General features: G+C 40.7%; 8 protein-coding genes across 16 annotated transcripts; 4 read left to right on the top strand and 4 right to left on the bottom strand.

Annotated features, from left to right (window-relative positions):
* Positions 1 to 1,875: 1,875 nt before the first annotated feature.
* Positions 1,876 to 4,609, top strand: LOC145458550 (broad substrate specificity ATP-binding cassette transporter ABCG2-like). The gene is made up of 2 exons (XM_080336953.1): positions 1,876 to 3,665; positions 4,152 to 4,609. Exons 1-2 carry the CDS (start codon positions 2,017 to 2,019, stop codon positions 4,465 to 4,467), a joined length of 1,965 nt encoding a protein of 654 aa, XP_080193079.1. The 5' UTR covers positions 1,876 to 2,016; the 3' UTR covers positions 4,468 to 4,609.
* Positions 4,610 to 6,042: 1,433 nt separating this feature from the next.
* Positions 6,043 to 15,392, top strand: LOC145458551 (UDP-N-acetylhexosamine pyrophosphorylase-like). Its single transcript, XM_080336954.1, has 11 exons — positions 6,043 to 6,269; positions 7,348 to 7,491; positions 8,002 to 8,206; positions 8,627 to 8,802; positions 9,105 to 9,277; positions 10,436 to 10,629; positions 11,278 to 11,421; positions 12,525 to 12,713; positions 13,979 to 14,048; positions 14,415 to 14,513; positions 14,844 to 15,392. Exons 1-10 carry the CDS (start codon positions 6,128 to 6,130, stop codon positions 14,469 to 14,471), a joined length of 1,494 nt encoding a protein of 497 aa, XP_080193080.1. The 5' UTR covers positions 6,043 to 6,127; the 3' UTR covers positions 14,472 to 14,513; positions 14,844 to 15,392.
* Positions 15,393 to 58,555: 43,163 nt separating this feature from the next.
* LOC145458398 (pre-B-cell leukemia transcription factor 1-like) lies at positions 58,556 to 97,778 on the top strand. Of its 3 annotated transcripts, none has more exons than XM_080336754.1 (12): positions 58,556 to 58,806; positions 61,314 to 61,477; positions 61,952 to 62,025; positions 69,313 to 69,392; positions 85,358 to 85,507; positions 87,189 to 87,379; positions 88,427 to 88,562; positions 91,034 to 91,145; positions 91,659 to 91,781; positions 93,315 to 93,418; positions 94,290 to 94,355; positions 95,691 to 97,778. In XM_080336754.1, the coding sequence occupies exons 1-12, from the start codon at positions 58,606 to 58,608 to the stop codon at positions 95,766 to 95,768; spliced, it is 1,479 nt and encodes a 492-aa protein (XP_080192880.1). In that variant the 5' UTR covers positions 58,556 to 58,605; the 3' UTR covers positions 95,769 to 97,778. The 3 variants fall into 3 exon arrangements, with proteins under 3 accessions (XP_080192880.1, XP_080192881.1, XP_080192882.1); XM_080336755.1 differs by having other exon boundaries at positions 58,557 to 58,806; positions 94,290 to 94,342; XM_080336756.1 differs by lacking the exon at positions 94,290 to 94,355 and having other exon boundaries at positions 58,561 to 58,806.
* LOC145458406 (uncharacterized) lies at positions 72,460 to 75,952 on the bottom strand. Its single transcript, XM_080336768.1, has 4 exons — positions 75,788 to 75,952; positions 74,783 to 74,897; positions 74,654 to 74,721; positions 72,460 to 74,184 (listed from the first exon to the last, which is right to left on the bottom strand). Exons 1-4 carry the CDS (start codon positions 75,917 to 75,919, stop codon positions 73,894 to 73,896), a joined length of 606 nt encoding a protein of 201 aa, XP_080192894.1. The 5' UTR covers positions 75,920 to 75,952; the 3' UTR covers positions 72,460 to 73,893.
* Positions 76,622 to 82,481, bottom strand: LOC145458405 (uncharacterized). The gene is made up of 7 exons (XM_080336767.1): positions 81,790 to 82,481; positions 81,657 to 81,724; positions 80,822 to 80,912; positions 80,469 to 80,601; positions 79,514 to 79,666; positions 78,849 to 78,988; positions 76,622 to 76,874 (listed from the first exon to the last, which is right to left on the bottom strand). The coding sequence occupies exons 2-7, from the start codon at positions 81,722 to 81,724 to the stop codon at positions 76,842 to 76,844; spliced, it is 618 nt and encodes a 205-aa protein (XP_080192893.1). The 5' UTR covers positions 81,790 to 82,481; the 3' UTR covers positions 76,622 to 76,841.
* Positions 97,779 to 98,821: 1,043 nt separating the features above from the next.
* On the bottom strand, positions 98,822 to 115,842 carry LOC145458404 (uncharacterized). Of its 6 annotated transcripts, XM_080336765.1 has the most exons (8): positions 112,514 to 115,808; positions 112,389 to 112,450; positions 112,135 to 112,202; positions 112,038 to 112,084; positions 106,453 to 106,561; positions 105,611 to 105,696; positions 101,936 to 101,974; positions 100,865 to 101,026 (listed from the first exon to the last, which is right to left on the bottom strand). In XM_080336765.1, exons 1-8 carry the CDS (start codon positions 112,622 to 112,624, stop codon positions 100,994 to 100,996), a joined length of 555 nt encoding a protein of 184 aa, XP_080192891.1. In that variant the 5' UTR covers positions 112,625 to 115,808; the 3' UTR covers positions 100,865 to 100,993. The 6 variants fall into 6 exon arrangements, 5 of the variants coding, with proteins under 5 accessions (XP_080192887.1, XP_080192889.1, XP_080192888.1 ...); XR_013921132.1 differs by lacking the exons at positions 101,936 to 101,974; positions 105,611 to 105,696 and adding an exon at positions 98,822 to 100,404 and having other exon boundaries at positions 100,458 to 101,026; positions 112,514 to 115,842; XM_080336766.1 differs by lacking the exon at positions 112,135 to 112,202 and having other exon boundaries at positions 106,453 to 106,608; positions 112,514 to 114,175.
* A 4,928-nt stretch (positions 115,843 to 120,770) lies between these two features.
* Positions 120,771 to 133,581, top strand: LOC145458410 (uncharacterized). 2 transcript variants are annotated; one of them, XM_080336777.1, is made up of 5 exons: positions 120,771 to 120,884; positions 121,616 to 121,738; positions 127,431 to 127,534; positions 128,431 to 128,483; positions 132,026 to 133,581. In XM_080336777.1, exons 2-5 carry the CDS (start codon positions 121,633 to 121,635, stop codon positions 132,063 to 132,065), a joined length of 303 nt encoding a protein of 100 aa, XP_080192903.1. In that variant the 5' UTR covers positions 120,771 to 120,884; positions 121,616 to 121,632; the 3' UTR covers positions 132,066 to 133,581. The 2 variants fall into 2 exon arrangements, with proteins under 2 accessions (XP_080192903.1, XP_080192902.1); XM_080336776.1 differs by having other exon boundaries at positions 128,431 to 128,496.
* Positions 133,582 to 138,344: 4,763 nt separating this feature from the next.
* On the bottom strand, positions 138,345 to 143,746 carry LOC145459045 (uncharacterized). Its single transcript, XM_080337624.1, has 7 exons — positions 143,345 to 143,746; positions 143,213 to 143,280; positions 142,992 to 143,079; positions 141,663 to 141,795; positions 140,956 to 141,117; positions 140,106 to 140,287; positions 138,345 to 138,560 (listed from the first exon to the last, which is right to left on the bottom strand). The coding sequence occupies exons 1-7, from the start codon at positions 143,369 to 143,371 to the stop codon at positions 138,522 to 138,524; spliced, it is 699 nt and encodes a 232-aa protein (XP_080193750.1). The 5' UTR covers positions 143,372 to 143,746; the 3' UTR covers positions 138,345 to 138,521.
* Positions 143,747 to 144,179: the final 433 nt, after the last annotated feature.

The raw sequence follows: 144,179 nt of genomic DNA, 5'->3' as shown, positions 1-144,179 counted from the left end.
TGAAATCGATATTTTTCGCTTAAATGATGGTAGAGAACCAATTAAAATGTCCAATTAACCAATTCTGGGGCCAAGGAATTCAATAAAACCCACTGTTTCGCCCTAAACTCGAAGAAAAAAAAGTTATGGATGAAAAAAACAATGGGGGGGACGGGCTTGAAAATGTCTGTAGGATACGGCCTACACAAAAAAAAATTCTTGTGAAATGTGCTTTTAAGGAGTGCGGTTGATAAAAAGCTTGATTTTAAATTTAAAACTTATTCCACAATGAAATATGCATTACATAAAAATTTCATGGTCCCAACCCATATCCCTGCTCACCGCAAATACTATTATCACCAGTCAAATATATCAATTAATTTCGTTAAATCGGTTTTCAAAATTTTTCAAGCAGAATCCGTGCGGAACCGTCGATCGTCGATCGTCGACTTGCCACATTTCAAGATCAATTGTAAATATGTCTTTGGTTACTTGCTTCTATTATTGTTGAAGCGGTGGCTCCGCACGGATTCTGCTTGAAAAATTTCGAAACACCAATTAATGAAATTTATTAATATATTTGACTGGTGATAATAGTATTTACGGTGAGCAGGGATATGGGTTGGGACCATGAAATTTTTATGTAATGCATATTTCATTGTGGAATAAGTTTTAAATTTAAAATCAAACTTTTTATCAACCGCACTCCTTAAAAGCACATTTCACAAGAATTTTTTTTGTGTAGGCCGTATCCTACAGACATTTTCAAGCCCGTCCCCCCCATTGTTTTTTTCATCAGTAACTTTTTTTTCATTGAGTTTAGGGCGAAACAGTGGGTTTTATTGAATTCCTTGGCCCCAGAATTGGTTAATTGGACATTTTAATTGGTTCTCTACCATCATTTAAGCGAAAAATATCGATTTCAAAGATTTTTGAAAGTAGCGCTACCTAGTGACGAGAGGATTTTAAATCGCAATATCTTTTGAACCGCTGAACATTTTTTAATTTTTTTTTTTTAATAAACTTGGAATTCAAAAAAGAACAACATATGTAAAGATTGGACAATTCGGAGAGTATGCATTACAAATCTCAAAAAATTTGCTAAATTATAATGGAATTAGCCTGCAGTTAGGCAACAGTGAGGCCTCGTTAATCCTTTGTTCAATGTCAAATTATAAACCTAATAAAACGTAACATCAAAACTGTAATAGTGTAAAACAGCAACCATAGAGAGCGGAAAAGTTGAGAAATCCAGAGAAACTGTCCTTACCCAAGTGATATATATCCATTATCTGTAGCCTTTATAAGGGCTATGATATATCTGTGATTCCAATCACGACTTCACGTTGCCGACACGTATTATCATCGCTGTAGCGATACCAGGGCACGGCAAAACAAAAAGCGTCAGTAGCGACGATTTGAGATTTTGCTGTGTGAAATGTATTGCAGTAAAAGGTTTGTTATTAGAGCAGTTTCTAGAGTAATCTAACTATGCATTCGTGTTGACAAAAAGCAGCAAGGATAAAGGATGTTTCTTCATATCCACTCTATTATCCATTAAATCTTGGTGAAGTGGGATGGTACTGTATCCCGACGGGCAAGTTGCGCGTGAGGTGATAGAAGGTTATTATGCACAGCACACGGTATAATTGAGTACTTGAATGAGAAGTTACGCGTGACGTTGCCATCAATTTCACTATGGCCCTATTGGCACTGACATCCTACCCAAATGACACGATGCCCTTGAGTTCTGCTGTAGACTGACCTTATTTTAAACGTGGTGACTGACCTGGCCTTATTGTGAACATAATGGCACTGACCCTATAATAGGAAATTTGCGCTGCAGTGCGTATGGTTATTGCAATCCGCCAATATTTGATAATTATTACTCTTTCAAGGGTCCGTGAACTATCACTATCTTGATCACGTCCAATATTATCTGTCAATAATTTTATTGAATAATATTTAGTTCAGTTATGTTCTTTATTTAATTTTGTATCCGATTTGTTCGACATAAATTCCATCACTCAACGCGGTATGAAGGCGCCGGTGATATTGCCAATGGAAAGAATTGTTTCTGAAGAACCCTGTAGCGTAAAAAAGACCGTAACTGTATCATTCGAAGACTTGACATACTGGGTTGAAATTGATTCAAAACCCTGCGTGCGAAAGAATTCCAAAATTTTGTTGAAAAATATTACCGGGAATATGAAGCCGGGGTTACATGCTGTTATGGGTTCTTCAGGCAGTGGAAAGTCGACTTTGTTGAATGCTCTGGCAAACAGATTAATTCCACAGAATGTCAATGGCCATGTATTTTATAACGGCTCCAAAAGTACATGTGATGATATGGGATATGTAACGCAAATCGACTCCATGATGGACAGCTTGACTGTTGAAGAAAATTTATGGTTTACCGCCAATTTACGACTTCCAAACAGTGTGAAAATGAGCGATAAATCCCTTAAAATAGCAGAAATCATATCCCTTTTAGCACTCGAAGAATGCAAGAACAGGAAAATTGGCAATGTGTCGGGAGGGGAGAGAAAAAGAACCGCTGTAGGAGTGGAACTTGTTTTAAGACCCTCGATTCTATTCCTTGATGAGCCCACGACCAGACTTGATGCGTGTACAGCACATGCTATAATGCAGCTACTGAAACAGCTCTCTGTACAAGGAATGAATGTCATCTTCTCCATTCACCAGCCGCGTTTCAGTATATTCAAATTATTTGACACGCTCACTCTATTAGCGGGAGGAAAACTAGTGTACCAGGCACCTATTCAGTACACGCTGTCGTACTTCAATTCAATTGGATACACTTGTAGTCCAGATGATAATCCCGCAAATTTTTTGCAAGATGTAGTGTCTGGTGAGTGCGATCTGGAAACCGGAGCTTTGCAAACTGGTGATGGATTGTTATCGAATGACCAATTAGAAACACACGTTAACAGATTGGCGGATCTGTTTGCCAATAGTTCAATTTTTGCGAATTTGCGGTATGAAGTACAGCGAAATGTCAGATTCAACGCTGAAAACACGGATGCATCGTCTTGCGTTTGTGAGAGACCACGGTCTGCGTCGGTATTGAAGGCACTGTGTGGACGTGCTTTTAAAAATTTAGTCAGAAACCCGATGGCTTTGACTTCAAGCGCAATCATCAATTTATTCATCGGTGTTATATTCGGTTTGTTCTATTTTCAAGTCGATAATTCGGCGTCGACTGGCATTCAAAACAGATTGGGATTCTTATTCTTTGTATGTTCGAATATGCTTTTTGGATCTTTCGGTGCCGTTGAGCTGTTCGCAAGAGAAAGAAACATGTTTCAACGCGAATATCGGGCTGGATATTATAAAGTTTGGCAGTATTTTCTCTCCAAGATCTGCGCAGATTTGCTACCACTGCGTACCGTCTGTACACTGTTGTTTTGTGCGATCACATACTGGATGGTCGGGCTCAAGCCTCACCCCGAAGCCTTTTTCTTATTCACGATCACTGTTCTGTTGTTAGTGTATGCTGCTACCGGTATTGGAATATTCTATTCGGCTACGTTCGAAAACTTTGCAACGTCAAGCATCTGTGTCAGTTTGACTTTCATTTTCTCGGTCTTGTTCGATGGCTTCTTGGTCAATATCAACACTGTACTGCCGTGGCTCAGATGGCTGAAGCATTTCAGCATTTCAAGGTAGGTAGTTCTAGTTCTAATTGCTGATTTCGAAATGTGAGTACTGTAGTTCCTGTTTGAGTAGCAAATTTTGAAAAGTGTTCTGGTTCTAGTTTTAGTTCCAGATTTTGGAAAGTGGTTAGATCTAGTTCTATAGTTGGCTGATTCTGAAAAGTGAGTAGCCTACCCGGTAGTTCTTCTTTGAAAATCCAGTAGTTTGTACAAGTACAAGGTTCAAGTACTTGTATAGTTAGCCTATAAATTTCAATCGTTTCAAAGTAATAACTCTGTATATTGTTTCTTTCAACTTGAGAACTGCAGTAATGTAACAAGATGATACATTTGATTTAAACTTTGACTGATTGTCACTAAGATACTATTGCTCTTTGTTGTTGTGTTATCACGAGACATGAATATTTTTGTAAGTCAAATGTAAAATAAGATTAACATTTGGCGTAACTGAGAATTTTATTTGCTGGGTTAACGAGTATTGATTGGTTCATTTAGATATGGTTTTTCTGCCTTGTGCGTGAATGAGCTGCGTCATCAACAGTTCCTAGACTGCGGACTCTCATTCGTTGCCGATCAGTCAGAAAGTACTAATACTACACTGTTAAAGCATGGCTCGGAAGACGAGTTTTCAGGAAACGATTCTTGTGATTGGTTAACTGGAGAGGATATTATACGACGGCTTTCCATTTCTACATTTCATCATGAGTTGAGTGATTGGCGGTTGTGGGAAAATATAATAGCCCTGGCTAGTATTGCCATAGCGATGGTTATGCTTACCTATTTGCAGCTTTTGAGGAGTGTCAATAATTAAATTAGAATCACGCTATTGCAGTCATTGATAGGTTCTGAAATTATTCTCGTCATCTCTTCCTGTTTTGATGAAATTCATACTGCCTATTATTACACAAATTCGTATCCTGGTTTTAGTTAACTCTGAATGACCCGGATTGTTTTCAGACTGTTGTAACTGTTTTAAATGTAAGGACACCATAGTGTATTTGTTTAGTTGGTACTTGAGTTGAGAAGAAAATATTATGATAACGATAGGTCCATGTGTTTTGCAAGCCATACATGGCACTGTTTATCATTAATAGTCCGTTCAGATAGAGTGCTGTCATTTTAATTCCTGTTTGGTACTGTCACACGTGGAATTGTTTGTAGTAGTATCAGGTTTTGTTAGGTCTAATGCCTTGGGGCAATATGCTGCTAATAACCTGATGTGCAGGAATAGATTGCTGGCGGATTTTTTCAAATCTGCAGTTCCTAGCATATGCATCGTTAATAGTGTTGTGATGGATTTTTTTGCGTATAGATTTTGAATAGCAAATTCTTCGTTATAGAGAACAAGGATCCTTTGTGTCAGAAAGCATAGAATTTTTTCACTGTTGCCTTTTCTGTATTTCTTTTGATTTTTGTGCAATTACTCCAGAGTACACTGTGAAAATATGTATCTAGTAGAACGTTAACCTCACCAAAAAATAGATTACTGCCCCAAGTTTGTCATATTCGTATTGCCTACTGTGAAGTCATATTTCACTATATTTTTGAAGCTTTAGCAATTGTTAGCGAGTTAGCTCATAGAATGCAATGATCTAGTCATCAAATCCGACTTATGGTAAAGAGAATTGAGATTTATCATAGTGTTGTGAGCCTTTCAAATCCACAGTCTGGTTCCGATCAGTTATTGGATGTGCCTACTGACTGTCCATGGAAATTTACTAGAATTATTTTCTTCCTCTATTGGTGGAAGATGAGTAAATATTGCTATCTATCAAATACTATCAAGTTTATCCTACTCTCTAAACTAGTTGACTGTTACATTTAGAGCCAGTAACTCTATGCAAACATTACCTGGAACGGTCGAGAATCAACATAATGCAACCATTTTTATTGTGAACTGGTTCTACCGAACCCAAAATGCACCATGTCAGCTTACACCAGTGCAAATTTTCTTGCAGAATTGTTAAAATTGACTACAATAGGATTTCAACTCCCACCGACGTGACAGTTGCTAGGATGTCCCAGTTTGAAATACTCAATATAAATATTTAAGGACATCGGCAAGTTCCGCTTTCTGGTAATCATTCACAGAATGAATGTCAATTATTACAAACAAATACCTGTGACGCAAAGGTTTATTGCAGTATATATTTGAAAAACGAAAGTGCATATCGACTTGAGTGGTATTCGCATAATATATACTGACACTCTCATCAGTTACTGATTGATTAAGTTTAAGGTGTGGTAAAACTGCTAGGCTACTAATGTAGCATGGAACATTCCGTCTGAGTCACTGCCTTGCAGAAGCTTAGACATATTGCTGGGTAGTGGTGCACTAGTTTGGAGCCGTCCCAGTATCCCAACATTATGTTTTCATGTACGTGCTGCCTGTATTGAATGTATGCAGTGACACTTATTTCTATCCTGAAACAGATTGAGTGTTAGACATTAGAGCTACTGGTAGCGCAGTTATGGAGGTGGACAATGGACTTGCTGACCACCTGAAAGAGAAGAACCAAGATCACTTGTTAACCTACTGGGATAACTTGGATCCAAAACAGCAAGCACGACTGAAAAAGGATATCGAAGCCATTGATCTCACTGAGTTGGAAGGTAAGGACGTCCTCTAACTCAAATCAGTATTGATTGTGTTCAACATACTATCTGTTTACTGTCATTGTATTTCGATTTATTGTATACCTCTGACCACTTTTACTGATGCAAAATAGCAGGCGTTATCGAACCGTTTTCCCCATGCCAATATTAGGCGCATCATCTAATTATGCAAACAGTATGAGGACTGTTTGCTGTAGACCAGGGGTTCTTAACCTTAACTAATATGGTGAAACCTCACACTAATCTGTAAGCCTTCGACAAACTCCAGATTTTCGCCTGCAGAGTCAAAAAATCTACCATGCTACACATCTAATACATCGCTATAGAATGCTGGCGCACAGGGTTGTAATGACTCGAGTCGTGATTTTCTGGTGACTCGACTCGAGTCAATAAGTGTATTGACTCGATTTGTAATCAGATCATTGCGCATGACTCTGACCAAGTCATATGACCCGAGACTGGGTCTACCAACGCAGGCATTTCATTGTAATATCGAAGAATAGTAAAGTTTTCGCACTATTATTATTTCGTCTATCAGTGCTAGTACTTGAAAATGCTACCAGAAACTGTTAAAAGTGAGGGAAATTAGTATATTATGAATGCGAAGCATTCGTTAACTTGGGACTGAACAGTCAACACAATGAGTCGGACTCGAGTCAAAACACTATGGCTCAGAGATGACACTCTACTCCATGACCTGGACTCGGACTTGACACGGTGGTGAATTGAAAGTGACTCGACTTGACTCGAGTCAAAACTATAAAAGTGAGACTTATTTGTGACTGGGAAACTTGTGACTTGGTTACAACCCTGCTGGCGCACAAAATGAATTGTTCATCAACAACAGTGTTGAAAGGACGAAACCGAAACATGATTTTCACGCAAAACAAAAAGATTAATATGGAGAGCTAATTTACTGTAAATCTGTGTGATTTCTATTGTATGAGTTGGGTGTGTGTCTTGACTCCTGACCTCGGGTAGACCCCGACACTGTCTCTGCGAACCGCAGTTAAGAACTGCTGTTGTTGACTGTTGAATTTCCATTGTTGTGTAATGCAATTATGTGGATTTTTAGGATTTGTGAACCGCGCTCTCTCACCGCCAGTAAAGAATGGTCACTCCGACAATATCGACGATTTAATGAAGCCAATTCCAGCGGAAAGCCTCGGTTGCGCTACAGATCCGTGCGATGAAAACGTGAAACGATGGGAAGCTATGGGTAGGTGCAGTGTTGCCACTTCTTGTTAATGTTGCATATTTTGCTTGGTATAGCTCTGTGCCAGGCTGGGGAGTCGCACAATTTTCCGTACGACCTCACTCAGACTTCACTAAGATTCCAAATTGATTTACAATGGCACTTGGACTCAGCTCACAGCAAGTCAAAATTTAACTCCAACTCCCAACCCTTGTTCTGAGGAGCCTATGAATTTGATAAACCCAGGGGGCTCATAGTAGTCGGTATTTGTACTCATGTAGAAGTAGAAGTGACAATGATAATGGTATGAGAGGTTGTCTAATTTTGTGTAAGTTATAAACACAGAAAGCACCATGGCTGACTGCTGCTAGTCTGGTTTATTCCAGACGTGCAATGGGGATTGCGAGTATCAGAGATACATGTTGAAATTTATCGGGAGCATTTGGACCATAGGCCATGCTAATGTAGGCTATGTTCGACCCTGCTGGTATGCTGTTAGATTTTTCAAAGTTAACTTTCGAATATTCGTTCTAGGTTTGGAAGAAATATCCCACGGCAAAATCGCCGTCGTGCTTCTGGCCGGCGGGCAAGGCACGAGGTTAGGGGTAAATTACCCGAAAGGCATGTTCAACGTCGGCCTTCCTTCGGCGAAAACACTTTATCAACTTCAAGCGGAGAGAATCTTGAGCGCGGAGAAGCTCGCGGAACAAAAAACTGGTCGGAAAGGCACTATTGTATGGTATGAGTGTGGCTTTTGATATTATGGACATTTTGAAGATTGTCCTTTGCGTAGAGCCTCAATGTACGTTGTACCACAGTCTTTTCTATGCACGGATCCAAATTTGATTACACAACACATCAACAGCTCACTGCCGTTGCTAAGCTTGGACATGATATAAACTAGAAAAGCTGAATTCGGACACTGTAAGCTATAAGAAATATATCGATATTCTTGGTCTGCCAGTTGCAAATTATATTAACTCGCCATGACCTTGCTGTGCCGTCACTGAAAATGGCGATTTTTTTAAACTTCTAATAGCCAATTCCAATATTTCTTTCATAGTATGATATCGACTCAATATTATCGGCAATCTGATTATAATCGGTGATTTCGCTCTATCCATTTCAATCATTGAATTTGCAAATTTGTGCCGTTCAGGTATATCATGACCAGCGAAGCTACCAAGAAAGAGACTTCGGATTTTTTCGACGAACACAACTATTTCGGGTTGAATCGCTCGAACGTGGTGTTTTTCGAACAGTTCACGCTGCCGTGTGTCGATTTCAACAAGAAAATCATCTTGAAGGAGAAACATAAGATTGCCACCGCGCCAGGTTAGACGTCTGCTTGCAGTATGTTAAAATACTCACTTCTATTCATCAGGCTTACACGCATACTAACATATTACATTCTGTAGCATACCAACACTATATCGTATGCACTATGAGTATGCAAAACCTATTTGAGTATGCGAAACAATTCAGATAATTTAACCTAGTTCAGTGCAATGGGAAGTAGAGGTATATTGTCCCTGGTGACACTAGCTTTTAGCATGGGGGGATAAAGAGAGGCGGGGCTTGATAAGGGGGCGATGAAACAAAAAAGAACTGCAATTCAAACATCTTACATTGTTTAGACGGAAACGGCGGTCTTTATCGTGCTCTTCGGAAGCACGGCGTTCTGGAAGACATGGAGAAGAGAGGTGTCGAAGCCACCCACGTTTACTGCGTCGATAACATTCTGGTCAAGATGGCCGACCCCGTGTTTGTCGGTTTCTGTCGGGAGAAAAACGCGGACTGCGGCGCAAAGGTATGCTGTTGTATTAACTCTGTGAAGTGTTGCATGCCGGGATTTAAAGTGAATGCCTTCTATGGCACTTGACACTAATTTAGTAGCTGGGAAAGACGATTTGTTTCAAAAGTACGCGAATATGTAGGGCAGGCCTGTAACTTGCAGAAAATATTGTAATTACTGACATTCATTGAAATGTTGACAAAATTACTTTATAACCACTCTGGATGATCATGATCATGCTTACAATATTTTTTTTTCTTTATACAGTTGCTACGTTATGGAATATCCGGTTAATTAATCTTGCAACTTGAAATTTTAAGTAATTACCCGGGAATAAAACATTTATATAAATTCACTCAAATGAGGGTCAAATTCGGTACAAGTTGAGTGTGGTGTTATGTGACAGTTGAGTTTTGGAGGATCACACATGATGTCATAATATGTGTACATGATGCGGAAAGTTGAAGTATGAATCGGCACCTATTACCTATTACCGATCAAGATAGCGTAATGGTTAAGCGTCCGGCTTCTTGATCGGTAGGTCGTGGGTTCGATTCCCAGCCGGGTCAGACCAAAGACCTGATTATTAACACTGGTATCCATGGCGTCCCTGCTTGGCGCTCATGCATTACTGGGATAGCATGGAGGGGTGGTGCATGACTTAGAAAGTCGTAAAGGCTATATCTGCACTTCCTTGTCCAGCGGCATATACACATCATGCACTCATGGTATGCATATGCGCTGATCGTGTGTATGTATATCATGAGTCGGTGTATATGCCGCAAAAACATCAAGGACAAAAATAAACTACGTTCTTTCCTTTTATTATGTGACCACAAAGTCAATAATTGCTATTCTACACTAGGTAAAGATAATTTGGTATCTGGACTTGGGAAAAATTTCAAAGCATTAAATTCTTGTTGATAATATAACTCCTTAGCGGATCGGGGTGTATAATTTCAGTGCTCGAAATAATAATCTCATTGTTTGCTCGAATCATTACAAGTATTAATCTATTCATTGAGCTCACTGCTCAATCCCTAATCACAACTATAGAATGGACTCTACTATTGCAATACATCTCATGATATTTTTGTACCATATAAACTATGTATAAAAATCTGGCGTGAGAGATCAATCGATGTGATCGGATGTGTATTTGCTGCTTTGCAGGTCGTGAAAAAGTCCCACCCCGACGAGGCCGTGGGTGTCGTTTGTTCGGTCGGCGGCGTCTATCAAGTGGTGGAATATTCCGAGATATCTCAGGAGACCGCCCACAAATGTACAGAGTCCGGGAAGTTGATGTTCTCAGAGGGAAATATCTGCAACCATTTCTTCACATTAGAATTTTTAAAGGATGTGTGCAGGTACAGGGAATTATTATCTTTACCGCCGCATTTTCCGTCCGGGTTCAAATTATGGGATGTTTTTTAAATTTCTCATTCAGCACTGTCTCAGTGGTCAGAGCACCAGTGTCACAATCTGTAAGCTATTGCAGGTCCCTGAACTATATTTCAGGTTACGGAAAGCTTTTTCAAATTTTTACTCCTGTGTCAGTGGTTAGGGCACTAGTCTTGTAGACTACTTTTATGGTATTACTGGGACCAATGAATGGTAATTGGAAATTTTCTGGAACTTTTGAAGTTTTACTGGACATAACTATATTCCTGTGTCAGTGGTTGAAGCACTGGTCTCGAATCTGCAGGTATTAACAAAGACTAGTCCCTAGAATATGGTTTAAGTTCTGCTAAAGCTTTTGAAATTTTGTGTTTTAACCCTGTGGATGCTGGTCTCGCAATCTGTGGGCCAGGACTCGAATAGCATTGGCGGCTGTAATCCTTAATCTCGGTCTGTGGCCTACCAGTTCACAGTCTATGCAGATTGCCAGGTCTGCTGTAGCAAAGTACATAACCTCTTGCTTGGTTGAAATGCATTGCAATGTTTTATTCATATGTCGCTGTTTTGTTACGGAGACCCAACTGTTTGAGTAACCATGTCTGAATGTCTGTTTTCAGTCCTACGAAAGAGATGGCTCTCCACCATCACGTAGCCAAAAAGAAGATTCCTTACCTCGACATATCGGGTGCCACTGTAACTCCAGATGCCGTTAATGGTGTAAAGATGGAGAAATTTGTTTTTGATGTCTTCAAATTCTCAAAGTGAGTGCCGCGTATTAAGTTAGCACGAGCACTATTTTAAGAAGTACCAGCCTGACAGCACTGGGTCTCTCCAAGTTGCAGTTTTGTCGGCATAGATAGTGAGAAAAGTTTTCAATTCGACGTAATTCAATGTAAGCAACGTTTATTGCCGGAAATGCTGTATGCAGTCTATGGGCACTGCCAAACATGTATGTATAGGAATATTGATGTAATAATGATGACCTCATCTTTCTGTGACGGAGAAATAGCGTTGGAACTTGTTAATTTGGTACCGAATGGCACAAAATACCAATTTTTGTTGATGGCAATGGCCTCCATCAACCAATCTGTGATAGCTTACCTCTTGAACAAATTGATGCACAGGTGTAGTGATATCATAATGCCGATCAAGGCCTGTTAAGGGCTTGTCGAAGCTGTTTTCTCTGCAATAAATTGCTGATGAAATTAACTACATCGTAAATGAAAATGGAATTCAGAAAAAAGGATTAGCCTTGGTGACAACTGTCGCTTCGCTTCACATAGTAGAATATTCTAGGACTTGTAATTGACTCGAAAATTTGAATCCGAGTCATTTCATTTCAAGTCGAGTCATTTTAGGTTAGTGACTCGATTCAAGTCGAGTCATTCAGAAACCGTTACTCGAGTAGAAGTCGGACTTCCAAAAAAGTCAATGTTTAAGGCCTAGTTTTGCATGAAAAACCGGAAATTGGCAAGTAAAAGTACAAGTAGTCTGAGTGAAAGTACGCATAACCTAGTAGTATTTCGTAACTGATTCCTTCTGGACTCGGAATCATCCTAACGCAAGGTCTGGACCAAATGCATCTCAGCTCTTGCAGTCTTGACCGGTATGTGTTCTGACACGGGTTGGCATTGATTTGTATGTGTGCTTTGTGTAGCCTACGTTGAGCTTGGGCCATCTGTTAGTCTTGGTTATTTGAATTTTCATGCCGATGACGTCATATATAGTTATACGATTGTTGATATAAAATGTTTTTTGCAATTCTCTGCTAGTTGCTGACGATTACCCCTGACGAGTGTCAGCCGAAAATATTCGGGTTCATTTTAATTCGTATTCAAATGTATATCGTGTATCTTACCTTCAGACAATTTGCCGTGTTGGAGGTCGAGAGAAAAGACGAGTTCTCGCCGTTAAAAAACAAAGACAGTCCGCAAGGGAACTCGAACGCGCGCACGTCACGTTGGGCACTCATGCATCTTCACCATCGGTTAATAGCGGCCGCTGGCGGTGCGATCAAAAATTCCGAAGGGCAAATCATCACGCCTGAAGACGCGTGAGTAACGAGTGTACCGGTCTTGATATTGGTACGGTAGTAGTGTAGTGGTAGTACTTAGTCTAATTGAGGTGGGTTGAGGTTAACCCAAAATTTACCTACCGCAGGAATTTGCGTGAAGTTGGTCAGCAAAGGTAGCAGGGTTGCAACGAAGTCAAAAAGTGACGAGTCACAAGGCAATCTTACTTTTATAGTTTTGACTCGAGTCAAGTCGGGTCATTTTCAATTCACCACCGTGTCAAGTCCGAGTCCAAGTCGTTATTATGTTCACTGTTCAGTTTTGAGTTCAATCCTGTTCAACCCACTATTTTCAACTCTGCTCCAGTGATACAGAATGGCTCGCATTCATAATATCGTAATTTTTCTCATTCTTAACAGTTCATGGCCCTATTTTCCAAGTATCAGGACTGATAGACGAAATACCAATAATGTGGTAACTTTACTATTCTTCGGAGGTACAATGAAATGTCTGTCTTGGCTGTCCTAGTCTCGAGTCATATGACTTGGTTTGAGTCATGCACAATGACTCGAGCACAAGTCGAGTCAATACAAAATTTGACTCAAGTCGAGTCATTCTACGTATCTGAAAAATGACTCGAGTCGAGTAGACATTTCAAAGTTCTCGAAGAAGATTGTAATCACTCGACGCGTTTTGACTTCAATTGAAAATGACTCTACTTTAAACTCGCGTCAATATTTTGAAGTAAGATTGACTCGTGACTCGGCACCTTGCGACTTGGTTACAACCCTGTACTCAAGCATTTTTGGAAAGCAGATTTGGTTGATAGTTTTAGCAGCTATTTGGCGGTGGCCACTGTTAAAATTGCGTGGTGTGTCTTTGCGACTAACGCAAAACGACCAATGACATGACAAATAGGTTCTATTTTCTTATGTATGCCCTGTTACTGTGATGTGGGGGCTCTTTTGCCAGTGGTCATGAAAATTTCACTAGTTCAATGGACGCGAGGATACACCAAAAGTACTTTTTACTTTATGCAGTCCAAAGTGTGAAAAATAGGTAATTTTGCTGAGAAATTGGAAGTAGTCTAAAACATATTTGAATACTTGAAAAAAATGAAGTAGCCTACCTACTTTCATACTGTGACCACCGTTGAGTACGTGAAACTCATTTTTGTCAAGAAGAAACAGTAAATAAGTTTCTGCTTCTTGCTTCAATTTACTGTACGATTCGCTGTCGAAATGTGGATGCCATTTTCTGCCCTCGCTAGTTTGAATTCTACTGATACCTATCTGTAACGTTGCAGATTGAAGCAGCAAGGTCAAGAATACCCAGTCCAAGTAGAGGTTTCACCTTTGATATCGTACTCTGGGGAGGTAAGCGAATGTTATGAGCCGCCCATCAGCGGATTTCAATTTTTTATCTTTGTATTTCTGGGCATTTGAGGGTACTGGGTTATTGCATCAAGTGTACTGTGTGTTGGTTAATAGTGCTTTGATTTTGCTGGTTTGTCAGCTGTAATGACAAAGCATATTATATAAGTAATTTTGATATCAAGAAACCCACTGATACACGGGAAATCATTCGGAATTGATGCAAAATTTCATATTCAAACAGACACTTTTAATGTAGAAACGTTGCGATTTCCTATTTAGGACGGAACCTTTGTCACACTAAACAGCAACTGTTGAATTCCGTTTTTTGTGATTTGCCTTGTCTCTATCTAACGTGCCTCTTTTCAGGGCCTTGCAAAGCTTGTCAAAGGAAAAGAATTAACGTCGCCTGTGCATCTACACTGATTTACCTGTTTCTTTCGAGATTGTCAGACCATCGATTTAGAGGTAACCACAGCCTACCTGCTATCTGGCGTATGTAATGCTCTTGTTATACAGAATATTTAAGTTACTGATGTAAATTACCTGGAATTATATCAATAACAATATGATTTCCACAGATACCAGATAGTTGGGAGTGTGTACAAAGTGCTTGTCCAAAATAGCATACGTCCATTTGACTGGTTATTATCAGTTTCCACACACCGTTGACGATGATTACACTTTTTCTGTCATAGAGAAACCGCTTGTATTTAATGCCTTGTCATTGGCAGCATATCTCTGTTTTTGTGCGATTCGTAATTGGCCAAATGTAACCCTCAAACATTTTTGTTTCAGAACGTACACACGGATTATGGCAAAGTTTTGGACCTGATTTCGTCAACATAAACCTATTTGCCTGGTAGCTTGACTAATTTTTGCTAACAATGTATGAGGCCTTCTGTACTTTCGTGTGATTTATATTTGTACGATATGATGCGCCCATTGACGATGTGCCTGCTGGTTTCACGTATATCGGTGACGTGTTGAACAGTTGTCTCTCGATAATTTTGTATTCGGGCAAAAAATCAATGGCGGTGTCAGTAAAATGTTTATTTCCGAAGCAGGTATCTTGAACTATATGTTTTGTTATGTTCCAGTCAAGTTTCACACGAACGTTATTCATGTTCTTCCCGATCCTTTTTTGTTGGGTTTACTGCGCTGCGCATGCTTGAATATTCTGCAAGCGTGAATGTTTGTCTATGGGCGTTTTCTTGACCTGGGCAAAATCGAGTACCCGAGTGCTTCGATTCTGAATCAAGTATAGGGATCCGGGTCAAATATTCGAGTGTAGGTCTAGTTGGAATTTCATTGCAATACTCGATTCAGATTTGAGTACTCGAATCATTGTGCTCAGCCCTACTCGTGTCATTACCGTCCCAAGCCTGTCTCGTGCTCACAATATAACAATTTTTCAATAGCACTTGTTGATACAAATTCCTATTTTGTTGATATCAGTTGTGCGGTGCAATAGTCGTTCTCCTGGTGCTAGTAGTGAAATTATTCGATGGAAACTGATGATTAGCGTGTTAGCTTCAAATTCAATTTACAGTTGTTAAATTATACTATTGATACCAACTGATGCGTTTATCCTTCTTTAGGACTGCTTTGGGTATTTTAATTTATTCCTCATTTACAGTCTGGATATATTTATTTTCCAATTTCGTTTTGCAATCTCGTATGAGCTGTTTTATTTATTCCTCACTTGTCAGCTCTATTGTGCAGCTACTTTCCAAGGAGGATTCTAACGCAATGAAGTGTCAGCTTTCCATCAAGTGACCATGTCGTCTTGGGCTGCTGTATGTGCGCCAAGCATCATGGTGCTTTGCACGAAACGGGTTCTGATTAATGCTTCGCGTATTTCAAATTTAATTACACCGTGTGGTAGTTGGTTTGATATTGTAATCACAGTGAATTTTGCAGACATTTGGTTAGATTTGCTGAATTTGATGTCAATCAGTTCGTGCAACATAAATTGAGCTCGCATGCCTACGATGCAAATGTATGAATATTGTTCACTGAACAATCATTTGTGGGCCTTCACCAATTTCACTTGTATGGTCGGTTAATGACTTCGGTATATGATATATTTTTTCAGTGCGTGTTATTTCGTAGATTGCTAAAAAAATTCTAGATTCAATTGCGCTGTTATGCAATGCACTTAGAAAAATATATCCTTATCCTGTAGAATGCTTTGCTGATGAGCTCCCGGTGTCTGTATTGCACGGCGTCCCAAGAAAAGTAGCATATATAATACCAGTCCTGTTTTACCATATCGCTCGGAACCAGGAAATAGGGATGTCTAGAACAAGTTTTGAACTTACTTGCCGCTCCATTATATGCAGGCATATAGCTACCACCAGTGGTGGCTTTTGGGGTGGGCGAGGTGAGCGGTCGCCCGGGGGCCCCCTGGTCAAAGGGCCCCCCCTCTTTGGTTTATGTGCTTTTTTCAAGGATAATAGCGAATAAACATGGAAATCCGTGTACCAAGCAAGAATATGATTCCCTGCAGATGTGTCAACCATCATCAAATCTCTGCATTTGTTAGAAAAGTCCCGTATCCAGCGGTAGCACGCGGTAGAATTATTTAGTTTTGTTGCAGTCTATCCTCGCACAGATGCAATAATAGATATGGCCGAATCCAGCATCTGGCCGAACCGCGACGTGGTGAAAGATAGATAATAATAACAAACGCGAAAGGGGGGTCTGGGGGGCTTCGCCCCCCAGAAGTTACGGTTAGTTACTTATAGGGGGCCTCCCAGGTAAGTCTCGCCCGGGGGCCCCCCCGTTCGTAGGGCTACCACGTACCACCGCAGACGGCAGGAATTATCTTACCGTAGAGTCGCAAATGCATGGAAAGCTGTAGGCCGTAGGGCTATAGTGATAGAATCGGATGGTAGTGAACATCATGGCTTTCCGGCCTCGTTCGCCCTGTACGAGCTGGTCTGCGGCTGGTTACTATGTTACGATAGCGCAATTACATCCGATGACTAGTAAATACTGGTTGTGAGCACTGTTCCCTCTAAGCTGCGCAATTGCGCAGTACTGACACGGTCTCTGCGCACAGAAAATCTAAGCTGCGCACAAGAAAAACTCCAATCTGAATTAAAAAAATAAAATCTACATAAGCAATGTTCCCTCTAAGCGCACTGTGAGTTGGTGAGTGCGCGCAAACTCGTGAAAAATTAAATGGGTCATTGGTTTTGAATAAATTAGGAGGAGGGAGGTGGTTAATGACGACTAGAGATCTCTAGTCTAGATATGCCTGATGATTTAGGTTAGGCCGTTAGGGTTACCATCTTTCTGTGGAGCAAATTCCGGGCACTCTTTAGCGCCCAGTAGCGGATTTTAAAATGGGTTATGACATATTCTGTAAATATGACGGCGCACTAGCAAGGGTTTGCCTATCGACCAGACGTGGTCACCATCCGGATCAGGAGCCGCTATAATGTTCGGTCGGTGCATTTATGTGGTTGTGTGTTGTAACCAGGACCGAGAAGAATACATTTTTTAACCCCCTCCGTCCAAATAAAAACTGATCTTGCGCCGACCATAAGGTAATCGATGCAGCTTCCGAGGAGCTTACTATATTCATCTGGTTTCTATATGCATCTGGTCGTTAAGATTTGTGCATGAAATCTGTCTATAATGTTGGTTCTTCCATGTATCACTATAAAATTTTGATCCTCTCTCTCTTTGCCCAGTTAGCGGTAGAGTTGATGGAGGATGACGACTTCGAAAATGCGGGAACAGAATTATACATCGTAAAGTCATATAACACGGATAAAACTATTTATGAGCCTAAATGCCGGTCCGTACCAGCAGGTTGCATATCCGGTGGTTTTCAACCTTTTATGGTCGCGACTCCATGTCTAATTTGAAAATTTTATGTGGCCCGGCTCAAAATTTGATAAGCTGATAACATAACATAACATGGTTGGGTTATATTTTTATCTGAACAAGTCACACACAATGTACAATGCGATAAGACACAATGCGATGTCTGATTACTGAAAGACGGTCAGCATCTTTGCCCAGACTTTCTCACGGCCCATTTTGGTCGCTGATTACGTTCAACATCTTCGCGAACCCCAGAATGAATACAATAAACGACCCCAGGTTTATAGCCACTTTGACTAAAGCATCTAAATGGCCTTAATCGACTCTAGGAATATACTGTCCCCCTGTAATTGCGATTACAAGTAGACATATTTCAGTGAATGATGGTTATTGTTAATAATTTTCAAATATTAAAATCAATGAATGCGACACTAAATCGCGCGCAGCGCTAGGAAAAATTCAAAGTGGCATGAATCTACCCAAAAATAATGTCGTTTATGTTGATTTACGAAAAATTTCGATCCAATTTCAAGCCTTCAAATTCAGGATACTTAGGCATATTTTTGAATTTCCTCCCGGACGCAGTTTGAACAGTGAAATCCCGGACATGTCCGGGGAATTACGGACGTGTGGCAACTGGCAACCCTAATTCAGGTGGAATTGTGCGATGAGCTATGGCGAGAAAGTAGCAAAGAATTACAATCGGGTGCGGGCGTTTTGTGGCATCACCAGCCACGCTATGATTGGCTATGGTATCAACAATATGATATATTAGTCTATAGGGCAATGGTCGGGAACCTATTTTTTTCCTAAGAGCCATATTGGCCCTATTTTTTCCATCCCAACTCCCAAAGAGCCATACATACCAATCAACTGTTACGTCGTCATTGAAAATTTGCCACGTCATGGTAGCACTAATTCGAACTCAGTACATGGGGTTTCTCGTGTTCGCCATATTTTCTCTGTAGAAACTGGTATTTATTGTTCGAAAATAAAGCTCGAAACGACAGGTAAGACACAGGTGGGCCAAGCCCCACCATTGATAACGCAGTGCATCGTAAGTAGCTTAGAATTTATTATAACTGATATTAATCGAATATGACTGTCACACTGATTACCAAAATCTAAATAGTATACTTATCGACTTCTCAATTGTCAAAATATTCGGCGGTAACCTAACGTTGCGCTACACGCATACATTTTATCGCCGGTACTACGAAGAGCGATACTTACCAATCAAGAACGTGTATAGCTATGGCGTTGTTAGTAATTCGAATTTGCAATTGTGAATGTCACATCCACAACAGTTCATTTCTCGCCGTAGATCAGAAAGACAATGTGTATTTGAAAACTGCGTTTTGAAATGGACGTCGCCTTGTCTGCTATGCTCTTTGATTAATCAGCATATTGACAATTCAACATTTCGAGTCGGGTACACAGAATTTGCGAGTAATATTGGCCCCGGTTCGACTGTAACTTGAATTTGATGATTTTGAAAAGAGGGGGTTCGATCCCCTAAACCTGAAGACAGCAGTGTCTTTACCTCTCAAAGACATGTTTGTACTGCCACGAGAATAATTGTTTGGCCGTGATGAAAATTCATAAACAAGTGGTTGCAATGTTGATCAATCAAGTACAAAAATAAATATTTGGCAAAGAGCCATATCTTCTACCCAAAAGAGCCATATGTGGCTCGCGAGCCATAAGTTCCCGACCACTGCTATAGGGCCTATCCATGTGCATGTGCAATGTGCATACTACCTGATACCGTGCAGTTACATGTTATTTATCGATACACGACAAATTTGTGGGAGTGATACTAATATAGCATTCAAGTCTTAAATCGTTCAAGACTCTTACTAATCTGATAAATAATTTTCGAGTCTAACAGTGACATGATGCTTAAAAAAACAGATTTCAAGGACAATCCAGGAACCCAGGTGATGCTAAAAAACTAGACCTGGGTGCAAAAATCCAGGAGTAGCATTTCTGTGAGAGATGGTCAGTAACCGAGTACCCAAGTAAATTTTGCCGACTTGCACTTTTAGGGTGATCTTTCGCCCACATTCATAATGTTATGGAAAACCAGGGTTCAGCTAGATCCGCGCAAAGCGCAAAAATTTTCAAAGTTTATGGATGAATTTGATCATTAATAATGTTACTCGCAATTGTATTAGGCAACACGTGGGGCAATCAACCGAACTTCTGGAGGGCTTCGTCCCCTAGGCATCCCATGTCAGCGCTACTCGAAAGCCCGGCCTCATTGTTATGTAAGCACAGGGTGTATCTCTTATGATGCGAAGCGCGAATAAATTTCCGAATTCATGCCAAATTTTTGTCAATAATATTAGTAATTGCATATCATACAACTGGGATATATACCATAGCACTATATATTAGAGGTCGACCGATTATTATCGACCTGGCCGATTATCGAAGCCGATATTTGAAACTTTCCTGATTATCGATATCGGCTTATGAAGGCCGATATCGCGGCCGACATTTTATGTATAGATAAAATTCAAAAGTATTGCAAATTCAATCCTCCGTGTTCTCAATCTCAAGAAATCGACGACGCAAAGGGCGATACGTGGCAGATGTACCCATGCAGGATGAGTTCAACTGGGTGAGCAGGAAAAGAAACTATGCTTCCTGCATACCAATCTACCTCTACTGGACTGATCTGCAATTCTGTATCACGTTTTGCTTTTTGGGTTATCCCAAATTTCAATGAATGTGCACAATTAAGAAATATTTATATTGATTTCAGTTTTCTCTTTTGTTGTTCAGCTTTCTCCGACATGTAGCCTACAAGTGCCATCTTGCCTAATACATAATATTTTTGGTGAAATGGTTTTCCGCTCCTATATTGGAATCGCACAAATGCACCAGACTAAACAAAGAGAAGAACCCTTTTCGTGAGACAAGTACGGTTCCAAGATGACATTTCATCACGGGGTGCGACATTTTCTCAGATTGCCAAGACGGGAATATTCGGTGCCGACCATTTAGGCACGTATATCAACAACTTACAATTGGATGTATATATATCAACGGTGCCGAAATGGCTTATTTCTATGTAGTAAACAAGTCAATTTTTTCTGGGAGATGGGTAGGCCTACTCATATTAAAATCAATTCATGTACGTAGTGCGACATCAGATCGCGCCAAGCTCGAAGACAAAATGCAAGTTTAATGATTCTAACAAAAATTATTCTTTGAATTTATATTTATTTACGAAATAATTTTGGACTCCAATTCGAGCTCGCCCCCTATTGTAGGCAGGGCCGTAACAGCACTTCGTCAGCCCCCCCCCCAAAAAAAAAATTTGGTCTTGGCCCCCCATAGGGTTATAGACCGAACTTCCCCCAGACCCCCCTCCGGCGATAGCTTGTTTCCTGCTATTTATCGTATTCGCTGGGAGTTTGTTTAGTGAATCAGCTTTTGTCGCCGCGGAGCGCGGGAAATTTATAGAATTCATGACTGAATCGGTCAGTATGATCGGGAATTGCATATATATTGTTATCAATTTTTATCTACTCTCTGCTCACGTAAGCAGATTTGCCGGTGGAGCTGAGTGAGGTGTGTTTGAAAAGGTAGGACCACTCAATAATAATTAAACATCCTCGGGCGTATACCCGTTGGCAGGAACGAAACAGCACCTCATCAGGCCCAAAAAAACGGGGTCTTGTGCTCCCATAGGGTGATGAAACGACCCCTCCATCACGTTGTTCGCGTTTGTCACGAAACCATCTGTACTGTATTGTGAGCCAGCGCGAGGCGCGAAAATTTTCGATAATTTATGACAAAATCGGTCAATCAGATCGGCGATTGCATATATATTATGCTATCAATTTATTGTCCTCTCTACTCACGTAATTAGATTTACCGGTAGAGCTGAGTGAAGTGTCTTTAAAACGGGAGGGCTCGTAAATAATAATTGAACATCTTCGGGCGGGCGGACCCGTCGATATGACTTCGTTACATAATGTTATTTCGTGACTTCCAGTCTGCTATATCAAAAAATGTAGAATCGCCCAAACGTATAGGCTTCCAAACTAAGAGACGCACACGATTTCAGATTGGTATTTCTTCACTGACATAAAATTTTTCCCAGCGGGATGGCATTTGTCTTGTGAGGTTCAGATTGCAAAGACAGGAACATTCGGCGCCAGTCATATAGGCGCCTATTGACAATTAAACCTTTATGTATTTTGTATATATAACGAAGTCTTCGGTCAGCATAAGGGCATAGACCTTTTCGGCCAAGGTTTTCTCGCTGCCGATCGTTCTGGCACATTTCTTGGAGTCGCATGTTATATGGCCTAAAACTTGATTCTATGTCTTGGTGGGTCGTGGCGCGGTAAGGGCCCAATACCCAATAATAAAGATAGATGGCTACTTGAATTCGCGCACAGCACGAAAAAAATTTGAAAAAATTGCTTAAATTTTCAAAAAATACTCTATGATTTATGGTAATTCACGAATTGAACTGTGCTGTGGAAACAGTGACTTGTGATTTTGTTTGCTTAGAGTGTTTAGAGTTTTTTTATGGATATTTTTGGCCGGCAGGGTACCACAATATTACAATATAAACCAGGAATCTAACTTCATTAAATCGCACGATGCAAATTTTGAAACTGTAAAAATCTCCTCCAAAATAGCCTACTCTATAATAGATGGTTATTTGCGAAATATTTTTGGGCGTCCTTTAAGCTCGCCTCCCCGAATTTTTTTTTTTTTTTTGGTGCGGCAGTTACGGTCCTGAATCTGGTATAATATATCGTGAAATTTGTGCACATTGTACTTGGACCTTGAACTATGATTTTCAGCGGTCGAAATTTCAACGAATTGATTGATCGCAAGTCAAGTCAAATTCCAGAGAATCCGAAGCAGACGTGTACAAACTGCCAATCTAGATAGCTGACCGTCAATAAACTATTTTTATTTAGTAGTTCTAGTTCTAGTGCAGCGGTTCTCAACCGGGGGTCCGCGAAGCAATTTCAGGGGGTCCGCGAGACCTCTAAATTATAAAATGGTCGATAGCCTAATTTTTATTTTATTTTTAATTTGAGAAAGCATGAGGCAGTTTCGCACCACAACTGCTAAAACCTCATGACTCCTATCATAATAATCGTCTGACATGAACTATCGTAGTGTGGAAAATCATTTTCATTGCCAATTTTTCAATAACCTGCTGATACAAACATATTGCTATTTAGAGACGTTTTGTGGAAAAAATAAAAATATGGAGATAACGTCAATCAGGGTGACTTTGTAATGTCTGCGAGACCTTCTCGATGTGAAGTTGTCAGTCTCATAAAATTGGTGAACAGTGGTTTGAAATAAAAATTTCCGAAGTATTTACCTAATTTGTACCAATGCAGGGATTGAAACCTCGCCACGAAAGCCATTTTATCCTGTAATATACGTAACCACTATTTGAACAGGTTCTTGGAGGTACAGAACTTCAATATACAATTGAGTACCGCAGTATATTCATATTGAAATGAACCCGAGTATTTTCGGCTGACACTCGTCATAAATCAGACAATGATATACCTGCCCTTAAAGTTCGGCTATCAGATTTGGCACATTCTTATTGCAGATTCCCTATCTACAAGGCTGGGTTTTTGATGAACAAGGAGTGTTTCGTTGCTATCAAAGCATCACGTTCCAACCCTGAAATTCATATCACCAGTTATATTGGTATGCAGCCTTGTCTTGTTAATGCTCAATTGTTCATGGTCGAAAATGTTTGCTCGTAAATATATATGTAGGCTAAACCCGAACATAACACGTCGTTTCCTGAAAGTCTTTCTGAGGTTGGAAAACTTGGATCCATTCTTTGGCGCATAAAATTTGTCTATACTTTTAGATTTGGATTTCACTTTGACGGTAGAAACTCTCTGCGGCTCGCGATCCGTACGTTGCCCGTCCCTGCGCTAGATGCTGGACGTGATATGTGCATAAAATATATGTTTCTTCATTTTGGTGCCATAAATGTTGTGATCACACCAAAAGTATCGTCGGAAGCGTTATGGGGTTATGCGTTAGTATTGCATTAGCCTCCATCTATCTTTGCGGAAATGGTTTTTAGCACTCCTTGTTCATATCAAATCGAAGACGCGGATTTTCAAGACACGACCTAGTACTTCAAGAAAAACAGCAGCATAATTAGCGGCGAAATAATTATAGTCTACCAATTTCTGCATAAATGGTATGAGGCTACTTTCAAGAGAAATCATTATTTTGCTGTTTATCACAAGCCTACAGTTCATATTTGCACAAGACAGATGAAGGTTGCATCATAATAGAGCTAAAATTGAACTAAAACTTGAGGGGGTCCGCAAGGGTCCGTGACGGTCACAAGGGGTCCGCGAAGCCAAAAAGGTTGAGAACCACTGTTCTAGTGCATGGTCGATTTTGAAAAGTAACTAGTTCTGTAGTCCTAGTTAAAGTTGCACTTGAAAAATCTAATTTTGTTTTAGTTAGTTACTTGCGGATTTTCAACTAACGAAGATTTTTAGTTCTGGTTTTAGTTCTCAAAAGTGAAAAACTTGTCACGATTCGTGCGGCTGAGAAAACGAAGGTGTGGTAGGCCGATCGAAATAATATCAGTCTTGCTATCGTGAATAGCGTAACCCTGGGGTATACCCTGAGTGTCTAATACCGTTATTGCCACCACTGTATACCGTTTCTATATACGCACGGTTCAGAAAAACAAACTGTTTCCGTAGCGAGGGTTACGCTATTCACGATAGCAAGACTGATATTATTTCGATCGGCCTACCACACCTTCGTTTTCTCAGCCGCACGCATCGTGACAAGTTTTTCACTTTTGAGAACTAAAACCAGAACTAAAAACCTTCGTTAGTTGAAAATCCGCAAGTAACTAACTAAAACAAAATTAGATTTTTTAAGTGCAACTTGAACTAGGACTACAGAACTAGTTACTTTTCAAAATCGACCATGCACTAGAACTAGAACTACTAAATAAAAATAGTTTATTGACGGTCAGCTATCTAGATTGGCAGTTTGTACACGTCTGCTTCGGATTCTCTGGAATTTGACTTGACTTGCGATCAATCAATTCGTTGAAATTTCGACCGCTGAAAATCATGGTTCAAGGCCCAAGTACAATGTGCACAAATTTCACGATATATTATACCAGATTCAGGACCGTAACTGCCGCACCAAAAAAAAACAATTTGGGGAGGCGAGCTTAAAGGGGGCCCAAAAATATTTTGCAAATAACCATCTATTATAGAGTATAGGCTATTTTGGAGGAGATTTTTACAGTTTCAAAATTTGCATCGTGCGATTTAATGAAGTTAAATTCCTGGTTAATATTGTAATATTGTGGTACCCTGCCCGCCAAAAATATCCATAAAAAAACTCTAAACACTCTAAGCCAGGGGTGGGCAACATACGGCCCGCGGGCCGGATCCGGCCCGCGGACAGCTTTCAGTTTTACATGATAATGTGACCCGCGGCCCTAGTCTGCCGAGATTTCCCACTACTTGCTTACAACGTCAAATTTTAGTGACTGCATGTGCAATGTGCATGTTATTATATACGTATATGCGCAGCGTGCTGGAGTGGAGCTTACGCGTAAGTTCGTCGAAGCGAGAAGACTTGCATTATCGGCATTTGCGATGTACTCAACCCTAATTTCGTTTGTGGTAATCATGGTGTTTGTCGACTACAATGGTCAATTACACCAGGCTGATATTTCTTATTTTTCATTCTGTAACCGCCGACTTGTAGCACGGCACACTTCTAGGCTTTTGTAAGACGAAAACACTGCTTATACCAGGGGTCGCCAACTCAAAACGGGTCGCGGGCCACTTTTCAAATTTCGTAGAGGTGGCGGACCGCATGAATTCATTATCGAGATTTCTCAGGCCACACAGTTGAACAACGATGCTATCTCGTCACCTACTCACTCCTAACGAATATATGTGTTGGTAAATTAGGAGTACCGGGGTTATCGAACTCCTTGAAATCTTAATTGAGGATTGCACCGTGTGTTGATTGATCAGATAGAAGCAGACATGGCGGCGCCTGTATGACAATGCTATTCTCAAATCCACATTGTCTTCGTCATTATCGGCGAGAAATGGCTTTGAAGTGACATTACTGTCGTTAAAATGTATTCATTAAATGCGATTTATTCCTTGTATAAGTGGAATGTCGATAAATGGGCGAATATTGTATCGATTCAGCAATCCGGCCCGCCAAGTACTTAATTTTCCTATATCCGGCCCGCCGACTCGAGAAGTTGCCCGCCCCTGCTCTAAGCAAACAAAATCACAAGTCACTGTTTCCATAGCACAGTTCAAACTTTGTCTGTTACCATGTTACATTACGAATTCCACCGCCTCTTCCTTTAAACTCTTACGGCATACGTTTTCAAAACGCTAACAGGCGACACAATTCAATCAGTAGAGCCTCCACATTTCACAAGCCAATTATATATCGGTCGTCGACTCGTCGTCACCCACAAAGTGTCATGCCAAAAAAAGAAAGGTGCTTTAATAGGCCGAAATTTCAAGAGGATGCGAAGCACTAAATATTTGTGTTACTGAAGTTAGCGGTAAATCTGCATTTTTAGTTTAAATTTTTATGATCAGGTCGCCTGAATTAAGGAGTATAATTCGAATCGGCACCATGAGGAAAATCGCCAAGTGAAATACAGGCTCTCGGCTGAAGCAGCCCGCATTTCGAAAGACAGTTTAGTTATCCCCAGAATATGACTACACCCACCAACAACTCTTCATGTCATTTGACCCATTGGAAAGATGCTTGTTCCCTGGTGTAGAGCGTGGCCACATTTTCCATGTTAATAGCGAATCATTAACCTTGTTATAACTTATTTGATCTGAATGATGGTTTGTCCGGAAATAAAATTAGTTTTAAGTATAGCATTGACTGCTATCTAGATCAGTGCTTCTCAGCCTTTTTCAGTTCGCGTCCCACTTTTCATCCAAATTTCATTGCGCGGCCCACCAGACACCCTTTCGCAACAAACGTTCAAATCACTGCTCCTGGGCGCCAGTTTTTATATTTTCAGTGCGGTACAGTGATCTCGTAGCGCCTAGTAGTACAAAAACACCGTGAATACCACAGACAATAAAGCGAATATCCAATCAGCAATTCGTCTATTACGTCGAATTAACGTGTTATGAGGGGCTTGATTTGCGGTAATTGGGCTGGATTGCTGCATTTCCCGATCAACGTTCGCAAATACTTTGGAGGAAAGAATGAATTTCAATCTCACGCATACGCAATAACGCATGCACTGTCGGATTTCACGCTCCAATCAATATGATTATGACGAAAATCTGGCTCCCGAATTGTGACCACGGCGACGGAGGTTGTGGCGCTTATGGTGCAAAACAATTTAATTTGGAGTAGGAGAATGTTAAATTACTATTTTAATCTTGAGAATATAAAGTGTTTGGAATATTTGGAAATTTGATAAGGGGCACACGAAAATAATTTAAGGTAATAAATTCTACTGCAATCAATGTAGTTCTGAAAGCACTATTCAGGTTCAGTACCGCCAGTCACATATTTGAGGTATCTCTGCATTTCTCTTGAGAGCTATAAAGGTGACTAACATTTCAAAAGTGGTATTTTGCGAATCACGCAGCCTAATTCACAAATCTGAATTTGACGAAACCGGACCAGTACGGGGCTCATGCACTTTCGGACCAAAAACACATTTTCTCCGTAAGGCTGTAGTGAGTTGCACGAGAAAGTGCACGAGCATCGCAGGTCCGTCAATTACATGTTCCGGAATCATCATCCGAAAGTGGAAGAAAACATTGAAAATTTAGACATTTTTGTTAATTTTCGACTTGCGGGGTAGAGAACAGACCTACAAATAGGGATCGATGATCATTTCCTAAAACGTCTTCGTGGCCCACCTGAAATAGCTTCGCGACCCACCGGTTGAGAAGCACTGATCTAGATGAACGTGTATGGCAACTGCAGCCGTTTGGCCATAGCTCTGTCTATCTGTCAGAAGAGGATAACTACTTTCCTCCATGAACTACCGGACCCAGAGACACATTGCGGGTTCGATGGATATATTACAACCAAGGCAGGCACTAAACGCTCCAATATAATCCAAGACTTTTTCAAACAACGACAACCCAAAATCAAGTCAATTCACTTGATTCAATTCCCCCTCTATCATCCCGCTACATTGTACGCATAAATAATGGCCTTGCTAACCACAGATGACGGAGAGATTATGCCGGCTCCTCCAGTGCCGGGTGGTTACAAACGTCTCGCATCGACTCTTTTTGATTGTAGTCGATATGTATTGCATTCAGCGGGCATTGCAACAACAATGTGCCACATGTACCTTGCTTATCGAGGCTCGTAATGGTCATCCGGTCAGTGCAAGGTCATTTGCAAAATGAGTCATCAACGCAGGGAACATGGTCGGGATTATATTCCCAGAAAGATCGCCGTGATTGTCGAAAACACATGATTATACCGAAATAACACATCGCATATTTGACTGCATTGTCAATACAGGGCTCGCTGAATCGATACGGTATATTTCCAAAAGACGGTTGTTTTGATCATTAGTCAGCTATTATGCATGTAAATGTAACTGTATCATGTTGTATCATAATAATGAAATCATCGAACAATCCCGAGGTATATTTGGAAACGTATATACTCATCACTGTTAAATACTCATTATACTAATTCGATACCAAGTTATTCCTTCCACCTGTTACTAACTAACGAATTGGTACCAAAGTATTACGATACATGCATGAACTGCTCCATACGTCCATCACGCAATAGGAATGGAGAGTAAGTTCCGAAACCTCCTTATTGCTGATGAATCTATCGTTATGCAATCAAACGTTGCATTATTGATTGCCATATACATAAGTTTTACAAATCCAGGTAACCATATAGTCACGTCAATATGAAAACCGCCCGTTGCAATATATTCTCGTACCGGTTTGCCGGCAATCTTCAGATGCATGATAATTAGCGACTATTAGATACAGCATTCTAGTCCTATTTTGAGCGGAGCTAAGGCTAAAAGGCCACAGAACTTGTTCAAACCGTAAAATTGGCCAAGCCCGAAAAAGGTTGAAACCCCTTCGATTGGACAACTCGCAAGTTTCAATCCGTTTGATTTTACACACGCCAAATTGTAATGAAATGCGTTTCACGCTATTTGTATATCAATAAATGACATCGATGCGAATTTTCAGTTTACAGAATTAATCATGAATCAAAACATACCTTATTCTCATTACCTTGATTTTCAGTACTGCATTGATCTGAGTTTACATAGTCGACATCGATTACTTCGATAATAAATTCAACATCGTCGTAAAACATCATGTCTGGATTGCGATCCTGATAAAGACTGCAAACCAGGAATGTGACTTCGCCATCCAACACCTTCGACACAACAGCGTGACAAGTCCAAACGAACGATGTCTCCGACTCATTACTTGACAATATTTCTCTTCGAATGCACAGCAGGTTGGATTGCTTGACATCGCTTTCACCAGAGCAGAATCTACCTCCAGAAAAGTAATGATCGTCCCAGATTATTATTTTTTCTTTAAATATGATCGTTGTCGCGCGTTTTTGTCTGATATTGTTCATAATTTTAGCAGCAAGATCGGAGGATAAGAGATCTCTGACATCTCTTCTATAACTCAACAGAAAGGCTCTACCGGGATCGTTAAGATGAGCCAAGCACTCATGACAGTCTTTTCCAATTCTTAGAAGTCGTAAGTATGTGTCACGCTCATCTTCGTCAAATTCAGATTTGATTGCAAGTTGAAGTTGCAGTTCCGTGCCGCGCCGAAGTGTTACCTTGGTATCGCAACCTTTCATCGTAGCGTAAGGTGTATCTTCAATGGTCTCTGCAGCGATAATTTCGCGAATGCTATCGGCAGTTTTAGAGCTATCGACTCCGTGTTTCTTTACAGTACCTGCCAATGCGGTAAGTTTCTCCCCTTGTAGAACCACAAGTTTACGATTGCAATATTCATCGCATGTCAGATTTTGCATCACAAATGACATGCTTGACAAATCATTTTCTTCGCTATCCTCATGGTTTTCAGAGCAATAACTTAACGTGGAGCTTTCCAAGCATTCAGGAACGAAAAGATCTTCGATTAACATGATTCGTTCACCACGAGCACGACCATGAACTCCAATGAATTGAAGATGTACATAGTTTTTCTGTATTTTCCTCAACACTGCCTTCTGAATAATTGGTGTTTCGTATCTTCGTGTGATTATTCCCGCCATTTCATTTTCCAAGTACAAAGAAATGGATGGTGATATCATAAACGCCAATAATATTTGTTGATTTACATAGTTTGCGGTTTGGCCGATCGGAGATGTTGTTATTACAATGTGACTATCTGTCAATTTGTTGCAAGATGTGACGAAAGATGTATACCAATCTTCATATTCTCTCCAGAATTCTTTATCTGTCCGCTTTGATGAACCAAGCAGATATGCAAGAGCATCTTCTCTTTCGTTAAATGCAGAGTCAGGACAGTTCCACGCTAGGTCTAAATTGTCGATTACGTCACCCGTTATCACTATTTCTCCGTCTGGTATGCCGAATTTGGAACGGACATTATTTGCTACCACAGCTTTCCCCACCTTTGACCGCAAATAGAGAGTTATTTGTTGATTGAAGAAATCGAGGGAATTTCGTGCGATCAGTTTTGGTCTCCAACTGCTTGGAGAGTTCACTAATAGTAAGCTGGCAACAGTGGAAGAAACATCATCAATAAAAGAGTCATTCGCGAATAGTGGCCACATGTCATCCACATACTCTCGGCATATTATATCTTGATCATCGGAATCAATGAAGCGTACCGAAGGAATAAACAATGCAGTAAGGACGGGTTGCTCGATGTGACCTGAGGCAGAATGACTATACACAGAAACGGCTAACTGGATGGAATTGGCCGCAAATCCATACGCTTGATCTCGCGGAAGTGTCTTATGAAATGGTACGAAATTCCTATCCAATTTTTTGCAATGATCCCCTATGGAGGTCGCTCGAATGTGAACGCCGATCCGTTTACAATCAGGATGATCCGCGCAAGGAATCGTCGAAAATGCAAGAACAATTTTCATCTGATTACGAGATTCGTCCACAAAAGTGAAGCCATGCCTCAAATCTTCTTCGACAGTAATGCAAGTTTCGTCAATACCCTGACTTTCGTGAAGAAATGCGCATATCTTGCCGTAGTTCATACTGGCTCTACGGTTAATTGCGGATGATTCCTGCATAATAACCAAGTTTCCTGCCTTCGCATTTTTCAAGTACCAATATTCGCAACGTGGCATGAAATATGTTTTGTTTACACCCTTCCCATCAATCACCTCCACTTCATAACCGCCATAATACGATTCTATAACGGAACAAACCTTTGCCACATGAAAAGATTGTTCGCACCTGCGATCAGTATCGTGCGATCTTCTACACCGAAAGTCAAACCGGCAGTCACTGTAAGTGTGAAACTCCCAACAACCGTCATTCCCTTGAAGAATTCGTCCGAGTTTAGCAGTCGACGGTTTTGTACCTAGTTTGAGTATTTTCGAAATTCTTGCAAAGCAACAGCCAGTCTCGCGATTCACATTGTCAGATATTTGGAGTTCAACGGTGTCTCCCATTGCAGCGCCGGAGTTGAACCAACGACCCCTCGAAACATAGAATTTCTCGTAAGACTGGTTTGTAGAGCGATTCATTTGGAACGTGACAATTCCGGACGTATCCTCAATCATTGTAATGACGGTACCCTCTGCTATACGTACTTGACAAGTTGAAATGTTATGCGATAGCTTGCAGTTTTTTCCGCCCATGCATTCCTGAAAAGCTTCATATACCAAGCATCCGGTAGTGTTCGAGTCTGTTTTCGAACCAAATCCGTCCATACTGCCTGACACTATCTGATCCACCACGACCACGACCAGCGACAAAATTGATAGCAAACTGACAGTGATCAAAGCGGCATAATCTCAGAATAATGTGTAAGAATGGCATGAAGCGATGTCTGCTGGCACTGAATTTCAAGACCAATAAACGCGCGCTGCACACCCACTCAATGGACTGCGACTATAGAGATCAATATCTCTATACTCCGACACTCCAGGGACGGCGTTACATAACAACAACCGCACTATTGATCAACAATACCATCACAATTCGAGAAAAGCTAACAATCGCGATCAGAAAACCTCCAACTGTGAGTAAACTACATGTACCTAAACAGTACACATTGAGCGAAATAAGGCAGCGGCCATGCAGTCCCGGTATACATACGCCTCTACGAAAATAACAGGAGCTTGACTTCAGGTTCGGGAGCATACTATTAGAACAAGGCATTTCAACCTTTTTGTGTCAAGGCTCATTTTCCGCTTTGAAAATGTTCTGTGGCTCATTTCTTAGCCTCTAGAGCAGGGGTTCTCAACCTGGGCGGCGCGAAGAAGCGGTCACCTGAAAAAGTTTTCGCGCTCTGCGCGATTGACCTCCTATGCAAGCGTCTTTCTCTCTATATAGACCCAATTTCATATTTTTTTATTCTCTCATCAACATTCATAACCTTCCATACCACCAAACAATCTGTTGGGGTTGCTAGCATCTCAGTTGGATTTTGTGATATGACGATGAGGGGGGCGCGAAATTTTTCACTATCAAAAAGGGGGGCGTGTCTAAAAAAAGGTTGAGAACCACTGCTCTACAGTCATATTCCTGTTCAATGCGTGGTAATCACCGGCGCCTATATACGCCGCTTTCTATAAAATATGCGTGCACTTTTGCTTACTATTCATACTAAAATCTAAGCCTCTAGCGCAGTGGTTCTCATCCTATGTGGCCTCGCAGATATCCCAAAGCGAAAAATAGTTCGCTGCACCCTAGCACTTCGACTTCCCTAATTGGCGATCGAGTAGCGTAGATACGTTGCACAACTGCAACAAAAATGGGTTTGCGGGTTCGCATCCGACCGAGGTCGACTCTATACTAGTCTACAATCCTTTCCGAAGAGTTGAAGGTATATCTAGGCTCCTCATAATGTGCACTGCATAAGCGATGTCTTACAAAGTCTGGAGTGAAAGTGAACCATTCTATAGTTGGCATTTCAGGAATCATAATGACCAATATCGGTCTGATTTGAAATGACCATGTCACTCACAATACCATAAACACTAGAAAATAACCAGTATCCTGAGTGCAAGATTTGGCAAGAAGACGACTAAAAAGAAATAATAAAAGGATTACCAACCAATGACATGTCATTGTTCATTTCAGCCCTTGGTCCTGCAGGGGTGACTATAGATTATAGGTAAACACCTTCGGCCGAACCTCAACATCACGGTTGAATTGCCGGAGTGGTGAACTTATGTTTAGTTTTTGCCTTCCCAAATTTATCATTTTGACCTGATTGGGCAAAGTGCGGCCCGCGAAAGGTTGCTTGGAATTCAAACATAAAACCTGCTTTTTGATTGTTGATGCGTGGATTAAAACCATATGCTATATCAACTGGACGGGAAATTCGTTTACTTTGACCTCGCATGCGTAATCTAGATTCAAAATATAGTCAATGTAGCAATGTATGAGTATCAATTAAATTCACAAGAAATCACTCTTTCCATATAGCTTAGTTCAAACCTTTTTGTTGCCATTTTCACATATTACGCATTATACGGTCTGTCGGGGCCTACGATATCGTATCGAATATCGGAGGCCCCGGGTCTGTGTTTGAATTGTTACGTAATTCGTTTCGAAATCCCTACTTTGGAAAACAACTCAATCAGTGCTCACGATTACTAAATGACTCATCATATCTATCACCCATAAAGGATGAGCTGGCATGTCAAAAAAGAAAGCCGAAGGCTGAAATTCAACGAGGTTTTGAGCACTAAATATTTTTATACTGGGGTCAACGGTAAACCTTGTAGTTTGAGCCGAGCATGTCACCGAGACTAAGGATTTTAATTTAAAAAAATTATCGCCCCGCGCGATTTACCCCCAACCCATTGTTATTGCTATGTATTACCCAACTTTCATGTGTCAGAATTCTCTCATCAACAGCCATCAAAATATCCGTTGGGATTGCTAGCATTCTGGTTGCTCTTTTTAATATTTAGTGATATGATAAGGGGTGCGTGCCTAAAAAGTTTGTGAATCACTGTTTTAGTGTCTTAATGGTAGAACGTGGATACGGGTATAACGAGAGTTGAAAATGTATCATGTTTGACATTGTTTCGAATCATGATGGCAAATAGATATCTTTTTAATCAACCGTCACTCTCAACTCATTCACCGAGCAGCATTTATTAACAGTGTAATTTAGAAATAAAATTGAAATACGCTGCGGAATTTAGCTAAAAAATTTCCACTCGGCCCACCAACGTATTATCTAGTTCTCATTTGGCCCGCGGAGAAAAATAATTGCCCACCCCTGGCCTAGGCGATGTAAAAAGGAGGCATGCACACTAGGGCTGTTCAAAAATAACCTTTTTTCCCGAATTCCAGCCGTTCACTGATTAAATTGTCAGGTTAGCCTAAAAAACGCTGCACACCAAATTTGGTTCAATTCTAACAAGTATAGGACTCCGCAGATCCGATTAAAATTTTTAATTTATTATGGAAAATTAAAATTTTTCAAATTTTTTTGCCAACCCCATGAAATTGTTGAGCTCTCTTCAAAGACGTTGCAAAACAAATTTGAGTCAATTCCGACCAGTAGAAGCGGAGTTATGTGAGCTTTTCGATGATAATTCTCGGATTATCCTTGATTGGTTGATAATCCGCGATTTTTCAACGAAAAACTCACATAACTCCGCTTCTAATGGTCGGAATTGACTCAAATTTGTTTTGCAACATCTTTGAAGACAGCTCAACAATTTCATGGGGTTGGCAGAAAAATTTGAATTTTTTTTTTTAATTTTCCGTAATAAATTATAAATTATAATTGGATCTGCGGAGTCCTATACTTGTTAGAACTGAACCAAATTTGGTGTGCAGCGTTTTTTAGGGTAACCTGACAATTTAATCAGTGAATGGCATGAATCCGCGAAAAAAAGTTATTTTTGAACAGCCCTAATGCACACTGAATGAAAGTAAAGAAGATAGCATAGAAAAAGGAAGCGACAAGAAATAGGGCGGCATGTCATGGGAAGCGAGATCTATAGGTCAGTCGTGGTCCGGTAATCTTGACGATGGACTGTATTTATTTAGTAGTAATTGCTTGTATTTCGACTTGAATGTGGACATGCTAGTCGACTGTCGGATGGCCGGCGGGATACTGCTCCACACATCAGGTCCGGCATATTTGATAGAGCGATGATCTTTTCGGTCGATCATATGATATTTGGACGATCGTCATGAACCAGTAGAGATAAAAGCGAACATTTCATATCAACAATTGTACCTCGAAATATGACGCCACTGGCAAGAAATTTCGAATGGCAGCAGCCTACTCCGTAAGGCAGGTCCACTCTTATAAACAGATTTCCCTTCTATTGACATCGTCAGTATTTTCCTTTGTGCGACGTTGCGGAAATTAATGTCCAACAAACAGAAACGGTCTTGGGTCGGTGAAAAGTGCTACAGACAGGGCCGTAACTGCCGCGTCCAAAATAAACAATTGGTAGGAGGCGAGCTTGGACGGAGCCCCAATTTTTTTCGTAAATAAATATTGAATATATAATATTTTATAGTGGAATTATTAAACTTTGTTTCGACGCGGCACTTCAATGCCAAGGAGTGGCGATTTTCCTGGCGTCGAATCCTGTCTGTTCAACCAAAACTGCAAATGCAGACTTAGCAACGGCCAACGTTTCGTATAGGTCTTCTTTCTAACTTGATGCAACCAAGCAATCCAAAACGCATCAGACTTGTATTTAGCTGTTATACAGAGATGCTTGGCGATAGTGCTTGGTCGTCCGCTGCTCAATGGTATAGAGAATTAAACAACAGCAACGACGAAAATATATAGGCAAGCGAAGAAACAATTAAACAGTAATCAAACAATCAAATCGACTAAAATCAGACAATTAGAATGATTAGAAAAACGAAATTTAAACATTTGAATTGCGAACTGATTTCTTTAAAACAGGAGTCCTCGCAACATCAAATAAAGGATAACAAATCGCAATCGCACTCGCCAACGAGATATGAGGTTGCGACCAACATATGAGACTCTGGGAATCGTGCTGCCAAAAGCATGACGGACGGTCACGAAACAACAACATGTAACATAGTGATTATTACCAACTCCCTCCTTCCCCATAGATGTTTAATAAGCTTGTAGGCTACTCAGAGGTGATGTGGACACAGGAAAAATTCTCTTCGACACGCTTCAATTTGGTATTGCCGACCCGTCTGCGGCACTATTTAAATGTAAAAGCCGGTATCGGTATGTGTTGATTTTGACGATGTTTTATACGGAGATCGGTGACAAGATTTGTTATGGTATATATTGACGATATCATCGAACACTGTACCAAGTTTCTAGTTTGTCACTCAATGATTAGGATAGTAATTAGTAATTACCTTGTCCAAATCGATTATGTATAGCTGTGTGCTAAATTGAAACTATTGGCTACCGCATAGCAGGTTTTACGTAAAAGTCGCTATTTATATGTGGTAATTTTGACAGTCTTATGTAATTGGGCGACAAAATTTCGTATGGCATATCTTGATTATATCAGCTAACAATGTAGCCTACCGAGATTCAAGGCTGTCACTCAATGATTCGGGTAGTAACTGCCTCATCTAAATCGTCTATGCATAGGTGTGCATTAAACTAGGGAACTAGGGTTACCATATTTGGGAATCGGGAAAGGAGGACACTTTTTAGAAATCAAAAAAGTTAGATTGCCGTAATTGAAAACAGTTGATTTTAAATTTTTGACTGGAAATCTTTTGTTGACTGAAAAAAAAGAAGGTCATCATTTCGACTCGACTCCCGAGTTAGCCACTTTTTAACGATACTGTTGTGGTGTTGACTGATGTAAAAAAAAAGAATAAAAAGTCTTTTTTTTTTCAGTCCTACTCCCGAATGTCCGCTCGCGTCATTTATGACGTTTTTTAGTTGACCCTGTCCATTAGACTAGCTGTCAAAGCTGTACAGAAAGATGACTCTTTCCAAACAGAAGGACATTTAGGCGTCCTCGGAGGATATTTTCGATTTCCTTAAAAAGGAGGATGTATGTCAATCCGAGCTAAACTGAAATTATACCCTACCGCATAACGGATTTTCAAAAGAATTTTGTATGCCAACAATCGTATCACCAGATACGACCTCGTCGGCATTAAAATGCAATTAATCGAAGCGAACAGATATGTTTATAGCTCAATGTAATATATTGAGATGATACGCGAACTTCTGTTTAGCAGAATAGGTCATAAATTCCAGTCCTTATCGGTCCTCGTGTATATTAGCTAATGACTGGAATGTTTATTGTATATATTGAGCCGAGCTTGAAAGATAGCAGGCTCGTCAAGCGGCTAATCTCAAATATCATAATAATTTCATCACCCTAGCATTCCTCTACTCCCCGGAAACGGCAACTATTTTGATTGCCACATCTATTAATAAACGTAAGGCATCCGACTTATTTCGTATAGGGCATCCACATATTGATTAGTATCACTACGGATACGAGTAAATTACGTAGTGTTTTTTTCATCACAAGATGGGTGTTGCATACCCGTTAACACCCCGTCGGTATAAGTCTAGCTAGAGTAGGCTATATAATAATGTGCCCCCGTTCAAATGCTCAGTGTGACTGGTCGATGTTCATACAATACTTCCAAGAGCTTACTGCAGTCAAGAAAATTTTCGCTGGAACTGAAAAGCCTGCCATCAGACTTATCAGAAACCACTGTCCACGCAAGTTATTTCTACTGTGAAAATCGCCAACAATGGGAATCAAATCCGTGCTGATAATCATGCTTGTAGCGTTAGTTATGACGAAGCCAGCCCGAGCAATCAGAGTTCGGTTGATGGCAAAGAACGCTGCTGGCAGATTTTTGTGTTTCAATGGACGCAGGTGGACAGATCATAGCATAAAAAATGAGTGTTATAAAAAGGACAAATGTTTCGACTTCCAATTACTGCGAAAACCAACCTTACATATCACGTCAGAAGTCGGAGACGGTTACATATGGAAAGTAACAACAGATAACATGATGGAGGGTGGGTACGTGCTACGGGGACCAAAAACGAGAAAGTTGAAGGACTTGGCGGTTGAAATAATTGAAGTGAAACATTGCAAGTAGATTTCTGACTATGATCTGCGCCACACTGACGCACGTTGATCATTTGGCGAGGTTTTTGCTAATTATTTGAACCACAGCGCTATATAATGTATGATCGTCAAAGCGTAACCGTAGATACGGATACCTTGAAGCCGTCGTCAAGATTCAGAATTTGATTCAATTTCCAAGTCTTTGCGAATTCCGTAATTCTAATTTTAATTTTAGATGGAAAAGCTGGAAATTGTCTAGTTATCCAACTGCTTACGGTGACTTATACGAAACTAACGTATGAAGACGGCCTTTATCTCTGAGATGTTATTTATATTTGTTATTGCATAATTTTTATTTGTTATTATGTTTGTTCAGCTATTGTATCCATATTATTTATTTCCCAACATATCTATAAGCTTTCTTATATCGTGCACCAAATACTCTTAGAGATGCAGACCGACTGTGGAAATAAAGAAGACTGAATTTCTCTCCAACCGTGCTTAGTACGATTTTTCCATACCTAGATGGGTTAGGGGTTTATCAAGGCTGCTCTTCGCCACCTGATCTGAGGAAGCGGCGTCTTAAAGAGGCCTAGAAGGGGGCCTTGCTCGGCATGGTGTAAATAACTATTGTAGTCGAAAAACATCACGAATACCACAAACAGCGACGAATAAACAGGCTTGAAAAGGTTTGGATTTGGACCGATTGCCGTTCACTGCCAAAGTATGTCTTGTTGTTTCGCTCAAAACAGGGTAGGAATTCTGAACTTGTAATGTAATAGCCCCAAACTAACATACTTCTGAAAATGATTGCCAGTTTACCAGGGCAAGGGTAAATTTGGTACGGACGGCTTTCATAACGACGGGACTATATACATAGTCCCCTGGGTTTGGTATCATGACAATCAATTATAAAATTATCACATGATACGTTAGCAGCAGCTATTGGTAAGTTTCGGAACAATAGCCGTAAATTCCAAAAAACCTAATCGGTAACATTACATGGTCAGCCCATTTCCAACGAGGAAAATGCCAAATACCTCGGGGCTATAATGAACTCAGACATGTCCTAGAACAGTGGTTCTCAACGTTTTTGTCTTCGCGGACCCCTTTCGGACCGTGACGACCCCCGCGGACCCCCAGAAAGTTTTAATTCAGATTTAGCTCAATTATCGTGCAATCGTCATCTGACCTCATGACTGCAGGGTCAGTGATAAACAGCAACAAAATGACTTTTGCAAATATGATCATACTATCCATGTAGAGATTGTGTCAACAAACTTTTATTATTTCAAAGCAAATTCTGCAATTGCATTTCTTGAAATACGTGGTCGTGTCTTGGAAATCCGCGCCTTCGATACGATATTAGCGAGTGCCGAAAATCCATTTCCACAATATACGTGGTGGCGAATGTATTAATAACGCGTTACGCTTCCGACGACACGTAATCGCAAAAAATATGGCACTAACATTGACAAACATTTTTTTAATGAACCTATAATGTCAAGCCTAGTCATTTCTATCTAGCACAGTGGTTCTCAAACTTTTTTTTAGACACGCCCCCCTTTATGATAGTGAAAAAGTTCGCGCCCCCTTATCGTCATATCACAAAATGAAACAAGAGTGCTAGCAATCGCAAAGGATAGTTTGATGGCATGGAAGGTTTTGACTGTTGATGCGAGAGTTCTCAAATACGAAATTAGGAGTGTACACAGGGCAACAACCATGAATTGGAGGTAAACCGCATGGAGCGAGAAACAACTTTCAGTTGGCCGCAGTTTCGCGCCCCCTTCAGATGCTTTCACGCCCTCCAAGGGGGGTGCGCCCTTCAGTTTCAGAACCACTGATCTAGCAGCTTACCTTGAGGTTATTTTGAAAAAATTGTTTTATATATCGCAGGAGGCAATGTTGTGTCCGTAGGCTGATGGCAATTTAGCAATTAAAATGAGTCTGCACAGTAGGATATTTCATCTCAGACTGCCATTCTGTTGATGTGAGCTCTGTAGTCTTACTAGTAATTAAGCGTAACTGACTCATGATTGTTCAAATTTAAAAACAATACAAATTAGCTTATCAACTATTTTGAGGCTTCGCGGACCCCCTGAAAATGCTTCGCGGATCCCCGGTTGAGAACCACTGTCCTACAAGATCCACATTCAGTCCCTATACAAAATTATTTCTGAATTGTGGTATGTTCTACCTCCTTAGACATTGCATGCCGCTCTCTTCTGATACTATTTAAATTTTTATTCCAATCGAAGTTACAATGTGGCATCCTCTGCTGAGGGGCAGTAAAAGTACACTCAAGCCACTGCAAAAACTACAACATCAGGTTGGCCTATGCTCCGTAACATAGCTAGAGTCCCAAAAGGGGCCTGGTTATCCGTCCAACAAGTCGCTGATAAAAAGATTTGGTGTCCTATACATACGCGAATACGCCGAAACTAGAAATTGTTAAGTTTATGTATCAGTTTCACTGCAGTCATTGCCTCGAATATTTCAATGACTTCTTTACCTGGGAATCAAAAGCGCGTAAGTAGCCTGCAACATACGCACGTTCTCATCATCCAACTATCATATATGGTCGACCTAAAAGATCATCGGTCTATCAAATATACGGGAACAGTAGTGCGGAGCATTCAGTGTGCATACCTCTTCTTTACTTCACCTAGGCCAAGGTGGTTGTCTGGTTTCAACGACTACTGCAAGTCGTTTCGACACCCTCCAATCTCTCATTGTATCGTAATCTCGTGTTGTATTGCTTGAATGAAAATTTAATAGTCAACTGAACGGAACCTCAATTAGTGACTGCATTTTCTAGCTAAATAACGAAACGACCCGTTACTTCTACTGCGTGACGGGTGAATGGAACTGGCATGCATTGTAATACATTGAAACCAGCTCGTTCGTCAGTATTGGCATATCTGTGCAGTTGTGATCAGCCCACAGCAATGTCACAAAGTGCAATGAAATAGGGGTGGTCGAAAAGATACCAAATTATCTTAACGTGATATAAGTGGCATTATATTCTTTGTGGTCGCAGAAAAGTACATATTTGAACGTGCCACACATTCAATGCTATTAAGACGTCATAACAAGTGATACTCTTCTCTACTCGATGACTGTCATACTCGATTCAGAATCGATTTCGTCCAGCCCTTGATATGACCCTAGACGGGGAATTCTCAGTGTTAACTTATAATCGTAGGCGTAGCTAAGGCGGAAAAGACGCCTTCGCCCATCCCATTTTTGACTGTCGGACTAACGGTTACGCCCATACGTTTCATTACTACGATATCTTCACCATCATCATTAAATTAAAAATTTTATCAAATCAATACACCACGAGATTGCGATATAATGAATAGATAGTAGGGTGTAGTCTTTTAATCTGACATCCACCTTGGTCTACTAAAACCTATAAATAAGTGGCATGTGCGCTGTGCAGTTGTGCACTGGATAAAAGAAAGGATGACATAGAGCAGAGGTCTCAAACACGCGGCCCGCGGGCCGCATGCGGCCCTCGAGAACATTTTGTGCGGCCCGCGACGGCATTATGAAATTTCAAGCATTCGAGAATATATTCAAGTGCCACATATCTCTTTTAGATATAAAAACTTGAAGTTTACCCTGAAACTACTATAAAAAAAACCTGAAATCTCAACGAACTATACTTTATCACATCACTTTTATAAAGCTACCATGCGGTGGGGATAGAAATCAGCTATTACATTTCTAGTTCATGAGGATAAAACATGACCCATTGAAGATTTGTTACTAAAAATTCTGATTTGGCGTGGTGCGGCCTTTCGTAAAATTACTCGATTTCGGATTGACTGGGTGATTAAGATATAAAACTGACTCGAGTTGAGTCGGGCAAACGTTAAAATCACATAAGGATTTGCGACTCGGAACGGTGACTTGGTAATCCTATGGGTGCAACAATCTATGAAACAGTCATGGGGAATAGTGATATATCAAAAGGTTGTAGCTTTTGTTGCGTATGGTATCTAGCTATATAATCAGGTCAGTATGGCAACCATCGGTATTGTGAGACCCCCGTGACGTATAGTTGTAACATGCTGCTGGGTGTTCTTTGTTTTCTTTATCCATATTATTATTGGTGACGAGTAAGTTAGTAGTACGCACCACAGCTGGGTAACACCAATGAATTCATCGGCGATTGGGCGTTTCTATTTCAGGGGTTCTTAACCAGGCTCCGTAGACCCCTTCGGGGTAGGAAGCACCACATCAGGGGATACGAGATGCATTGTGGAATTAGGCCTATATGCTGTGGAATATTTCTTGGTCAATTTATTCAACTGGAAAATGGTCTTCGCACTACGCGCGATTTTATGTGAATGTGCTTTCTCATTTTAATATAGGTAGGTATCTAGGCTCTAGGAAGGTATGTAGGCCCTACCGTTAGAAATTGTGTTGAAAATGAACAGGGGCTACGAGTAATATTATTGGAAGCACGTGGGATACGATCGCTAAAGTTAAGAAACCATGCATTACTATGGCTCAGTAATGATTATGTTCAAGTTGTTATTGAGACGTTCCAATAATAAATCGAAGGCAAAATCTAAAGCTTATTTAATTTGACTTTGTTAATGACAGTAACAATAGCATATACTTATCACAACTACATCAAAATCAGGATTAGGCTACACCGCTCAAATGCTCTGATATCAGATCAATCTTCAGTAGATTTTAAAATATTCTACATAAAATTGTGGCACGTCAAAGGTCCACTGCAATATTATAACCCGACAGTTTGACAATGTCACGATGCATCCTCTCACATGATGTCTATAACTCATTATTTTAACAAATTATGCCCCGCAAAAAACAATTTATATCTATATTTCAAAATGTGATTTTTTCCGTGTCAAGCGTGAATATAGTAGGCTACATAAGCAAATTGTATTTTCACTATGCTTGTGGAATGCCTGTCCGCAAGCTTCCGTCAAATAAGGCCTACTTGGAAATTATACATTGAATATTCCTATTAGTGATACTGCGGCCCGCGGCGTCATCAAAAACTTGAAATTGGCCCGCGAGCACATTTGAGTTTGAGACCTCTGACATAGAGTAAGCGACAAAATGAATGCTGCATGTTTCGGTAGGCGAGGTCGATATGTCAGGTCGTGGTTAGGGCTGGGCAAAATCGAGTACCTGAGTGATGCGATTCAAAATCACGTTATATGTTTCGAGTCGAGTAATCGAGTATCACTCATTATTTCGTCACAACATAATGTAATACGTCAAATTTCAAATATGTACCGTTTTTGCCACCACAAAGAATATAATGCCAGTTATCCAAATCATAAAAGATACTTGAGTATTTTTTTCGACCATACCGATTTCATTCCATTTGGTGACAATGTTGTGGGATAATCATGACTTCGGAAATGTACTACGTAGTAACCTTCTTAGCTTTCTACCATATGTTTCGTATGCTACGATACCGCTAATCAAGGTTTCAAGGCTTCAACAGTGAAAAATAGTATCGAAACTATAATTCTCGTTACTAAATTGACTTTCAGTGATGAGAAGAGTATAACTTCAGTACTCGAAAAAAATCGTCATTTACGACTCGACTCGAATCATCAAAATTAATACTCGATTCAGGTTCGAGTACTCGAACCATTGTGCCCAGCCCTAGTCGTGGTCCGGTAATCTTGAGGGCTGACTAGTATTAATTCAGTAAAAATTGCTTGTATTTCGATTTGAATGTGGACATGGACTTGAACATGTTCGACGACTGACGGATTGCCGGCGAGATGCTGTTCCACACTACAGGTCCGGCATACTTGATACAGCATTGTGTTTTCTTGTTTTCCGTCCTGATCACATGGTAGTTGTTCTTCGAGGACGCGCGTGTGTAATAGTTGTGCGCTTTTGATTTCCAGGTGAAGTTGATATTGTAATTTGTGGGACTTTGACGACCAATGGAACTGATACATAAAGTTGACAATTTCTAGCTTCCTTATGTTTTCTATGTTTAGAGCACCAAATCTTTTCAGTAGCGATTTATCAGTTGCACATCCAGGCCCACTTGGGGCCTTGGCAATTATATGGAGAATCCGATGTTGTAGTTTTTGCAGTGGGTGAATCGTATTCTTGTAGGCAGCACCCCAGCAAAGAATTCCGTATTGTAACTTTGATTGGAATGAAGAGTTGAAGAGTATCAACAGAACCCGAATCGGCAGGGGATATTATAGGCCTATCACAGTCAGCTTAAAAGTTTGACTACATATGTATATTTCGACATGTAGGCCTAATCATAACACTGGGTAACACAAAATTTCCGGTTTTGACTTTTGAGTACTGAATTAGAGTCATGTGCAGTCGCTGATTACAAATCTGCAATTATGTTTTGACCAACACGTCAGGATTTGAGATATGTGATATGTCTAGGCAAAAATTTAGTTTCTACTCATAATTTCTGCCCAATCTTGAAGTTTGTGAGAAGCTATAGATGCATTCAGGAATAAAATTTATACATTTGTCAGATCCATTAACCCAAACCTGAATCAAATGCAAAATCAGTTATAAAATATTGCCAATTAATTTTCTCTTCAATCATTTTCTGTAGTAGGCCCATAATGCTCTTGGAATACCTATTTCTAGACTCCAGCAATAAGTCTGCCATCATGTTACAGTCCCATCGCTCTTGGTATTCCACTTCCATAGTTTTATTGTCCGAGGCTCCCCCCGCCGCTACTCACTGACACTATGCCAATGTTTTGGGAATCTATCGACATGGCATTATGCAGTAAGTGAATACTAATGCTCACATTCCAACCCAGAGCTTGAAAAGCTGGCGAGTAACTCTTTCAACCAGGGCTTTGGAGCCGGAGCCGAGCATTTTCACCAGAGCTGGAGCCGGAGCCGGAGCTCTACATAAAATTCAGCCGGAGCCCGTTATTTGAGGAGTAGCTCCGGCTCCGACGTATTTCATAAGATGCTATTATATATGCAACAACCACATCTGCTGATTTATGATAATTGAACATCAGCCCTGAATTTTAATGCTGTGCACAGCAATGGCATAGAGTAAAGTGCGTTCTAGTGCAACCAGCGTGTACTCAAACTCCAAAGGTGGTGCGGACACTCGGAAAATCACATGACTGTCACGCCCAGATACCTTTGACGACTTTGTTATTGTCGATCCGTCTGCAACAGTAATTAAAAGCAAAGTCGCTATTGCTCTTCGTTGATTTTAACTATGTTCCATATCGAGTTGGATGACAGAATTTCGTATAGTATATTTTGATGCTGTCATCTTGCGCTGTACCAAGTTTCAAGACTATGGCTTTATGACTAGCGTAGTAATTTCGCTGTCGAAGTCGAGTATCGACTAAATCAGCGCGCGCCGATATATTGTCGACTTTGATAACGGAATTACTATGCTAATCATTGAGTGACGATACTAAAACCAACTGCAAAGCTGCATAACACAACCAAGATATACCATACCAAATTTCGTCATCTATCTCGGTATTGAACACTTTCAAAACTCACATATACCAATATCAAATTTTGCGAAAATTCATTTATGCGGTAGGCGCAATGCCGAACCAGCGCACGCAGACCCTGGATACTCGAATTTGATAACGTACTTACTACTGTAATTATAGAGTCACACCCTTGAGAAACTTGGTACAGTGTCAGATTCCTTCATCAAGATATACAATACGAAATTTTATTATCCATCCATGTATAAAATACATTTAAATTGTACACATACCAATACTGGCTTTTGCAATAAAATCTGCTTTGCGGCAGGCTGAATGCCAAATCAGCGCGCACCCTGACATACGCGACTTTGATAACGAAATTGCTACCGTAATAATTGAGTCACAGCCTTAAAACTCGATACAGTGCTAGATGTCTCCATCAGAATATATAATACGATATTTTGTTATTCACCGAGGAATAAAATACATTCAAAACCTACATATAGCATTATAGCAATTTCGGCTTTTGTGAAAAATCTGTCATGCAGTAGGCTAGATGGCAGGTCAGCGATGTACTTGATATACTCGACTATGATAACGAAATTACTATCCTGATCCCCGAGTCACACACTCAAAAATTGGTTCAGTGTAAGATGCAATCATCTGACCTTCAGCCTACCGCATAACTGATTTTCAACGAACAACAGTATTAGTATGTATAGATTTTGATTGTGTCCTATACGGCGAGGGATAGCAAAATTTCGTACTACATATCATCATGATGGCATCTAACCCTGTACGAAGTTTTAAGGCTGTGACCAATAATTACAGTAGTAAGTACGTAATGAAAGTCGAGTATCAAGGGTCCGCGTGCGCTGATGTCGTAATGAGCCTACAGCTTAACGGAATTTTCGCAAAATTTGATATTGGTATATGTGAGTTTTGAAAGTGTTCCATACCGAGATGGATGACGAAATTAGGCATGGTATATCTTGGTTGTGTTATGCAGCTTCGCAGTAAGTTTCAGTATCGTCAGTCAATGATTAGCATACTAATTCCGTTATCAAAGTCGACAATATATCGGTGCGCGGTGATTTACTAGATACTCGACTTCGACAGCGAAATTACTACGCTAGTCATAAAGCCATAGTCTTGAAACTTGGTACAGCGCAAGATCACAGCATCAAAATATACCATGCGAAATTCTGTCACCCAACTTCATATGGAACATAGTTAAAATCAACGAAGAGCAATAGCGACTTTGCCTTTAATTACTGTTGCAGACGGATCGACAATAACAAAGTCGTCAAAGGTATCTGGGCGTGACAGTCACGTGATTTTCCGAGTGTCCACCCCACCTTTGAGTACACGCTGGTGCAACTATGATGTTATCGACAATTGACAAGTATTCATTATGACGTCACCAGCCGGCACGGCGGCACCTATGTCTTCGTTGATACATCGGATGTTACTGAGGACTGACAGACTCTAGATTACTATACATAACTAACCTATGGGTAGATTGGTAATCTACGTAGACCAGGAATGGCCAACCTTTTCGGCTGAAGGGGCACATGCAATTGACGAACGAGTGCCCGGTCCACTAGCCGCGCCAAGCGGGTAAAATTTTTAAAGTTTATAAATAAACTAGGTCAATAATATTATTATTTGAGTATATTGCGGGTCTACTGCATACCGCCCGCTAGGATCAGTTTGCAAGGACACGACTATTCGGCGTCTGGCCACATCGATATCGAAGGTCTCCGATAATATGCGACAATCATTTTGTGCCTACATTTCACCGTCGACGATCTTTATGTGAGCGCATACGCGAAAAGACTTTCTCCCGTAATTGCGAATACAGTTAGACTCAATCTGGTAAATTAGGCGTATTTTTCATTTTCAGTAGGGAGTAGGCTATCAAGCAAGAAATCGTGTGACAATTAAACACGCGAAGCGTGAACAAAAATTTCGCTACTTTTCCAGTTTATTGTAATGTACGACGATTTACTGAAAATGTGACTGGACCCTGGATCAGCCAATGCGCAGGAACTGATAATTTAGTCATCGGCATCTCAACATCAACATCTCAAGTGCCGTAGCCAGACTTGTATTTTTTGGTTGGCATTGCAAGTTCACAATCTGAGCAATTAATTTTCGATAATATAATAGGAAATTACCTCGCGGGCCACGCAAAACCCTATCGCGGGCCACATTTGACTCGCGGGTTGGCCACCCCTGATATAGACAGGCCCATTCAATAATTTCAGAGCCGGAGCCGGAGCAGTGGTAATAATGCGGCTCCGGAGCTGGAGCCGGAGCTAATATCTGATAGAAGAAAGCCCCGGAGCCGGAGCTGGAGCAGTTTAAATTTACGGCTGCTCCAAAGCCTTGCTTTCAACATACTTTCATAGCAAAATCTTTCGAAGCTGTAGCTTCCTTTGAAGATATAGATAGGTGATATAAAAATTTTGTTTATTAACAGTCGAATTGGAAGTTCTTGGATACTCCAGCTTTTTGTTTTTCGTCAGCTACCCGAGGAAACTTCAAGGTTCAAGCACATGTATTTGAAGCAGACTTGGACAACTAGATAATTCTAGTTGTCTAATTTCACTGAATTAGAGCGAAATGCCAATAATCTCATTTTAATCTAATTTGTGAAATGTTTTATGATCTAATTCCAGTTCTAATCTAATATGGAAAATGTTCTTATTATGCTCTAATCATAATTATAATCTAATTTGTGAAATGATCATGTGTTCTAATTTTGCTTCTAATCTAATGTATCTTTTTCCGAGGCATTTTGCAGCGAGTTAGCAAGAATATCCCGCTTGCGCAAAAAAATCAGTGCCAAGGCGCCGTCGCATTACTGTCACCAGAGTGTCCTATATGGTGTCGACACAAGCAAATCTCACGGTCAGTGAAATTGTATCACCTCACAATTTCCATTTGGCTACAGGCAATTTGACAGTCATTTTTGACCGGCTTGCGGAGCATTGAATTTGGTAAAATGGGTATCAATCGAAAACTGACTCTGCACTGATTACGAAAATATAAATTTTATTCCGCTCGCGGCCCTGGAACCCCCACAATCAGCCTCAAATTTTTCATTGTCATGGAGATTGGCATTGGGACGCAACAATGCTGTCGGGCTCTTTTCTCTTGAGCTACTCTCTCGTTTCGCCAGACAGCATTGTTGCGTCCCAATGCCAATCTCCATAACGATGAAAAATTCGAGGCTGATTGTGGGAGTTCCAGGGCCACGAGCGGAATAAAATTTATATTTTCGTAATCAGTGCAGAGTCAGTTTTCGATTGATATCCGTTTTACCAAATTTGCTGCTCGGCAAGCCGGTCAAAAATGACCGTCAAATTGCCTGTAGCCAAATGGAAATTGTGACGTGAATCAATTTCACTGAGGCGTGAGATTTGCTTGTGTCGACACCATATAGGACACTATGCTGCATGAACTAAACAGGAAATTCGTTTACTTCGAAGCCTTTTCATTATTATGCCGCGATTACGCTGACTACGTACCTCGCATGCGTAATCCAGATTCAAAATGTAGGCAATGTGGCAAAGTATGAGTAACAATTAAATTCACAAGAAATCACTATTTCCATATAGTTTACGTCCAACCTTCTTTGTTTCCATGGTCACCAGTGGTGGCTTTTGGGGTGGGCGAGGTGGGCGGTCGCCCGGCCCCCCCCCTGGTCGAAGGCCCCCCTCCCCTATTTTGATTATGCGCTTTTTTCAAGGATAATAACGAATAAACATGGAAATACGTGTACCAAGCAAGAATATGATTCCGTACAGATGTTTCAATCATCATCAAATCTCTGCATTTGTTAGAAAAGTCCCGTATCCCGATATCATCACGTCTCTGCATGCGGTAAAATTACTTAGTTTCGATGTAGTCTATCCTTGCGCACATGCAACAATAGGCATGGGCGAATCCAGCACCTGGCCAAACCTTGCCGGGGTGAAATATAGATTATAATAAATGATGCGAAAGGTGGTCTGGGGGGCGGAGCCCCCCAGAAGTTACGGTTGGTTACTTAATGGGGGCCCCCGGTAAGTCTCGCCCAGCCCCCCCCCCCCCCCCCGTTCGTAGGGCCACCACTGATTGTCACATTATGCATTTTACGGGTACATGTTTCAAATTGCTATATGTGAGGCGTTTCCAAATCTCTAATTCCCCAGTCGCCCCTTGTTTCTGAAAATCGTCAACGTTGGGAACCACGGGTCTAGAATCTAGATCTTTATGTTCGCCATGTGAAAAATCTGATAGGGATCTGGTAAAATTTCCTTCATCAATTTGAGGAAGATGAGTAAAACAGAAATAGGAACTAGATGACAATGCAAAATACTAGTTGGGGGTATTGAATAAGATGTTTAGTTTTGCGCCTGTATCATGTGACGTTCACCAGTCAGAAATAACAATCATCCAAATGACTTCTTACTTTCCTACATACCGTCGGTGTTCCGACTGGTAGCTGCCAGGGCTTTGGAGCAACCGTAAATTTACATTGCTACAGCTCCGGCTCCGGAGCTTTTTTCTATTATACATTGGCTCCAGCTCCGGAGCCGCATTATTACCACTGCTCCGGCTCCAGCTCCGGCTCCGGCTATGAAAACTATCGACGGTGTCTGTCTATATCCGGGGTGGGCAACCCGCGGCCTGCGGCCCGCGAGCTAATTTCCCATTATATTATCGAAATTCTGTTATAATATCAAAATTGAATTGCTCAGATTGTGAACTTGCAAGGCCAACCAAAAATATAATTAGTATGGCCGCGACACTTGGGATGTTGATGACTAAAATATCAGTTCCGACGCATTGGCAGATCCAGGGTCCAGCAGTCACATTTTAAGTAAATTGTCGTACATTACAATAAACTAAAAAAGTAGTAAAATTTTTCTTCACGCTTCGCGTGTTTATTTGTCACACGATTTCTTTCTCTGTATAGCCTACTCCCACCTGAAAATGAAGAAAACGCCTGATTTAGCTGATTGAGTCTAACTATATTAGCAATTACGAGAGAAGGTATATTCGCGTTTGCGCTCGCAGAAAGATCGTCGACGATGAAATGTAGGCACAAAATGATTGTCATATATTAGCGGAAATTTTCCATATCGATATGTCCAGATGCCAAATAGTCCTGTCCTTGCAAACTGAGCACAGCGGGCGGTGTACAGTCGACCCGCAATATACCGAAGTAATATTAATATTAACTTTGAAAATTTTACGCGCCTGGCGCGGCTAGTGGGCAACGCACTCGTTCGTCAATTTCATGTGGCCCTTTAGCCGAAAAGGTTGGCCACCTCTGGTCTATATAGATTACTAATTAACCCGTAGGTAAGTTATCTATAGTAATCTAGAGTCTATCAGCCATCAGTAACATCGGATGCAGTAACGAAGACATAGGTGCCGCCGTGCCGGCTTGTGACGACATAATGAATACTTGTCAATTGTCGATAGCATCATAGTTGCACTAGTACGCACTTTACTCCGTGCCATTGCTGTGTACAGCATTAAAATTCTGATGCGGTGTTTTAACACTGGCACGGTACTCGTTAACATTAAGCCAGACAGCTCAATTCAATCTTTAAATGTGCGATTATTATTCAACTGTAACTGTAGTAAGAGCAATATGGGCGGATATAACGACGTCATCAATAGAAATTTGATTTGTACCAAATGGCCAATGGTTTGACCATAGTGTCCTATATGGTGTCGACACAGGCAAATCTCACGCCTCAGTAAAATTGTATCACGTCACAATTTCCATTTGGCTACAGGCCATTTGACGGTCATTTTTCACCGGCTTGCCGAGCATTAAATTTGGTAAAACGGGTATCAATCGAAAGCTGACTCTGCACTGATTACGAAAATATAAATTTTATTCCGCTCGTGGCCCTGGAACTCCCACAATCAGCCTCAAATTTTTCATTGTCATGGAGATTGGCATTGGGACGCAACAATGCTGTCTGGCGAAACGAGAGAGTAGCTCAAGCGAAAAAGAGCCAGACAGCATTGTTGCGTCCCAATGCCAATCTCCATAACGATGAAAAATTCGAGGCTGATTGTGGGAGTTCCAGGGCCACGAGCGGAATAAAATTTATATTTTCGTAATCAGTGCAGAGTCAGCTTTCAATTGAGTATGCACATTGCACATTGCACAATGCACATTTACAAGTTTACGAAACAGATGATTACAAATTGGAAATCGCGTATCAAATCAGTAATTTGTCTCCAACATAAAATATCATGGGGTTTTGGGCTATTCTTCTGCCATCCCCTATTTACGCTCGAAAATCCTTACTGGAGTGAATGACGATGATGCGCAGTAATGAATTCCAATTAGCATGTATAATTGCATACTCAATGACACTGTGCGATTTCGCAGCCCGATTAAAGAACTATCAGGAGAGAACGAGTATTTGCTCAATGCTCATACGATTCATAGCAACGATGAGATGGAATTTCTCGGCTCGTGCTCGTCATATCGACATGTGGAACGAAATCACGTTTTTATCCTCTCTCTCATTTCGCCTTATACATAGTGTAGGGATGGTGTGAACGTGAGGTTCACGTTCGTGTTCTGTGTGTGAACTTCGGAAAATTTGAGGTTCACGCTCACAACAGAACCTTGGTAGGTTCTGCACTGTGAACCTTTTTCATACATTACAATTTTCACTTCATTATAACATCTTTGGTTCAAACTTATTTATTTCGACTGCGGGCCACTCTATGCATGGGGCTGGCAGCATAAAAAATCAACACTAAACGAGCATGCCCTTGACAATCTCAAAAATTTACTTGTATTGTTACATAAGTTTGCTCGAAATATCCAACCTTCCGATTGTGCATATTTGTCTCTGTGCTGTGAGCTTGACCCGCAATCACATGACATCAAGAGCGAAATGAACTGTATTTTGTCAGCAAATGATCCTTATTCAACCAATCAATGAGATTGATATCGTCTTCTGATGTTAAAATCTAGCAGGCGTACGGGGTCAATCTTGATTACATATGTATACTGTATCATAAAACCCAAATCCGTCCGACTAGGGTGTTGGCTATATACTGCTGTGTAACTTGTTAACCGGTAGCAAGTATATAGAAACCCATTTTACACTCTGCTCAATATCCATGTGGCAATACTCAGACGTCGAATACATTGTCCGATCAGGTCGAAAATGTTGGCAAAGCGACGCAAGATACTGATTTTATGGGATTATTATATCATTTGATTGCCCCAGTTGATACATTTGGCGACGTTTCAAACGTCAATATATACTTAAAAGTACTGAGCTATTATGTGACCCCGAGTCGTCGCTAGGTATCGTGTACAGTAGATTAATATAGGCAATCACTTAATTGAAATATGGGGTTTAAAATTAGCAATATGACGTCACGTGACGTCATGAGGTTCACGTTCGTGCTCACACAGAACCTTTCAAAAAGGTTCACGTTCACACGAACCTGAACCTTTCAGAGGTTCACACCATCCCTAACATAGTGATCATTATTCTCGAACCGTATACAATTGGCCTGTGCTGATGATGAAATTGCGGGTATGCCGAATACCCACAATATTCACAGGTATATTTTATATACCGAGGTTCGGCACTAATGTATGAAAATTGAACATCGATCATACGACTGCTCTGCTGTTAAATCCCCAGGAACATGGTTAGTCGGAAAAGGTAGCGCCAAAGAGGAAAAGATTCTTAATTTCGCGAAGGCCTGCTGTGGAATTATGAGAACTCAGCAGATATGGTTGTTGCATATATAAGTCGGAGCCGGAGCTACCCCTCAAATAACTGGCTCCCGTTCCGGCTCCAGCTCCGACTGAATTTTATGTAGAGCTCCGGCTCCGGCTCCAGCTCCGGTAAAAATGCACGGCTCCGGGGCTCCGGCTCCGGCTCCAAAGCCCTGGTAGCTACATCACTTCGACTTCGCTAAAACAGCTCAAAATCTCAACACTCTCAACACAGGTCTTACACATTTTATGAGAAGCTCATGTTACGCCCTGGTCTCGCACTGCCCACTCAATTCGGATTGTTGTGCACTATACCCTAATGCGACCAAGTTTACTTAATTACTTTTTGCTAAATCAATGCGAAAAAATGCGAAAATCCGTGATATATATATATATATATTCGGATTCAGGGATCCAAAATTAGTTCAAATCAGTTGACGAGCCCAAAACCGGAGAAAAAATATATTTTTGTTGACCAGTTTAATCATTTATCAGTAGTTTTAATATTTTATTTGGTCTATCAAGCCGCACAATGTACACAGAATGAAATCAACCTTCAAAGCCCTTACTCTATATTGTCTTGGGAACCACATGTGGCGATCAACCGAACTTCTGGGGGGCTTCGCCCCCTGGACCTACCATGTCACGGCTACTCGAAAGCCCGATTACATTGTCATGAATTGCCACACCGTGTAGCCTATGTATTATGATGCAAAGCGCGAATAACTTTCCTAATTCATGACTGAACTTTGTCAATAATATTCGTAGAATTGCATATCATACAATTGCCCACGTGATCAGATTTACCGGTGGAGCTGAGGGAGGGGTGTCTTCGAAAGTGTAGGGTAGGGATGGTGTGAACGTGAGGTTCACGTTCGCGTTCTGTGAGTGAACTTCAGAAATTTAGAGGTTCACGTTTACAAACGCACCTTGGTAGGTTCTGCACTGTGAACCTTTTTCATATATTACAATTTTCACTTCATTATAACATCTTTGGTTGAAATTTATTGCATTTCAACTGCGGGTCACTATATGCATGGCGCTGGCAGCACAAAAAATCAACACTAAACGAGCATGCACCTTGACAATCTCAAAGATTTTGCTTGCATTTTTACAAAAGTTTGCTCGAATATTTAGTGACTCTCTGCTGTGAGTGTGACCCGCAATCACACAACATCAAAGAGCGAAATACGCGACATGTAGGTAGCCAGCAAATGATGCTTATTCAATCAATCAATGAAGTTGATATCGTTGTCTGATGTAAAAAAATTAGCTCGCGTACACGTTCAATCTTGATTTCATATGTTTATTGTATCATAAAAAAACAAATCCGTGCGATTGGGGTGTTGGCTACTGCTGTATAACTTGTTGATGGGGTAATATCGGTATCAAGTATAGAAACCCGTTATACAATCTTCTCAATATCAACGTAGCAATACTCAGACGTCGAATACATTGTTCGGTCTGGCCTAGACCCTAGACCAGGGGTTGTCAGCCCTTTCTTGGCCGTGGCCCATTTTCCGGTTTAAAAATGTGCTGTGGCCCACCTGATATCTTAGAGTCATAATCCTGTTTAATGCGCGGTCACTGGTCACGGAAAGCGCCGATATGCCTATTTCTCTAAAATATGTGCATTTTTCTCTAACTGATGACATTTAAATCTCGATCTCCCGGGATATCAAATCGTGCAGAGCGCGAAAAAAAATTTCAAGTTGAATAAATATCCTCCAACAAACGGCCAACGTGATAATCTTGGGCCCCTTCGAGCTCCCCCAATTGGGGGTGTGGGTGCGGCAGTTACGGCCCTGGTAGATCATAAGATAAAACTCATAAGTAGATTATTTTCGTCCGCTGCTCCATTCGCGTCGCGAAACACAATAATCAGATCCTCGCACCGTGTGATTGGGACTTTAGTGATACCATTGTGGGAATATTATACTCATTCTGGGCCAGCATCGAACAATTCATTGGTGAATGGGGTACTACAGAGAAGTGAAGAAAGAATTTTCAATATGCATGATGTACTTTGTATGTCTTGTACCAAAACGACTGAAGTTGAGATGTCAGAATATTCAATCCAATGATACAATCAATTCCTGTAACTCTTTCATTATATGCAATGATTTCCAGGCCGGACATTTTAAACCGACTTCAAGGATTAATGCGTTCCGATAAACCCATTAAGATTCGTTGCGGTGGTGCAGTATACCTCCGCCAGAAGTTGCTAATAATTTGCAATTATGTCTATTTTTAACTTACAATAATACGGCCTGCCGAGGTACAGTAAATCTCTACATCAATTGCACTTCATTGCGAGTTCATTGCATAACCCTTTCAACGGCATACGACATATGACCGTGCTGGAATACTTGGTCACTTCAGCATTATCCTCCAGTTATTATACGCTTGAAATTATTTTAGTTGCTGTCAGCCGTAGGTTGTCATGGCCAGTAGAAATAACCACCGTTTCTCTCTAACGTTTTCGATTTGTACATGCTGACTTCATACGTGCCACTACGTCTATCAGAGTCGGATGAAAAGCTTTATGTAGCCTACATGTAATTAGATAATACGAATATATTTTTAGCGAATAACATAAGAAATATACCTAAACTTACATAAATTCTGAAATTTTCTAAATAGCTCTGTGGCCCACCTCAAAATGCTCTGTGGCCCACCAGTGGGCCATGGCCCACCCTTTGAGAACCCCTGCCCTAGACCGTTAAGGCGTAAGCTTATATTCTAGGCTTACCATATCTTGGAAATCTAAAAAGAGGACACTTTTTCAGAAATTTGAGACTTGCAAAACCGGAGTAGAATTCTCAAAAACCAATGAATTTTTCCCACTTTGTGACCGGTTAACTAAAAAAAAGGTCATCTTTCCGCTCGGAGCTCAATATAGAGTTTTTCACCCTCTGGAGCGTCACTTCTGCACTAATTTACGGCATATCGCTCGCAATTTGCTCTAAATCTGACCTACATTTTCAAAAAAGAGGACAAAAGGCCGTCCTCCGAGGACACTTTCAAAAAGGTCAAAAAAGAGGACGAATCTACTTAAACGTATGGTAAGCCTATTATATTCCCTTTAAAGTCCTCATCGAAATTGTTGGCAAAGGGACGGCAGATATTGATTTTATGGGATTTATATCATTTGATTGTCCCAGTTGATACATTTGGCGACTTTAAAACGTCAATATGTACTTCCGCATTGTGTCATTATATCATGGCCACTGAGCTATATAAACATGGCCCAAGTCGTCGCTAGGTATCGCGTACATCAACATAGGCTGCCATTTCACTGATATGTAGGGTTGGAATTAGCAATATGACGTCACGTGACGTAATGAGGTTCACGTTCGCGTTCACACAAAACCTTTCAAAAAGATTCGCGTTCACACGGACCTGAACCTTTCAGAGGTTGACACCATCCCTGGTGTAGGGCACGTTAATGATATGCAATTAATTAATTATGTAGGCCATCTACGGTAGTGGGGGAGGTGCGGTCGTGGTTATTAATTAATCTGTTGCATGTTGCTATTTCGTAACCTCCCGTATGCTATATTTTTAAAAGATATTGGAAAGCACAAACGTACCAGACTAAACAAAATGAAGAACATCTTTCCCGAGACACGATTCCTAATTGACATGCGGCATTTCCTCAGATTGCCAAGACAGGACTATATTCGATGCCGACCATTCAGGCACGTATATAAGCATTGAGCAACTGGCAATTGGACATATACCAACGGCGCCGAATGCCTATTTGTATATAATAAACTAAATTAAATTATTTCCGGGTGAAAGGGTACTGATATCAAAATCAAGACAGCGAGAATAAATCGTAGCGCGACAATAAATCGCGTAATGCGCAAAGAAAAATTTCAAATTTAATGATTCTACCAAAAAATACGCTATCGATTTATGTTGGTTACGAATTAATTTTTGGCCCCCATTCGAGCTCACCCCCAAATTTGGGGAATGTTGGGGAGGGACTTCAAAGATTTAGAAGGCACGTAATTATTCATTCACACGGTAAGACTATAAATGAGTTTCTGAAGGGTGAGCTTCGAGCGGGCCACTTAGTAATTATTTACTTGTTGTGCATGCTGTTTTTAGTGACCTCCGGAAAAAGATTGCTCAAAATATTGCTCACACGTACCATAGCCAATTAAAAGACAAATTCGGTCTTTGGTGAGATGCGCACGATTCCAAATTTGTAGTCACGGGATGCAATATTTATTGCGTTTGATCGTTGCATTTGTACCGCCGGACTCAGAATGCAAGGACAGGGCCACCGCGCGCGATCTCCTGCCAAGTTTCTAACGCCAGTGATCTTTCTGGGATCGCACTTAGTGTTGGCTAAAACTTATCTGCCTTGGTGTGTCTTTTTCGCGCCGAAAAGCCGGTGCCTAATACTTCCGTAACCACAGGCAGCACACACGCGCACAGTTAGATTCAATTCTGAATATCAGGCGTATTTTAATTTATGTCTAATTTTTATTTTGATTTGCCCAGAGACGAGTAATCAACAACCAAAGAACTACAGTAAATAGGAATCGCGCGAAGCGCGAATAAAAATTTGAAGTTGAATACAACTGCTAATAAATAATCCCCCTAATATTATTTTACGAAAAATTTCGAAGGGACAATGACCCCTTTGGTTTGCTCCTGGCTACGCCAATGAATGGAGGACGCGGACGAGATAGCGTAGTGGTGACGATAAGCGCCTACCGCCCAGGCGGCCCGGATTCGATTCCGCGTCGGAGGTTATTCTGCGCTCCTCTTCCCCCGCATCGCTGTTACGGCAACAACAAGTCCAGAAAAAGACCCGATGAAAGAGCGCTCTCAGAAGGAATGGAAAGAGCAAGAACGAGCCGCGGAATACAGACTAACACCGAAAAAGGAACTGTGAAATCGGGGACTAGGCTGAGGTGGATGCCAGAGACCGCTACTGCAATCGCAAATGGATGTTCGGCACCCTCTTATCTGTTCATTACAGCGCATTGTGTTTTGTCGTATTGTACATTGTGTGTGTCTTGTTCAGATGAAAATATAATCTGACGATTATTGATTATTATTGATGTAAAGTATGTACATTGTACATGTACATTGTACGGACATTCAAACAAGCCTATTTCTCATATCTCTCCGCCGGTTAGTCGGTTACTAGGTTTTCAATATCTGGTTACGCTTTACTAGGCGTATGATTGAAGCAGTCAATCACCCTCTACAGTTTCGATGGTATCACAATCTCTACGTTAGTGCAGTGACACGGATTAGTATATTTTTCTTCAACGGCAGACAGCATTACTTGATTGAGGCGCTGTTGGAATTCCATTTTCTTGTTGATACTTCTAATCGAGATCACCACAGGATGGATGAACCGAATTCCTACGGAAATCAGGTTGCTTGATATATTTGTTCATTGCTATACCTCCATCATGCATATGCATGTGTTGATTGTATATCAATATAACGGCAAATGTAATTTTCATCATAAGTGTTCTTATAATGATTCCACTGGTGAGGCATATCAATCATTGGCACTCAATAGTATAATGAACGGTGATGGGTGTCTTGTGAGGTGAGTGATAAGTCTGATGAGTGATGCTGATGCTTGATTAGGTTGGTGCTCTGCGACTTGGACAGACTCAATCAGTTTAATTATTACTGTTATTACTATTATTTACTATGATCAATCGCAGTAAACAAGACTGACATACTACGATTTGCGACATTGCTGAAGAATGTTTCCAATTTTTGAAACGAGCAATAATTTGTCGAACCCGACCATTGACCAACATCAGACTTTTCGATTTCTACCGATACTGATAACATATTTTTTCCGCCTAACCAATATTATTGAATGTGACATATGTCAATTAGAACTTCTAATCAATGGCTGTGATTTGAAAATACATCCTATACCTAAACTCCCTTTGTTTACAATAAAACTGCAGCGGAACCTGACTGGAATCGCTGGCCGTTTTGCCTGATATATCAGGTGAGCAGCGATGATTTTCCAAGTTGAAGTAATTTAATAAAAAATGATTGAAAAATGAAACAGTGTGAGCACAGGACTCCGATTCCATACAGACAGCGGAGTAGGCCAGACTGGAATTAGTGGTTGTTTTCGGCAATAAGTTGCGCGTGACAGAAGGGGTTCTTCCATAGAATAATTAAGGAATTAAATGGAAAGTTGCGCGTGACGTTTCCCACCAATTCCACTCTGGGGAGTAGGTAGCCTACAAAACTAATATGTACACTGTACAGTCCGCATTTTGTCAATGAGTGAATATCTATCGTCCTCAATGAGCATAGATTGACATAGATTGGTAATATTGCACTCAAAACAGAACTCCTAACTATAGCAAGTGACGATTTATTGTACAAATGTACACTGTCCCTAGAGCGTATCGTCTTTATTTAACCAAACCAATTGCAAATTTGAAAGTGTTTATTTAGCGTTTGTATTTCACACTATTACGAGATTATTAGCCACGTAAGACTTTTTATCTGTATTTCTCATGGCCAGCGCAATGTATCATGAAAGTCCTAGATAGAATCCGATTGGTACCAATGGTGGAATTACATTCTCACAAACACCAAATTTTCGCCTTGTTGCGAAAACAAAAATCTACTGCATTATGATTACGGTACTCATCTAATACATACCATAGCAGGAGTAGGCAAACTATGGCTCTTTATGCCTTTGATTGCGGCTCGTTAATGATTGCACATGCGTTTCGCCATTTTGCTCTAGAGGTTTAACCTGATTATAAATTGATGCATGCTATCATGTATTAACGATATAGCCTACATATTGTTTTCATGTCGTTTCTTTCCTTATGATATACGTAACACTTGTAAAATTTCGGGGAAAGTGGCACTTTAAAATTGAAATGTTGAATGGAGTTCACATAAACGTCCCCGCGTTATGGTCATCAATTGATGATAAATCATTGCGTTCAATAGGCCTAATGACCTTTTAATCACGCTAGTGCAGGTCGCAATTTCCGAGATAACAATGATAAATACGGCTCTTCCATTTGTTTTGTAAAGGCTAGCAATAACTGCTGAGTTTAACCAAGAAAATGTCGCTGAGCGAATGAGCGATAATTGTGAGAAAAAGTATGAACAGGAAAATAGAACTTTTAAAAAAGAATGGGAGGAAGAGTTTGAATTCAGTGATAATGTAGGTAAGCCACTGTATGTTATCTGTCAAGATTCGCTCAATAATTAAAAAGCTAGTAATTTGAAACGTCAATACGAAACCAAACACCAAAACTTTGCCACGAGTTACCCATCGAAGAAAGATTCACGGAGTAATGATATTATCGAACTGAAATCTTCCTTAAATGCTCAGCAGCACTTGAATGAACTCATCCGCATTGCTTTGACGTCATATCAGCCAGAATTCAGGCACCGCGCATCCCAGATGAAGACGTACCTTATCAGTTCTCAATAATATACTTCATTCGATAGTCGAAGTTTCATTGTGACGGAATAAATTCATACGATATCTTTGAATTTTTGTGCTGTGTCTTTTTTAGAACTGAGATTTCAGTAATGCGGCTCACATATGAAACAAGTCTGCCGACCCCTGTACTATAGAATGCTAGTGTACAAAATGAATGTGCATCAACAACAATGTTGAATGAACAAAACCATTTTAAGATGATTTTCCCACAAAGCAAAAAGATTACAATGAATATATACTGCTAATCAGTGTGACTTATGCTGCATGGGTCTGCTGTGCGTCTTGAACTCCGGTGAGCCCCCCGAGACTGGCATAGCGAACCCCTGGGGTTTGTGGAGACCCTCTTTAGGAATTACTGTATGAACACAAGGACCAATCAACATTGATTGTATAGCCAATATTTAATATCCTATTGTGTTATATATTTGTAGGGTTACCTGCCAGGACAAATGCAGGGCGAGTATCGTAACCAACCGACTGGTGACGTAGACTCGCAACAGACCATGATGCCGGTTTCCAGAAAGCAAGATATCAGCAATGTCTTGCAGCAAATAATGACTATCACCGACCAGAGCTTGGACGAAGCTCAAGCAAGGTATCATTGGTCACGTTTACCAACTTTTGTTAGAATCGCTTGACTTTTCCACTCAGGAAGCAAGATTAATTCACTGGGAATATCATTTGACTGTGTTATTCTAGTTCAGTGATTCCCGACATGGGCGATATTGCCCCCCCTCCCAAGTGGGCGATTTTGAGAAACAGGGGGCGAAAATAACAAAGGTTGGGAACCACTGTCGAGTTCATGCCAATTAATACGATGTTTTGAGATTTGATCCTCGCAAATTATGATTCTGACTCCACCGATCCAAGCTATCAAATACTCACCCCACTTATGTTGGGCAAAGAATCATTTATTGCGTATTAGCATGAAAGAATGATGAATGGCCGACACAGTCGCCCCTGATAAGGACCAAGGACTCGAAATGGCCAACAGCAATTGATGATGTACGATTCATGCATCATAATTCTTCAGCAATGCTCTTCATTATGATTATACTTTTTTTTTCAGAAAACATGCTCTGAACGTCCATAGAATGAAAGGAGCTTTGTTTACTGTCCTCTGTGAACTAAAAGAGAAGAATGGTATGTGGATTTATATTTTTCATTGTTGCTGATATAGTTCAATTTCGAGATGCTGTAGTATGTGGAAATGCTCTCTGTAGGCTATTGTTGTGAGTTTGGTGGCGTAGCTATTGGAAATCTGGGTAGAAATCTGACAGAGTTGGCTAGCCTGTAAACTTGAACTGTGAACATCATCCTGTAACATATTCCAATTATATATCGGATTCACTGATAGTTGTCATCATAACCCCTGTTATTCACATTGTCATCTCCAGAAAATGTGGTTATCAGACATGGCGCCATGACTACATAATCATATAGGCTACAACTAACACTGAGGTTAACTGAGCTTGATTTGACATATCTGAGTAAGCGATTGCAAGATCTGTAACAAAAATACCTCTTAAGCATGATTGAAGCTAGACAGGGAACCTGGAAAAGCAGTTATCTATCTAAATTTATGTCGAACAAAATTGAAATATCAATGTAAAATGATATCCCTTTGGCTTTTATGTGCCCTGCAATTACGATTTGATGCATATGCAAACAATCATGTTGCTGTTATTCACTTCATCTATCCTCTGTAAGTTTTTCTGAATGTTTGTCATATTATAAAGGAAAAATGTCGGTTTCAATTTTGATCATAATCACATGTAGTTCTGATCAAGTCAACCTTGTGTCAATTACAATGTGGTCTATTGTCAAGATGGTATTTCCTGCCTATTCAGTCTGTTGATACGCTTTGATTCGCATATTTTGACATGTTTAAGTGTGTGACCGAATGGTTTGATTTTGTCCAATCTGTGGGAACATGATTTTCAAGGATTGCTCAATCTCAGAAGAATGCTAACATTGAAAAGTTCTTAAAATCAATTCTGTTTAAACTGTCTGGATAAAATGGCAAGATGTCAATGATTGTTCTATAATTAGGTCAGACAGATATTTTCTTGAATAATGAGAAAAAAAATCTATGTAAAATAGTGGCCTACAGTATGAGGACCATGTCATGCCATGTCATCATATGTGATATATTTAACTCAAGTAATAACTGATAGTAGCCTAAAATATAAGAATGATACTAATTTTAATCTTATAAATAAGACTTTGATGGTCATCAGATAATACAGAGCCTGTTGAAAGTTGGTTTGGATTAATAGTTATAGTATGCATCAAAACCTTTTGCTGTTGTTCCTACGTGTGTTCATATTCAATTATATTATATTCCTAATTATTGGATAGGTTGTTAGAAGAACGTGATGATATTATGCTCTAGAAATTCAAAAGTATTGCTGCGCAATGGTATATTGCTTTCCTTATTGATTTGCGGTGTAACTTTTCTACACAGATGGCCTCAGCTTGGTTTCCACTAGCTGCCTCAAATGTCAAAGAGTAGCCTTGATCTTATCAATTATTCAAAACTTTCCCCAGGCTCGAAGTATCGGTACAGAAAATGCGAAATAGTGACATATGGCTTGTGCAACTGTAGAACTTGAATAAAGGATTGCCAGCCACCGCTCCCCTGCCTAGTAGCTGTATTCTATATGTATGTCAAGTAGCTTTGACTTGAAACTTTTTGCCAACATTGTAAATTGTTTCCGAAAAGGACCCTAATCACGACGTTCAATTTTCTGGTGTTCACATATTGGCCATAATCCTTGGACATTTCATCTGAAATTAAACATCAGTTACATAACCCAAGATTCGCAGGAATAGGCTAAATAATTTTGTATTTTTATGATCATAGCATACGAGAAATTCGTTTTACATTATGTGTAACTGGATGGTGTTCTCATTCAATTAAAGCATTAAAAACTGCACAAAACCTGATACTGCAGCATCAAATAGCTGATACGCTTTTTGCAGACGAACTAGTGGGGAGATTATCGTAATAGTTGTTTAGGAAGTTACTTTATCGGCAGGACATCCTTTCCAGATATCTGATATCGCATTTCTCCACTCACTTTTCTGACCTGACCTGCTGTAATGGCAATAATTTAGTAGTCTTGGGCTACAGAGCACTACTACAGAGATTTTGGTAGGCTATGACTGAATCATTCTTGTGTCATTAGTGTGATAACATGATCCAGGGATAAAGTTTCCCAAGGCCTGAACGTTGATTAAGACAGCGGAATTGCAAGATCTAACTCGTGTGCAATACGACGACGCATTATGATACCACACACTTTTGTTAAAATTTATGACCTATCCTAAAAGTTTAGAGCATTATGAATATTCTGTTACATAGGTGTAAATGAATACTCTACTTGCATATTAACTAATGTCATATGAGTTTGACATCACTAACTTAACTGGTGTATACCTTAACTTGTTTTCCCAAGTTCAGTTCAGCATTATGGAATCTCATAAAATCCAAGGTATTATTGTTGAGCGGCTCTTCATTATAGGCCTATATTCTTTATTCATCCCAACTTTTCTAAATGTTCACTCTACCTAAAATCTTGTAGGGCATATTGTTAGCACACTGATTCAGACCACACGTAGCATGATAATTTGTCTATTCTGTTGCCAAAATCCCTGTATTTTCAAGGAGTATCTACACCTATTAATCATCATTTCTGTGTGCTGAAGAATTTCGACCATAAATAATGGATCTACCAATGTCTTGCTGTTGTGTGTTAGATCTATCAAAGCTGGCGCTTTGATATCACATCAGGCAATGGATAATTTATGATGTCTATAATTGTATATTGATTCTTGTTGCCAATCGCCTTCAGCACCCTTTGCAGTGCTCATATTCCATATATGTTGCCTGGGATCACTTTTCTTTGCTTACCTCTGGTTGACCCCTCTCTATGTACAGTTATTGGAGCAAGTGAGGGAAAAGGGTAAACATTCAGTTGATAACCCTCTGCTGTCAAATCCATACTATGGAACATGGTGGTGAGGCGATTAGCAGCGAAATGGTTAAATCGAGGACTGGTTGGAAGACTAGTAATCTGGTTTCTCTCCGAAGCAATAAGATCAATAAGCTTGCTCCCTGTTGTAGGGATATCATGGTGACTTGACAATGAGATCCTGTGTTGTTTTCCTAGGTAACTGGTAGCCAGAAAGTGGTTTTTTTCCAGGCACTCCGCCCAAATAATACATTGCAATTCACCCATGTGTACTAAATGTAATTTTTGTTGCGAGCATCAGTATCAAAAAATAAATCGAACGCTTTTGTGTGTAAGTCGTGACTTGAATAGTCATGGAGCTCTTCTACCACTGTGTTGCAGAATGACTGCCCTTGCTTACAACAATAGGAAGATATGTTTGAACAGCTAATAATACAATATTAACACGGAAAATATGCCTACTGTATAACTATAACAGATGTTGATTTAGCCACATATTATCCTTATCCGAGGTTGAAGAATTTCGTAGGTTGTTTGTCTTTGTTCACACGATTTTGTAAAACATTTCGTCTAAATCACCTTCGACCAGATTGATGTATAGGTAACCAGAGCGACAAATAGCCTTATACATTATACCGTCTCTGGCGGGAGTCTCATCTTAAAGCCACTGTGATTTTGGTAATACTTGCAATAAAAATGTAACGATATCATGGATTTTATTTGCAAAGGCCCAGCCTTTCCTAATTACTTCTGAGTTAAAGTAGCAAAATAATCCAATATATCTGGTTTGAAGCAAGCAAACTATTGTTTGGTTTTCAATAACTTGTATTCTATAAACCCATCAATCTGACTCTCCTAGGAATAGGTACTTAATGAAGCGAATTTTCATGTGCATGAATATTTTCATGATTCAAGTGAGATTGAATGTGATGATATAAACTATCAAGTATGTGTTCCTGTCAATCTAAAATAGTTTTCAGTATTTTTTGATTGCATTTGAAAATTTCATTTGATGGAACTTCGTTAGATCTATCCTGTTCTACCGTAGTATATGCCAGACTTGAAGGCGCGTATTTATTGAACATTTTAATCATTATTGACAGGTGTAAACAATGGACTTTGTTATATCTTTGAAAATGCTTTAAGAGACTAGTAAATGTCGCATCATAAACTCTACAGCCGCACTTGATGTTTAAGAATGCACTCTTTGTGATTCTCGTTACAATTAAACATACACGGAGCTGTCTAGCTGTAGATACAAATTTTGATCACATCTTAAATGAAAAATAATCTGCATGGTTCTCGAGCAGTGATAATCGATTCACTGGCTTCCGACTAGTTTTGTAAGATGAAATGATGACCCTTTCAATGAAATATCTTTCACGAAAACGTTATCAGCAATCAGTATACTGCTCAAGTGCTTGTCTTCTGACATCTAGGTTTCCTATTATGCAAATTATGTACACCTTCATCCAGATATAGAAGTCATAGAAGTCTGGCTTTGTGTTATCTTGCAAGGATTGTCTACTGCATTTTCTGTAGCCTGAAGCTAAAGTTATAGAGAAAGTAGAGCTGATGTGGCCGTTAAGCGTCAACTGTTTCATTCTGGGGATTTTCAATCCAGGCATGATGCTTAATCACTGAAAAAATAAGGGCTTTTTATCAAGGTGGCCTACAGACTCGTGTCCCTATTTCGCATATGACTGAGAGTATTTACTTTCAAGATGTTGATTTCCCTATTTCGCATATCACTGAGAGTATTTACTTTCAAGATGTTGATTTGAATACTGAAAATAATAATTGATTTACTTGTGAAGATGCATATCGGCGCAATACGCTACCATGCTTTCTGGCTACCTGATGTAACATTTGCTTGCATTTTTATGGCTTGTATCTGTTGGGATTCAGCGCTAAACAATGCCCATCACCCAGCCATATTCTGTGGTCATTTCACAGCAAGTGTCATTTGTGACCTTATAAATGTGTGAGATATAAGGCTATAGAGTGTCGGTTTAATATGGATACAAATTCTGTGAAATGTTGCCACCAGTAATATATCCAAAATTAGATTGATATTTCACGGTGTCGGCAGCTTTATTGCACAACACATTTCTTACGTTGTCGCAAAGCCTGCCAATATGCTTCAATCTGCTTCCTGCCTTTGTCAGTTTGCTTTTAAAATATTTGTTTCGATTGAAGCACTGCTTGTCAGGTTGAAGGGTTTCCGGTGTTGTTACAGTATTAGGATGTGTATTTTTCTTTTGCACTAAAGAAAAATTAGGTTCCCGCTCTGTTGGTGGCAAGCTCATATCACACCCCTCATTGGTAAATTGCAATTTTTTTCTGTAATATAACCTATGTGAATATTTTGATAGTATGCTCAGTGGGGAAAAAATGAATGGCAAGAATTAGCGAATAATGACAAACACCATCTATTCTATTAGTCTGTGACTGGTAATCTACTGTAATGGATAGGCCTACTCACTCACACTCAGTGACTTGCCCACCCCATTTGACATTCTAATTTAGCCTGTTGTGAATTTGCGATGTACCAAACACATTCTCTTGCCTATCTTTCGCAGTATCGATCAACTTTTCTGGCGTATGTGAGCTTTTATCAATGTAACAAACATTTGGACTGGATGTGAAACAGTTTAGGAAATATCGATACTCACATGTGACATGTTCTATAATTATAATTATAATTTGTTGTACCTTACACCATTTACCTGTCAAATGTATTTTAGAAAACCAACTTTCAAGAAAAATTTGGTGCATAGGCCTGTGTGTTTTTCTCATAATTACCCCCCCCCCCCCCCCACACACACACACATACCCAAAGTCGGTGTTGACTGCTCTGTGAGACTTCGCTTGCGGTGTGTGAAGACATTTGAAATTTGGCGCACTTTTCATGGCTCTTACATGGCGTATGGAGAATGAAAATAGCATGTTAACCTAATAGCGAGTCAAATATATAACCAAGTTACAAGACTACGTCTCCTCTATCACAGCTAAGTTGTTGTGTTTTCATGTTTTAAGCGATAGAACCGCAACAATGTCACAACATCCGATTGGCATAGATAACATACACCTTCCCTAATATGATTTTTGACCAAGTTGGCTCATAATTACGGCAGACAATTCAACCCAATCCATTTGTGATTTTGCTTGGGTTTATTTGAGATGTTTCCTCCCGAAAAGCTGTTCAAGTCCGCCAAAACTATATCATTTGTTTTGATGTTAAGATTGACTATTCCGTAAGAATTTATTCCCGTATTGGAACTGTGCCTTCTTTGTCAAATCTTTATGATGCCAGCTATCGGTCATGTTATCATGATGGTATCATGAAGTGTCTGAGAAAATAATTGATAAGAGGAAGCCTCATGTCTGGCGTAGCTACATAGTTTATCATCGTTCATGCATGATGTGAACTTTTTAACAAGACATAATCAATTAAACGTGCTATATTACTTTTCATTCCGGGCTGAATATCCAACTTGTCAATCAATGGTGTGTGCGACTGTATGGTATTGTAATATTGCAGTGTGTGTGACTAATTAACTGTCATCACAACATTAACTGTAAAAACTTTCTTCCATAAACCGATTTTTACATGATTGTGCGAGGTTTTTAGTATTCTAAACATAGTACCATCTACTTGATCATTAAACATACTTATTGGAATAAAATTTATCATCTTAGATATCTGTGCGTAGCCTTGGATTGTTGGAATTTTGCAGATTAGTCATTGTGGTCAAAGAGTACTAGATTCAATCTCCCGTCCCTCCCGGGATTAAGTCAATTTGATATGCAACACCACGCTAGAATAGTGTTTCTAGAGATTTCATCACAGTGATAACACAGATGCTGAGTATTTTCTTTGTGATCTGTATAACATCAGACTTGGATGAAGTTAATCTAAATCCTGGATAATCTTTATGAACGAAGATGCAAGATAAAATGAAACTGCGTCAGAGCTGTCACTTTAGTGTCTCATCACAAATTGCTGGATAATCGAAACATATTGATCCTATTGTTATGAATCTTGCCGAAAGTTGTGTGTTATCTGCACGGCCCAAATACATAATGCACGTTATCTGCAGGTGAAGGCCACAATTAAAGAATCCTCTTCAGTCAATGTACTCGAGATGCTTTAGCAAGTGGTTCAAGATGTGCCAATACTGACCCACTTCATTTTTCCAAATCAACAAGACTTTCACTCCTTAAAATCACGCAATGCGCACAATAGTAGAAACCTGTTTGAGTGCCCAGAAAAGTTAGTAGTGCCAGATGCATCCCAACTCTTTCAGCAATATAAAGCCTCTTGTCCCGATGCATGCATTCTGATAATTTACCATCTTTGATCGGCCTCTGAGCTTGCACGTATGTGATATCACTTTCAACTATTTCTAAAATAATGCAAACGTTGTAAAAGGAATTTTTTTATTTTCAGTTCTTTCGATGAGATCACCGCCAGAAGAGGAACCGGCTGATCCACAACAGCTACGTCTCGACAGAATGTTGGAATCAGAGGTTTGTAAAGTGATTAATAAAAGAGAGATGTATAGAGATCTAGGTAGGCGAATACTTGGAAATCTAGCTCACAGACGGTATGGAATATATGCAGATCAACACAGAGTGTTTGGTATAGGCTGCAGGCTAGGTCAATATGTCTTCAACAATGCTTCTCTGCCTCGTCCATAAATCGCAGTTGACGGATGTAGACAAAGGAAATGTTGGGTGATATACGGACGATTTATCTGCATTCTTCCTTGTAATTGCGTTCATATTGATCCATCTAAATACGATGATGATTTTTATATACCTCAGAAACTGCGATTACAAACATGCTTAGAGTTCAATCACATTTCACGGAGCAGCTGTTAGGAAAGTGGATATTTTGTGTAGTGTGCATGATTTATACCTCACCAGCAAGTAATTCTTTAGCTTTACTACGTTCTCAAACACTATAATGCAGGGTTGACAAACATACAGCTTGCGGGCTGCATCCGGCCCGCCAGACGATTTCTTCTGGCCCGTGAAGCAATTCTGAGTAGATTGAAAAATTCTTATATTTTCCAGCATATTTGTAACAAATGTTGACTAAAAAAAAGGTCGACTTTCCGGCTCAGCTCCTGAAATAGCCGCAGGAGCGTTACTTCACTGCTGATTTACTCTATCTCAGTCTAATTTTGCCCTATTATAGTTAACCAAAATTCTCAAAAAAGAGGACATTTGGGCGTCCTCCGAGGACACTTCCAAAAACGTCAAAAAAGAGGACAATTCCTCTTGAAAGAGGTCGTATGGTAGCCCTATGTATCAGGAAGACAGGAGCTGTACTTTACGTAGTTTGTTACGAGTTACTATCTTATCCATGGTGTTTCAGCCCTTGTTGCGTGGCTTAGTATTGTATTTGAAGAATTACTGTACTCTTTTAAACCGTAATGTGGTGTCGGGATACTGTACAACTACAACCAGCCAAGGTGGGTGTCTGATCTCAAAGACTACTCCAAGTCGTTTCGACACCTTCCTATCTTTTCATTGTATCGCAGTTTTGTGGTGTGTTGAAATGATGATAATATTAATAAACTGACACTGAACCTGATGGGATAACGATTGTGCCCGTTATGCAATCAGTGCCAATTGCTGCAGTATAGCAAACCTGCGATGCATTTGTAACGCAACCCTATCTTAGTTTATTGCGTTGTCTAGCGTTACGCATGACCATCGAGCGGACAATTGATTTTCCTCTTAATTCAGCCAAAAGTGAGCGGAACCAAAGCGTCCAAATTTGGCGGAGTCCACTGTATTTGTTTCGTCCTGCTATCATCGGCCACGTCCCTCTACTAACATCATACGGAACGTACTAGCCCGGTTTATTTGAGCGGCCGTATGCCGCTGTAGAGAGACTGTCTCTGTACTGCCACCTCCCGGTTTTACGTGACTACCAAGACAGTTCATTTTCTAGTACTTTGAACCATCGTGGATTGCACCATATGCGGACATTATTTCGTCCGTTGGATCTCGATATTTCTGGCGATAGTGTTTTGAATGAGTTCGTCGCCACGAATCAGTGTTGTTTGCAGATGAGATATTATACATTTTTGTATCAGGAATGTAACCATACCGCAAAGCGGAATTCGCAGTTACAACGCACACTATAGGATAGTGATGCGCAAAATGAACTGCGTGAAGAGAAGCACTGTGACCTCCGCCAAAATCCCCGAGTCTGGCTGAGCGAATGCGACTTGAGAACCAGTGATCAAATGCCGCGGATATGGTTGGTTAATTAGTGCTGCAGACCAAGCTGGACAATTCCAGAAGTCTCGGCATTTCCAAATTAGATTAGAGTTATAGGAGCTACAAAGCTTTTTCCAAATTAGACTAGGATATAAATTATAGCCACACGGTTTCTCTAAATTAGATTCAAATTACTGAATTCGCGAAAACTTGGAAATCGAACCAAGTTTAGTTCATATCAAATCATAGATCCTTATCATAAGCGCGAGAATGGCAAATGTCTTCTACAGCAATCTTGGCTATTTTCGCGCTGTACAGTTCTGCCTAGCATTTTCGGGAAAACGGCAAATTCGATGGGAATTAAAATTAGATCAGAGATCATAGAATTAGAGTTACCGGCATTTCCCTTCATTAGTCCAATTAGACAATTAGAATTATCTAGTCCAGTGGTTCCCAACGTGGGCGATATCGCCCCCCAGGGGGCGATTTGGCGATCTAGGGGGCGAAAATGACGAAGGGGGCGATAGGGGGGCGAAAATGGACAAAGGGGGCGACGGGGGGCGAAAATAGCGAAGGGGGCGATGACGCGTGAAAACGGCTGACCTTTTTTTTTTAGTCATCCACCTAGCAATTCGGAGAGAAAAAACGTTAATTTTCAGCTCTGAGCAGAGGAAGATGACCTTTTTTTTTTTTTTTTTAGTCAACCCGCCGGTGATTACAGCCTGTATGCCCAATTATCGGTGCACAAAATTTGGGGGGCGATGATCGGTGTTGACCTTGAAAAGGGGGCGATGGGGCGAAAAAGGTTGGGAACCACTGATCTAGTCTAAATACGACGACGTGCTTTTTATATTGCATTACTGCGTTAGCAATGACAAAACCAGCCAATTAAAGCGGTGTGAACTCTTCTCCAAGCAATCACATCTTCTTCGATAATACCTATATTTAGAAAGCGCCCAGAGACGTTCAAAATTTGTTGGTATTTGTGAGGTATTTCCCCCGGTGTTTCGGTGATGTACTTGTCGGCCGGGAACCGACCGGGTATACTAACTATAGTTTGCGAAGCGGCCGGTTAATCAAACACGTACTTTGGCCTGCAATCCTGCCGCCATCGTGTAGGCAATGGGCATAGTTCATTCATTCATACGTGAACGAATGCTTTTCTTGAAAATAGCGCAAATAGTATTCCATAGATGGCTTGCCAAGGTGGTTTGGCGTGCGCACAATCGCTCCATCTGTTGCGGTGCACAAATTGAGACTTTCCACACGTTCGTAACTCAGTACAGAGTAAGATCATGGACAAGGTCCGAGTCCACCTGCTGAATTTTCTAATATCGTGTAGAAGAGGCGCTTGGCCGGGTATAGTAAGCAATTTATCTGTAATAGAAAATTGAAATGAAAAAACGTACCCTCATAAATATATATGTGATAAATAGTTGAATGACAGGGGGCGAGGAGACGGAAATCAGCCTGAACAGCAGCAAAAAATTGCGAAGCCATTGAATGGAGTGAAATGCGCGGCAGTATAGCAGTAATATAATAATGATTGCGTTATTGGTATGATATGTAATATAGTAGCAATATACGGTGATTGGCAGCGGATTTTAGATATGATATGCATCGAAAGTCTATGAATAAAATGCGTTGGTTGGCTGGATTGGTCTCAACTACACACATTGCAATATTTAGTGCACACATTGATAGTTGCAACCTGTGTACATTTGACCGTATGGGTAACTGGGTATGCGTGTCGTCATGGTGATGCATTCGAAATTGTCACGGATTGGCAGATTTGTTGTCATCGAATTTAGCCTGGGAGTGGTATTCCCGATTTCAATTATTGAATTCGCTGTGTAACGGTACCAAGTATGTGACAAGAATTTTCGAAACAGTGGGTTACGGTATCTAATATTTTGTGTTAGAGTTGATGTCCAAAACCGCACCATGGCACCGGGAGCAACAATCATTGACAGCCCCAATGACCGAATGCAATCCACGGTAAGGCTAGTAAATTGTGCTATGTGTAGGGAAGGTGAACGAAGTCGACATCATGGGCCAACCCAATTCACCGTCACGATCAGTGTATCAAGAAAAAGCATCACGACGAAAAAAACATTCTCAAACATGAAAAATTTGATCACAATGCTAAAGAATACATGCACAATTGCACATTACACCCTTAAAGTGTAAAAGTTAAGTGAAGACGGTAAAATGAGAAATACTCTTAGAAATATCAATCCAGAAACCCAGCGATAAGCATCAATATTTTATAGCGTTCAAATTGGCTAATTTGCGTTGATCACATTGCTCAAGAACACATGCACATAACGGCGTTAAAGCGTAGGGCTCAGTTAACTTGAAAAAGTAATCAACACTGTATGGAATATCAATCAAAAACCCAGCAATTTGCCTCTATGTTTTCTTGTTTCCGAGAAAAGACGAAGGCCAATTTGGATGACAACGCTTAAGAATACATGCACATAACGACCGTAAAGTGTAAAGAATAGTTAATTCATAGATGAATTGATCGACACTGTTTGATATGTCAATCAGAAACCCAGTGATTTGCATCGATGTCCAAGTTGACCAATTTGGATTGATCCGACGCCGCCATGAATTGCAATAGAAACCCACGTAAGCTTCACTAGACTAAAACCGAGGAGGTAAATTTGATGTTGCATATCCGAACTTTAGGGCGGCTTCATTCTTTCCTTTATGAATTAATCTCGGGGGGAAGCTTGCTCGCCTGGCGGATAGGCCTGCGTCGAGTTAGGAATCCGTTATTGTCAGTCTTTTAACGCGGTAATTTCTCGCTATTCCCACCCCGTCCCATCGGGGTTTCTTGATGCCCCAACTTGTCGCCCCGACGGGATTGGCCACGGTGAGATGCTGTCATCCCGGCATCCGCCCGGTTGTTCTGCTCGACAGCTTTGTTTTGCGTCACCGTCGCTTCGTTATTCTCAGCTGGAGGCTTGATCTGATCGGCCTTATTTTTCTTTACCATTTCACGGACGAGGTAGACCACCATACAGAGAACCAGCAGCAATAGAACCGCTAAGCAAACCCACTGGGCAATGTCGACGGACTGAAATTACAATGGTACATGAGCTCTGCAGCAGATAGGCCTATATCGTGGTAATACCAGACCAAATAGAAAATTTTCAACTTTTCAAATTGCTTTAGAATTGAAGATATAGCTTCTTATTTTTCCAAATTTGACTAGAATTTAAATTGACTACATTTTTTGAAATTAGACTAGAATTGCTGAATTCACGAAAACTTGCACACTGTGTGGAGTTTAGTTGATATAAAATCAGAGACCATACTTATAACGTGATAAGCATGAGAATAGCAAATGTGACCTCATATTTGGTGATACAATTGATAAACTATGTTGTTTCCAACTCTATACTAGTTGCTGATGATTACCCCTGACGAGTGGCAGCCGCAAATACCGGTTCATTTCAATATGGATATACTATTCAATTTTAAACCGAAGTACTGCATCTATAAAATATCGCATATAAACTTGTTTCACTCTACACTGCACTCACTTCATTGTAGGATAGCTTGTCATCCATGCTCTCTGTGATATCGGCAGATGACTTCTGGTCGTAATACACTGTTATTGAATATATATTTAGCGGGTTTCTGGGTCGCGATCGGCCGTTATTCGTGCTTACTTGTGCACTGTCCGCAATCGTTCGCAGGGCAATGTTTCTCGCAGGCCTTGCAGGTCTCCAACTCGAGATCGTAGAATTGAGTTGGTGTGCACATGCTTGCCGCTTGAATGACCCCCTAAATGCGTATACTACTGATTCATGTGTTTAGTAATAGGCTGATTGTATAATCAATGATGAAGCGCTATGGTGACGCTAGGTAGGCAAACGTTTTAGCTCAAGGGCCGCATTCAACATCTGAATTCATTGATGGGCGGACTGTCGTAAACTTAGGAAGCGTAATCAATTCACTCCAGGTGTTGGTTCTTTACTACGCATTTATCAATATTTTAAAACAATTCTTGAGGATTTCGTGGGCCGCACAGAATATTGTCGCGGGCCGTAGTTTGCCCACATCTGCGCTGGGGTGTCTGTCGACTTCATTATGTCGCGCTGATAAAGGTAATCTACACGGGGTCTACGTCCTAGGTAAACTTAGGTACAGCTGACTGAGTGTATAATAACGCGTGATCCAGTTTATTGGAGTTGCGAGAATGGAGATTCTATTGCCAGCTTTCCACCCCGTAGCATATACAATATACATACATCTGTGGTTCTTAGCCTTACGAACCTGGGGAACACTTTACGCTAATCTGCAAGCCTTCGTGGAACCTCAATTTTCGCTTGGTCGTAAAAACAAGAATCTACTGTAATGCACATCTAACTACACGTGTAAATGTAATACAATACGATAGATTAGCGGTGAATAACATGAACTGGGAACAGTTGATAGGCCTGAGCGCACGTGCCAAGTCATTGCTTACTACGTGGGCCTCAGCTTTGATTGAATGTCACACAAAAGAGTTTTGTGGTATGCCAAGTTGATTAATGCTCACAACATTACACAGTCTACAAACGAAACAGAATACACGCGTAGTATGCGTTACATTGTACACAATAGGAAATCGCTCGCTCGATAGACGAACACTACGAACAGTGGATACAAACACGGATTCCTTAGCCCGTTACCTTCGCCTCTCGCATGAACTCGACGTGAAATCCGTCTGTGCTTCTTCGATAGCGGGCTGGGCTGGCGTTCGCAAACGACGACGCCGTTACGATAACAGCCGCAAGCAAATTCTTCACAACTTGTCGATCCATCGCTACTTTCTCAGTCCTAGACTCTGAAGTTGATCTTTCTGAAGTTACTGGCCTTTTAAGTGCTACTCGTCACTGATGCTACCAGGTTTTTTCTAGGTCGGTGACCTTGGGGAAGTACCGGTGTATTTACCGGCGAGCTACGCCGGTGACGTTTGTGTTTGTATGTTTATCTAGTTGCGCAAGCAATTATATCGCCGAACTCGGCTATTGTTATTTTCGCGTCTCGCCAATATCATCACCTCATTTATTGCGTCATTCAATCGAACGATAGCCGCGCCTTAATCTCTGCGATATCATTAAGTGAGGGAAATTACTTCTTCAGGCTACGCCGGTGTGTAGGGTGCTCCTTTTCTATGTATCATGAGCTAGCGCGTTCTTGATTTACTCATATTGACATTCTGAAGTTTGTCATGATTTATTACTGAGACAGTTTGTGGGGAGAAACACCCTTCTATAGGACCGCGCCACGCAATATTTACCGATAAGGTACGAATCTTACACGTCAGCCCTTCAACTCCTAGAACTTAATTGCAGTCACTACGTAGCATAGGTGGGCCTAGCCAATTCTCGCGGAAAAGTAAGGTGATATGTAGACCTTTCCCACCCACCCCACGATAATAAACTCGATGCCTCTCGTAACGCAGATGCTCAAATTTGAATATACTGACGATAACCCTCCAACGAACAAATACAGCACGCAAATTACCTAAATCAGATATTTATTTTCAAAACGTATGCAAACGAATATCGCTGTTCACGTCGCGTGTCTACAACTTTGATCTACGTTAGCAGCGCCTAATAGGTAAGAATGAACGAAATCGTAAAAACACGCAGTTTTCGACTTCGTGTACGTAAATAATCTCCGGAGTGTGTCCTATCCAACTTGCCCTAATTACCCTGCGACACGCTTGGTAAACCTTCGTTAGGGTGTTTCTTTTTCAAGAAGCGGCTGATTCTGAAATAGAGAGAGTAGTTGGATATCAACCACAAATCGAAATGCTGTTCAAGGTATTTGCAAGCATCAGAGTATGCTCCAATATTATATCGCGTTATAATGGCACGTCTAAATTGCGGTTTGGCACGTTCGGAAATGCTCAGTGCTTTTAGTTTTTCGGCTCGACTTGTCATTCTGTTACAGCGATTGTAGTGTAAATACCGTATCTAAATGCAATAATTCTATTTTGTCATGCTAGGCGTCGATTAACCGGGCCAAATCGTCATATGGGTCGGGCAATTTCCGCGCAATTTTGCAATTGTGATTCCGAACTGATTGTGGACTTGAGCCTTTGGCAGTTGTGGAAGGCTATTTCTAAGAAAAGCCCGGTACATTTCCAGCTGTTCGTCGTCGGGGTGAATCGTTTACCCGCCTTCGAATGCACTGCTTAAGCGTGAGTTACTACTTCGACCCGGCGTGCTTGGCAGATTGTCAAAAAATTATAATTTTACTCACTAGATCAGTGGTTCTCAGCCGGGGGTCCGCGAAACCTCTAGATTTTTAAAGTGATTGAAAACCTAATTTTTCTTTTTTCAAGTAGGAAAAGCATGAAGCAGTTTCGCTCCATAATTGATAAAACGTTATGACTCGCGTCATTGAAATTCTCGTTTGAGATGAAATATCCGATTGTGCAAATTCATTTTGATTGTTGATTTACCAAAAGCCTGCCGATGCAAGCATATTGCTGTTTAGAGATGTTTTGTGGAAAAATGAAATGTTGGAGATAGCATTTTGGATTTGGAGTTGTCAGCCTCAGCAAATTAGTAAACAGTCGTTTGAAGTAATAATTCCTGAATTTTTTCCTAATCTGTCCCCATGATGGAATTGAAACCTCGCCACGAAATTCATTTTCTCCTGTTTGTGTATTTGTGGTGTTCATGGTCCTTGTCGACTACTATGGTCATTTACACCAGGCCGATATTGTTCATTTTTATTCCGTAACTGCCGACTTGTAGCACGGCCCACTTCTAGGCTTGCACGGATGAGATGACAAGGAGGTGTCAAGATAAACCTCCCAAACTTGTGATATAACCACTTCAAGATGAGATGCTAGATAGAAATGACCACGCTGGACGTGATATGTTCATAAAAACTCACACCGAAAGAAGTCGTCGGAAGCGTTACGCATTAATGTTACATTCGCCCCCAATATGTCTTGGTTGAAATGGATTTTCGGTACTCCTTCATATCCAATCGAAGACGCGGATTTTTAAGACAATAAATACCGCCGCAAAATTATTTTCATTGTGTGGCTGTTTATCACTAGACACTATAGACACGAGACAGATGACGGTATCGCGATAATTGAGCTAGTTTTGAACGAAAACTTGAGGGGGTCCGTGGCGGTCCAAAAGGGGTCCGCGAAGCAAAAAGGTTGAGAACCACTGCACTAGATTGTCAGATTGTTTTTTGAAAAAAACTATGCATAACAAAATTGACGCAATTCCAACTAGAAGAAGCGACTTTATTGGAGCAGAAATTCTATAATTGAAAAAATAGTATTCACGGTGGAAATTCTTTCAATATTTGTTATAGAATTAGCCACCGTGAATTCATGTGTTATCCAGTGAAATATGAAAATTTTGTATTTTTTTTTAATCAATTCAAAACTTTCTCCTATTAACAATGTTTCGAATGGTTGGAATTGCGTCAAATTTGGGGTGTAGCGTTTTTTAGACAACCCTACTTATTTAATCAAGTAGCTGGTAAAATTTGAATATTTTAAATTTTTATTTATGTATCCAAAACTTTCTCTTCTAATTGCAAATGCTTCTGCAGTTTGAAATTGAGCCAAATTTGGTGTGCAGCGTTTTTATCCAACCTAAAAATTTTATCAAGCACCCAGTAAAATTTGCAAAAAATGATATTTTTGAACAGCTCTACGGTGTACTGTGAACACCACATTTCTGCAGTCAGACGTTACATTGTACTTACTGGGTCGGGCTGTTCGCCATCGGGATGTGCGTATAACTTTTGATGACTTAACTCGTTTTGGATCTTTACTTCCATCTCCTTTTTCAATTCGCTCAACTTTTTCTCTAGTTCTTCCGTTCTTTGCTTGTCCCTCTGTCGTACTGGAAGTACGCATAGGATTGGTTTCATGGTTCATGTATCGAATTCAAGGAGATACTGGGCGTATACCTTCACATATATTTCATTTCCACTAGCGTGAGTAGCTTTGTAGGCCTACTACATGTTTCGTAAGGTGGGATACGACCAATCAAGATTTACAGCCTTCCACGGTGGAAAATAGTATCAAAACTATAATTCACATTGTTTAGTGGTAAGCAGCTTAGCATGTCTGGTCAGTACTAGAAAAAAATCTCCTATCACTATTCCTCTCAAATCATTGGAATCAGTAAACGGATCACTGTGTACTGTACACAGTCGCGGCAATGAGCGAGAAAGCTGGTACGTTTGTAATGCACCTTTCTAGGTATAGGATGACAATGACATGGAGTAGGTTTTCGCCATTTTTATACCGGAGGCAAGCGTTACCTATCTGTTTACTGCGTATAAACTCTACAGCCCGGACATACCTGCCCTGACGCAGTCCGCGATTGCGATCAGAGAAATAGTAGATAGAAAATCACCCATACCTTGAATTTGGTTCAGCACGACCAGTATCACGATCACGATCGGGAAGACGATAATCACCGACCTCATTCGCTTCTGATATTGTTGGTTTTGTTCGATGACTGTCTGCTGTAAAATGCGGATTTCGTCATCGGCTCGCTGGATCGCGAAGTAAGCTGTAAAACGATGGAAGATGAACTTATCATATTTGTTTTGTAGGCTACTTTTGAATAGGACTTGGCCAGGGCCGACTATCTATATATGTTTGTGTGTGGTATTCATGGTGTTTTTCGACATCAATGGTCATTGGTCATTTACACCATGTCGTTTTTTTATTCTTTTTATTCCGTATCTGCCGACTTGTGTAGCACGGATCACTTCTTGGCTGTTCTAAGATCCCGCTTTTACACGGACGGATGAGAGGGCGAGGTTGAGCCTAGATAAACCTACAACACTTGAGCTTTAGTTGGACATGGCTTGGCACAATGATTGAAGAGTCGAATCTGAATAGAGTATTTATTCTAATGATTGACTTTCTAGTCCATTTCATCTCCCGTCCAGGACCAAGTATAACAATGGCTGCAAAGCTGCTTAACTAAGTACTGTGAAGTTTTGGAAATGCGCCTCAAGGTAGATGCCATACCCTTTGAATATCGACTGATAGCGATCCGTTTTCTCAGAGATCGGTCGAGCTCTAGTACTTATGGACTTGCTACACAGCGAGATGTCCTACTAGTTCTGTATAGCATAGCTTTGCCTGATGATGTCTTATTTATACCTACAATATAGTGCAACACGTCGAAATATATTTACGGCTGGAAAAAATCCTAGGCGTGTCGATGTACTGATTCGATGGATATTACCAATTGACCATAGAAGACGAAAACACCATGAATACTAACAAGTAACAACAACAACACCGGGGCGCCTAGCGATATATTCGCATGCGTCATGCCAGCAGTACTCATACAGTCTCACCTCTGCAGTCTTTTGTGCACGAACCCGCCAAGTAGTTGCCGCCTTGACAAAGCTCGGTGCAGTTTTCCACCTCGAGTGATGTGAGGGAGAACACCGACCCCGGCCCGGCGCGCTGTTCTTCGTATTGGATATCCTAACGATAAGAATCACACGGTAACGCATCTAGCACACGCGATAATTCTACACGAAACGATATGCAGTGGTGACTCTTTGAGTTTCAAGCTTCGACTGCACTTTGTATCTTACTTCGAAGTTCATGAAATCACGTCAAGTTCAGTGATACACCGTACTGTTCTGTTAGTTGTGCGCGGGCTGCCGATGTAATATTTTTATCCTGTTTACCATCGTCTCACCTTCAACGTCCGCAGGACCTTCTGATCATAGATCCTCATCCGCATGCGGGCTGTTGTGGCCTCGATGCCGTCTTCTTCCTTCCGAGCTTTTCTGGTAACAAAATAAATGACTGCTTTCGTGGGTAGTCGCCGACTTGGACAACTAGACAATTCTAGTTGACTAATTGAAGCGAAATACTGGTAACCTAACTCTAATCTGATCTGTGAAATGTTTCTTTGCTCTAATTCGAATATAATTTGTGAAATATTTCTCTGGTCCGATTTTAATTCCGATATACCGGTAGCTCATGGATTATCTGACTGTTACAGTAGAACTACATAGTTCATGGCGCGAAAATGTGTCAATATTGCAGTACAGACATTTGGCATTATCATGCTCATGAGAGTTAACTCAAGATTATTTGATATGAACTGACCTTGGTTCAATTTTCAAGTTCTTGCTAATTCGTTAATTCCAATTCTAATCTGATTTCAAAAACCTGTCTAGCTATAATATCTAATTTCGAAAAAATGTATAGCTATAACTCTAATTCTAGTCTAATTTAGAAAAGCTGCAAATTCAAGTCTTGGTAGTTTACCAAATCACTCCATCCCTACTGCTTGTGACTTTTGACCAAGGACTCAGATATTTTTTGACGAAATTCGGTGCTGATTTTTTTTTTAATCTCTGCAACTTTCCTAAATGGATTCACGAATATCGACCGACCTCTAGTTCACTGACAATTTCTTGCGCATAGAATTAGATGTATCACAAGATTTCGATATGGTGCCAATATTTGATACTTGATATTGATGGAAATATTCACACGTCTTTCAACTCGATAGATAGACTTACGTCGGGTACGTGTTGACGCCATTTGACTGAAAAACGCCGATCAGAGTAAACAGGATAGCTATCCGCATCTAAAGAAATAGATAAGTTCCTTAGTATTGTCTCGCTCTCAAGTTGAAATTTTACATCGACTTACTATATTAATTGTTATATCAAGTTTTGGAAGCAGCTGATGTGGTTGACAAGCTATATTTCTGAGATAGAGGGTAATCTGCTATAAATCGCCTGAATGGCTGAACCTCGTATTATATGTATTTATGAATGATACCTATTTACTCATATATACTGGTTAAACTCTCAACTACCCAATACATTTTTCTGTATCTTATGCGTCAAGAGAAAAGGGGCTTACTACCCGTGATGCAATATTTTTGCTGGCACCCAGAACAATATAACACGTGAAAATATATAGATCAAGCATTCCTCCACATTCACGGTCGCATGCACTTTTATGGATCCGGGCAAGTTTCGACATATTGTAATTATAATTATCACTCGCCCAAGATTCCTGGCCTAGTTGAATTCTTGATAGCTGTTGACGAATCGATACTATCGTCACGGGACATCAACTGCCCGCGCCTTAGTGAGAAGCAGCCTAACAATGCTCAAGCTCAGTGACATAGGGTTATGGGCTTATCATTTCTCGTGACGATGATTCCCGCTCGCCTGTACGTACTACCTACCGGGTACACCCCCTGTGGTGACCAGCGCGTGACTTGAGACACGTGATTGCATCACTATGAAATAACTAGCGTGGAACCACGTGCGTTCCGTGGCGCGTCTTCAGATATCGTACGGTGCCATTCAGTGAGCACATTTTCTCCTTGATGCTAAGCTAGCCTATACGGTAAAAGCGAGTTTCACTGCCCGTACTGAACGAATCCACACTGCGCGAAGGCACGACCTAATTTTGTTTTTGCGCAATTTCATTCACAAAAGGATATACCTGGGGTAGATGTAGGGAATCGTCGGGGTGGATGTCAGTCAGTCAGTCAGTCAGCATGAATGACGTTATGGCCATGTGATCCCGGCATAGTTAATAATTTCCTAACTAAATAGTTACGCCCATTGGATCACGTGCATTGCATACGCTTCATGGTATACTTTGTATTCTGTGAATGGGTAAACATGTTTTGTCTGGCAAATGCCATTTACATTGAAACCATTGACTGGATGGCGCGCGGCGATTACATACTAACTACGTCACTAATGTTGTTCGAAAATGTTTTTTTTCTTCAGATATTAGCGGCTATTAGCGAAAATTGTTAGGTTGGCTGAAAAAACGTTGCACACCTAATTTGGCTCAATTCCAATGAGTAAAAGTGAAGCTCTTAGGGCGGAGATAATAAAGTTGGATTAGCAATAAAGTCAATAAGCGGGTTCGCCAGGATTTATCAACCCAGGATTAAGGAAACCAGTTGATCGCAGCGCATAAAGTCAGTGTTAATCTCATGAATTAACAAATCGGAACGAACTATAGATTACTAGTTATCTATAGGAACTGCGTACCCGACTATGACCGTGCCGATTGTCTACTAGGCAATGTCTTCAATAAGTAATCAACGAATTATGTACCCGAATTATGCGGACCTATATCAATATTTTATAATCTGTTTCTTAGCTGTACCGTAAGAATTGGAAACGACTTTCATATAACGATGATGCTATAACACCACGCAGTATCGTCATCAGCAGGCTGCTGTTTCATTATAGAGATTGTCAGATCTCTATATTTTCATTCAACAAATTGACACATGGCAGCCCAACGCATTTTCCGATTATGATGCAACAGATAGCGCCATTTGATTAAAAACTCGGAACAACTCGACTAACCATCGCGCGTAACCTTTCACAACTTTATGCGTCGTGATTAACAGTATTTAATCACACGATTAGGATTCTTCCGGATCAGCTAACTTTATTGTAACTCCCTGACAGGGTCCCGATTAGCAGTTTTTAATCACCTGATTAGTATTCTTCCGCATCAGCCAACTTTATTATCTCCGCCCTTAGAGTAGGAAAGTTTTGAATTTATTAATTTTTTTATCTAATTTTACAGGTCAAACCACGAAATTGTAAAGTTTTATAAAAAGACTATGGAAAACAAGTCTGACTCAATTCCAGTCCGTAGAAGTGAAGTTACTCGAGGTTTACATTAATAATTCATGGATTACCCACAGTAAATACTATTTTTTTCAAATCCAAGACCTTTTCACTCCAATAACTCTGCTTCTACGCGTTGAAATTGAGCCGAATTTACCGTGTATCATTTTATAAGACTACTTGACAACTCCATGGGGTAAACAGCAAATTTTAAAAACAAAAAATTGATAAATTAAACATTTTCCAAAACTTATATATAGCTTCACTTATACTAGTCGGAATTAATTCAATTTTGGTGTGCAACGTTTTATTAGACAACCTAACAATTTTAGCTAATAGCCGCAAAAATCGGAGGAAAAAGTTATTTTTGAACAACCCTAGTACTCGCGCTAAAAACTCCTTTTCAACTCGGGCGAGTACGTTAGACCGTAAACTAAGCGTGCTTTCTTCACAAAAACATTTTATAATCAAGATATTAGTTTCGTTATCGCGTTGCGGTTGTCTGGATCTGGATCACTTATTGTCAAGGGTCCATGTTTAATTTGTTATTTCTTCACGCTGTGTAATTTGTTTCGAAATTCCTATCGTTTGACCCGCTGCGAATTCCAATGGATGATAAGTATTGCAAAATATGCGAGTCGATTCTAGCAAGACATTGTTGTCCGATTACTACCAGAGTGACTCGATTCGGCGCAGCCCAAGGCGAGATATAACCCAAACCCACGTCAACAGTATTCTTTCAAGAGCTTGGTGGTACAGAGCTTCAATGAACATTTGAATGATATATTCATATTGAAATAAACCGGAGTAGTTTCGGCTGACACTCGTCATGTAGTGTCCCGCCTCTGGGGTTATCGTCTGCAACTACTAGAGAATTGGAAATAACATAGTGTTGAGTGATGATACTTTAGTATAGTTGAAATGCAATGTTTATTTCAATTCTTTATCAGTTGGTGACGGTTACCGCTGACGAGTGTCAGCCGAAAATATACTGGTTGATTTCAATGAATTTGAATATACTATTCAGTACCCCAAAATATGACATTTTTTGCCGCCAAGTAAAACGTTTGAGTTCGATCGTGTTGTACATTTCATTCTTAGTCTTAGGCGAAAGTCACAAAAACAACAGAGCTTATTCATCTTATAGATTCAGGTCAGCCCAGCAATACTTTGCGTTTCCATCAACTTTTACCAGTTGAGGAATGGTCATTAAGGCTAGAACGAGATCTGGAATTCTTAAAACGAAATGTTAAGATTATGTACAATCGGGGCCTACGATACTTATCGTAGGCCCCGGTACAATCTTCAAGATTCTCGAAATTATATACAATCATCAAGATTCTCGAAACTTATCTAACTGATAGGCTGGCACCAGTAATTATTTGGAGTATATACGCCTCACATAAAAGTGTTGTGTACAAGTACCTAACTAGAAATGCGAAAAATAGGACATTTGACCGTCCTCGGAGGACCGTTCAGGCGTTCAGTTTTCTTGAGAAAAGAGGACAACTTTTCTTAAAGGACATATGGTAGGCCTAGGATACGAATATCAGACCGGTCCGATAATGTGATAATATATCGCCCCATTCTGTACTTTACAGGGTGTGGCGGGTCCTGAAGGCAGCGGTTCAGCAGCGGCCGTGGCCGCCGCTGCTTCCAGCGGCAACGACAGCGCCGAGCACAGCGACTACCGGGCGAAACTGGCGCAAATCAGACAAATATACCACTCGGAACTGGAAAAATACAACCAGGTTGTTCTTACATTTCGATGCTTTGCATGTGATTGCGTTCGTGTTATGTATAGATAGGGCTGGGCAAAATCGAATACCTGAGTCAGAGTGATTCGATTCGGAATCACGTATTACGCTCAGAGTATTCGAGTATCGCTAATTATGACGTCACAACAGAATGTAATATGTTAAAGTTCAAATATGTACCTTTTATACCACCACAAAGAACATAATGCCTGTTATCTGTCACATTAAAGATGCTTTGGTATTCTTTCGGCCATACTGATTTCATTACACTTCTTAGCAATGTTGTGGGATGATCATGACTTCGGAAATGTGTTATTTCCATTAACTTTCGTAGCTTTATATTGTGTCTCGTGTGCTACGATACGAACAATCAAGGTTTCAAGGCTTCCTTAGTGGAAAATAGTATCAAAACTATAATTCTCGTTCGTAAATTAACTTTCAGTTGCGAGGAGTGTATGATTTCAGCACTCGAAAAAATTGTCTTTTACTACTCGACTCGAATCATTAAACGTAATGCTCGATTCAGATTCGAGTACTCGAATCATTGTGCCCAGCCCTAGTTATGTACAGTGTACGTACATACACTCTTGGCAAAAAGGGTGTGTATTCACACCCAAAGGGTGTTACGCGAAAACAGAACCTAACTCAGAAATATATCGCGTCGTAAATCCGACGTTTATGCATAATTTGGATTACCGGTAAAATGTTGTATTCGATTTATACCTAGGTATAAGTCTGGGGTAGGTTCTTGTGTCGTGTGCCGTGGGTGTATATTCACACCCGTGATATCAGGGGTGGTCCGCGGGTGGACACTCTTTTTAAAGAGTAGATTTGGTCGAGGGGTCGCAAACTATAGTACGTATATTTTACATACGTTACGCACATGTACATGTACATATATATGAAGAGCTTCTTCGAAGTACAGAACTTCAATATACAATTGGATAGTATATTCATATTGAAATCGTATCGCTTGTTGATATACAATGTTCTTTCCAATTCTCTAATACATGCTGACGATTACCCCTGACGAGTGTCACACATTAGATGTGTTCAAAAATGATTTTTTTTCTCAAATTGTAGCCTACTGGCTACTTGATAAAATTGTTAGGTTACCTAAATAGAGGCTGCACGCCAAGTTTTGCGCAATTCCAATCTATAGAGGCATTGGTATAACCGAAAAAAGTACGTATCAATTTTTTTCTCGCTAGCTACCCCATGAAATTGTTATGCTATCAGAAAAAAAAACGACTTACAGCAAATTTGGCTCGATTCCAATCAGTGCAAGCAAAGTTATTGAAGTAAAAAAATTTGGATTTGGAAAGAATACTATGATTTGAAATCTCAAATTTTGAACATCAATACCTTCGTTTCTACTGCTTCGAATTGGTTCAAATTCGTTGCGCATCGTTTTTTAAACAATCTAACAATTTCATGCGGTAGCCAGTAACATTTCAAAAACATTTATGTTTGTTTTTATTAAATAAATCCAGGACTTTTTCTCTTATAGCAATGCAACGGAATTGAACCAAAATTGGTGTGCAGCGTATTTTAGGTAACCTAACAATTTATCAAGTAGCCAGTAGAATGAAAAGAAGTCATTTTTAAACAGCCCTAATATACATATTAGTTTTACTTATCATTGAAACAATGTGCCCATTTTCTCTATTCGAAGGCGTGCAACGAATTCACGACCCACGTGATGAATCTGCTCCGCGAGCAGAGCAGGACCCGGCCGATCTCGAACAAGGAGATCCAGCGGATGATCTCCATCATCACCAAGAAATTCAATCAGATCCAGCTGCAGCTGAAGCAGAGCACGTGCGAGGCGGTCATGATTTTGAGGTCGCGATTCTTGGACGCGAGGTAAGTACATGGCAGACCTGCGCAACTAGAAAGTTCTAGTTTTATAAATAGACTAATGTAATCTAATTTTTACTTTTCCCGAAAATGCTACAGTTGAATTGTGTCTTGCGAAACGAGCCAACAGCCAAGCTTGCTGTTCAGACATTTGTCATTCTCATGCTTATGAGCATGAACTCGGGTTCGGCGCGAATTGAACCTGATTCGATTTCGAAGTTCTCGCGACTTCAGTAATTATAATTCTTATCCAATTTGGAAAATACTGTGTTAACTTTAATTCGAACTCTAGTCTATTTTGGAGAAAACTGTTTAGCTATAATTATAATTCTAGTCTAATTTGAAAAAAATGTGTAGCTTTATACAATTCTAATTCTGGTCAACTTTGGGAAAATTGTGCAGCTATAAATCTATTTCTAGCCGAATTTGGGAAAACTGTGTAGCTGCATACAATTCTAATTCTAATCTATTTTGGAGAAAATTTCGTAGCTATAATTCTAATTCTAGTCGAATTTGGAGAAATTTCGTAGCTATAATTATAGTTCTAAGTCTAATTTGGAAAAAAAAACTGTAGCTTTATACAATTCTAATTCTAATCTATTTTGGAGAAAATTTCTGTGTAGCTTTATACAAATCTAATTCTAATCTATTTCGGAGAAAATTCCGTAGCTATAATTCTAATTTTAGGCGAATTCGGAATGAAAACTGTAGCTTTATACAATTCTAATTCTAATCTACTTTGGAAAAAAACTGTTTAGCTGTGATTCTAATTGTAGTCGAATTCGAAAAAGCTGTGTAGCTAAAATTCTAATTCTGATCTAATTTTGAAAAGCTGAAGAATTTCTAGTAATTCAATTCTAGTCGGAACCTACTTTGCAAAATTCGAAAATTCGTGTCAAATATTAGATTACCCGTTTCGCTCCTATTAGTCTGTTTAGACAACTAGAATGATCTAGTTCTCCAAGACTGGTTCCGACCCCCCTTAATAAAATCGTGGATACGCCGCTGCGTGCAATATTATAATCCGTGACACGCCTTACTCTTTCGATCCAGACGCAAGAGACGCAATTTCAGCAAGCAAGCCACGGAGGTGTTGAACGAATATTTCTACTCTCACCTAAGCAACCCTTATCCGAGCGAGGAGGCGAAGGAGGAACTGGCCAGAAAGTGCAGTATCACAGTATCGCAGGTAAGTGATCGGCCGTAGCCACCAGAGGTGGTCAGTAACGAAGTACTTCTACTTTTTCGAAGTACTTGAATAGTTTTTCACTACTTGGGGTTAGGGCTGGGCAAAATCGTGTGCCTGAGTGATTCGATTCTGAATCACGTATTTCGCTTCGAGTCGAGTATTCGAGTATCACTCATTATGACGTCACAACAGAATACACTATGTCAAAGTTCAAATATGTACGTTTTATGCCACCACAAAGAATATAATGCCTGTTATCCGTCACAATAAAGATACTTTGGTATTTTTCCGACCATACCGATTTCATTGCACTTCTTGACAATGTTGTGCGATGATCATGACTTCGAAAATGTGTTATTTCCGCTAGCGTCCGTAGCGACACGGCTTATCAAGGTTTCAAGACTTCCTCAGTGGAAAATAATATCGAAAGTATAATTGTTGTTAGTAGATTAACGCTCAATTGCCAGGATCGTATAATTTCAGTACTCGATAAAATCATATTTACTACTCGACTCGAATCATCAAAATTATTACTCGATTCAGATTCGAGTACTCGAATCATTGTGCCCAGCCCTACATGTGGTACTCACTCAAGTAAATCTCATTTTTGCTACTTCTACTTCATAATATTTTGTGATCCACTTACTTACTCTTCGCTATTTTGAGTTTGTCAAGTAGAAGTAGTACAATCCTCCAATTCGAAAGAGAGACTGAGGAATTTCATGGCTGTTTTAGAGGAGTACCACCATTTAATTTCCATATAAGTCAGGTCAAGTCCGGAAATTTCATCGCGCTTCGCGCAAAGTAGATACGAAGGGTCAAGTATGTTTTCACGAAAGTATTGGTGAATAGGCTATAATTTAGGTAGCGGTAGCGTGACTCCCTTCACTCACACGGCATTGTCGCCAATATGAAATAGCTCACCACAGTAAATAGGGCCCATCATAACGTTTGAAACTAGTAGTTTCACAATGCAGCATTTACCTATCATATCGTAATCTAGCAGCCCAGCATGGCGTGTCCTAATCTGGAAAAGTGGTCGCTGACTTTTTGACCGTGAGACCTGTTTTAGCATACCACTGTTGAAGCCATCTGGACAAGAGACATGTAACACATTTCCGCTTTTCAGAAGTAGTGTTTATTTCTCTTAATTCGCAGTATCATTAGTTTGAGTGCTAATTAGTTTCAGTTCCTTTGTCTGGATCTGGAGAATTTTCATGTTGAAGTTTAAAAGCATGTGTAATAATGCCTGTTTTCCGAAAATACACTAGGTTATGGTATTTTTACGATCCGCCATATTTTTTATCAACGTATACTAATCTCGCAAAGTGTTAACACCGTATCCGCTACAGCTTCTTGGTATTGCTATTCGACTAAACTAAGTGCCTTACAATATGGATGAGGGCGCCACACCATGACGCTTTCTAAAACGGGATGTTCGGGTAAACAAAGATTAGTGTCCATAGCGATTCCCATATTAATGCTATTATTTGCGTCCCATGATGCGGACGAATGCTTATGCTGTCGAAAATTGACACCTCATGTGATGCATCAATATGAATCAAGCTCTCTGCACCTTCTGTATAGCTTAATTTGCTGCTTTTGACAGTCCAGGCGAACGTAATATGACCGTTTTCAAAGCTACTTACTGCCTTGAGTTTATTTTAAGCCAGGAAATTCTACTTCTACTTCAAGTAGTTTTAGGTTGCTTTGAAAAAGACTGCTTCTACTCGTACTAGAGTAGAATTTTGCGTCGCTACTTCTACTTCTACTTGAGTAGTCTTCTTGACCACTTTGACCACGTCTGGTAACCACTAGAGGGAATTGATCGCGGCTTGTTGAATTTGATTAATATGTTCATATTATATACCGGTGGAAAATATTTTCGTATTGAAATACTGCATTATATATGATTGATTATATACGGTTGAATAGTATATTCGTATTGAAATGAAATGAACTCGAATATTTTCGGCTGACGCTTCGTCAGGGGTAATCGTCAGCGACTACTAGGTCATTCAAAATAACTCTGTATTTACAGTCCTATCGGATCTTACATTACATCTAAACCAAGGCTCTGTTGTTTCTTTCCATTATATCTCTATTTTTGTGGTATTTTGAATCGGTTAAAACAGTTAATAAAATGGTTCCGAATTCTTTCCCTCGATGTCTTCGCCGTCAGTTGTTTTCGTAATGAGTCAACATTGGTTGTCTTGTAAATCTTCCTGGTCACGCGCTTTATCCTAGCGGCGCAACAACAACACGCTCGTAAAAGCCTGCCGGCCGGCCGGCCGTGTACACCTGAGGTTGCGTCACAATGCTGTAAGTTTGTTTTTGTCCTAACAAACTATATGCGGCGATTACAGTCTTTGATATAATATGAAGCAATATTTACGTACTTCTCATTTCTGAACTTGCTTCCTGATTTCCCTTCCTGTTTCGTAAATCGCGGCGTGTGTTGCTTTTGGAAGGTCTCGAACTGGTTCGGAAACAAGCGCATCCGTTACAAGAAAAACATCGGCAAATTCCAGGAAGAGGCCAATCTCTACGCCGCCAAAACCGCGCAAGCGGCTGTCAGCGCAGGTATACGGCGACTTTTCTGGACTACTTACATAGAAGCTAACTATAGCCAACGTGTGAAAAGTATGTAGTTTTGTCTCCAAAAGTGTTCAATACGAAGTGTTTGTATTCTGAAACACAAACACTTGTGCAAGTAATCCAAGCACTAAAAACCTGACTGAGAGAGCTTCGTTCGAATAAGTAGAAGTACTTTATTAGTGAATCGCCTGTGGTTGACTGAGATTATTATCGGTCACAATTTGTCACTTGAACAGCAGTAAGGCTGGAGATAGTAGAAGAGAATGATAATCATGTGATTAAAACCGTTTATCGTGGCGCATAATGCGTGGATAATGTTTCGCACGAGGATTGTCCCGAGTCGTCTTGGTCTTGTGAAACTTTCAATCCAGCGAAGTAGGTTGCCACGATTAACAGTGTTTAAATCAGACGATTAGCATTCTCCCGCCCTTGGTTGTGGACAGACCGATTTTCAGATTTCACGACCTTACAACTACAATCGTTGCTTGTTATTTCCAGACATGTCCGGCGGTCGAATGTTTTCACCCGGGAGCCAAGGGGGCCCGCCAGGGTCACCCACAGGCGGCCCCATGCACGGCTCGCCGAACAGCTCAACGCCCACAACTCCTACCTCCGGCCACAGTAAGTTTCAGTTAATTGATGCCGTGCGCCAGTACTATGAAATTTTCATCTTTTCCCAATTATGATTTAATTAGAATTATAGTTGCAACTTGTTTCCAAATTAGATTAGAATTACTGAACTCGCATAAGATATACAACAAGAATAAAGTTCAATTCATAATAAATCATAGTTCATTGTTATAAGCACAAGATTAGAGCGCACAATTCAGTGGTCGGATTCAAATTTTGTGTCAGCCGCTTGTATCACATATGTCAAATTTTTGTAAGCCGGTTCTGTTACAATTAAGACTTGGCACAATGCTTCGAGTCGGGTACTTAAATTGTTCGCTCCTTGCCAGTAAGAGTTAATTTATTAAAGAAAACATAGTTTCGATATTATTTTCCACTCCGGAAGCCTTGAACCCTAGATTGATCGTACCGCGACGCATGAAACATACACACCTAGGTGGAAATGACATATCTGTCCATTCGTGATCGGCCTAAACATTGTCACAATGTTGAATGTAATAGGCATGATTGCGAAAATATCAAATTATCTTTATGTGATTCGGAAGTGGCAGTTAGCCTACAAGAAGTCATTGGTAGCAACCGGTTCGCTGTTCTGAGACGGTTTCACATAACCGGTGCGAACCGGCTGAAACCGACCGCTGGCGGCTTCACCTCCTATGATAAAATCGGTATAGTTATCCAACCTCGACAGCCTTGTAGATAGTTCTGGGGATGTTATTTCGCGCGGCAGTTTGTTGCAACACTTTCGATCCGTATGGCCCTAGCTGCATATGCAAATTACTCGTATTTTCAACGGAAAGATACGACGCAATACAAACAGTTACCTTGATCTCGTAAATCATTGATTCTTGGTTTTGTTTTCAGTTGATTGATTTTTACTTCTCGGTTTGTTTAACGCTTTGTCTCATTTGCATCTTTCGTAATGTTGACTTGATACTAGCTATGAACGACGCACGTACAGTTGGGTTGTTCAAAAAGTCGGGTTGGAATTGAGTCAAATTTGTTTGGCATCGTTTTTGTAGACAACTTAACAATTTCATGGGTTTGCCAGTAAAATTTTGATTTTTTTAAATTTTTTATAATAAATTCTAGATATTTAACCCCAATAGCTTTACTTCCACTGTTGGAATCCAGTGAGGGAAGTCGCTATTCATGTACGCTATTACACTCCCTTATCAGAATGCGAATATCTACCGAGTTTACGCCTCTTTGTGGTCTGGTTTTTCATTGCTTACTTTCATTAGTAAAGTGATACTCTTTGACCGCTATGCCCGGCGCTGCTTGTTATTTTGCGTGTTCCCTCATGTTTTTGATTAATGGCTTTCAGTATACAATTGAATGGTATATTCACATTGAAATAAACTCTACTATTTACGGCTGACAGTCGTCAAGAGCAATCGTCGGCAACTATAGCAGAGAATTGGAAAGAACATTGTAAATCAACAATCATATTACCAAGCTATTCAATTGTATACCGAAGTCCTGTACCTCTCCAGTATCTTGATTGCTATTTCTTCTGTGCAGATTACGCGAGTCCGTCGTCGCAAGGCGGCTATCCGCAGGGCGGAGGCAACTCTGGCGAGATGTTCATGGGAGTGAACGGGGAGAGCTACTCCGGACAGCAACAGGTGATTGATTTTTTGCTGTGGGTCTCGTCATGGCCTGCTAAAAGATCATGGTCTCATCTATAGAGATAAGACACTCGACCTGGTCTTTGTGTGTTACAGATCTACTGTAACTCTGCACACCAAGTTTGATTCAATTCCAACCAGTAGTCTCGTTGCTACAAGACTTGGATTTATTACAAAAATTGAAGGAAAATATTTTCAAAATTTTCTGTTCACCCTGGCCTGAAATTGTTGGGTTGTCTACAGAAACGAATCTCGCCAGATTTGGCTCAATTCCAACCAGTGGAAGCGGAGTTATTGCAGTCGAAAAATTTGGATATGAATAAAATCGTAACCTGGCCACCGTAAATGCTATTTTATTCAAATCCAGATTTCACGACTGTAATTACTCCGCTTCCGCTGGACGGAATTGAGCCAAATTTGGCGAGCATCGTTTCTGTAGACTACTCTCATGGGTTGAAAAGAAAATTTTGAAAAAAATTTAATTTAAATTTTATATGATACATCCAAATCTTTCTTCTGTAGCAATACGGCTGCTGGTCGGAATTAAACCAAATTTAGCGTGTCGGAGTTTTTTTTGCCAACCTAACAATTTTGTCAAGTATCCAGTGAATTTGAAAAAAAAAAATTTTGAACACTACTTTTACCGCCTCTGTAAGTAGCATTTGCTTCGTTGCATGCATGTTTTCCGCTATCAGCTTACTAACATCGGCTGTATGATCGTCATAGCGTCACTCGCGTGCTACTTATTATTTCCGCTGACGTTGAATGCTATCTGGGTCGGTTTACGTTATGACGAGGTCGTGCGAGGGTCTAGCATTGCACGCAGTAGAGCCGGTATAAACACGGCCCTTGTTACTATTTCTGCCAGGGCGTGGAATATGAAAACGACGGCGGCCTCGCCAGACACGGACACAGCAACATGTACAGTCCTCCGGTATTTTTTCGTTGTTGTCGCATGTGCTCGTTTGATAGTCCCTGTAAAGACTTGTGCCGCCCAAAAAATAAGCGTTTAAATTCCATCTAATTCATTATAACCTTCTAAACTTGAATGATGCCCCATATTCTCAAAAGTCGTTGTTAATGCATGTGTTAGTTTCTGTCGTCAGTTTTATCCTAAGTCGTGTGGTCGTACATGTCCCTATTATTATTATAGGAGTTGTAAAAGTAAGCCGACCCTTTTGCGCCTTTTTCCGTACTTTGCGCTTTGCCTTTTCGGTTAGGCCTGACTTTTAGGGCAGAGATCACGAAGTTAGCTTATCCCGGAGAATACTAATCGCCTGATTAAAACTGTTCATCGCGGCAACCCACTTCGCTGGATTTGAATTTTCACCAGACGACTCGGGATAATCCTCGCGCGAAATCTAACCAACAGTTTGAATCAGATGATTAGCATTCTCGCGGATAAGCTAACTTAGTGATGGCCGCCCTTGATATCGCACGTTCGACACTGTAAACTGTATTTTGCCGTTTTCCGCCATGTTGCAGGTTGAAAATGAGGTAAACAGCATTCTCTGGTAACGAATTTCGCTTTCATACACATTCCAACGGGTGTAGACGAGTCTGACACACCAATATTTACGGAGATGTATATCCCAGGGATGGAGCGGGTTCGTTTTCGTGCACTAAACCCAGCAAGGCAGAAAAATGTGGTACAGCACCCACTGCGCCCGTGGATATATCTCCATAAGGATTGGTGTATTAGCCTCGTTTCCACCCATTGGAATAGGTGTGATGTGTGAATGCAGCATTTGATACCTGAAAGAGCCGATGGCCTGATTTGCGCCCTACACCATGGTAGAAACCTGGTTAAATACAACAATTTTCTACCTATGTGTGTGCATTTGCCAGTGAATTCGGCACTTGTTGAATTTGGCAGAAAAGTAATAACCATTATCATGAAATCGATGCATAAATATGGTAGTTGGTAAATTCGGCACTTGGTACGTATGTATTAATATTTTTTCCGATTAGGGTTGGGTTAGGTTTAAAGTTAGAGGTTATGGTAGGGGGAGAATAGGGTAAGGATTATGAACCGCCAAGCGCCGAATTCACCTGGTGCTGAATTCACTGGTAGCCGTATTTACAGTGCACGGTCAGATCGCTTCTTGCACGTATCGGCTCATGTTAAAACGAACTGTTTGTGGAATGTTCCCTACAGTTACTTTTTCGTTATAACGTCGCATGAGTTTGGCGTGTTTGTCGTAGTATGGAAGAGTCGGCAAACGTGGAACTGCGGTTTTATTTATTCCGTTTGCTACTTTGATTTCAGAACGGGGTTTGGCCAAATCAAGATGGATCCGGGCAAGTAGTGACCTCGCCGAGCAAGCGTCCCGATTCCGCGGACTGAGTCCGGCGAGACACCGCCGTCGTATAGCAACTCAATTTTGATCACGGCGCCCGGCGTCTGAACGTTATCGGGAGCGAAAAGCAGTCGCTTATTCGCCTCGACCTTGCGTTTTACGCGACATTGCGCTGTGTCATGCTGTCGCGCGTCTGCGTGCGTTGGCGGACAAGGTGTTGGTATTCTAGCAGTCTGGAAGTTTTTCCCACATTCAGTGATCCTAGCTCAAATATGTTTAGGAAAAGCCGACTCTGCGTTTATGCGAACCGTGATTAATCATACGTCTGTCTCTTGATTTTTGTTGCCATTGATTTACCTCGGTATGTCGCTCGCATATACAGTAAATAGCGCAACCCTGTCAATGCGCTTCGAAAGCAGACCGTGCTTTGCGAAATTGGTGCTTTCTGCTTTGGCCCTCTTCTCATCGTTGCTATATGCTCTTTTTATACGTTGTTTCTTATTACGATCCGCACAGGCTTAACTTTGAAGCAAGCCCTTTTCAGTGCTTATTGATTTCGGGCTCGATTTGCCCAAAATCGCGACTCCTACAACCCCGATTTTATTTCGATTACGACTTTTCTCGAAGCGCACTGTCGCGTTACACTTCCGAATCATAAATCTCCTGACTCTTATACTGTCATTTCTTGTTTCGAAATCCAGCAGCGTATCCGAAACTTCATTGTTGATAATGTTGTATTTTTAATTCACAAATCTCGCTGTTTAGTGGCGAATGGAAAGAATGAAGCATTTGTCTTCTTTGGTAAATGTTAGTTAGGTCGCCCGCTTCTACGCGGTGCACCATTTGGTGGTTCTTACCTTTACTAACTTGGCAAAATCTTACGCTAAGCAGCAACCTCAAATTTTAGTCTATAGTTACAAAACCGAAAATCTAACACCATACCATAGAATAGTGATGCACAGAATGAACTGCGCATCAACAACGGCGTTACGAGAAAAAAAAACTACTATATCATGATTCTCACAAAAACAAGAAGATCACAATGTTTGATGCAAATTAGTGTGACTCAGGCCGTATCAATCGCGTGTTTGTCTTGACCTTCAGCGAACCTTGGTTAGAACCACTGCAGTAGATAGTTGAAGGTGGCGATCTTAAATACGGTTTGAAACTGCGTATATTGCTGCAGGCCGCAAGTCTTTCGGAATACGCTGAAGTGTTCACCTCTTTCTACCCCCAGCAGTCAGCATATTTTCAACTTATAACCCGACGCGAATCATTAGCTGTCTTGTTTGTAACGTATCGATTTTTGATATGCAGTATATCGGGGGCGGGCCTATCGCCGCGTTCGCGTTTGTTTGTGAAGCGTCTCTTTTTGTCGATTGATTTTCAGCTAATTTGCACGATATTTTTCGATAGTACATTGCTCGATGGCTTGTTATAGTGTATAGACAGGTCTCGATAATATCCTAGTACATCGGCCGGTTGGTACGTGACTTGTAATGTGAACTGGGGGAGGTTACTGTTCTCGAGACTTTGTTGTAAGTTTGAATTGTGAATGCGTGGACCTTCTTCCCGTGAAGGAAATTGTTTTCGACACCGCATATTTGAGAAGGTTTTAGCAACAGTGCGACTTGGCGCACGGTGTAAGTCTGCTTGTCATGGGTGAAATCGGAAAATCGTTGCTTTCTTAGATATGCATTGGCAGAAAGTCTTCGTTCATTGGAAGAAGCAGTATGACTTGAGACTTTGCCGTTGCATTACAGTACCATTTTTGCTGACATCTGTTATCGAAAAGAATCATTTCGATTTTCCGTGGGTGAAATCATTTTGTCCTCGTTTACCGTGCGTACGGTGTCGACAATTCGAAATTAGTCAACTTTTCCGTTTCTTTACGCTGTTCCAATCAAGATGTCGTAGGGCTTGTACGCTAACTGCTCGATATGTTACTAACCTCCCCGCCCCGGCCGGTCTTCGAAAGTCGAACCGCGTCGTATGCTGTTTGTGATATATTTTCTATTGTAGGCCGAGTGTGGCTAATAAATTGTCGCAGCCTGCAACGCAGTCGTGTTTAAATCTATGGCGGTAGATTCTTGGGGAAGTACAGCGACCTGGTGTTTATCGAATCCCACTTCAGCAATGTAAGAATTGGATCCCAGCTAACTTGATCCCTAGATTGAATTAGTAATTTCGCTCACTGAAGAACAATGTATTCGTGACATCAATGCGCTGCTGATTATGACGATTCGATCCTGTGCCGTATTTGTTTGCGGAAACCACGACGGTAGAGTTGGTCTGTCGAACGTACCCCTGCCTGTTACGTCACATTCAGATTGTGCCAGCACAAAACGCTTTTGACCTGACGGAAGGTGATCAACCAAGTCATTTTCACTGAGCCAAGTCAATTTTTTCCCAATCGATTAAGAACTCCGGAATAAATATAGAAGCATGAGCAGTGAGCACCATATAATGAATTCGGGGCAAGTTGATAAACGTAACAACAAACTAGTAGCGATTGAATAGTATGCTCGTATTGAAATAAACCCGAATATTTTTGGCTGACAATCGTCAGCAACTAGTAGAGAATTGGAAAGAACATTGTATATCAAAAACCGTATCACAAAATATGACGTCACCGGCATAAAATCTCGAATAACCGAGACAAAGAGTTGGCTTAAGCTCGATGCACTTTTGAACAGTGTTTTTAAAAACTGCCCTTTTAAAATAACGAAATTGTGTTGTTTTTTCATGCCATGCGTGTGTAAATACTTTCGAAAAATGTAGTATAAGCCAACGGACGATTTGCACCCGAAATAGTCGACGTACACGATGCGGAATAGTTGGAACCTTCGAAATCGTCGTCGGTCAAACAGCACGTATTTATAGATCATAGACCCTCCAACGAACAAATGTAGCACGCACATTCCGTAAAGACACAGATTTATTTTGAAAACAAGTGCAAACCATTAACCAATCTCGTTTTTGACATGGTGTGTCTATGACTTTGATGTGGTGCGTGCGTAGCAGAATGAACGAACTCGCAGAAATCCCATCACCAATATCATCAAGGACAAAAATAAACTACGTCCTTTCCTTAAATATCGCAGATCAACCAAGATTTTAGCAGTTTTCGGCTCCAGTACGTAAATAATCTGTAGAGCAGTAGTCGAGAACCTATGGCTGGCGATCCATATATGGCTCTTTCGGGCATAAGATATGGCTCTTTTCGAAATTTCTATTTTGTGCCTAATTTATCAATATTGCAGCAACTTGTTAATAATCTTCAGCACGACCAGTATAATTATTCCTGTTGAAGTACAAACATGTCTTCGAGTGGTTAATACAGTGGCGTATTGAGCGTTTGGTGGACGATACGTTGATAGATCAAAGAGATATGGCGACGTTTGTATCACAATGCAGTTTCCAAATACAGATTGTCATTCACAATTACAAATTCAAATTACAAACAACGCCACAGCTATCCTCGTTCTTGATTGATAACGTAGGTTTGTAGTCGCTGTTAAAATGTAGGCGTGTTGCGCAACGTTATGTTACCGCCGAATATTTTGATAATTGAGAAGTCGAATCGGAATCAGAGCGACAATTACATTCGATTGTTATCAGAGCGAGATAGTGTAATGGTGATGCGTCCAGCTTCTCGAGCGGTAGGTCGTGGGTTCGATCCCCGGCCGACTCGAAAATTGGTATCCGCAGCTATCCTGCTAGGCGCTCAGCAATTACGGATAGCATGGAGGAGAAAAAAACGGGGGCGCAGACTAGATGACCTCATGGGGCCGTATCGCAACTCCGTCGTCAAAGCATCTCGATGGTGCAGGCGAAAAAGAATATCATCTCTCTCTCTCTCTCTCTCTCTCAGATATTATAAATTCTATTATATTTACGATGAATTGCGCTATCACTGGTAAGGCATGGCCCGGCCGTGCCTCACATATGCCCTAATTACCTCTCCTTTCAAGCTTCATTTTCGAACAATTAGGCACGTTGCATGATTTTGGAAGTAAAAATTTTCAAAATCGAGTAGATAGGTGCGGCACTGCCTCACTTGCCTCCCCTAACCCCACGTTACCGACACATCACACATTGCTATGAGTGTATGTGTACTGTTGTGTAGTGATGATGTGTGGCTCCACCTACGTATGTCCTCATGGGTCCTGGCGTCCCGTATAACTGAAGAAAGTCTCAAATTTTGTATGAACAACAATATTATCAACCAGAATACAAAGCCATCAAGAATACCATGCAACACCAAAAATGCATTAACTGTAAAAAGCTGTGGTCTATTATGTCTGTTGGAAATCTGAATGGTAATTGTCTTAAGCTTCGAAAAATATCACAGACCTCTCAGTGCAATACAATTAAAAATATCTAACTTCCAAAAGATCTATGTAACTCAAGTTTCGCATACTCATTTACTCAAATAAGGCAACCAGCATGATTAGTAAGAGTTTTTACAGAGAAAATAGGTGCAAACGACGAATCCAATGTAGTGATTTCGAATTTCCGCTATGATGACGTCACGAATTGTTAATTGTGACGTAGTGATTGATTGACATGTATGGCTCTTTGAGAGTTATATGGAAAATATAGGGTCAATATGGCTCTTCGGACGAAAAAGGTTCCCGACCACTGCTGTAGGGTTCCATAGGCCTACTATTACCGAGAATGCTATTACCGAGATGAACATTACCGAGAATGCTATTACCGAGAACGGACATTACCGAAAACGGACATTACCGAGAACGGACATTACCGAGAACGGACATTACCGAGAACGGACATTACCGAGAATGGACATTACCGAGAACGGACATTACCGGGATCAGACATTACCGAGAATGGACATTACCGAGAATCGCCAATGCCTAGAACCTAGCTTACTGGGACGGACGTTGTCAAGAAATTTACACCTGAGAATCGATACCGAATGGGGCAACGCCGTGATGCACACACACGACCTGTTCATATGCATAACATGCCTGCATTGCATATATTGCATTCTCGGTAATGACCATTCTCGGTGGTGTCCAATGGACACTGTCCATTCTCGGTAATGTCCATTCTCGGTATTGTCTATTCTCGGTAATTTCCATTCTCGGTATTGTCCTTCTCGGTAATAGCATTTTCGGTATTGACCGGACACCCTGCTGTAGAGTGTCTGTCGAGCTTGCGCTAATTCGCCGGCGACACGCTTGATAACAATTTCCTAAGAAACGTTTTTCTACGGTTTCAGTGTCTTTCGTGTACGGAAACTTCGCTAAGGTATATCTTTTTCGAGAAGTGGCTGTTCCTGAAATAGAGAGACTCGTTAGATATCAATCATAAATCGAAATGCTATTTATCCAAAGTAGCCTATGTGACAGTACCAGGCTATACTCCATTATTATATCGCACTATAGTCGCACGTCTGAACTGCGGTTTGACGCCCGTGGAAATGCTCAGTAGCTTATAGCCTGTACTTTTTCAGCTCAACTTTCCTTTCTGCTTCGGCAGTTAAGTATTTATCTATAATTTCTCTACCATAGATCTATATAGTTCTATATTTTGTCATGCCCGGCGAGATGGTCATGAGGAACGTGCATTTTTAGCGCCATTTTGCAATAGTGATGACAATACTACTTGCGAACCAATTGTGGACTGCGCGTTTGCCATTTGTAGAAGGCTGTCTCTCAGTAAAGCCAGTAACTTTTCAAACTGCTCAATTTCAGAGTCAATATAGTTATCTCCCGCCTTTCAATTTAGGACTAATGCCTATACGCGTGAGTTATTATTACCTACATAACCCGCGTGCGTGTCGCTTTATTTCCAACTTCCCCTCTATGTGTGTAGTTAAGGCGCGGTTACGGCGCTAATTTAGAAAATACGGTCGAAGTGATCGGGCTGTTTATAAATGACGTTTTTAGAAATTTTACTGGCAACATGAAAAAAAATTGTTAGGATGCCTAAAAAACGCCGCACATGCAATTTAACTCAATTCCAACCTATAGCAGCATTTGCAGCAACACTATTAGAGAAATTGTTACGGTAGATTATTTTTTTTAATCAATTTTTATTTATTATATACAATAGTTTCTTCCCTAATAACAATGCTTCTACTGGTTGGAATTGTGCCAAATTTTGTGTGAAGCGGCTTTTTAGGTAACTTAACAATCTTATCAAATAGCTGCATTTTTGCTGTCATACGTTACATTGTACTTACTGGGCGGGGTTGATCGCCGCGCGTGTATCCTTTGATTACTATAACGGACGTTTTGGTCGTTGCCTAGCTCAAACGATAGTTCGTTATATTTACTTGATAAGAGTTTTGGCTGTAACACTTTAGGCTTGTCGAGTAGCTTGCCAACTCGAATTGAGACTACCACCTCACTTTCTTTGCTTCCTACAATCCGAGCCTACCCCTGAGACCCGGTCAAATGTAACTCAACAAATGACAGAATAGGATAACAAATTTACTACATAGAAAGATCACGTCAACGTCGAGGCAATAGTCACAATAGCGGTTAACAACAATTAACTCTCTAGGCTCTAAACTTTCAATCTAAACAATAAAATACAATCACCTGAATGATGGCTCAAACTTATACAACACTTGAACATACAAATAATGCCCTATGGTACATTATATCCCCAAATTTAGCCCAACTTCAATCACTGATCCAATGATATTACAAGCAACAAAGCGACTAAACTTCAACAAGTGACTATCAAGACACGAGGGGAAAATCCAACCAGAGAGGGCACTACTGAGCTGTGAGGCTCACAATCACTTGACCATTTCTCGTGTTACATTCCCCACCACAGATGTAGGAATTACGAGAATACATCGACTTAACCCAATAGCACGAGATATTATCAAGCCAAAGAAAAGTAATTCAAATTACCAATCAACTCATGCCACAATGTCACTATCAATGTAGGTCAAATGTTCTTCAAAAGGTTGGTGAGACTTCAGTAAATCTCTCAAATATATCAACAGTCTTCAAGTAACATTTTCGAACAACCATCTGTTTACTGGCTGTACAATCAACCAAGTACGAACGAAAAACTGGAACTCCATGAGGTAAGGTTCCACTCTTCTTCTTTGGGAGACATCGGAGTTCGATCCACATCGCACAATGGCATTCACCAGACACTCGATCTTCTTCAAGGTCTCCAAAGCTGTTTCGGTTTGCACCTCCTTATAAAAGAAGGATAATGACAATATGTCAGTGCCAATCCAAATGGCTGCCAACTCCAACATTGATTTGTCCATGCTACCAAACCGAGCAAGCTCTTGAAGACAAGCCCCACTATAAAGAGATGCTTCTTCATCAAACTCAGTGCTGTCAGAATACCCTTGTGGATCCTTCAACAATTGCGATTGAAAATTAGCACTCACATTGCGAATCCCATCGTCACCAGTTACGGAACGAGAACATGTTGTAATCTTTGAATCCAATACGCAATCCATTGAAACCTGTGCCATCAACTTTACAATATTTGCATCAAGAGAATATCGTTTTCCAAATGTGAATCGATCTCCTGTCACTTCTCTATGCACAAATTGCACAGGCATCTTTGCTACCTGACCATTACCAGTTGGATCAGGATGGCTTGACTTGTGAAGTATTGATACTTCATCATGCACATTAGGTGATTCGGTTTCACCTTCAAACTTTGCATCACGTGAACAACCCGAGTGTTCACACAACCATGTATCTTCCGGAATATGATTATCAACTCTGTTCACATGGAGAACGTCTTCCGGAATACATTTCAGCGCCTTTCCAATATCAGGAAATTTACAAGACCTAGCACTGTCAAATTTAACCATTGTGGTTCGAGAACATTCTGTGTCACAGTCCTCAACGTTGTCATAGTTTCCTTTCAAAATACCAAGGTCCTGAACACAAGTATTTGCATTGATGCAATATTCAATTGGGTGTGGCGCATTGACAGGATCGACGATAACATCGACTTCAGTGGAATTGAATACTGCAGCTTCAGAATTACTTGGACATTCCACATCCTGACCTTTCGCATCACATTTATCTTTGCTTGTCCCATTAACAAATACTTGTGCAGTGTTGTCAAGGCCTTTCACAGCAAGTCCAACGAGGGCAGGAGAAACTGGATTCTCTGTATTTACACTGCTTTGCTTCAGAGCAGTACTTTGACAAAACAGCCATTTCTTCAGTATTCTTCTGCGAGTATGAATGTAACTTGTGCACGTTAGCTGAGGATTTCCAAATACTTGCTTCAACGCAAGCAAGTTCAAAGTCTTGCTTCAATCGTAATTGTGACGTTTTACGTTCAATCATTAATTTCTCATCTTCCAAAACTTCGCGATTGAACTGATGAGCCAATTTCAAATGAGCCATTTTCTTTTGGATTATTGCTTCTTTTCTCTTCACGTTTACACTATCATATATGCTGGCAGAATATGCATTTCCAAATCGCCGAGACACATGACGACTGCTTCCAATATAATTCGAACGTGTATGTTTCGATCTTTCTTGCATGCATCTCTCCAACTTAGTTTGGAATTCATGATAAAATCTCACTTGTTCATCATGATCTTTATGACATGCAATCTTTTCTAGATCATTTTCGACTCCGAGGAGATATAAACTTCAGAGTGTAGAATATTCTTGAAACATACACTGTAGATCACTTTGATGTCTCAGAAGATTGATATTTTTGTCTCGGGTCAAGATTTCGTGTTCAATGCTTTTATATCTTCTATGCAGTCCGGCCAACTTCTGAATCAATTCTTCTTCAGACACACACTTAATTCTTGCCATGGTCATTGTTGTTTTTCATCAGTTACGAATTGGAGAGACATTGGAAACCTCAGTTGCACATTACCGTTTTGACTGGCGTGAACTAACTATTTGCTTACCTAGGGCTGGGTCAATCAACAACTCCTGAACTTGCTTCTACTTTCAATTACAACTAGGACAATTTCATGAATAGAGGACACTAGCCTCATATGAGAACCTACATCTCATTCAAATGCAAAATACTTCTGCTGAGAACCCTTGGCTAAGCAGTCGAATTTTCTATTGGGAACACCAGCCGCAATAGTTTCACAAATTTGTATCAACTGCTACTAAAGCTGATTCTAACAATCAATTTAATGTCAGCTCTTAGAATGCAATACTTCTACTAGCAGTTGTCAACGGTACAATACCGGTACTCCACTTGCAGCAATTGATATTCAACAATGGCCAAGTCTATACAATTGACTTGGATATATCAAACTGTGGACGACCGTTTCTACCAAAAGTTGCCGTTTTGATAGTCTTCAAATAACTTCTGAGATTGTTGTTAACTTAAATATAACGGACGTTTTGGTCGTTGCCTAGCTCAAACGATAGTTCGTTATATTTACTTGATTAGAGTTTTGGCTGTAACACTTTAGGCTTGTCGAGTAGCTTGCCAACTCGAATTGAGACTACCACCTCACTTTCTTTGCTTCCTACAATCCGAGCCTACCCCTGAGACCCGGTCAAATGTAACTCAACAAATGACATAATAGGATAACAAATTTACTACATAGAAAGATCACGTCAACGTCGAGGCAATAGTCACAATAGCGGTTAACAACAATTAACTCTCTAGGCTCTAAACTTTCAATCTAAACAATAAAATACAATCACCTGAATGATGGCTCAAACTTATACAACACTTGAACATACAAATAATGCCCTATGGTACATTATATCCCCAAATTTAGCCCAACTTCAGTCACTGATCCAATGATATTACAAGCAACAAAGCGACTAAACTTCAACAAGTGACTATCAAGACACGAGGGGAAAATCCAACCAGAGAGGGCACTACTGAGCTGTGAGGCTCACAATCACTTGACCATTTCTCGTATTACAATTACAACTTGTATCTTTGCTTCCATCCTCTTTTTCAATTCGCTCAACTTTTTATCGAATTCTTCCGTTTCATGCTTGTCGCTTCGTTTTCCTACAAGTATGTATGGGATTGGTAATTCATGTATCGACTTCGAAGAGAGATCGGGGCGTATGCTTTGTGTTGTGTGAGATTCGTGTTTGAGAGATCTGTCTACAGAACACATCCATATCCTGCTCGAATGTGCGTAATATTCATAGCCTCGTAGGAATCTAGCACATGACCACCTGTGATGTGCTCCGGGGTCATCATCGTATGACACTACCGCTAATTTTCGCGGTTGTCTGTGAGTTCGTCATGTTGAATCCGGCAGTTGTAAATTTGGCTTTCGAAATGTAATTGTTGTGAAAGCGATGTATCAATATTGTGTTCATGATTGTAAAATTAATGATTCACTTAATATAGTTGTGATGTATGACTAAGGTTGCATTTGAATCAAAAGTCAAATTAAAACAAGCATGTTTAAAACATGCTTTTTGTTGTTGGTTTGTTTTTATTCCTTTTTTCAGTCATGCCGTCACGGAATGTCAATTGTGACGTCACATTGGATTGTCATTGTTATTTGACTCCCTAAGAATTGCAATTGAAAGGTCATTATGACTCTTGACGAAAAAGCTTTATGACTCCTGCCTTGAACTGATCATGGACGGAGAATGTGATAATGAAAACGAATAGGTTTTGGCCATTTTTTAATCAGACGCAAGTGACGCCTCTCGGTTTACTGCGTATAAACTCTACAGTCCGGTCCCACTTGCCTAGACGCACTCCGCCATTGCGATCAGAGAATCAGTAGATAGAAAATCATCATACCTTGAATTTGATTCAGCTCGGCTAGTATCATCACAATCACGATCGGGAAGACGATAATCACCGACCTCATTCGCTTCTCATATTGTGGGTTTTGTTCGATGACTGTCTGCTGTAAAAAGCAGATTTCCTCAGTGGCTCGTTGGATCGCGAAGTAAACTGTGAGGCGATGGAAGATGAACTTATCATGCTTGTTTTAAGGTAGGGTGGCCATACGTCCGGAATTTCCCGGACATGTCCGGAATTTCACTGAAAAATCTGCGTCCGGGAGGAATTTCTAAAATATGCCTAAATGTCCGGAATTTTGAAGGCTTGGAGTAGACTTAAAATTTTTTCGTAAATCAACTTAAACAATATTATTTTCAAGCAGATTTATGCTATTCAAAACTCTTCTTCGTGCCGCGCGCGCGTTAATGCAACGTATATTGATATTAGTATGGGCACCAGGCATCACCCTCGCCAAAAATGCAATCGAAATAAATATAAATAACCATCATTTACTGAAATAAGTCTTATTGTAATCGCAATGATAAGCTAACGGTATATTGGAGTATTGGAGTACAAAGCATCGCTTTGTTGGAGACTGGGCGATGCGAAGCCCTAGGTACAACCATTACTGTCCAATATCACTCTTACTACCTAGGACGAGTATGGCCGCCAGGCCTTCATAGTCCGACCGGGATCTGAGGCGGCATTGACGGGCCAGTATCCCGGGGCACAAGTATGGTGACGGAGGGATCAGTGGCCGCAGACGCCCCCTCTAAAGCCCGCTTGTGTCAACCGTTTGCACCCTAACCAGACGGAAAAGGAAAGGGATGTAAAACGAAGAAGTAACCGAAATGATTGCTTCGAGTCCAACGAGTCAAAGGACTCTATTACGGGCGCTTGTGGCACATAGTGCTGTGGTGTAATGCCACAGGGCTGTCACAAGCGTCACGGGGGAGGTTTACTGCAGTTCCTCCAGACCCCTAAAAAAATAACGGTATATTCCCAGAGTTGGTTAAGGCCGATTGGATGCTTCAGTCACAGACAATGGTTCCAAATCTTGGGGTCGTTTGCTTTCGACTGGGGATCGCGATGATGTTGGACGTAACCAACTTCCTTGGCCGTGAGTAAGTTTGGGCAAGCTGATATTTTAAAGTAATCAGCTTCAGCTTATCAAGTTTTTAGCTGGGCCACTAAACATTTTCAAGTTGGAAATGAGGTCGCGACCATAAAAGTTGGAAATCACCGGATGTGTAACCTGCTGGTGCATTTCATAGTAGCCTAATATATGGGAGAATCAACATGATTGACAGAATTAATTCGTAAATTTCAACAGCCAAATGCATATAGTAAGTTCCCAAGATGGTACATCGATTACCCTATGGTGGGCCCAACATCAGTGCCTTTTTTGGGCGGAAGGGGGCAGAATAAAATGTTGTTTCGGTCCAGATTAAATAAATAAAAAAACAGATAGCCGCACCGACCTAACAGTATAGCAGGGCTGTCAAACACAATTCCGGTAGGCCAGAGCCAGACACGGCCCGCCAGACGATTTCATCCGGCCCGTGGAATAATTTATTGCAGACCCTAGCACAGCGGTTCTCAGCCGGGGGTCCGCGAAGCAATTTCAGGGGGTCCGCGAGACCTCTAAATTTTTTAAATGGTTGTTAACCACATTTTATCTTCATTTTTTAATTTGAGAAAGCACGAGGCAGTTTCGCACCACAACTGGTAAAACCTCATGACTCATATCATCATCATAATCGTCTGATATGAACTATCGTAGTGAGGAAAATCATTTTCATTGCCAGTTTTCCAATAACCTGATACAAATATATTGCTGTTAGAGACGTTTTGTTGGTGTTTGTGGAAAAAATAAAAAGTATGTAGATAGTAACGTCAATCAGGGTGACTTTGTAATGTCTGCGAAACCTTCTCGATGAAATGTCGTTTGAAATAAAAATTTCCGAAATACTTCCCTTATTGTTCCAATGCAGGGATTGAAACCTCGCCACGAAATCCATTTTATCCTGTGATATACATAACCACTATTTGAACAACTTCTTGGAGGTACAGAACTTTAATATACAATTGAATAGTATATTCATATTGAAATGAACCCGGATATTTTCGGTTGACACTCGTCATAAATCGGACTATCAGTGGCGGCTCGTCCTATAGGGCAACTGGGGCATTGCCCCACCTAAAATTCTGTTCAATAACAATTTAACCATTTATAGACGCACAGCAATCAGTATATACCGAGATCACGGCGAAACCCGCATTATTCTTGTGCTTTCGCTAACAAATGCCCATACATAGCGAAATCTCTGCGAAAATCGAATTCTCTTCTGTGTTTTCGCTTTGTGAATGCCTAGCCGGGGCTTGCCCCGGTAGCGCTCATAACAAGCTTTCACTATCTATTCTCTCAAAGCCGCGCACAATAAAGAAACGGTGATTTACTCTCTCCTATTCGTAAAATGGCCGAGCAAGTGGGGCAACTATGCCTGTCGCCCTTAAGGTGTGATGTAACAATCGTATCTATATCTGAACTCGGTTACCGTGATATGCGTTGACTCGACCTTTGCTGGTATATGTCGATTTTGACGGTGTTTCACTCCATGATAATTCTTGAAACTTGGTACGATATGTCGTGAAGGTAGTATTTAGCACTGCTCCAAGTTTCAGGCTTGCTACTCAAAGATAAGGGTGGTAATTTCGTTTCCGAAGTTCAGTGTGTGCTGATCTATCATGTACATTGTACAGCAAACAGATTTACGCAAAAGCCGTTATTGGTCTCTATTGATTTTAACGATGTTCCATACCTAGATCTGTCATGAGCTTTTGCACGGTATGTCTTGATTTTAGTATCGAACGCGGTGCCAAGTCTTAAAGTTGACGCTCAATGATTGAGGCAGTTATTTCGTTTTCGAGGTCGAGTATGGTAGAGATGCGCGCTGATCTGATACTTAGCCTACCTACATCATTGCGGATCTCACGGAAAAGCCGGTGTCTGTCTGTGCTAATCTAGTCTGCGTTCCATAACGAGATCGGTGATGATATTTCCAATGGTATATCTCGATGATCGCATGAAACAGCTAACTAAGATTCTCGGTTTGCATTCAAATATTCACATAATTTTATGTTCGCCAATGTGCATTTCACTGTGAAATTGTGGCCTTCAAACATTTGCTTACAATCCCCTGTCAAATGCGATAGCTATTTCATTTTCGATGTCGGCTAACAGCTGATCATTCGATCAGCCTATTCCTCGATCTATTTTACTCAAAGTTCGGTGTTCGTCTGTTTGTATTGATTTTGACAGTGTACCATGCCGGAATGGGTTATGAGATTGCGAATGCTACTTCTCGATGATTTCATGTAACAGTATGCTAAGTTTACGGCTTTCATTCATGTATTTATTGATTAATATATTTTACAACGGCGATTTGGCAGCAGACAGTAAGCCGTATGTGTTGCGTCACAATCTCCAGTTTCAAGGCCAAAATGTACTATGTTGTTCCGAGACCGAAGTTCCGAGGCTGCTGTCCTTAGTTCTTCAAAGACCATTCAAATTGATGTTCTGGATTCAATATGACAGGCCCAATCTATGAGATAACAATTGCGTATGTGTCCGAAGTCGTTGACCTTTGCAGTTAGGCTTACGCAATCTCTCGAGTTCTAGTCATTGGAATTAGTCTGGTCAAGTCAAGTGCGAACATGAATCGTATTGAATCTTTGCTCCGTACGTAGGCTAGTTTACGCAGTTGCCTTTAGAGCGAAAATTAAAGGTCTAGAAGACTACTCCTTGTCGCTTCGACATATTCCTGTCTTTTCATTGTATCGCATTTTTGTGGTGTATTGAACTGATAAAATTGCTAATAAACCAATGATGATGATGATAGAAATTGTCCAGTCCATTGATCCAATCGTACGCCGGGTACCTCCGCTTTGGTTGCCTATCACCTGGTCGTAACTCGTAACCACCAGCTCAGTGGTCGTAACACACCAGGATCGTGTACGAAACACTTTCGGACGGCCTATCGATTTGCGTAATCTCTAACTCTACCATGAAATCATAACGCATGCTACTAAGGATGACCTGATAATTGATTCGTGGCATAGGGACGATTCTTAGTTCACGTACATTATGTAAAATAATCCTTTGATTAAAAAAAATGAATAAAACATTTGTTACCACACTTCAAGTCACGGCTCACCGGCAAACCTCTCGCGGCACCTACGTTAAAATCACTGTTGTCGGGAAATTCATGTGACCATCATATTAAAGTTACTTTTTTACGTTGGAAAACGCCATTGTGACGTCATCTTGATAAAAGTCGCTCGCAGCCCTTGCCCCACCACCCGATATTGTCACGAGCCGCCACTGCGGACTATGATATACCTACTCTAAAGCTCGGCTATCAGATTTGGCACATTCTTATTGCGGATTCCCTATCGACAAGGCTGTTTTTTGATTAACAAGGAGTGTTTCGTTGCTATCAAAGCATTACGCTCCAACCCTGAAATTCATATCACCAGTTATATTCATATGCAGCCTTTTCTTGTTAATGTTCAATTGTTCATGGCCGAAAATGTTTGCTCGTAAATATATATGTAAACCCGAACATAACAAGTCGTTTCATGACAGTCTTTCTCAGGTTGGAGAACTTGGATCCATTCTTTGGCGCATAAAATTTGTCTATGCTTTTAGATTAGGATTTCCCTTTGACGGTAGAAACTCTCTGTTGCCCGTCCCTGCGCTAGATGCTGGATGTGATATGTTCGTAAAATATATGTTTCTTCATTCTGGTGCCATAAATGTTGCGACACACCAAAAGCATCGTCGCAAGCGTTTTGCGTTAATATTGCATTAGCCTCCATCCATCTTTCGGCACTCCTCGTTCATATCAAAACGAAGACGCGGATTTACAAGACACGACCACGTACTTCAAGAAATACGACAGCAAAATTAGCTTTGAAATATTAAAAGTCTACCAATTTCTACATAAATGGTACGATGTTATTTTCAAGAAAAATCATTATTTTGCTGTTTATCACAAGCCTACAGTTCATATTTGCACAAGACAGATGAAGGTTGCACCATAATAGAGCTAAAACTTGAGGGGGTCCGCGAGGGTCCGTGACGGTGAAAAGGGGTCCGCGAAGCCAAAAAGGTTGAGAACCACTGCCCTAGCAAGTAGCAATCACTAGAGCTCACATTACAGATGGTCAAATTCATGACCTATGCTCCTCTCCATTCGTATACAGTTGAGGGGCAATGCTTGGCTAGTATGACGTCATATTGACAGACAACGTGTTCCTGCTCATTTTGAATCCGCTAGTGGGCGCTAAAGAGTGTCCGGAATTTGCTTCACGAAAATATGGTAACCCTATTTTAAGGTCAATTTTGAATATGACTGGGCCGTGGCCAACTATATATATATATATATATATATTTGTGTGTGGTAGGCCTATTCATGGTGTTTTTCGACATCGACGTTCATTTACACCAGGTCGATTTTTTTATTTTTGTTATTTTGTAACTCCTGACTTGTATCACGGATTACCGGTATTTCTTTTTTAAGACACGGCTTACTTACTCGCTGTTTCAGCCTTGATGCGGGCTTCTTCCGTGGGAGCTTGTCTGCTAAAAAATGAAGAACTGCTCTCATTGTGGCAAATAACTCTGGATGTTACTTTTGAATAAGGACTCCGATATTTTTTGACCAATTTTCGAGTCCTGGTAATGAATTTTCATCTCTTTCCTGAATAGATCCATTGAATTTCGACTGACTACCAGTTCACTTGCCATTTCTTTTATATCACGAGATATCTATATGGTGCCGATAGTTTATATGAATCGTGTATCAAGGAAAGAAAGAAAAAGTATTCGCTCATCCTCGAATTAAATAACTGTACCATTGCTACATATTGAAATCTACGAGACTTACGTGGTGTGAGCTGCTGAAAGCTGGAAGCTGCCAATCAGGGCTAATAGAGGTACCAAACGCATCTAGAGAAATAGTTGATTTTGTTATTATTGTCTCGCTCAAGTTAAAGTTCTACATCAACTTACCATGTCCATTGCTAAGTTAAGTTTAGGAAGGAGATGATGTTGTTGCCAGTAATTCCGACTTCCGTTGTAAGGACAATGCAAGCAATTGCTACAAGCTTGTATTATAAGCATTTATGTAGTGTTACCATATTTTAGAAATCTAAAAAGAGGACACTTTTTCAGAAATTTGAGGCTTGCAAAATCGGAGAAGAACTCTCAAAAATCGGTGACTTTCCGCTCAGAGCTCAAAATACCGTTTTTCTTTCCACATTGCTAGGTGGTTGACTAAAAAAAAATAAAGGTCAACTTTTCGCCCAGCCGGAGCGTCACGGCATATCACTCGCATTTTGCTATAAATATGACCTAAATTTTCAAAAAAGAGGACTAAATCTGAAAAAAGAGGACAAAAGGGCGTCCTCCGAGGACACTTTCAAAAATGTCAAAAAAGAGGACAAATTCTCTTAAAAGATGACGTATGGTAACCAGGGCTGTGGAGTCGGAGTCGGAGTCGGTGGAGTCGGAGTCGGAGTCGGGGTAATTTTCGCTTGATGGAGTCGGAGTCGGAGTCGGAGTCGTGAAAACTATAATAGCTGGAGTCGGAGTCGGAGTCGGAGTCGGTGGGAAAATACTGACTGGAGTCGGAGTCGGAGTTTGTGAGAATGACTATGACTTCGACTCCGACTCCGACTCCAACTCCAACTTCTCTATCATGAAAACATTTGCTTTCAGAGAATTTTCAATAGAATTTTTATGTACCACCAATCACTGTTATTATTAACCATACAGATTAGGTGCGGCCAGCCCGTGTCACGCAGGCCAAATTTGGCACACGAGAAGGTTAGGTGTGGCCTGCGAGGTAATTCTCGAAATTATTTATGACATCAGGCACAATTGCAAGGCCAACTAAAATTTGATTAGCATGACCGCGAAATTTGATGATGACTAAAACAACAGTTCTGACGCATTGATGTATCCAGGAGTCAGCCACATTTATCTCAGATCTTCGTATATGACCATGAAGTAGAATATTTCATAGCAGATTTATTTGACTTGAAATTTTTCTCGGTACTTCGCATGATTCATTGTCACTAGATTTCTTGCATTCAGTATTTGAGCCCCCTTCTGAAAATTATTAATACATATTATTCACAGAATTTAGTCTAACTATATTCGCAATTAGGAGATACGGCTTCGCTTGTTCACTCGCAGCGAGATCGTCGACAAAACATTTGCACAAAATGATAGAGGCATGTTCACTGATACCGTCGATTTTGCTATGTCTAAACGTCGAATAATCCTGTCCTTGCCAAATGAGCCCAGTGGTATACAGATGCGACCTCCAATGTATGTTAGCGACATATTTATTGATATAGCTATAGCCTAATTCAGTCGTTATCTTGCAAAAAAATTTCGCGCTTCGCGCGACCATGGCCTGCTTGCGCATTGCAGAGTTGCATGACATATTGTTATCAATTTTAGAGCGTATTAATATAAGTCTTGTTTGCAATGTTAGCTAATTCGGTCCGCTCCTATCGACGACTAAAAAAAGGTTATCAACATTCCAGTTGCCCGCGCAATGGTTCGTAAATCTCAGGTGTCCCTTTCGCCGAAAAAGTTGCCCACCCCTGATATAGATAAAATTAGACATTACTTGGAAGACTGCAAGTCCCAATCCTTGAATAAGCCTATACTTGATTAAGTACACGTAGACTAGACATAGGCTATGGTCTTTGACTACTTAACTAAATTCCATTTATGACCAATGTATATTATTAGTAGTAAGAGTGTTTGTGCTTGTAATCAGGATAGTGTGCAATGACAAAATGAGTAAGTTCAATTTCTTTATTAGTTGCTGAGTCATACACAAGAGCTACACTTGGATTTTTTATCTACATTTTTATTATACAGGATTGGATACCTGCCATATTTGAATGATTCATACATTTCAGGATATTAGAGAGTCCATGTTATAAAAACTTGAATAGGGAAGGATATTTAGCAAATCTTTATTTCATGTTAATTGCATGGTGGATAATTCGAGCTGTGCCACAATGAAACAATTTAGCATGCCACAGTTAATCATATTTTTGCATATGTTTAATGGTTGTATGATAGTCATTCAACCGACAATGTGGCATATAATTTTCGAAGTAAATTGGTAATAATGCTGGAGTCGGAGTCGGGAGTCGGAGTCGGAGTCGGTACGTTTAAAGACCCAGGAGTCGGAGTCGGAGTCGGAGTCGGTACATTTGAAGACTCAGGAGTCGGAGTCGGAGTCGGAGTCGGTATATTGAAAATGTGTGGAGTCGGAGTCGGAGCCGGAGTCGGTGGTAAAATTTACCGACTCCACAGCCCTGATGGTAACCCTAATTTATGCATGATACATTTTTCACTCAACTCATATATACTAGTTAAACACCACACTCAACCAACTACCCATATCTTATGCGCTGACGTCAAGCCCCGAACTACTGCTATCTCCCGCTATCGCTATCCCCCGAACTACACAGATAACACAGATATAAAAACGAGATATTGGGCTGAAACAAATCCTGAATGTTACTATAATTATTCATTCAAAGCTCCATCCGTATAAAATATTACAAACCCATTAGGAATCAAATATATTTAAACACTGGATGCTTTTCCGTAAGCTCCTGTACTAAATCGTCCAGCTTACTACCCACAATGCAACTGCCTCCAGTGATCAAGCAAATATCGCGAGTAGCGCACTCCAGTACCAGTATTTATAGAGCTCAGTGCAGGGATATCTAGAACTTTCTAGATATCCCTGGCTCAGTGGTTGACGTTTTCGGGAGAAACGAGGGCTTACTACACGTGGTCTCTTACATGTCTCGGCCTAGTCTCACTCGCTCAACATTCCTCGTCTGGTTGAATGCTTGATAGCTGACTCGTCTGTTGACGAATCGATGCTATCATCCGAGATATTTTCAAAACAGACGGCACCTAAACGACTGCCTGTACCTTAGTGAGAAGCAGCCCAACAATACTGAGCTATGTAGGGTTTGCGTACCATTCCTCGTGTTAGTTCATATTGACGCTGCCGATGATGCCGATGATTCACGCTGGCCCATACCTACCCTGTTATACCCCTAGTAGTAAAAAGCTCGTGACTCGGGACATGTGATCGCATCACTACGAAGTAACTAGCGTTGGATCTAGCGCGTACCGAGGCGGGTCTTCAAATATTGTTCGGTGCCATTCAGTACATTTTCTCCTTGTTACTATTTCACCTGAATAGTAAGACGAGATTCACAGCCCATACGGTACAAATCCGCGCAGGCACGATGCGCTCGACCAAATTTTGTTTTCGCGCAATTGAAGGCAGTCGTTTTACGCCGCTATCCAGTTTCTAAATCCTGCCCGCCTTGACAGTACTCGTGTTTCAATTTTTTGAGTAAACTTGAAACGACCCTTGATCTATTTTATGGCTATCGGTATAGTACACATTCAACTGATGTTTTATTTTTGCGCAATTGCATTCACATAAGGATAAACTCGGGGTAGATGTAGGGAAATGTTGGGGTAAACTAGTTATCATAAGACCACTTAACTCCGTGTGAACAAGCGTGCTATGATCCAGGTAATGATTGTCTAATGAGAAATGCCTCTTCGATCGCGGATATTGCATATGATAGATCGGAGATGATTCAAGGCTAATCAAATGGTGTAAGTAATCACAATCCGGTATACAACTGGAATCCATGACTTCCCGCTTCGCGCTCTGCACACACAGCATGTACTCGTGGTATGCATATGCACTATGCAGTTTGCAGTTTATGCACAGATCGTGAGTACTGAGTATGTATATCATAGGTCCGTGTATATGCCTCAAAAACATCAATGAGAAAAATATACAACGTCCTGTATCGACGTGACGATATATACTTGGTATTTTGTGATTAGGCAAACTTAGGGTTACCATACGTCCTCTTTTTTGACTTTTTTCGAAGTGTCTTTGGAGAACGCCCAAATGTCCTCTTTTTAAGGAATTTGTACTCTTTTTCGAAAATTTTGGTTAAATGCATGTGAAAATTTGATTGAGATACAGGAAATCAGTAATCAAGTAACGGTCCGGCGAATCTTTCGGGAAATGAGCCAGGACGACGACCTTTTTTTTAGTTCACCAACTACAAACTCGAAATAAATTTACCATTTTTCCGGATTTTACTGCGGTATCATAAGTCTGAAGATTTTGAAAAAGTGTCCTCTTTTCAGATTCCCAAAATATGGTAACCCAAGGTAAACTTGTTTTGACTAGCAAGTGCCAATTACATTGAAAACCATTGACCGGATTCGGCGATTACGTACTCACGCTCAAAGCTCTCTTTCAACTCGAGCGACTGCTCTGCTCCGTAAACTGGGAGTGTTTTCATCACGCCATCATTCAATAACCGAGAATTGAACAAACGAGTTAGCATAGTTAGCGCGAAAACTGCATCATGAACTGAGTACTGGGATTAAAGAAGATATTTCACTCATGTCAGGCATAAAATATCTGCGAGTGTTCATTGTTTCGTAGTTGCTGTTGCGATACGAATATTGGATGAACCCAATCCCGTGGAATGATAATATAGTACTGTGTATATAATAATATCACGCCGTTCTCTGTTTTACAGGGTGTTGCCGGACCTGAAGGTAGCGGTTCAGCAGCGGCCGTGGCCGCCGTGCTGGCTTCCAGCGGCAACGACAGCGCCGTATAAACTCTGTTTCGATACGAATTGAAAAGTTCAATTTCGAAGTTTTCGCGACTTCAGTAATCCAATTCTAATCTATTTTGGAGAAAACTGATTAGCTATAATTCTAATTCTAGTTGAATTTGGAAAATTTGTGTGGATACAATTCTAATTCTAATCTAATTTGGAAAAGGTGAAAGTTTTCTGGTTTTAAACTCTGGTCGGAACGCCGTTTGATAAGACTGTGGATAGGCAGCTGCGTGGAATATTATCATTCCTGTCGTGACTTACTCTTTCGATCCAGACGCAAGAGACGCAACTTCAGCAAGCAAGCCACGGAGGTGTTGAACGAATATTTCTACTCTCATCTGAGCAACCCGTATCCGAGCGAGGAGGCGAAGGAGGAATTGGCCAGAAAGTGCAGTATCACAGTATCGCAGGTAAGCGATTGGCCGTAACCGCAAATGGGAATTGATCGCGGTTTGTAGAATAACCTTGTATCATCGTTTCTTTGTTTGAACTCAGTTCGTCGCGCTGTCATTATGGACGCAGGTTGTGCGTTGTCAGCTTTGGTGATCGGTTTCGGCATGCGCGCTCATATATATCGGGCCCAGCGTATTTTGAACTGGAGTTGGCGCTGATCTTGATCTCGCATTCCGCCGGGCTGGTAGCGGAAAAGTACAGGGTCGCAATCCTGCGTCAGTACGCTATGACTCTGTACGCTAATATTTTGGATATTTGGCTGGGTATTTCTCTCTGGGCGTCCAATTGTCTTTTCATACGTTCTTCCATTTGTGTAATCTTGGCCATGGTGTAATATATCCATATTGACATACTATATTATATGTGATTGAAAAGTATATTCGTATTGAAATACTACATTCAATACGATTGAAAAATGTATTCATATTGAAATACTGCATTATATACGATCAGACAAGGGGTAATCGCGATTAGTAGTCGTAATCGATTACGACGATTACAGCATTTTCAAGTAGTCGTAAAGGCAATCGATTACATTCGAGAAAATTCCGAAGTAATCGTAATCGTAATCGACTACTTCCCATATTTAATCGATTTCTTTGTGAAAGAACGATTACTTTTTATTTGTACAGGACTATGACATAAACTGAACATTCCTGAACAAGGAAGAGGTATTATACCAGTTAGTGATAGCACAAACGTCAGATTTTCAAATGCCACTGCTCATTATTACGTCAGATTTTCAAATGCCATTGCTCATTATTACGTCAGAAGTGGCCTATTAGCTTTGCTCGTCATTGAGTAAAAAGCATCCAGCTATTCACACATAGTGAATATATATTCGATGTACGTCAGTGTGATTGTAAGAACACTCAACGCGCTGGATATCAGGTTATCAATACATTCCAGACGCCACTACCTCGCAGCAGGATAATTAATCACCACTCTGCCTAGTTTAAATTAGTAACTTTCGTATTGATGTTTGGTTATGCTTGGTTAAACGCAATTTGACCGTTGCTGCTTGGGGAGCAGTAGGTCGATGTAGTACGAACGTTCACCGGACAAAGGTTTGAAATTTTGTAGCCTACTCGTCAAATAAAACATTACGGTTTCCACTAGCTGCTGATATATATCATAACCGAGCCGTTCGTCGTAATGGCCACTTGCATTACATTATCTGTATTAAGTTGAAGGCAGAATTTTAGGTTCACTTTCTATTATTCTCATATGATTTTACTTGAAACGGACGCCAATCGTTATTTCACAATTCTTTACTTAACATTTGGACCTGCCGCCATAGCCATGTTTGCGTGGCTCGTAGCTAGAATCATGACAAAAACAGCAAATCGTCCCCCACTCCAAACGTTGGTATTGGGCGCCCATAAGGTAGTAAATTTATAGGTAGATTCAATTTCGTCAATAATATTGGCAATTGCATTGTATTACTATGCTTTTTTAATCCTCTCTCAGCCCTGATGGTCAGATTTACCTGAACATTTGGTATCTTGTAATAATTACTTTAGGGTATGTTGTTAATTCGTGACCTCCGGTCTGTTATATAATAAAAAGATATTGTTGTGGCCCAAACGTAGCAGACTAAAAGAAATACCTACGTGAGACGCACACACAAATTGCCATGTCTTTAATGCTTTGTGGGTGCCTGGGTGGCATTTGCATTGTGGGCTCAGATTGGAAGGACCAGACTATTAGTCACGGCCACCCAGCGCGGCTATTGACAATTATCACAAACTTCCAAGTTTCGGCCCATGTCTTTCATTAGTAGCACACTTCGTGGATTCGCATGATTGTGAAACTGCATATGTCTTTTGGTGTGTCGTGGCGCGGTATTGACTGGTACCTAAATGCCGGTTACTATAAATTATGCATGCCTTTTTTCATGAGGAGAAGACTATGTATTTCAAAATCAAGCTATCTAGAGACATTTAAATCGCGATGCTCGTAAACAATTTTCAAGTTCATGAAATCTCTCGAAAATAATTGGTTTGTGTTGGTTTACGAAATACTTTTGAGCCCCCTTCGAGCTCGCTCCCCACCCTATTAGGAAATTTGGGGTGCGGCAGTTGTGGACCTGGCAAGAATGCAAATCATTGGGTGCGATAAAACGTCCTCTATAAAATGGGCAACGGGGACTTTGTGACGCAACAAGCAAATGTCTCATCTTCTTTAAAGAAAGTTGGTTTCTCATTCAGGCCTTTTCAGCGCAATCCATGTATTGTCTTCCAATATAACTTCTAAGATGCAAAATAAATGTAATCGTGAGTAATCGTGATTACTTTCCCAACGTAATCGTAATCGTAATCGACTACTTCCTGATTTTGCTGTAATCGTAATCGTAATTGCGTCATTCAGAAGTGATCGTAATCGCAATCGATCATATTCACGAAGTAATCACCCCATGTCTGTATACGATTGAATAATATATTCGTATTGAAATACACCCGAATTTTTTCGGCGGACACTCGTTAGGGGTTATCGTCAGCGACTGGTAGGGAATTCAAAATAACTATGTATATCAACAATCGTTTTGGCTCCTTTTCAATGTTTCGCGATTCTTGTGGTGTTTTGAATCGATGGAAATTGTTAATAAAATTGCTCCGTGTTCTTTCTCTATGTATTTTGGCAACGTGCGCGTTTGTCTTGGCGGTATAGATGTTTTTGTTGTTTTGCGTCAACAGCGTTTGTTTGAAACTGCCGAGTCACACGCTTTGTTATTCCACGGCTGACGCAAAAGCCGGCCGTATTGAGAATAAACTGATTGTTGCGCCACGCAGCTGTAACTTTCTACTAACAGCTGTAACTGTTATCGCCCTAGCAACAATCCAAAAAAATCCAAGAGCAATCCAAAAGCAATCCAAAAGCCGGTCGTATTGAGAATAAACTGATTGTTGCGCCACGCGGCTGTATCTTTCTACTAACAGCTGTAACTGTTATCGCCCAAGCAACAATCCGCACAATGCCATCGCGTTCACTGCTGTAATCGGAATCGAAATTTACTTAAAACTTTCCGTGCTGATCATAGATTTTGAAATACCACCTTCCTTGCTGCTTTGTAAATCGCGCCGTGTGTTGCTTTTCAAAGGTCTCGAACTGGTTCGGGAACAAGCGCATCCGGTACAAGAAGAACATCGGAAAATTCCAGGAAGAGGCCAATCTGTACGCAGCCAAAACAGCGCAGGCGGCGGTCAGCGCAGGTATACCGCGACTTTTCCCGATCAATATAGATAGACATTCGAAAATATCGATGGATAGCAATGTCATTGTAATTGAATCATATATTTCTATTGATATAAATCTGGCTGACACTCGTCAAGGGTAATCATCAGCAACTAGTAGAGACTTGGAAAGAACATTGTATATCAACAATCGTAATACCAAAATATGCCATTGTATGTTATCAGCCCAGGTGGTGGCTGGTGACTCAAGTAGAAGTAGAAATAACGCCCTAAATTTCTACTCAATTACAAACTGAAGTAGCAATTCCGAAGATGAGTCTACTTCAAGTGGATGTGGGAAAGTACCCATAGGATAGTTTGTAAAAGTAGATATGTTCGAGAATATAGTTTTTGTCTCGAAGTGTATGTAGCCTGAAGCACAAACAATTGAGTAAGTAACCTGCCTGAGTACTCCGGAAAAATAGAAGTACTTCATTAGTAAATCGCCTTAGGTGGCCAGAGATTGTCAGTTACAATTTGTTACTTGAACAACAGTCAGGGCGGAAATCATAGAACAGAATGCTAATCATATGAATAAAACCGGTAATCGTGGCACATAAAGTGGGATAATCTTTCGCACGAGGATTGTCCCGAGTCGTTTTTAGTCGGACGATTAGCATTCTTCCGGTTAAGCCCCTCCCTTGGTTGTAGACAGGCCGATTTTCCAATTTCACGACCTTACAACTACAATCGTTGCTTGTTGTTTTCAGACATGTCCGGCGGTTGAATGTTTTCGCCCGGGAGCCAAGGGGGCCCGCCGGGGTCTCCTACAGGCGGCCCCATGCACGGCTCGCCGAACAGCTCAACGCCCACAACTCCTACCTCCGGCCACAGTAAGTTTCAGTTGATTGATGCCGTGCGCCAGAACAGGAAAATGTCCAGCTTTTCCAAATTAGGATTAAATTAGAATTACTGAATTCGCAAAAAAATACAAGAATCAAGTTCAATTCATATCAAATCAGCGTTCATTATTATAAGCACGAGAAATGTCTGTACATCAAGCTTGGCTCATTTTAGCACTATACAGTTCTCATATAATATTTTCATGAAAACCAGAAATGAGAATAGAATTGGAATGAGACCTTAGAAACATTTCACGAATTAAATTCCTGGCACTATAATCGTGTTATCATGTAACGTTTGCCTTTGCTACGCGATTTGTTTGGTGTTTGGTTACATGCCGTGGAATGACTATGTCCGTTTGGTATGAGTGATTAGGAATTGCACAATAGCGAGTCGCATCATACGTAGTCGTAGGGAGACTTTGTTATTTACAATCTCGCCGTTTGTTTTGCTGTTTTCAGCGGTTCACGCGAGTTAATTTGACGCCCCGTTAAACAAGTGCATTTGTACGATGTGTGACGCGAAACGGATGGCATTAGCCTGGAGATTAGTGCGCAGATTTCGGCGGTCGGATTCAAGTTTGTATGCCGGTTCTATTACAAGCGGGGCTTCGCACAATGTTTTCATTTCACACATAGTTTCGATAGTATTTACACTCTGGAAGCCTTGAAACCTCGATTGATGGTATCGTGACGTACGAAACGCATATTATAAATCTACTTACCCAAACATTGCCATGGTCGTAAATATACCAAATTATCTTTATGTGATGTAAAACTGGCAGTTAGCCTACAAGAAGTCGTTGGTAGTAACAGCATAGTGTCCTATATGGTGTCGACACAAGCAAATCTCACGGCTCAGTGAAATTGTGCCAGGTCACAATTTCCATTTGGCTACAGGGAATTTGACGGTCATATTTGACCGGCTTGCCGAGCATTAAATTTGGTAAAACGGGTATCAAACGAAAGCTGACTCTGCACTGATTACGAAGATATAAATTTCATCCCGCTCGCGGCCCTGGAACCCCCACAATCAGCCTCAAATTTTTCATTGTTATGAAGATTGGCATTGGGACGCAACAATGCTGTCCGCTCTTTTTTTCTTGAGCTACTCTCTCGTTTCGCCAGACGTAGAGTACCACTACATGGTAGATATGCCCAAGGTTTTTATCAGAACCGAGTGACTCGCAGACCATAATGGGAATCTGTCCTGCATTGTTACCAATATGATTCACACCTGCAGGCCAACATCATTAGTTCTCAAACTCTTTTTGACTCGCCCCTTGATGATAGTAAAAAAGTTCGCCCCCCTCTTATCGTCATATCGAAAAATATGAAAAAGAGCAACCAGTATGTTTGCAATCCCAACGCATGGTTTGGTGGAACGGAGGGTTCTATGGCCGTTGAGACGCTTCTCAAATATGGAGCTCCAGTTTAATACTTTAAATAATTTATTTGTTTGTTTTCGTGGTATTCATGGTGTTTGTTGACTACTATGGTCATTTACACCAGGCCGACATTCTTCATTTTTATTCCGTAACTGTCGACTTATAGCACGGCCCACTTCTAGGCTTTTTGTAAGAGACCGCTTACGTGGATGAGGTGACGAGGAGGAGCCTAGATAAACCTCCAACACTGATAGGTATTGGAATTCTGAAAACGACCTCGGTCGGACTCGATCCCGCAACCAACCCATTGATGTTGTAGCCGCAGATTATATTACTGCGCTATCTCGCCACCAAATAATTTATTAAACATTATCATGTGCTTGTGCAATGATAACATATTTAGCACATGGATATTTTAGCGATTTTGGTTCCTAAACCCTTTTACTGAACTTGAGCTTAGCTCGATCGGACCTGACCAGGACCTAAATCAAAAACCAATGGCAGCTACACGCATTTACCAGTTACACTTCATTCAGGGACATCTCCTTATTAGTGCATGGTTCGGTATCACTGAAAATCTAGCATCAGTGTGTGGATGGTACGGTGGAATTTTGACATTTCAAATCGAAATATAGGCCTAATTATGATTATTGCCATTGTTGAAACTTGGAAGTTTCAGCACAAATTAAATCCACTCGAGTTAGAGAAAATCATTTCTCTCAGGCGGCTTCGTGCCTCCCCTCAGATGCTTTCACGACCCCCACACCCCCACTTTGTGAACCGAGCAGAGGAAGAATGAGCAGCAGCTTTTCCGGGCACAGATGTTGGGTGATCACTCTCAGTCATCAGTCAGGTGACAACCGGCGAATATAGGACGTCAGTAGACATGTAGGTCTACTCGTTCACAGAGACCCTACCAAGACACAGGTGAAGCGAGATGCAGGGGCCATTGAACTTGGCCTAAAATGGTTTGAGGAAATGAAGTCATTCGTCAACGATGAATAAAAGGGGTTGCTCATGTATTTCTCATCTGGATTCACAAGTACGGGTGATGACGTAGTCGAAATAGTGAGGGAGCAGCTGAAGTTAGGATGGTGATGCAGATCAACCTGGATGGCAAAACAGTGACCTCGACCATGGTTTTCGTACCCAAGGTGAAAGCCCTGTCACCGCAAAGAAAATGTCTCAAGGTTTACGAGCAAAACATTCACATTGACTCATTGAAGTTGTTCAACCGACTGATCATTTTCACCCAGCGGGATATGGATGTTGAGACAAGCTTGCAGTATGAGTTCACTCCTTTCCCGCTGTCCCTTTACAGCAACAAAGATCAGAAGATGAACAAGGCAACCAAGGCAGAATTTTCGAATACAACCCTGTAGGGCCGTTGCTTTCAGAATGTCATTGTGGTCTTTGATAGTTAGCCTACAACAGTTCACCAAAAGATACAACATGTTCTCATGGAAGACAGCGGCATGAGTGATCAAACCAGAGACACTACCTCTAACTCACTCCGTGAGTACCTGCAGACCCGGGATTGAATTATTTTACTGAACATGTTTCCGAATCCCATCGATTACGGATGGCAATAGGCGTGCATGGATATGAGCAAGTTCCAACACTGGAACCGTTGGCTTCTGGTGAGCTATTGCAATTCACAAGCTGTAGTTGTCATAAAGATTGCAGCGACCGAATGTACAGTAGAGCTCTTCATAAATGACTTTTTTTCTCAAATCGTACTGGCTACTTGATAAAATTGTTAGGTTACCTAATTTAAGCCTACACACAAAATTTGGTTCAATTCCAGCCAGTAACCGCTTTGCTACAGGAGAAGAAAATTTCTACTTATATAAAAATGAATAGTAAAAAATTTGAAAATTTTCTGTTCATCCCATGAAAGTGTTAGGCTGTCTATAGAAACGATCCTCACCAAATTTGGTTCAATTCCAACCAGTGGAAGCGGAGTTATTGCCATCGAAAAATTTTGATTTAAATAAAATAGTATTTACGGTGAGCACAACTATAATAAATAAACAAAGAATCGGTCGCCGTAAATCAGTGGTTCCCAACCTTTTTCCACCCATGTACCACTTCGAGGTTTTATGCAGTGCTCACGTACCACCTACATAATTTACGCAACCGTAGGCGGTAAAAATGTTTTCACCATTTATGACGTCATAATTACGTATTTGACCTATGTGGAGTGTAATAACTGGGGCGATTTTTCTACCTAGAAATCGGAGGATTTTGACCTAAAATAACTTTATTTTGACCAAATTTTGACCTCACGTACGCAAATTACGTGTTTTCGCACATAATGTTAAAATTGTACCACTTATGTTCATTTCTGGTTGGGACTGTTTGTCCTTACGAAGTGGCTTGCCCTGAAAAGGCGTTTTTGACTTGATAAGTGACAAATTTTGACATGGAAAAACTTTATTTTAACGATATCTAGCCGAGTAGTTACACCACGTATCATGGTAGAGTTGATTAAAATTTTTTGTAGGACAACGTAAGATACTTTCCTACATTCTCGGGTAGAAAGTGTATCTCCTTACTAAGTAGCTTGCCAAGAATGGAGAAAGACCGTTCAACAGCAGCAGTTGTGGATCGACAAGTGACAACACTGAAGTTGTGCATGCACTGCTGGTGACACACCATGTTGCTTCATTCTGACAATGTTGTCATACATCACAATTTTTCATTATGCGCTTCCTAATAAAAGAACCTGGCTATGCCCAAGCAGCCTTGCTTCAGTTAGGATATTGCGGTTCGTTGAGCATAACACCATGTCAATCGTCAACCTATTTGTTTAGTTTAACAGTTTATGATCCACGATCAGCAGAAAATGGGCCGCCTACAACGGTAGGTCTATATAAAGTAGGCTACAAGCAGCAAAATATAAAAGTCTAGGATAGAAACGAAATGGAGGAGTCAGAAAATTTTGACTTGTAAACAATTTTGACAATTTTTTGACTTAACGCTTCAATTTTGTCCTACAAATCGTCCTAGTAATAACAAATTCTATTACAATAGGCATTATCAGCCCGGGTTGATGAGATGCATGGAATTGTTTTTTCACCACTTGCGAATTATTCAAAATCAACCCCACCTGAACTAATAACTTCCTTCGGTCGAAAAAAAAAACGGAATCTACTCGCGTACCACCTGGAAGACCTTCGCGTACCACTAGTGGTACGCGTACCACAGGTTGGGAACCACTGCCGTAAATACTATTTTATTCAAATCCAAATTTTTCGACGGCAATAACTCCGCTTCCACTGGTTGGAATTGAACCAAATTTGGTGAGGATCGTTTCTATAGACAGCCTAACACTTTCATGGGGTGAACAGATAATTTTCAAATTTTTTATTACTTCTTTTTATATAATAAATGGAAACTTTCTTCTCCTGTAGCAAAGCGGTTACTGGCTGGAATTGAACCAAATTTTGTGTGTAGGCTTAAATTAGGTAACCTAACAATTTTATCAAGTAGCCAGTACGATTTGAGAAAAAAGTCAATTTTGAAGAGCCCTAATGTACAGCTGCAAGAAGAATGAGGTCAGGTGCATTTCGGCCTGTGGAGTATCTAAAGGCCTTATAATGCAAAAATTGGAGTCACGATGATGTTGAGTCCGATGGGCATAGGCATTGCCTGTTGAAATGTCTGATATTGTGCATGAGCAATAAGCTACCTCTTCAGTGAACATAGCTATGCGAAATAAAGGCTATTTTGGGCATGAATATAGAAGTGGGTGTGGCGTTCTTCACAAAGCAGAGCCTGTAGTGAAATATAAGTGTTGAAAAGCAATTGAGAAACATGGTAAACCATTATTAAACACGTCCTAAGTTACTTATGGACGATAAAGATTTTTTAATTTTTTTCAATTTTTTTTAATTCGTCAAATTTAACAGCGTTTTTTGGGGTTACCCACAAGAGTTGAACTTCAACATTTTAACACATGTTATTACACACCTTAACAAACAAATTGGTGGAGAAATTGATTGGTAACAATATAGTTCACAGATTTTCACAAGTTTCCCTTACTATTGAGAATTGGAAAGGACATCGTATGTCAACATAAGTATCACCAAATGTGACGTCACCGGCATGAACTTTCGAACAATCGCGGTGAACAGATGCTTAAGCTCGCTGCAAAATCGAGGGAAAAAAATTAAAAGCATTTATCCATTAGCAAGTTACCGCACTTGACTGTGATGCATCACCAAGCTATTCGATTGTATGCCCAAGTTCTATACCTCTCCAGTCTCTCGATTGGTATTTCGTCTGTGTAGATTACGCGAGCCCGTCGTCGCAAGGCGGCTACCCGCAGGGCGGAGGCAACTCTGGCGAAATGTTCATGAGAGTGAACGGAGAGAACTACTCCGTACATCAACAGGTGATTGATTGTTTGCTGCGGGTCTCATCATGGCCTACTAAAAGGTCGTGGTCTCATCTATAGAGATAAGACGCTCGAACTGGTCTTCGTGTGTTACAGATCTACTGTAACCCTGCACACCAAATTTGATTCAATTCCAACCAGTAGTCTCGTTGTTACAAGAGAATAAAAACATGGATTTATTACAAAAATTCAATAAAAAAAATTCAAAATTTCCTATTCACCCCATGAAATTGTTGGGTTGTCAACGGAAACGAATCTCGCCACATTTGGCTCAATTCCAACCAGTGGGAGCGGAGTTATTGCAGTCGAGAAATTTGGATATGAATAAAATAGTAACCTGGCCACCGTAAATGCTATTTTATTCAAATCCAGATTTTACGACTGTAATTACTCCGCTTCAGCTGGACGGAATTGAGCCAAATTTGGCGAGCATCGTTTCTGTGGACAACCCCACAATCTCATGAGGTGAACAAGAAATTTTGAAAAAAAAATTATTTAAATTTTATATAATAAATCCAAATCTTTCTTCTCTTGTAGCGATACGGCTACCGGCTGGAATTAAACCAAATTTGACGTGTCGAGTTTTTCTAGCTAACCTAACAATTTTATCAAGTATCCAGTGAATTTAAAAAATATATATTTTTGAACATCACTTTTACCGCCTCTGATAATTAGCATTTGCTTCGTTGCTTGCATGTTTTCCGCTATCAGCTTACTAACATCGGCTGTATGATCGTCATTCGTTATAGCGACACTCGCGTGTTACTTATTATTTCCGCTGATGTCGAATGCTATCAGGGTCGGTTTACGTTATGACGAGGACGCGCAGGGGCCTAGCATTGCCCGCAGTAGAGCCGGTGTAAACCTGGCACTTTTGTAACTATTTCTGCCAGGGCGTGGAGTATGAAAACGACGGCGGCCTCGCCGGACACGGACACAGCAACATGTACAGTCCGCCGGTATTTTTCCGTTGTTGTCGCATGTGCTCGTGTGATAGGCCCTGTAAAGACTTGTGCCGCCAATAAGCGTTTAGATTTTGTCTCATTCATTATAACGATCTTCGTTGGGTGTTAGCTAAACTTGAATAATTTCCCACATTCTCAAGTCATTTTTGATGCATGTGTTGGCCTGACCTCTCTGTCATCAGTCGCGTGGTTTCCGACCTGCCATGTGTCATTAGCGTTCATGTCCCGATTATTTTAGGAGTTGTTGAAGTAAGCCGACCCTTTTCCGCTTATTTCCGTGCTTGAAACTTTGCTTTTTTTGTTAGGCCCGACTTTTAGGGCAGAGATCACGAATAGCTTATCCGGGAGAACGTCAGTCGTCTGATTTAAACTATTCATCGTGGTAACCTACTTCGCTGTAGTGGAAGTTTCACCAGACGACTCGGGATAATCCTCGCGCGAAATCTAATCAACAGTTTTAATCGGGTGATTAGCATTTTCCCGGATAAGCTATCTTCTGTGATCTCCGTGCTTAGTATCGCACATTCGACACTGTAACTGTGTTTTTACGATTTTCACCGTGGCGTAGGTGGTGAAAATGAGGTAAACGGCACTTTTTGGTAACGAATTTCGTTTTCATGCACAATTGCACATTAAAACCTATGTAAGCGAGTCGGACACACCTGTATTTACGGAGATGTATAGCCCAGGGATGGGGCGGGTACTGTTTTCGTGCAGAAAACCCAACAAGGCAAAAAAAAATGTGATACAGCACCCACTGGACCCATGGATTGGATATATCTCCATAAGTATTGGTGTATTTGACTGGTCTACACCCATAGGAATGGGTGTGAACGGAACATTTAGTACCTGAAAGAGCCGATGGCCGGATTTGCACCTTACACTACAATAGAAACTTGGTTAAATACAACAATTTTCTACCTATGTGTTTGCGGTTACCAGTGAATTCGGCAGTTGTCGAGTTTGGCATCAAAAATATAATAACTATTATCATGAAATCGATGCATAATTATGGTATCAATAAATTTGGAAGTGAATATTTCGCTGAATATGAACGCAAGCTGTGGTATACGGTACTTGGTGAATTCGGCACTTGGTACACTGTATGTCTTAATATATTCGGATTAGGATTGGGTTAGGTTATGGCAGGGGAGGATATAGAGTAATGATTATGAGCCGCCAAGTGCCGAATTCACCTAGTGCTGAATTCACTGGTAAACGTATTTACAGTGTACGATCAGTATAATAAATACACTGCCGTTGGTCACGCAGATCACTGCTCGCATGTATCGGTTCATGTTAAAACGAACTATTAGCGGAATGTTTCCTACAGTTACATTTTCGTTATAATGTCGCATGAATTGTTGCGTGTTTGTCGTAGTGTGAAGAACCGGCGATCGCACGAACTGCGATTTTATTCATTCCGTTTGCTGCAGGGTTGTAACCAAGTCACATGGTTCCGAGTCACGAGTCAATCTGACTTTTGTGGTTTTGACTCGAGTCGAGTCGAGTCATTTTCAATTCATCACCGACTCGAGTCCGAGTCCAAGTCACCGTTTTAAGGGTCAAGTCCGAGTCATAGTGTTATGACTCGAGTCGAGTCCAAGTCACAGTAGGCTATTGAAGTCATGTTCAACTTATATTTTCAATCCTGCTTGGGTGATATCGAATTCCTTGCTTGCCAAACATGCTTATTTTGTCCCTATCATAGTCTTGGCACATGTTTATTTAGGCAGATAACGGACAGTTCCTGGCCTAATTTACCGATGCTACAGATAGACGAGACAGGTCGCCAATACGATAACTTTACTAATCTTAGAACTTTAAATCAAATATCTGTCAGTCTGATATATCGCAAATGCAAGCACTCAGTTTTTATTACTAGCACATCGAAGACCGCTCACAAATAGCTTATAGAGAATTAACGAATTCACGTCTACATACTACCTGATAGAGAACCTACGAATTCACGTCTAGATACAAGCTGGTAGAGAATCAACAAATAAACGTTTATGTAGAGGTACGGTTTTGCTTTCACATTAAATCAGGTGGTTGACCAGAAAAATGTCAACTTTCCTGCTCAGCTCCCGAAGTAGTCGCCGGAGCGTTACTTTAGTGCTGATTTACTGTTATCTTAGTCGAATTTTGCCCTACATTTACCAAAAATTCCCAAAAATGAGGGCAGAATCTTAAAAAGGAGGCTACTTCTTAAAATTGTTAGATTACCTGAAAGAACTTAAATTTAGCTCAATTCCAACCAGTAGAAAGCAATGCTAAGAGAAAATATTTTGAATTAATTACAAATAGAGACTTTCGAATTTTACCGGCTACCTCATGATATTGTTTGATTGTGTAAAAGTATGATTCATAGCAAATTTGGCTCAATTCCAACTAGAAGAAGCGAAGTTATTAGAGTGGAACATTTTGAATATGAAAAAATAGTCAACTTACTACTACTAGTATGTAATTATATTATATGAAATCATTTCTCACTAAAAATACTCCATGTATTTTCAAATCCAATATTTTCTCCTCTCATATCATTGATTCCACTATTTAAAATTAAGCCAGATTCAGTGTTCTTTTTATGCAACGTAACAATTTTATCAAGTGGCCACCATGTAGAATAAAAAAGAAGGTATTTTTGGTTGTACAAACATCACACAACATTAGCCATTCATTACTACTCACGTGCACAATGCACATATCTAACAAAACGTCAAATGGACGGAGGGTATTGTGTGTTTTCACAGACAGCAGATCAAATCAATGAGTTATACTTGAAAAATACTTAAGTGGAAAGGAGATTCTCATATATGTTGAGGCGGCATGGCCTTAGAATAATCCACATCCACTGGATACACGCTCCACTGGTGCATTAGATGCAGGAATTGAAAAGCAATTTTGAACCACACTGATGAGCATTAGATACTCATCCATTCTAGTCGCCCAAAAATACAAAGAATCATCGCCTTCAAATCCACACATGAGCTTATCAGTCTCTTCCAAGTAGGCTACTTGACCAACTGAGTCATTTCATTGGCTCTAATTGAACTTTGCTTCGATTGTTTGCTTGTATAATTGAAAAGTCTTGAGTACTATTACCTCTTCACCACGGGATTATTTTGTACAATGCATTGCTCTTTGCTACTAAGTACCATTGTCTTTTGTTTTTACGGCGGCATATCTGATATCAGACGAGTGCAACGAAAGCAGTGGTGACAAATAGCGATGTCGACAGAATTCGTCACATGCGTTGATCTAACCATTATGATTCGCAAATTTCTTCACCTTCAAGTCATATAAAATAAGCCGAGTCAATGACTTGAGTCGAGTCATGCGTAATGACTCGAGTACAAGTCGAGTCAATCCAAATAATGACTCGAGTCGAGTCGAGTCATTTTCCCATTTCAAGAAAATGACTCGAGTCAAGTCGAGTCACAAAAAAATCGTGACTCGAGTCTGACTCGAGTCGAGTCATGACTCGAGTCATTACAACCCTGGTTTGCTGCTTCGATTTCAGAACGGGGTTTGGCCAAATCAAGATGGATCCGGGCAAGTAGTGACGTCGCCGAGCAAGCGTCCAGATTCAGCGGACTGAGTCCGGAGAGACACCGCCGTCGTAAAGCAACTCAATTTTGATCACGGCGCCCGGCGTTGGAACGTTGTCGGGAGCGAAAAGCAGTCGCTTATTCGCCTCGACCTCGCGTTTACGCTTCAGGGTGACATTTCCGACGTTGTCGTGTCGTTTACGGCGCCGGCCACTTGCGTTTTACGCGACATTGAGCTGCGTAATGCTGTCGCGCGTCTGCGTGCGTTGGCGGACAAGGTGTTGGTATTCTCGCAGACTGGAAGTTTTTTCCACATTCAGTAATCCTAGCTCAAATATGATTAGGAAAAGCCGAAAATTTTCTAGATGTTCGACTCTGCATTTATGCGAACCGTGATTAATCATACATCTGTCTCTTTAGTCTTTTGTTTCCATCGATTTACCTCGGTATGTCGCACGCATATGCAGTTTACAGTGCAACCCTGTCAAGGCCTTTTGAAACCATTGCGTGCGTTGCGAAATTGGTGCTTTGGCCCTCTTCTCGTCGGTCTTATATGCTCTTTTTATACGTTGTTTCTTATTACGCTCCGCACAGGCTTATTTTTGAAGCAAGCCCTTTTCAGTGCTTATTGATTTCGGGCTGATTTGCCCAAAATCGCGACTCCTACAACCCCGATTTTATTTCGATTACGACTTATTTTCGACGCACTGTCGCGTTACTTTCCGAATCATAATTCTCTGACTTTTTTACAGTCATTTTATTTCGAAATCCAGCAGCGTATCCGAAACTTCATTAATGTTGTTGTTTTATTTCAATTCACAAACCTCGCCGTTTAGTTACGATTGAAAAAATGGAGTGTTTGTCTTCTGTGATAAATATTAGGTAGGTCGCCAGCTTCTACGCGCTGCACCGTATGCGTAGACACTAGATCAGTGGTTCTAACCTTCACTTACTTGGCACAACCTTACGCTATAATCAGCAACCCCAAATTTTAGCCTATAGTATCAAAAACGCTAAAACAGTATACTGGTGCACAGAATGAACTGCGCATCAACAACGGCGTTACGAGAACAAAACTATTAAATCATAATTTTCGCAAAAACAAGAAGATCCTAATGTTCAATGCAAATTATTGTGACTCAGGCCGTATCAATCGCCTGTGTGTCTTGACCTCCAGCGAACCTCAGTTCGAACCACTGCAGTAGATAGTTGAAGGTGGCGATCCGGTTTGAAACTGCGTTTATTGCTGCAGGCCGCAAGTCTTTCGGAATACGCTGAAGTGTTCACCTCTTTCTACCCCCAGCAGTCAGCATATTTTCAACTTATAACCCGACGCGAATCATTAGCTGTCTTGTTTGTGACGTATCGATTTTTGATATGCAGTATATCGGAGGCGGGCCTATCGCCGCGTTCGCGTTTGTTTGTGAAGCGTCTCTTTTTGTCGATTAATTTTCAGCTAATTTGCACGATATTTCTCGATAGTACATTGCTCGATGGCTTGTTGTAGTGAATAGACGGGTCTCGATAATATCCTAGTAACAGCACTTCGTCAGCCCCCCCCAAAAAACATTGGTCGTGGGCCCCCCATAGGGTCAGGGCCCCCCCAGACCCCCCTGCGGCGATACTCTGTTTACGGCTATTTATCATTTGCGTTGGCAGTTTGTTTAGTGAATCAGCTTTTGTCGCCCAAGCGCGGGAAATTTCTAGAATTCATGACTGAATCGGTCAGTATGATCGGGAATTGCATATATATTGTTATCAATTTTTATCTTCTCTCTGCTCACGTAATCAGATTTGCCGGTAGAGCTGAGTGAGGTGTGTTTGAAAAGGTAGGACCACTCAATAATAATTAAACATCTTCGGGCGTATACCCGTTGGCAGGAACGAAACAGCACCTCGTCAGGCCCCCAAAAACGCGAGTCTTGGGCTCCCATAGGGTGATGAAACGACCGCTCCATCTCGTTGTTCGCGTTTGTCACGAAGTCATCTGTACTGTACTGTGAGCCAGCGCGAAGCGCGAAAATTTTCGATAATTTATGGTAAAATCGGTCAATCAGATCGCGATTGCATATATATTATGCTATCAATTTGTTGTCCTCTCTACTGACGTAATTAGATTAACCGGTAGAGCTGAGTGAAGTGTCTTGAAAACGGGAGGGCCCGTAAATAATAATTGAACATCTTCGGGCGGGCGGACCCGTTGATATGACTTCGTTATATGATGTTATTTCGTGACTTCCAGTCTGATATATCAAAAAATATAGAATCGCCCAAACGTGGGCTTCTAAACTAAGAGACACACACAATTTCAAATTGGTATTTCTTCACTGGCATAAAATTTTTCCCAGCGGGATGGTATTTGTCTTGTGAGGTTCACATTGCAAAGACAGGAACATTCAGCGCCAGTCATTTAGGCGCCTATGGACAATTAAACCTATATGTATTTTGTATATATAACGAAGTCTTCGGTCAGCATAAGGGCATAGACTAGGGTTGCCATACGTCCGGAATTTCCCGGACATGTCCGGAATTTCACTGTAAAAACTGCGTCCGGGAGGAATTTCTAAAATATGCCTAAATGTCCGGAATTTTGAAGGCTTGAAGTAATGCTCATAATATTTTCATAAATCAACATTATCAAGATTATTTTTGGGAAGATATATGCTACATGATATTTTTCTCCGCGCTTCGCGCGATTTAGCATCATATATATTGGTTTTAATATGGGGACTATCACCCTCGCAAAAACGGCGATCAAAAATAAATAAAAAATACCATTCATTTACAAAAATAAGTGTGATTGCAATCATGTAATGGCAATTACAAGGTAACGGAAAATTCATAGAGTCAGTTTAGGACAGGCCGTTTGGATGATATATTCAAAGATGGTGGTTCTAGACCTGGGGGTGGATTGCCGTTTATCTGGGGTTCGCGAAGATGTTGAACGTAATTAGCTTCCAATATAGGCCGTGAGTGAGTCTGGGAAAAAGGAACCTACCTTTAATTAGTAATCAGCTCATCAAATTTTTAGCTGGGCCACGGCACATTTTCAAATTGGAAATGGAGTCGCGACCAAAAAAGGTTGGATACCACCGGATGTGCGGTGTCTATATAGCTCAGTGGTGCAGTGCGCACCGGTATTAGGCTGATAAATAATTGCATCGGCGTGACATGAACATGACTTAACGATGTACAATTACGCTCCTTGCATTTTCGAAGTCATCGTCCTCCACCAGCTCTACCCCGCTAACTCTGATCAAGTGGGCGGAGAGACGATCAAAATTATACAGTAATATATGGAAGAACCAATAATATTGACACAATTCATTCAAATCATTTAAAGACCAGATGCATATAGTAAGCCCCCAGAAGTTGCATCGAATACCCTACGGTGGGCCGAAGATCAGTGTTTATTTCGGCAGGAGGGGGCTGAAAAATGTGGCTTCGGCCCTCGTTACCACTTACAATACACAACCACGTACTCCTGAACCGGATCGTGACCACCTCTGGTCATTAGACAAAGCGTTGCTGGTGTGACGTCATATTGATCGACAATGATCTCACACCTCATTTTGAAATCCGCTAGTGGGCGCTGAAAAGCGTCCGGAATTTGTAAAACAAAAATATGGCAACCCTAGCATAGACCCTTTCGGCCAAAGTTTTCTCGCTGCCGATCGTTCCGGCTCACTTCTTGGTGTCGCATGTTATATGGCCTAAAACTTGATTGTATGTCTTGGCGGGTCGTGGCGCGGTAATGGCCCAATACCCAATAATAAAGATAAATGGTTACTTGAATTCGCGCGCAGCGCGAAAAAATTTTGTAAAAATTGCATCAATTTTCAAAAAATACTCTATGATTTATGCTAATTCACGAAATAATTTTGGGCCCCCTTCGAGCTCGGCCCCCCCCCAATTGGGGGGTTTGGGGTGCGGCAGTTACGGTGCTGATCCTAGTACATCGGCCGGTTGGTACGTGACTTGTAATGTGAACTGGGCTAGGTTACTGTTCTCGATACTTTGTTGTAAGTTTGAATTGTGAATGCATGGACCTTTTTCCAGTGAAGGAAATTGTCTTCGACACTGCATATTTGAGAAGGTTTTAGCAACAGTGCGACTTGGCGCACGGTATACGCATGCTTGTCATGGGCGAAGTCGGAAAATCGTTGCTTTCTTAGACATGCATTGGCAGAAAGTCTTCGTTCATTGGAAGGAGCAGTAAGACTTGAGTCTTTGCCGTTCCATCACTGTTCCACGTTTGCTGGCGTCTGTTGTCGAAAAGAATCATTTCAATTTTCCGAGGGTGAAATTATTTCGTTCTCGTTTACCGTGCGTGCGGTGTCGACACTTCGAAATTGGTCAACTTTTCATTTCTTCACTCTGTCCCAATCAAGATGTCGTAGGGATTGTACGCTAACTGCTCGATATGTTACTGACCTCTCCGCCCCGGCCGGTCTACGAAAGTAGAGCCGCGTCGTATGCTGTTTGTGATATATTTTCTATTGTAAGCCGAGCGTGGCTAATAAATTGTCGCAGCTTGCAATGCAGTTGTATTTGAATTTGTGGTGGTGGGTTATTGGGAAAGTACAGCGACCAAAATTTGTGTCTATCGAATCCTACTTTAGCAAAGTAAGAATTGGATCTCGAACCCTCGATCAAATAATTAATTTCGCTTTCTGCAGAACGTAATTTATTCGTGACATAATGCACTGCTGATTATTACTATGTGATCCTATCGTGTATTTGTTTGTAGGAACCTCGGCGGTAGAGTTGTTCTGTCTAACATACCTCTGCCCGTAACACTGTGATTGTGTCATCACAAAACGCTTTTGCTCTCAATGAAGGTGATCGACTAAAAGTCATTTTCTCTGAGCTATTCAACGTTCCATGCTACATAACTCAATTTATTTCCCAATCGATTAATGCAGAAGCATGAGCGCCATATCATGAATTCGAGCGAGATGAAAACAGCAAACTAGTTGCAACTGAATAATATTGAAATACACCCTAATATTGTCGGCTGACACTCATCATGGGTAATCGACAGCAACTAGTAGAGAATTGCAAAGAACATTTTATATCAGGGGTGACCAACCTTTTTCATAGTCACGGCCGCATTTCGATTTCTCGTGTAGCCTACGGCCGCACTCCACGGGATAGAAGTACTGAACTAACTGGACGCCAAATAACCATGTTATACTGTCTATGTCCATTTCCGGCGGACTCCCGATGAATCCATCTATTGATACCGGCTTATTACACGCACCGAAATGACTAGCTGTCAAGTACAAAGCATCAGGGAACCGTAATTGCCGCGTGAAGCGCGAAATTTTTTTCAGATTCACGAATAAATTTCGTCATTAATGTTAGTAGTTTCACATATCACTATCACACGTTTATCCTTTCGTTGCCCATGTGATCAGATTTATCGGTAGAGTTGATTGAAGGGGTGCTTCCGAATATGTATGCCAAGTTATAAATAATGATGGACCTCCGGGTGGGTCAATTGTTGTTAGTCACTTTGATGCATGCTCTTATTCGTTGACATCACATCAGGATTGTCAGAATGTCGGTATAGTGGAAAGATATTGGAATCGCCCAATCAGATCAGAAACAAATTTCTTTCGTGAGGAGCACGCGATTCCAAGTTGATATTTATATATGGACCGCATAATTTCCCTCTGCTGTTCACATAGCATTGTGGGGCTCAGATTGCAAATGGCGTCACTGCACTAAAATTGAAAAATGAAGTAGTATTGTGTCGCGCCCAGCGCGAAGAAAATTTCATGATTGATTAAAATCTCTCAAAAGTTCGGGAGTAAATTCAATTTGCATGGCGACGGCCGCCAACACATACTAATTGAATTACGTGATGACGGCCGCACAAATTACCTTCTACGGCCGCAGGTTGGCCACCCCAGTTGTATATCAACAATCGTGTCACAAAATACGACGTCACGGACATGAAATTTCGAATAAGCGAGACGAAGAGCTCGACGCACTATTTTTAGGCGGTTCACGAACTCCTTCTGTCGGCACGAACTGTTCAACTCTGGCTATTGTAGGTAGTGTTCCTATCATCCTATCGATCATAAGCTGGACCTCGTGGATGCGACGAGGTTCTTTGATCTGTTAGTGATCTTTACAATGCAACAGTTTGCTTGCTGAAGTCCGTTATTCGCCCCAGCTGTTTGTAACCTTGCCTTAGTAATAACGCAAATCACACCAATTTTACTCGAAAAACTTACATTTTGCTTACTACTGACTTTTGCCTAACAAATAATAGTACGAAAATTGAAGTAAGTAAAAATAATATATTTTGCGAGCTATGTGCATCGTCGTCACAGCTTCCCCTGATTTGTATTTAACTTCCGTCGTCTTTTTTTACCGGTGTTGGATACCGTCGCGTGTCCCGACTTATATTGCGGTGGGTCGGCTGTGCCGTAATGCTGCAGCTCTTCTGTGAAAACTTCATCTTGAGGGCTGTTCGTTTAGGAGGCCTTCCCGTTCCTAAACAAATGAAACTCAGTCAAGACATCCCGTTTTTACTGGTACCACCGTGTAATCCACCATGTGCGTACACTGTACTGTACATTGTACAGAGATGGTCGGTGACGAACCGCTACTATACTCGCATTACGAATTCAACATGTGTTCTCTTATACAGCAACATTATAGATGCGGATATCCATTTCGTGATATGGAATGCAGTTTAGGAGCATTGGCTTGGCGTAGCCAGGGGTCGAAAAGGACCCCCTCCCCCCTCATCACACACACAAAAAAGAATGGAAATTTTTCGTAGAATCAATAAATATTACAGTATTTTGAGGCTGATTAATGCAACCTAAAATCTTTCTTCGCGCGATTTAGTGTCCACTGTCCAAAGTGTCCATATATGTCTTGATTTTAATCCCGAAAAAAAATTCTTCCGCAAATACCCATAATTGAATTTAGCTGCATTCTCAATTTTGAGAATACAACAGTACCAGTAGATACACTAGATTAGCACGAGGTCGTTGGGGTGATTGAGTCTAGGGGTGTCAGTTCTGTATGGGGGTTTGGGACTGTTAATTCCGGCAATTTTCGTTCCGGGACACACGAAGACATATAAAGTAGGCTGCATGCTACACGGGTGCTTAAATGGCTGGCGCCTATTAATGATCCTGTCACTGCAATCAGACCTATCAGACATAAATGCGACTAGCACAGGAAAATATCGAAACCTCCCGTTAAGAGCTAGTTTGAAATTTGATCAAAGGAGTTTTTTTAATTTGGTCCGGTATATGTATCAGCGATTCCAATCTTTAGCGTCAATCTTAACCAGAGGTTACTAAATAACCGTGGATTAACGAAGTAATTAATAAGAATGGACACCACTTGCTCATACACACTTACCAATATTATTGATCAAATTCTTTCATTTATTCAAGAAAATTTACGCTCCGCGTGACTACGCCCGAAATTCACATGACTATTCATCAATCAATGTCAGCTATTTGGGCTCGTCCGTGAAACGATCGCCTAAAACAAGCTATAGTTGACAACTGGAAGCTTCCGTAGGGTGTGTGTGTGTGTGTGTGTGTTTCATTTACGTCGTCAAATTTTCGCCCCCCCCCCCAAATATTTTTCTGGCTGCGCCCTTCTCTAGGAGCAGATTTTTACACCACGGCAGCGGATGAAAAGTTGTTCAAGTCTGATTTCTATAGCACCGAGCACATCACTGCTACTTTGACGCCAGATTTCTACAGCACTAACATTTGCGAAGTTCATGGTGCCGCATATAAGGCGTTATAGGCCACATTGGGTTTGAGAGGCAACTTGAAGTTGATAGTGTCAAGTCAGAATCTAGAAGGTATCACGGATCCGCATATATGTTATAACGTGATTGTAAGTCACCATGAGCCTATAGGCGGGTCAGCGAATCGTCACTTTACGAGTCCGTTTTATGGGTCCATTTCTGGATTGGATGAACCCGCAATTACGAATACAGCCTCGACCTTTTGGCATGGGCTGCTTGTATAGACATTGGTCGGACTTTTGATTCTATCATAATACCTCGCCATTATTATCAGCATGCTGTGCTTGCTCCGGAATCGGAATAGCTGTATGATCGGATACAGCAATCGTATGTATTCTTTGTTGAGCCAACATGTCTTCGAACTCTTTCCTCATCTTCGTTTGCGTATCGAGGTTGGTTTTCGTGATTTCCTCGCTCAAGCGCTGGTAGTTTTCGCAGACTGCAATCATAGATCGCGGTGATAGTTTATTTATAGACTTATAGTGAAAAGATGTAGGTATAAATACGGAGCGGACCCCCGAACGAAGTTTCCCGAAACCAGAGTTGGACAACGGGAATATTTTTACCTTTTCCAAATTAAATTAGAATTATAATAATAGCTGAACATTTTTTTTAATTTGGTCAAAATTAGGATTACTGAATCCGTGAAAACTTGGAAATTATATCAAGTTTAGTTCGTATCAAATCAGAGTTCAGCCTCATAACAAGAAACTGGCAAACCTTTGTAAAACAAGATTGGCTCGTTTCGCATTATAGGCTACAGTTCTCCTGTTGCATTTTTAGGAAACCAGAAATTGGATAAGAATTGAAATTGGAGCAAAGAAGCATTTCACAAATTAGACTGAATTTAAATATCGGCATTTATCTCTTGTTAGTCTAATTGTCCAGTTATCCAGGTCTGCTCGAAACTATCGAAATTTCCCACCGCCGTTAACTCTTGATAAGAGGCACACGAAAAATCTTCGACTTCAATAATTATACTGCAGTAAGCGTAGTCTTTGAAAGCGATATTTCAAATTCGGTTCCACCTACTCACTTATTCAAGTTTGTAGTTCATTCAAAAACCTAATTCCTGTACGTTCTTCGACATGAGTTTAAGTTGCTTACCGTATTTGTGATATCTCACGGATGCCCACCCAACGAGTATGAACAGAAATAATATCACTGATGCGAAGACGCCAATCACTATATTCATTCCCTTGGAATATTCTCGATTTTTTTGTTCCAGGTTGTGGATTTTCGCGTTTGCTCGTTCCAATGCGTAAAAGTCTGCAAGGCGACCGCGAATAAATGATGCATGGCAAATGATTTTTTTAATTTTCGATATGGGTATGGCGTTTCTAACCGGAGGTGGTCAGTAACGAAGAACTTTTCCAAAACATTCTGGTTGTGACCATTTGGTGCACTTACTCAATTGCTTTTTATGTAGACTTAACTTCCACATCTACCGTTTTTAGGCAACACTACCTAATTTTACCCTTAGCATTTATAAGTATAATGTATAATGTTGGCAAATGTTTGCGTCACATTGCTGTGTGAAATCGTCATAAGAACCGCTTGAAATATCCATCGCAGTAACTTCTCTGTCTGTATTTTAAGAGATTATACCTATTTGTAGCGTCATCACTCATCAGTCATTTTGCATTAGTCGCTACTATTCATTCTATTCCATGTCCACACCAAGATAACTAATAACTAGACAAGGTATAGTCACAGTACCACTGATGGCGTTATTTCCGAACATAGTTTATTGATGATGCGTATCAAAATTACCCTTACATGGACCTCTATTTGGTTCTGCCATGCTGTCTCACCTCTACATGCCTGTCCGCACGACCCCGTCAAATAGTGGCCGTCTTGGCATATTTCGGTACAGTTTTCGATCTCGAGCGTTGCGAGGGAGAACATCGTACCTGGCGCGGCTTTTCGCTCCTCGTATTCGATATCCTGGAAGAAAAGTCGAGTGGCATCTAGAAATTGTAACCGATCTCGGCACTCTTGAGGCAGAAGAATTTCGTAGCGTGTGAAACCGGGGCGTGAATTTACGATGTAAGTTGTATACGTACATAGTTTGGCGACTAGCAATTTTCTACTTTTCCAAATTAGATTAGTATTGGAACTATAGTTACGCATTTTTTATCAAATAATCATAAAATTTCTGAATTCGCAAAAAATTGTAAATTGAATTATCGGATTATTAGATTGAAATACTACAGAAATCAAGCTCAGTTCATTCTCTTAAAAGCAGTGGCTCTCAAACTGAGGTGCGCGAAGAGTTTGAGGTAGCTAAACACACTGTAAATACACGATGTAAGAAGAGTGACTTCACTTGTGCAATAATTCAAAATACACTACAGGAAAAACCAAGCAACTGGTGAGATTAGCTAACTAAGCTATACGCACTTGGGTCAATAGACTAATTCATCAGTATTCTAGCAGGACAAAATTTTAACCATGTTGAAACAAACGTATTGGACAGAATACGTAAAATATGGATTCATCGCAATAGAATGCGGGGAATGTTTGTCAAAGTGTATGGTATGTTGAAAGCTTTTGACAACACGACGAGACTACGACGCCAAGAATCTTAAATTTGCAGGTTGATTCGAAACCCATCCCAGAAAAGAATAATCGAGATCCCTGCCCTGAGACGGGATGCGAGCGAGCAATGTTATTCCCCTAATGTGCAAGCTTCTACAGAAGAGACAGTTACATCTATTACATTGATCTGTATTTTTTTTTGCCAGTCGTTGGTGTTATGGTATATTAATAACACCAATACCAAATAAATAGCCTTGTATTTGATTAAACTAAGTCATGCAGGAGCCAGGTGGTACGTACTCGCAGCGTTGTATAAAGCAAATAAGTGATGCGCGATTGGAGAAACACTGTCATCAAGCATGGTGATGGCAAATGTCTTGACCGCAAGTTTGGTTCGTTTCACACTATACAGCTCTCTTGCCGCATTTTCAGGAAACCGGAATTTAGATTAGAATTACTATTGCAGCTGAGAAACATTTGACATTCGATTAAAATTAGATTGAAATTAGATTACCGGTAGTACGATCTAATTAGTCTAATTAGACAGAATTTAGGATTTGCGCGCACCGGCTATTGTGAGTGAATGAATCGTATCAACTTACTTTCAATGTCCTGATTACGTTGGGGTCAAATTGCGCGGTCCGCTGGCGCGTTGCCGCTGCGTTGCGGATTTCATTTTTCGGTACTTGCCTGTTGTGAAATGATTATTATCAGATTTGGGTGCGTTATGAATAAGAATGGCGGTTTTGACATCAGGAAATTCGGTAATCGCTGAATTAGACGGAGCCTACTCGTGGTTTTAAATGAATTCGATGGGACTTACGAATTCCGCTGTTTGATTCCGCTGGCTCCGATGACGCAGATCACGGCCAAGAGAATTTGTAAATGAACCTAAGAAAAAAACTCAAGTTATTTATTAGTGTTGTTGTTGATTGACTGTTGTATAGCAACGCACCGTTGTAGCTCTTGGTTGACTCGTCATTTCCTTTGTCCACTGCGGTCCAATTATTCCGCCTAGCTATGGTTCTAAACCTGTGTATGTTCGATATAACTTTTGTTCAGGCATTCAATTAGCTTGACATATTATTTCGTCACCCCTATCGGCTATATTATATATAGATTCATGTCTCCCACCTGATGATTCATCAGTTAGTGACGCGGAATTCAGCATGATGGTGCAATCATTGCCATGAGGGCTCACGTGTACGGCAGTACGCCCACGCCCAACCGATTCATATGTCGTTTTTGAAGCGTGCGTTTCTCACTCACACGTTCGAATGTCGAGCAAGCCAGGAAATGGTTGCTAGTGAATTCGGTACTTTTTGAATTTGGCACGGGAAATGTAATAACTATTATTATTATTATCATCGTAAGATCTTTGTTGCTTTCACACTCTATTTAACGTCCACTTGTATGAATATAGCTTATGTGTAACTAATAAAGTAATATTCATACAAGTGGACGTTATATAGAGTGTGAAAGCTACCAAGGTCTTACGTTTATATATATCGTCTGATATCGTTGATCGCAACAACGTATTATATTATTATAATGAAATCCATTCAAAATGAATGCTTCCCTGAATGTGAGCGGGAATTGTGGTATACGGCACTTGGTGAATTCGGCATGTTGAATTTGACACGGCACTTGTTATGAATGTGTTAGGGTTAGGTTAGTGTTGGGAACTAGTTTGAAGGTTATGGTAGGGCGAGGTTACGATACAGATTAGGGTTCGCCAAGTACCGAATTCACTGGTAACCATTTCCTCAGCGAACCATACTATCGTCTAT

Source organism: Botryllus schlosseri, chromosome 16, assembly GCF_051294905.1.
Source record: "Botryllus schlosseri isolate E-star chromosome 16, Bs_hap1, whole genome shotgun sequence".
Taxonomy (NCBI): Eukaryota; Metazoa; Chordata; class Ascidiacea; order Stolidobranchia; family Styelidae; genus Botryllus; species Botryllus schlosseri.
This window is presented reverse-complemented; position numbering and strand designations above follow the sequence as displayed.

Excerpts from the sequence above, each read along its gene's own strand:
- LOC145458550 (XM_080336953.1), top strand. The coding sequence starts at position 2,017 with ATGAAGGCGCCGGTGATATTGCCAATGGAAAGAATTGTTTCTGAAGAA. Across the intron at positions 3,666-4,151 it reads AAGCATTTCAGCATTTCAAG|ATATGGTTTTTCTGCCTTGT; the intron begins GTAGGTAGTTCT and ends TGGTTCATTTAG.
- LOC145458551 (XM_080336954.1), top strand. The coding sequence starts at position 6,128 with ATGGAGGTGGACAATGGACTTGCTGACCACCTGAAAGAGAAGAACCAA. Across the intron at positions 11,422-12,524 it reads GATGTCTTCAAATTCTCAAA|ACAATTTGCCGTGTTGGAGG; the intron begins GTGAGTGCCGCG and ends TCTTACCTTCAG. Across the intron at positions 14,049-14,414 it reads TGATATCGTACTCTGGGGAG|GGCCTTGCAAAGCTTGTCAA; the intron begins GTAAGCGAATGT and ends GCCTCTTTTCAG.
- LOC145458398 (XM_080336754.1), top strand. The coding sequence starts at position 58,606 with ATGATTGAAGCAGTCAATCACCCTCTACAGTTTCGATGGTATCACAAT. Across the intron at positions 61,478-61,951 it reads TTGGACGAAGCTCAAGCAAG|AAAACATGCTCTGAACGTCC; the intron begins GTATCATTGGTC and ends TTTTTTTTTCAG. Across the intron at positions 87,380-88,426 it reads TCGCGATTCTTGGACGCGAG|ACGCAAGAGACGCAATTTCA; the intron begins GTAAGTACATGG and ends CTTTCGATCCAG.
- LOC145458406 (XM_080336768.1), bottom strand. The coding sequence starts at position 75,919 with ATGGATCGACAAGTTGTGAAGAATTTGCTTGCGGCTGTTATCGTAACG. Across the intron at positions 74,898-75,787 it reads AGTTCATGCGAGAGGCGAAG|GGGGTCATTCAAGCGGCAAG; the intron begins GTAACGGGCTAA and ends ATACGCATTTAG. Across the intron at positions 74,722-74,782 it reads CGATTGCGGACAGTGCACAA|TGTATTACGACCAGAAGTCA; the intron begins GTAAGCACGAAT and ends ATTCAATAACAG.
- LOC145458405 (XM_080336767.1), bottom strand. The coding sequence starts at position 81,724 with ATGCGGATAGCTATCCTGTTTACTCTGATCGGCGTTTTTCAGTCAAAT. Across the intron at positions 80,602-80,821 it reads AGGTCCTGCGGACGTTGAAG|GATATCCAATACGAAGAACA; the intron begins GTGAGACGATGG and ends TCTTATCGTTAG. Across the intron at positions 79,667-80,468 it reads GTGCACAAAAGACTGCAGAG|CTTACTTCGCGATCCAGCGA; the intron begins GTGAGACTGTAT and ends ATCGTTTTACAG.
- LOC145458404 (XM_080336761.1), bottom strand. The coding sequence starts at position 112,624 with ATGCTTATAATACAAGCTTGTAGCAATTGCTTGCATTGTCCTTACAAC. Across the intron at positions 112,451-112,513 it reads TTAACTTAGCAATGGACATG|ATGCGTTTGGTACCTCTATT; the intron begins GTAAGTTGATGT and ends CTATTTCTCTAG. Across the intron at positions 112,085-112,134 it reads ATCGGAGTCCTTATTCAAAA|CAGACAAGCTCCCACGGAAG; the intron begins GTAACATCCAGA and ends TTCATTTTTTAG.
- LOC145458410 (XM_080336776.1), top strand. The coding sequence starts at position 121,633 with ATGTTTTCGCCCGGGAGCCAAGGGGGCCCGCCGGGGTCTCCTACAGGC. Across the intron at positions 121,739-127,430 it reads AACTCCTACCTCCGGCCACA|ATTACGCGAGCCCGTCGTCG; the intron begins GTAAGTTTCAGT and ends TCGTCTGTGTAG. Across the intron at positions 128,497-132,025 it reads GCAACATGTACAGTCCGCCG|AACGGGGTTTGGCCAAATCA; the intron begins GTATTTTTCCGT and ends CTTCGATTTCAG.
- LOC145459045 (XM_080337624.1), bottom strand. The coding sequence starts at position 143,371 with ATGACGAGTCAACCAAGAGCTACAACG. Across the intron at positions 143,281-143,344 it reads GTCAACCAAGAGCTACAACG|GTTCATTTACAAATTCTCTT; the intron begins GTGCGTTGCTAT and ends TTTTTTTCTTAG. Across the intron at positions 138,561-140,105 it reads ATGCTGATAATAATGGCGAG|GAACGGGAAGGCCTCCTAAA; the intron begins GTATTATGATAG and ends TCATTTGTTTAG.